The 142,723-nt window shown below is 34.7% G+C and overlaps 12 protein-coding genes across 14 annotated transcripts; 7 read left to right on the plus strand and 5 right to left on the minus strand.

The window, feature by feature from the left end:
* Window positions 1-2,075: 2,075 nt before the first annotated feature.
* On the plus strand, window positions 2,076-15,641 carry LOC130623421 (ARF GTPase-activating protein GIT1-like). 3 transcript variants are annotated; one of them, XM_057438906.1, is made up of 19 exons: window positions 2,076-2,191; window positions 2,312-2,445; window positions 2,575-2,687; window positions 3,422-3,530; window positions 3,649-3,735; window positions 4,292-4,563; window positions 5,684-5,808; window positions 6,236-6,333; window positions 6,437-6,548; window positions 6,968-7,071; window positions 7,428-7,505; window positions 8,342-8,389; window positions 9,278-9,319; window positions 12,284-12,352; window positions 12,578-12,676; window positions 13,087-13,270; window positions 13,468-13,645; window positions 14,021-14,084; window positions 14,981-15,641. In XM_057438906.1, the coding sequence occupies exons 1-19, from the start codon at window positions 2,128-2,130 to the stop codon at window positions 15,164-15,166; spliced, it is 2,166 nt and encodes a 721-aa protein (XP_057294889.1). In that variant the 5' UTR covers window positions 2,076-2,127; the 3' UTR covers window positions 15,167-15,641. The 3 variants fall into 3 exon arrangements, with proteins under 3 accessions (XP_057294889.1, XP_057294890.1, XP_057294891.1); XM_057438907.1 differs by lacking the exon at window positions 7,428-7,505 and having other exon boundaries at window positions 2,082-2,191; XM_057438908.1 differs by lacking the exons at window positions 7,428-7,505; window positions 8,342-8,389 and having other exon boundaries at window positions 2,082-2,191.
* A 231-nt stretch (window positions 15,642-15,872) lies between these two features.
* On the minus strand, window positions 15,873-23,778 carry LOC130623079 (glutathione hydrolase 1 proenzyme-like). The gene is made up of 14 exons (XM_057438580.1): window positions 23,373-23,778; window positions 22,797-23,074; window positions 22,162-22,408; window positions 21,464-21,862; window positions 20,994-21,051; window positions 20,729-20,866; window positions 20,493-20,593; window positions 20,085-20,147; window positions 19,134-19,227; window positions 18,791-18,813; window positions 18,351-18,496; window positions 17,449-17,681; window positions 17,196-17,255; window positions 15,873-16,848 (listed from the first exon to the last, which is right to left on the minus strand). Exons 1-14 carry the CDS (start codon window positions 23,566-23,568, stop codon window positions 16,542-16,544), a joined length of 2,343 nt encoding a protein of 780 aa, XP_057294563.1. The 5' UTR covers window positions 23,569-23,778; the 3' UTR covers window positions 15,873-16,541.
* A 1,579-nt stretch (window positions 23,779-25,357) lies between these two features.
* LOC130623419 (vacuolar protein sorting-associated protein 53 homolog) lies at window positions 25,358-36,112 on the minus strand. Its single transcript, XM_057438905.1, has 22 exons — window positions 35,936-36,112; window positions 35,532-35,612; window positions 35,186-35,302; window positions 34,764-34,850; window positions 34,571-34,686; window positions 33,969-34,088; window positions 33,485-33,563; window positions 33,274-33,344; window positions 33,131-33,203; window positions 30,950-31,092; window positions 30,261-30,399; window positions 29,291-29,376; window positions 28,946-29,188; window positions 28,265-28,388; window positions 27,634-27,716; window positions 27,325-27,403; window positions 26,645-26,793; window positions 26,487-26,556; window positions 26,091-26,176; window positions 25,915-25,966; window positions 25,659-25,763; window positions 25,358-25,561 (listed from the first exon to the last, which is right to left on the minus strand). Exons 1-22 carry the CDS (start codon window positions 36,038-36,040, stop codon window positions 25,406-25,408), a joined length of 2,364 nt encoding a protein of 787 aa, XP_057294888.1. The 5' UTR covers window positions 36,041-36,112; the 3' UTR covers window positions 25,358-25,405.
* A 327-nt stretch (window positions 36,113-36,439) lies between these two features.
* On the minus strand, window positions 36,440-41,978 carry LOC130623425 (probable 18S rRNA (guanine-N(7))-methyltransferase). The gene is made up of 12 exons (XM_057438912.1): window positions 41,926-41,978; window positions 41,809-41,846; window positions 41,111-41,206; window positions 40,027-40,109; window positions 39,747-39,843; window positions 39,072-39,168; window positions 38,895-38,945; window positions 38,223-38,308; window positions 37,887-37,935; window positions 37,650-37,699; window positions 37,236-37,334; window positions 36,440-36,784 (listed from the first exon to the last, which is right to left on the minus strand). The coding sequence occupies exons 1-12, from the start codon at window positions 41,965-41,967 to the stop codon at window positions 36,733-36,735; spliced, it is 840 nt and encodes a 279-aa protein (XP_057294895.1). The 5' UTR covers window positions 41,968-41,978; the 3' UTR covers window positions 36,440-36,732.
* A 633-nt stretch (window positions 41,979-42,611) lies between these two features.
* LOC130623428 (spliceosome-associated protein CWC15 homolog) lies at window positions 42,612-43,840 on the minus strand. The gene has a single exon (XM_057438914.1). The coding sequence runs from the start codon at window positions 43,725-43,727 to the stop codon at window positions 43,071-43,073; it is 657 nt and encodes a 218-aa protein (XP_057294897.1). The 5' UTR covers window positions 43,728-43,840; the 3' UTR covers window positions 42,612-43,070.
* Window positions 43,841-46,665: 2,825 nt separating this feature from the next.
* LOC130623423 (bifunctional ribokinase/ribose-5-phosphate isomerase A-like) lies at window positions 46,666-59,532 on the plus strand. The gene is made up of 18 exons (XM_057438910.1): window positions 46,666-47,357; window positions 47,891-47,987; window positions 48,235-48,311; window positions 49,735-49,833; window positions 50,200-50,322; window positions 53,271-53,361; window positions 53,790-53,835; window positions 53,908-53,954; window positions 54,136-54,219; window positions 54,346-54,454; window positions 55,128-55,212; window positions 55,295-55,337; window positions 55,437-55,514; window positions 56,052-56,266; window positions 56,836-56,937; window positions 57,994-58,119; window positions 58,335-58,435; window positions 58,749-59,532. Exons 1-18 carry the CDS (start codon window positions 47,246-47,248, stop codon window positions 58,872-58,874), a joined length of 1,761 nt encoding a protein of 586 aa, XP_057294893.1. The 5' UTR covers window positions 46,666-47,245; the 3' UTR covers window positions 58,875-59,532.
* Window positions 59,533-59,886: 354 nt separating this feature from the next.
* Window positions 59,887-69,059, plus strand: LOC130623418 (centromere protein J-like). Its single transcript, XM_057438904.1, has 15 exons — window positions 59,887-60,844; window positions 61,095-61,131; window positions 61,408-61,463; window positions 62,179-62,534; window positions 62,741-62,825; window positions 63,113-63,254; window positions 63,894-64,159; window positions 64,279-64,641; window positions 65,424-65,588; window positions 66,167-66,309; window positions 66,379-66,553; window positions 66,744-66,884; window positions 67,114-67,187; window positions 67,471-67,666; window positions 68,867-69,059. The coding sequence occupies exons 1-15, from the start codon at window positions 60,185-60,187 to the stop codon at window positions 68,996-68,998; spliced, it is 2,991 nt and encodes a 996-aa protein (XP_057294887.1). The 5' UTR covers window positions 59,887-60,184; the 3' UTR covers window positions 68,999-69,059.
* Window positions 69,060-70,296: 1,237 nt separating this feature from the next.
* Window positions 70,297-76,803, plus strand: LOC130623424 (protein scabrous-like). Its single transcript, XM_057438911.1, has 4 exons — window positions 70,297-71,049; window positions 72,437-72,641; window positions 74,685-74,954; window positions 75,744-76,803. The coding sequence occupies exons 1-4, from the start codon at window positions 70,693-70,695 to the stop codon at window positions 75,953-75,955; spliced, it is 1,044 nt and encodes a 347-aa protein (XP_057294894.1). The 5' UTR covers window positions 70,297-70,692; the 3' UTR covers window positions 75,956-76,803.
* A 2,131-nt stretch (window positions 76,804-78,934) lies between these two features.
* On the minus strand, window positions 78,935-82,052 carry LOC130623427 (calcium release-activated calcium channel protein 1-like). The gene is made up of 2 exons (XM_057438913.1): window positions 81,906-82,052; window positions 78,935-80,597 (listed from the first exon to the last, which is right to left on the minus strand). The coding sequence occupies exons 1-2, from the start codon at window positions 82,050-82,052 to the stop codon at window positions 80,064-80,066; spliced, it is 681 nt and encodes a 226-aa protein (XP_057294896.1). The 3' UTR covers window positions 78,935-80,063.
* A 305-nt stretch (window positions 82,053-82,357) lies between these two features.
* Window positions 82,358-101,770, plus strand: LOC130623417 (lysine-specific demethylase 2A-like). Its single transcript, XM_057438903.1, has 18 exons — window positions 82,358-82,495; window positions 87,041-87,185; window positions 87,938-88,016; window positions 88,091-88,140; window positions 89,244-89,416; window positions 91,972-92,081; window positions 92,166-92,259; window positions 93,418-93,571; window positions 94,110-94,225; window positions 94,895-95,224; window positions 95,576-95,668; window positions 96,225-96,569; window positions 97,700-97,891; window positions 98,224-98,280; window positions 98,603-98,659; window positions 99,239-99,352; window positions 99,858-99,914; window positions 100,210-101,770. The coding sequence occupies exons 1-18, from the start codon at window positions 82,451-82,453 to the stop codon at window positions 101,044-101,046; spliced, it is 3,048 nt and encodes a 1,015-aa protein (XP_057294886.1). The 5' UTR covers window positions 82,358-82,450; the 3' UTR covers window positions 101,047-101,770.
* A 4,305-nt stretch (window positions 101,771-106,075) lies between these two features.
* On the plus strand, window positions 106,076-107,623 carry LOC130623081 (uncharacterized). The gene has a single exon (XM_057438581.1). It carries the CDS (start codon window positions 106,076-106,078, stop codon window positions 107,621-107,623), a length of 1,548 nt encoding a protein of 515 aa, XP_057294564.1.
* Window positions 107,624-121,700: 14,077 nt separating this feature from the next.
* Window positions 121,701-124,577, plus strand: LOC130623995 (uncharacterized). Its single transcript, XM_057439554.1, has 2 exons — window positions 121,701-121,902; window positions 123,664-124,577. Exon 2 carries the CDS (start codon window positions 123,678-123,680, stop codon window positions 124,095-124,097), a length of 420 nt encoding a protein of 139 aa, XP_057295537.1. The 5' UTR covers window positions 121,701-121,902; window positions 123,664-123,677; the 3' UTR covers window positions 124,098-124,577.
* The last annotated feature ends 18,146 nt before the right edge of the window (window positions 124,578-142,723 follow it).

Genomic DNA, 142,723 nt, shown 5'->3' on the forward strand with positions numbered 1-142,723 from the left:
CTTCCTTTTTGTAATATTACCTTTTAGCATTCTTATGAAGTCTTTTGGAATATATATTATACAGTCTGTCACACTTGCATGCCTTTGCACACACCTGAAACAGACTTGCATGCGTAAAAGCTATACCACACATGGTAGAGGTTATACACATTATTTTTCATAGAATAATTAAAGAATTTAAAATAGCATGCCTGGGCAAGTTATTTAGGGTGTGCTATTTACAACACACCTAGCCTTTTCTTTATTTACAAGACTGATAATTTGCATTTTCTCTCAAGAAAGCAATAAATATTAAAATGATATTTACGTTTTTGCAATGTAACATTTTGAACACCTTTTCGGTTTAATTTATTTTGTTGTTGTTCTTGATTAGCAATTGAGTTTCTACTCAATGTCTCTGCTTAAAAAGCTTCTGCAGTTTTTAACTTTTTTACAATTCGCCTTAGTTCTAAAGGGGCCTAAGTCCAGGTCCTCCCCAATTCTAAAGTGGCCTAAGTCCAGGTCCCCAACAATTTTTTTTTTACTCATTATCAAAATATGGACAAAACAGTCAAACAGTCAATGCTCTGTAGCCGGCAGGCTGCAAAGTTGTTACATTGACACACAAATAGGCCAGGCAGAGAGTGTTGAAAAGTTGCTAGTCATTTTCTTTAGCACGCCCTCACACCGAAATAATTCATGTTGGGACCACAAAGGCCCGAAAATTCCTGGTTAATAGCCTTGCTGACTTCAGCAACAATTAGCATATTTTAAGAATTTGTATTTACCAAATGACCTAAGAACTGAAGTCCTAAGTCCACTCTGAACATATAGACAAGTGAACTTTGACAAGTTCAAGATATGTGAATCCAACAATTGAAATAAGGGATTGCGAATTGTGATTCGCGAAAAGTTTTTATAGACTAGCGATCTCTAAATGCTCATTAAATAAAAAATCTCGATGTTAGGATTATAATTTTTTCATATTATATCCTGGATTTAAAAAAAAATCAAAAATTGCAACGCATACGTCCACCATATTGTTTGATTCTCACAACAGAGCGAGTATGTTTTCGCAATTCGGCTACCAACAATACAGTTCCAAACAAATTTAGATATGGTAGCGATTTGGCGATGCGTGTTTGTTCAGCTAAGTGAATGAAAAAGGGGAATGTAGCATCAATTTTGAAAGTAAGCATAACCTAAAAAGCTGAAATCTTGAAATATATATAAAGTGATTATTGAGGTAGCGATTAGACCATTAAACTTATGGCGAAAGAATCTAATATATAGAATGAGCCTACGCAATAACTTGTGGTGGCGAACTTCAAAATTCGTTGTCTTGTACCAACATATTGTGACCATGATTGTAGTCCATTTATTCTTAGAACCGCCCAGCATTATGGTTGGTTGTAAGTAATATAAAAAAGTTGAATATAGTGTATTAATGATCCAATGGTGATAATATATAAAATATTCATATGGTGTTAAGTCCTTATAATTTAAAATTAGTAAGCATTAAAGAGGCCTAAGTCCTTTTTGTTGATTTTACTTGGTAGCACACGATTTATTTACTTTGACAAATAACTGCTTTTGATCCATAAAAACAAAGTCATAATCATGGCTTTCAGAAAAGTTTTACTTCTGTACCTAAATATTAAAAATGACTTCAGAATCAAGTAAAAACTTAAATCGCAGTATTCTCGAAATCAAGAAAATGGACTTAGGCCCCTTTAGAATTAAGGCACTCAGGACTTAGCCCCCTTTAGAACTGAGGTAGTGAATTACATATAAAATGTATGATAAAATGTAATAGAATTTTCATATGTAAATTTTATTTAAGAGATAGAATGGTTTTGCAGTTTCTAGAAGAATGTTGAAACCGCAAGTATATTCTGCTTTACAACAAAGCAAAATGTTAATTTTGCTTATCCTTTCAGGGTGAGCTAAAAGTTAATTTCTGTTTATTAAATACAGGAGTATCAATAAACTTTTCTATTGCTTTGAGAGGAACATTATATGCCATAAATTTTATTTGTTAATGATATCTGTTTAGTAAGGCTTAGAAAATTGGTGTTATTTTTTTGGTGTTTTTTTTTTTAGATTATAGGATTATTTCCTACTGTATGTATATGAGTATATATAAAAATGTCACTTAGTAGAATGAAAGGAAGAACTTCGTCGGAAGTGTGTGCTGATTGCAATGCACTAAGTAAGTATATAATGAAGCTTTCTTTGCGTGACAAAATGGAAAAGGAATATATATTTTTATTATATATGTTCACATAACATTCTGTCTACTAGTTTTGTTTTAACTGTGTTATTTCCATAGCTCCGGAATGGGCATCTATAAATCGGGGTGTTTTGATATGTGACGAATGCTGCAGTGTGCATAGAAGCCTGGGAAGACATATTTCTCAAGTTCGTCATCTTAGATTAGCTCCATGGAATCCATCTCTTCTTGCAGTAAGATGTTTTTATTGATGCCTTACAGTGTAAATACTTTTGTTTATAAAAATTCAAAATTGTGCAGTATAAGCATTTTGTAGTGTGCATGACTTTATTTATTCTTCACCACTATAATAAAACATTTAGATGACACAGAATCTAGTCAGTAATGGTGCAAATTTAATATGGGAGCATTCATTATCTGATTCCAACCAAAACAGAGGTGGAACAAGAAAGCCAAGTCCAAAGGACCCTGTTCAGTAAGTGTCATCAGTTTTACTGTAGTTGCTACACTGTTAAGCGACTGTTTCACTACACTACACCCATTATTTTGCATTTCATACAAATAAAAAACATCATGATCACTTTAAAATCGTATCATGTTTTTAAAATCGTTTACAGATCGTTTTAGGAAAAGAAAGTGAAGCAATTTAGAAACAATTGTAATTTATTTTATATTTTTAGCTCAAAAATTATTTGCTGTGAAAGTAAAAAAACAACAAAAAGCAAACAAGAAATTTTAAAAGAAATCTAGAAACAAAATTTGTAAAATTTGAAGTTCTGAAGCAAATTCTGTAACAAATTGTTTTCCTAGAGCAATTAAGAAACAATTAAAAACATGATAAGCAAGGTTGACCACCGTACACACCATTTTAAATAAAATATTATAAATTAAAACAATTTATTTTGATAGCTCATTGAACTATCCCAAACTTCTAGTAAAAATTTAATAATTTTATGTAAGTATTTTTGGCAACAGAATTAGTTTTCGTCATTATTTTTGCTTGTCTTCAGCAAACAGGTAATTTACAAAAAAAAGGTGTTATAACAGACACCTGCAAAGTCACACTTTTATGTACATCGTATTTGACCCCAAATTTCTTCTTGTGTGTATATATACTTTTTTTTATACAGAACGTGCATGGAGGCTTTGTTGTTTTGTGTGCAATGTATATTAAAGGCTTAAAACTAATTTATCTTCATTTTGTTTTAGTCCTATCAAATCAAATTTTATCAAAGCTAAATACCAAATGTTAGCATTCGTTCACCGTTTACCTACTACTGATGATAAATTAGATCGATCAATTATAGATTTAAGCAAGGTAGGAAATTATTGAGTTATTGAATATAATACAGACTTTTCCTCTGGTACATCGTTAGGGTTAGTTACAAAGAGCAATTTCTCGTAATTTTTCAACAAGCAAAGTTTGTTTTCTTTAGCAATTGTATTCGTCGGTGCGCACTGGTAATCTTGAAACATCCCTACGCTTAATATCTCTTGGTGCACAGCCCAACTACTTCCAATCGGTAATACTGATCATTTAGGTATTTTAGGTGCATAATATTTTTTTACATGTGTTCTTACAAACTTGTGATCAACTATATGCAGTCACACTTATATATTTTGATCAAATTTTTAACTTTTATGGTGAGTATTTAATGAGTATTGGGCTTGTTAAAAATTGAAGTTTTTTTCAACAATGCATTTTTACAGCATATTATAGGAAATATTTTTTTTTAAGAAAAGTAAAAACCACATTTTCGTTTTACGTTTTTTAAATGAGAATTCCCATCATTAACACCTTACTTTTAATTTTTTTTTTCAAAATGGATACTTATTTAAGTGAGAATTTATTTGAGCACTGTGTGCATAATATAATATTTACAGGTTAATGGTTTCTTGTGGCAAATATTCAAATTGTTTAGCAGAGATAAGAATTAGCTTATTAGCAAAATAATTATAAAAAAGTTTTGATTTACAAATGAAAACAAGATTCAAAATGGCAGTTATAGCTGTTGAAGAAATGCCCCCTATTTTTATCTTTACATCCTAATTCCAAAAGCATTTACCTTTACCACTTAGGAGAAAGGCAATACTCCACTTCATGTAGCTGCTCAGGCTGGTCAAGCAACACAGTGTGAACTCCTTGTCTGTCATGGTGCAGATCCAAGTGCTTTAGACTTGTCAGAAAAGACAGCTGCAAATGTGGCTATAGAAAATGGCCACAATGATTTAGGTTTCCGACTCATTGAATTGATGTATGAGTTAACGGATCGATTAACGTTTTACTTATGTGGTAGACGACCAGATCATAAAAATGGGATAAATTATTTGATACCAGCACTGCAGGATAGGTATGAGAATTTAAAAAAATATTCTTTATGTAGTTTAGCTTTTACATGTGCAATTTAATTTTTTATGTGTATTTAGGACTTATTTAAAAAGTATATAAGCTTTCGCCAACACCTGCTTATTTCACATATTTAAGAATGATTTCTTTGTCACTTGAATAGCACTATTGTTTAAACAGACATTCCTGCGTATAAAATTCTCTGGACTTGATAAAACATTTAGCCATGTATTGTTTAGATCCTGTTTCAATCATGAGAATTGTTTTTAGCCTTTTAATATGTCAAAATTGATATGCTAGGTGAAAAAAAAAAATTGGTTACATTTTATCAAATTGGTCTAAAATTGGTATGGACCATACTAAGTTCTAAGTCATTATTTCAATATTTAGAGAAGCTATATGACTTTGAACTATAACAAAAAGTAGGGTTTTTTACACTGACAACATCTAGATTGCCACTGGGACTGACTGGTTTGGAATTTTTTTGCAAAATTTTGATAGGTGTACCATCTAACATTAAAGTCCTAAGATAATATTATCGTAGTGATGTACCTGCTAGCTACGTATTTTCACTTTTAGCAAAAATATATATAACATGAAGAATGAAAATTTTTTTGTTGCAGCTAACTGTATTTGGCTACTTTCACTTTGTCTGAGATAGTTTATTTTTTAAAAGTGTGGGAATGATTGAAGCAATAAGCTACCATTTTGGCTCACAGATAGAGATATTATATTTAAAATGTCACTATAAAAAGGATTTTTCTAGTTATAAAAATTTTAATGACATCTTGGCATTGGCGAAAGCTTACATATGTGGATATGTATGTTTTTGTCTTTTCTGACTTCGCAATACCACTGCTCACTCCTATTTATAGAAATAAAAAAAGAATAAAAAAATAAATTTATGATATATATTTCTAAATTTGCACCTTCAAGTTTGGAAGCTAAAGACAAATAAAATTTTAAAAGATAAAACTGGTGTGTAAAAGTATCTTTAGCAAATTTCGTGTGATAAGCTTTTTTGGGAAAAAATGTTTTCAAGAAAGGAATCTTAGTAAATGAGTAATTTTGTATGCTGCTATGCCATCATTGTTATTGTTCTACAAATTTAAATGTTTGAACAGGGGTATTGGTGAATCATCACCAGCCAAAGAAGCTCGGTGCAAACTTCAGTCACTCAATAATCGCCTTTTTGAAGAATTGTGCTCTGATGTTTATGATGAAGTTGATCGTCGAGAAAATGATGCAGGTAACTATGGAAATTATCGAATCGCTAATGTTGTACCATTGTAAAATTCTTAATGGGAGCTATAGTGCATTTTTTTAAATTTTATATATATACTGTAAATTCTTTTTGTCACAAATAATTATTTCAATTGGAAATATTCGAGACCCTCTTATATAATCCAGGCAAAGATGTAACTGCTGCTATTTTATGGAAGAATAAGCACTAGATGACTTTAGATACATGTCTAATTTTTGATATTATTACAGTGTATGTTGTGCCTATGGACAGATAAGTTGACCACAAACAGGTAGAACTGACATCATCTCCTGTGTCAGTAACCTTAATAAAGCTACAAACTAAATTAGTCAATGTCACAAAATTTTTTGGTAAAATATTCAATGAGTTAGTATGTTATTTTTACGTGGTTTATTTCTAAATACACATTTAGTTTGGCTTGCAACTCAGCATCATCGAAAATTAGTTAGCGACCATACAGCTGTCCCATTTCTTCCAGTTAATCCTGATTTTACCTCTACCAGAAATCAGGTAGCTGATACTTCAAATAAACAGTTATTTTTTTTAAGTTTCTCCTTACTCTGCTTTTGATTTGTTTTTATTTTGAATTTTTATTTTCCGCCACCATTTTTAGGGCCGCCAAAAACTTGCACGTTTCAATGCTTTGGAGTTTGCAACTCTTATAGTTGATATTTTACATGATGCAAAAAGGAGAGAAGGTCTTAACATACAAAACCAATCTGCAGGTAACTTTTTTTTTATATTTGCTGTTAATGCAAACTCAATTAAATGTGAATGCTCCTGTGAACTTTCTACTGTCCAATGTTTAGGATGTCAGCATTTAAATGGGTTTTATTACACTTTTAATGTCCTTGAATAACTTTATTAATTTTTTTTCACAAGTAGGGACCTATAACTTAAATTTAAACATTACTGGGTTTGTGCCTCTGTAATTTTCACACATCACATTGTACGAAAGGTCTGTCACTAGGAATTGAGATGTCTTTAAATGAAGTGGAATACCCTTGCATTGTGAATCCTTGCGAGATTGAAAAATTGTGACTTAAAAAAGACTTTTTTAGCTGATAAAAATTAAAAATCTTAGTTTATTTCAACTCATCCTGGCATTTTCTGTGGTGAACAACTTAAGTGTAATGATTTTTAGGTGTTGTAGAGCAATTAAAAAGAAATGGAGGAGAGCAATTAAAAAGAGATGATCTGGAACCTGATTATGATGATGTAGCAGACGATGATGAAGCTGATGTAGTGGTTAGTAGTGTTTCTCTGTTGTATTATGGTTTCAAATTGACTTTATGAAGTAATATGTAGTAATATTTAGTAGTAGCATTAATCTAATTTTGTTGATGTTGGCACATTGAAAAAACAACATTAATTGATTTTGGTTTATGTAATGGCTTTGAACTTCATTTGGAATGGTGCCTGATTAAATTTAATGTCTTTTTTTAAAAAAAAATATGAACTTCAATAAAAGCTACTTCATCTAATGACATCACTTAACATTATAAATATCGTTATAAATATTTGTTTTTTAATATAAAGTTAGTGCTTTTAAAATTAATAATAATAATAATAATAATAATAATAATAATAACTATGTATAATAGAGTCTTGATAGCATTGCTGGAAGACGTTTGCTGGGTAAACCACTTGCTTGTGGAATAAAAACTCTAATCGATATTCAGGTAACACAAAAATTCTAATAATTTTGTGATAAGAATACTGATATGATGTGTTAAAATTTAAATTAGAATAATACTTTTAAAGGATGCCTTTACATATATGTTTTTAATAAAAGAAACATGGACTCAGCCTTATTTCAGTGATGCTTTCTTCAATGGTATCTATATTATAATACACGTATACACATTGGGTATTATGTTACGCAGAGTGGTGCCGCAAGTAGTAGCGAGACACACGTAATGCGGTATAAACAGGAAGGGCGAATGTGTGGAATTTTCTGCAGGCGACTGGCTAAGTTTCATATTTTTGAATTTTGAGAGTTGAACATATTTTTCATTTTGTTGTTGTTTATATGTTTTGTTATTGTTGTATGCTTTTCTGGTCAGAATACATGCGCAATGTAATTGTACAAAAGTTAAATAAGTGCTCAGGTCACATAATTGGTATTTTACAGTATCTCAAAAATGCATTTCAGCGAGTTTTTTTTTTTTTCTGTTAAGGAATTAATCCAATGTCTCTCAATAGCTTGTGGTATCTCAAAAAAATTATAGGCATGTTTCTTGCATTAAAAACAAGCATGTAAGGCTTATTATTACTTGTGATTTTCATGTTATTAACCCCTTACTGCGCAGTCTTACGATCTTGCAGTCACAGGGTTGCATAAGCTGGTGAATGTTTTGCAACTATGGTTACCTATATTGTTGCAAATTTCTAAAAATAATTCTGATTTTGTTTTTAAAACTACTCTTTAGTAAAGGATTGATTAACTCATGTTTAAAAACCTCTCTCATCTCTCAGCTACTTAAATACTAACCATCTAATTTTAAAAACTTGTTAGGAGGAGTATGATTATGACGTACCAGTGGATTGTTATGACAGGTTTAAGGTAACTAACAACTGCTGCTTTTCGTAGGCTTTTTCAGAAAGGTAGGTGTGACGCAAGAGCGCATACACCAATGGTTTAAGCGTGTTCTGCTTAGTGTTGGTTGGTTTCTCTTAAAGTTGTTTCCATGTGTTATCTAGCGTTGGTATATCATTTTGATTTTGAGTGGTGAGAATATGCGTGTGCTATTACACTCCTCTTCTGAAAAAGCCTTTTTTCCTTTTACTGGAATTCATAGTGAAACAGAACTAAGATAACTGCAAAAAAATTTTATAAATTTATAAAATATTTATAAACTACCCTAGAGCACAAAACACTGTAGCTTTTTTTGCAATTTTTAAATATTGAATTCTTAATAAAAAATAGTGAGCACATAGGACTCGCAAAGTAGAGGTGTAGACCATGTATATACATGGTTTAAAACTCTACTTTGCTTTTTAAGATTTATCTTTTACCAATTTTTTTAATATTAAAAACTAAAATTTTATGGAGACACTCTGTTCAGAAAATTCTTCCTATCACTATAAATATCCTATTCTTAACCATATTTTCATCTCAAGATGCCCTGTGAACAATTTAAATTATTTTTTTCCATTAGCGTTACCATGTATGCAGTCATGGTGACACAATGTGTAAATTCACTTTGAATAGTACATCTGATTCATTTTTACATCTATTTTACATGTAAAACACCATATTTTTTCAATTTATCTAAGCGGTATATTACTACTGTATTTAAACTCCTTTACAGAGTGTACAGATAAATGATAATGCATTGTATGTTTTTGTCTGGGTTGTTTAAACGTTGTAGGGTCAGTTCATTCATTAAATGTTTGGAACTTGCGGCTTTGCTTACTCGCTAATTTTTTATATGTTTTTATTTCTTAACAGCCGACTGATGCATCAGAAAGGGATGCTGGTTCGGAACCAAAGGTAATTTGCTTTTTTAAATTCTTAATAAACCAACAAATAACCATATGATTGGTCTTTTCACACTGAAAGTTTTGTTAACTCTAAATTTTTATGATTTTTTTTGCCACAGATTTCTTGCCATGCATTAAAGGCCATTTTGCCACCTGTCGCTTTTACGTTGACTAAGTTTAGCACTACTGAAAAGGGAAATTTAATTTCGAGTTATGACCAATAGATAGCATGTCGGTATTTCAGACTTTCTCTGACGTATATGCACATCGTTCGACGTCTAATGACTGCCCTTCTCCAACGATGAAAATCTTAAATCTACTTATTACCTGTTTAATCTTCTTATTCAGAGGAGCAGACAACTGGAAAAGTTAGGGAACTTAAAATGCATTAAAGAACTTCTATCCATGAAAACTAGGAAATCTTAATATTATTTTTTATTGTATATCTGCTATCGTCAGCCTTGAAAATAGATTGATAAAAAAATTAACATATCTTGGGCAAAACTCAGTCAGAAGGCTGCTAGCATTGTTGAAAAGACTTGTAACAACTGGAATTGTTAGGTTGTAGAAAATCATGATGGGTTGACATTGTTTGATAACTGACCCGAATCTTCTTTCTTCACATAATTATTTTAAATCTTCTAAATAATTCACCTCGACAGTTTTTCTTGTAAAAGCTGAGGCATCAAAAATTTATGGGACAAAGTATACAAAACTTGTAGTATAAATAAAAAAAAATGAAGCGCCATTTTGGTAGAAACAACATTCAAGGTCGCTGGTCTTCATAAAGTTTGTTTTCGCAGATTAAACGAAAACCTGTTGTTGTTGTTCTGCCCAGCTGTTATCGATGATAAGAAAACTAAGTGAAACATGTAGAAACTGCTTGAGAATCTTTTCTTAACAAATAAGCTTCATACGCGTGGAATATTTTGTTCACTAACACAAAAATGTTCGTGAAATCAGCTAAATCAGCTTTTTATTGTGAACGTTGTTCAGAATCACCAAAAGAGGTAAAATTGAACTTAGTATATTACCACTCTTCGTGCTTTTTTTTAAATTTAATTTCGTCTTTAATAATATTTTCTTTGTGAAAAGCATCCTTACTTAGGTGGACGTGACTAATGTTACTACAAACTGCAGTGCTCTTGTGTTTTTCTAATATCGTGTTTCTTTAACATTTCACTGTACCCATGTTTTTTTTCTCTTCAAGTAACTCATATGGCGTGTAGAGTTGCTTTTAAGTAGAGCTTATGTTTTTTCTTTATCTTGTGTAAAAATTATCAGCTGCCTTCAATCCTTTTCTACTTTTAATTAGTTTATTTATGGTGACGCATTCAACTTTAATATTTGTTTGTTAAACTTCGATCTTGATACGTTTTTTCTACAATGGCCTGAATAATGAAAACGCAAATTACCGATTGGGACGATACTATAGACAGATTTCGTTATTCACTGGAAGATATTAGTATATGTTATCTCTTCATTAAAGGCTAATGACTCACAATAAAGCGAATTAAGTAGAACAGAGTTTCATTTTATCGACTTGTCGTAACGAAACGATCATGTATTATCTAACATAAAACGGAATCACATTTATAATGGTGGTGTGTAATGTGTGTGTGTGTGTGTGATGTACCAAAATTTAACCATGGAGATATGTTGTCATTCGTTGTGTTGTACAACAACTTGTTGACAGTTATAAGGGTGGACGTTGTTAGTAAACCGATTTATTAAAGTACATCTTGTTGGCTTTTAGCTTGATTAAAAAAAAATAATTTTTATTTCTTTGTATATTTTTTGTCTTTAGTTTTTTCAATCTTATAATGTATAATGCTTCTCGTTCTGTTTGTTTCATTGGTTGTTTGTGTTTGTTTGTTTATATTTATTTGTTTATTATTTGCTTTATTAGTTTGTTATTCGCTTTCTTTATTTTGCTTCGTGTGTCCTGATATATTGTGCACGTCACGCAGCCTTTCACGTATTCGTGAGCACCTGGGCAGCCATATGTATAATATTGACATGTCTTAAGTAAGCTAATTAACGCTAATGAGATAATCATTGTGCGTATTCAGAGTGTAATCATAAATTAGTTGAGAGCAGGCTAGCTGTCATGATAGGAAAGTGATGTAACGTTTGTTTATCCTTTTACATTTAAAATGTGTCCCTTCATTAAAATGATCTTTCAGATGACGAGTTACACTTCTGTGTGTTTGTTTACTTTCGTCTGGTTGTTTGTTTGTTTTTTATTTGTTTGTTTATCGGTTTGTTTATTTGTTTCGTTTTTTATTTATTTTGCTCATGCCTTCTCTTATTTATCTTTGGCAGATGGATGTCGCTTAGCAACATACTGATAACAAGTGTTTTCTTTCTGTTAATCAGCTTTCCCACAAAGTTTGTTTACATTTTCTAAAATGTCAAATTCTCGTCATTTCTTTAACTTGAGCTGCATTCATAGTTGTTGCGCTTGTGTTTTGAGAGAGTAAGAGAGGGATGCGTGAGTAAGAAAACGCTGAAAGTAATAAGGTTTGAAAGAGTTAAGTCGTAGTTCCTTTCCGTTACTTTGTCAAAGACTCGCATTTTCTAGCATCAATTTCTGCTTCAGATATTTTTCGTCCGCATATTAGATACATAAAAAATCATAAAAACGTCATACCTGTCCAAAAGTACTTGAGCTGATGAAAACAATGGAAGAGGAGAAGCTGGGGTTTTATCGGACATCAAGTGACGTGGGTTATTACATTGGCGATATAAACAAGAAAAAAGGTTCTGAAATGTGGGGGAAATATTACTTGAACCAGTTGGTTAGTACGTTGTGCTAATTCGATCACATTGCGATAAGTATTTTTCGGGAATCGTATATGTTACGATGCATGCGTAAAGCAGTGAAATTTATGTTACTGCCGCACGAGATTTTTCTGTTTATATGCTTTCCGTTGGTTTAAGCTTCAAATTTTTTTTAAAAATTTTTGTTTAGGGAAAGGTTCATGATTTACAGGAGCAGAATCACAGTCTTGGTCAAGAAGTAAATCTTCTAAGATCAATGGTAAAAACTTCTTCGTATTTTTCTTGTTTTGGTTTTGGACTCAACCTAGGTCTTTCTTTACCCTGTTTTGTTTTACTTCCATTGAAAGGGTGTTTCTCACGTTCATCTACTATTAAATAGTTCTTTATTTCTCCCGCGTTTTACTGTCTCATTTTAGGCCCGTTGTGATGTCAAGTGAACATGAACAATAGTAAACGTGTCAAACACATATCTTATATTTTATAGGTTCAGAAACTGATGCAGGAGAATGCAGCACTTCGTGCCCAGGTCGCGCAAGTGTTGCTAGAACGCGATGATTTAGAACGAAGATTGGAAGTGAGCACAGTAAGTTGGAAATTTGTTTTGTTTACATGCGCAATTCAAGGAGACGCATGCGCACACAAATTGACTTTGCTATTTGTATTATCCGTGGTATTCGTACTGGATATTACGCCCCTATCCTTAAAGTAACTGAGAAACGCCCTTCTTACAAAGGCTATTCAACTTTGTTACTTATTGCTACTTTGTTACTCAACGATGCTTAGAAGAATTCTGTAAATGTCGTGTTTACGCCCGGTTCTTAATTACAGTTATTTTAACAGAGTTAAGAAAGTACAAGCTTAGAAAGGTTCGCTGGGACGGTACGACCCTATTATTTTGACCGCCTCCCTTACAGGTGAAGAGTGTAAGATGCGTGGGTAAGGGATACATAGCTAGTGATGCGGTTTTTCAGACCTCGTTCTTGTTCTGTTTAGACGCAACAATATGATCGACCTAAAAACAACCAACTCAGCGATATTCCACAGGTCAAACTTCCCGAGTCGTACGACAAATCTAATGTTTCAATGACGTCATTTGAGCGTATGGACGGTACCACAGACCCGTCATTGCCGCGTTATCGGTCAAAAGCTAATTACGATAACGTTCCGTCAACAACAGGTAATATTTAAACTGTACTATGAAATGCTGCAACATCTTTCAACAATCCTTCATAAACGTCTCATGTCGCACTCAAAAATAAACTAAGTTGTCGTGTAAGCAAGTTTCACATGACTTCATGTGTTTGTGACACCTGTCAAATAATTCATTGTCAAATCCCGTCTACTATGTGTTACGTGACTGTCACATGACTTTAGGTGGTGAGCTGGAACAACCAGAATCGTCTGAAGAATCGGCCGCCTATCGTACGGAAGACGATGTCGAGTTTGCAGCTGAAACAGGACCTTCGCAAGATGATATTGTAAATGCGACTGAACAAATTACAAAGAAGATACAAGAACTTCTGCAGGCTGCGCAAGTTGGGCAGAATAACAAGTAAACTTTTGTTAGCGTTTTATAAAAGTAGTTTTGCGTTCGTTCGTTCGTTTGTTTGTTCGTTCGTTTGTTTGTTTTTTTTATTTCTGCTCGTTCGTGTCAAGTTAACGTCGAGAAGTAGATAATTTCAAACAGTATCTGTGCTCAGTATTCCCATTCTCACCCGAATTTAATTCGCAAACCCTAACGAACCGTCAAGTTTTCCTACTAGTGTTGTACTAACTGAGTGTACTACATGCGAAGGTTATAATGACAGTCGAGTTAACATTCGAATTATTTCAGGCTTATAAAGCAATCGCATCGATATTTTTTTTGCCTTTCTAAGCAGTTATTGACAAGTTCAACCCAATAGTTATACTAACACTTTTCTTTTAGGTATGTCAATTGTTCCAGTAATATTTCTGCTGCAGTCAATGACATGGCTAATCTTTTTCCCAAGGTACAGTTTCTAGTATACTTTTTTAAATCGAACTAAAGGATGAGAGAATACACGATTTTATATGTGGCTCAGTTGCTAAGTGTTGAGGATGATATTTGGATAAAAAACTAAGAAACTTGTCAGTCTGATAATTGATAAGTTATAGGCAAACCAAAGCTTTAACCAGAATAATTTAACAAGCAACCTGCAAAAACTGCTTTTATATATTGTGACAGAGTGATACTTATCACAAAACAAATTAAAGATTAGCATTATTTTATTTTGTTGTTACTCCTCTAAAAATATGATGTATTAAATATATCAAATTAATATCGTGAAAATTGAAGAAAACATACGGGTGTCAACAGTTGGCTAAAAGGTTTTAATTAAAAGCTTTCTTTGTGAAATTTCCATGCTCCTACGTTTCTAAGATCAGAATTTATTACATTTTCTATTTAGGGAGTTTAATGTGGTGCTTTTAATCCATGTATAATATTTCACATTTTATAATTTTTACATCATCAACAAATGGGTGAAAAATGGGTGGTTGAAAATATAAGATACTAGTTCTAAAAGTATTTAATTTTGAGTTTAGGCGGAATGTTTTATAACCTTATTGAAGTCTAAGTTTTCTCAACTTCGAAAAGAGATCTATTTAAACACATATGAGCATACTCTCGAATTGCAATATACAAAAGTCGTTTTTAACATCATAGTTATAACAAACTAGTCGTTAACCCGTCATGAGAATCCACGGTAATTTACCAGTCATGGAAATCCAGGACAATCTACCCGTCATGGAAATCCATCGACAAATAACCCGTCGTGAACATTTATCGGCAATTTACCCGTCAGGAAAATTGACGGGAATTTACCCACCTTTTCTCGCAACTACCATCTTTCGTTTTTTTATTTAGCATCCGAGCTCAGAAAGTGTCCGCATGGCACTGCGGTTAATGATCACCAGTGCAGCCAGGTTACAAGTTGAATGTCGAAGCAGTTCGTTAGATCAAGCTATGTTAACGCAACAGGTTATTCAATGTGCATACGATATCGCAAAAGCAGCGAAACATTTGGTAACGACCTACAATAACTCGTTATAATTTGGAAAGAGAATATTTAAATGAAGTGATGTTGCTATGCAATGGTAGTAGATGCGATTACTAAATCGATTAAATATAGTGAAATAGAGAAGAACATTGAACATATATAAAAAAGTTGCAGTAATGGAGAGCAGCCTGTGTAAAATATTCCACTTCTCAACAATGCGTACAGTTTTCTCGAGTTAAACGTTACGTATTAATTGCCACGTGACGTTTCCCATTGGCCGAGCGATATGACGTGACGTTTGCCATTGGCTGAGCTCTATCACGTGACTTTCCATTGATTGAGTGATGCGGTAGCCAATGTATCGCTAATTTTTTCTAGCATTTTATCACGTTACAATCTCACCACGTGACCAGCGCAATTATAATTTCCCGACGCAATTAACATATAGTAGCTTACAAATAATTTATTATTAGATTTCGTTGTATTTTGTTATTGTTTAATTATATGGATTTTTTTATATTAATTTTACGGCTGGAGTTTTTCTTTTCGGTTTGCGAAGGTTCGAGTCCTGGTAATTGGCAGTGAAAAGGTGAAAAATCTTAACTTTAGGGAGTCAAGATTTTTAAACTTAACACCTTTTGTGGGAGTCATCCTTCTAGAAATGAGGCGTATCATGAAATAAATGTTTATGTAACAAATAATTGAAACATGAGACTATATTTCGTATTGTTGAATTTCCAAATTTAAAGTATCTGAGTACCTAAAGTTATTTTATTGTCTTTGCATGTGAACGTATAAAAGCTGCTCTGTTCATGTGTAAATCTAGAGAAAGTTCATCGCATATAAATGTACTCGCCAACTTCTGCGTACATACTTCCACGTACTTCTCTCACAAATTAGACTTTTCAAGGGTGTAGAAGGACATTATGAATGGGAGATCTGGGTGGATATAACCTGCACTAGTAGCCTGCACTGTAGCTGTAAGTCCTTGGATCAGATTTCCCCAATATTCTTCCTTTATCTTCGATATAAATTCCTTGTAAAGCAGTCACGTATACAATCACATCTTTATCAATTTTATGGCCTAACTTTCTAAGACCCTCAAGTATATTTTCAGGTAACGAACGTGCTGGTTCAACTGATATGCCGATTCGATTTTGCTTTGTGTGTAGCCTGGGTCGAGTAATAGCTTCTCCTAATCCTTCACCAAATGACGTCATATACAACAAGCCCTAAAAATCAAACAAACCTAAAGCAGTCTATGCAACTTCTTTCCTAAGGCCCCTCTTTTTTTCGATGGAAAGAGTAATAAGAAAGGATGGATGCCTTTGTCTTGAGCAAGAGTTTCTAAAAAACCTTCCCATGTGAGTATATATTTGAGCTTTGGGCTATTACAATAAATGTGCTGGAAAATCAACTTCATCCTCATTATATTAGGAATTTCTTTGCTTGTTCTTTAAAGAAGACGAACAAAAAAGGAGAAAGAACGAAACGAATTATTCTTACCTGTACCATGGCGGATATTATGAGTTTCCCGCCCGAAGATCCCAAGACGATTTTTACGTTTCCGTGCTTATCAGTGAGAATGGTAGGCGCCATTGATGACTGAGGTGTTTTATTTGGTTGTGGTATGTTCATCTGGTTGATTTGGTTAGAAGGCTTTGATATAATAAAATCTGTTATTTGATTGTTGAATAGGATTCCAGTTTTAGGCGACATAACGCGAGATCCGTACCTTGGTAATGAACAAAAAAAATGTTTAAACACTCACGTCGCTTGCTTTTTTCTGAAGCCACTACCTTGAAACTGATATTGTTACCAATAACTAACTTTTTCAAGAACTACTTTTTACTACTAAGAATTTAGCACAATTTAAAGCAAAAAAGAGAAAGATTATCAATGAATACAACAAACTTTTTCTTTAGTAAGGAAAATGCATTAAATCATCAACGAAGTATATCACGAATCTTTCGTGTGTAAAAAGCTTAAGGGGATTAGTTTTTGTGGCAATTAATTTTCGCGAGTTTTGTGAATTATTCGCGAAAATATTCCCCGCAATAGTTGAAAAAGGCTTGTTTTTACGTTTTACTAGATATAAAATATATGTGGAATTTAACTTCAGCAGTCTTTATGTTATGTCCCCTGCAAAAAAAACTCCTGAAAAACGGTATAAATTTAGAAACATAATTTCATCAAATTATTTTTCTGCGAAATTCCTTGACAACATTTTGTCAATATAACAATATGATTGACAAATCTTGACAATCTGGGGTGGTGACGGAACGATTATTCAGTCCTTCATGAGTATAAAAAGTGCGCGTTCCCTATCACAAACAGTTGAAGATCTGAGTCTAAAAAAGTATTAGAAAAACATTGCTTGTACCACTTCCCAATCGTAGTTGTCATAGAAACAGCGTCACCGTTTGGTGCATAAACACTTATTTGCGATGTGCCGTAATCTGTAGGTTCTAGCCCATGACCATATGCTTTAAAATCTTGAATACCATTGTCTTTGATTTTCTGTCGAACTGTGTCGGCATAAACTTTACTGGTCATGTTTTCTAACCACTAAAACACGAAGAAGAAATATAAGCGTCGTGACACTAGGAAGCAGTCTCGTTGTGGAACGTGTATTTACTGAGACTATAATTTTGCCGCTTCGTAATAACACCTGAGACTTTTGGTTAGATCTACTAAAGCTGTAGTTAAGTCTGATGGTAGGCTAGCAACTGATTCATGTTTATTTACATTAAAGAAAACAAAATGGCCGATAAAAAGGCCCTAAGTAACAAATACTTAGTGGTTCAGACACTAAGTTTTTGTATAGGAGAGCCGTTCCTATGTAGGTAACAGGCACTACAAGCACGACAAAATTCATTTGTCAGTGTTCGAAGCAGCCTTAGTTCTTAGGACCTTAACCTAACTTGTGCAGACGTCAGCGCGACCAGTTGGGACTACTACGCACCTTCCGAAGTGAAATATTTGCAACCTACTGGCTGCTTAGTACTGGCCAAGTGACGCATGTTTTACCATTTTAGGTAACTTACCAAAAAAAAGATATTATGTCCAGAATTGTATTCTCGGTTACTTTTGTTTTAATCCAGAACAACCTTGTTGCCAGGTCTTTTGTTTCTCGCAAACGCCGCACTTATTAGCAAATCTAACCATCTGATATACAAAAAGAGACAACGGATCGTGGGATCGAGGTTAAGTCAAGAATTGATACTTAAATCTTACTTTTTGCACATAATCTTTATCAATAAAAGCAGGATCTCCAATATTGGCTTTCTGAGCGTAGCCGAACTTTATTGCTTCTAACATTCTGTGATACGTCAATACACTGCTGTTTCCATCTTTTAGATCATGTGGTTGAAAGTTATAACCTACGCAGAAAGGAATTAAAGTGGAAAATTTTGCGAAGAAGATTTAAATCTTTTTCAAAATGTAGATCCACATTGCGCGTGCACTTAGTCGAATATAGCGTGTAATAAGCCCTTAATCGATCGGCATCTATGTCTATATCCACTCATTTATTGGCTATCGGTGGCCTGTGGAGAAATCCACGGGTTCGCCCATCCTTTTTATACAGACAGAGCGACGGACGGACAGATTTTTTTTCAGTGCTTAAAGTACAAACAGAGCTTGAAAATATTTTATGTAAATTTTTTATTTTTTACTTGATAAATAGTTCGCTAAGCAACTACAAGAAAAGGGAAAGAAAAAAGAATACATTAAAGCAGTTTAGAAAGACTTATCATACAATCAGTGCTTAATAAATCTCTCGGACTTATAAACTTGCTAAATGTCCTTTTAAAATGTTTTGTGACAAATAAATTTTGTGAACAATCATTTTAACGATTTTTGCGATTATTAATTTTTTTGACAACCGTAGCTGTTGATTATCCCTTGATGTAGAAATAGCATGTCAAGTTGCCAAAAAATGCCAAAACCAACAAAAAAAACACATAGGTTTTAAAAGAATTTAAAAAGTTTTTTGGGAATAAATTTTCGTAACCAAACCTTTTCAAAATTTTGCGGGACTTTTTGCGATTTTGGCCAAAATTAGTAACTGTGACCCAGTGTTGAATGCCTGCGTTGAACGACCGGTTGAACGCTAAAGTAATAAACTGTGCCACAAATCCAGGTAGAGGTCTACAGTCTGCCGTCACTCAGGTAATAAAAGCGCACACGCCATGATAGTGTTTCGGGTGTAACATAATGTTTCAAAAAATACATTTATCACAGTGTACAACTCATTATCACCCAATCAAAAGCAACATTAGCCAACATTTTCTTACTTTATAGAATAATTTCTCGCAAAAATTTCAAAATTAATCGTGACACCCACTGGCTTAACGTTTATTATAGATGAAGCGTGTCGCACATAAGTATAGGCGTAAAGGCCCTTTTAGACGATAAATTATTCGCGTAAAGTTACTAAATATGGTTACAGAAAAATATTATCATAATTTAATTTATGTTCAAATACACTATGGGTTATTTAAGTGAAACTTTACAGCATGATAATTCTGTTGCTGAATTTGGAACCATGTACTATTGGATGTCGGTATTTATGATCCTTGTTAAACTATTGTTGAATAAAATCAAAACGTTAAGGGGGATTTTCACGAAGCGAATTAAACGGCGAATTGTATCTGAGCATGCGCAGTTTTGTTTATTTTGATTTTGCATCGAAATAGTCGCTTTGCTGAAAAGTAGAAACAGTTCCTACTTTTTCGCGGCTAAAGGTTTCGATGCTAGTTTTTGAACAATCAGAACGCGGTAACTAATGTAAACAATGACTTTGGCGCCTTATTTATTTTGTCGTGAAAATTAAAAAGCGAATTCGCCATCGAATTCGCTGTCGAATTCGCCGTTCAATTCGCTTCGTGAAAATCCCCCTTTAAACTAAATTATTTTTTTGCTTCTGGTAATAATTCTTTAATAATTTTTCGACCAATACACTACTACCTATTCCGTTAAGGATTCTATTTTTAACAAGCTTGGTGTATATTTTGTCCAATAGTTCACCGTCTAAAAGGGCCTTAATACTCTTTTTCAAAAAACTTTATCCGCAACTTTAACTTAAATAGAAGCACAGGAGACAGCCCAATGTTTGCCTGTCCAGCTTAACCAGTCACTAAGAAATTTATTTTGTGAAGTAAGTTTTTTGACAGTAAGGCTAAATAACAAAAGCTATAGTCTGATTAAGCATAAGAATCATAGATTAAGAATTTTGTTGTAGCCGACCCTATTTAGCTACTTTTACATTTTAAGGACTGTTTATATGAGCCCGGTTGGCGGGCTGACCAGTTCAATGAGATCTTGCTTCTTCCTCATTTTCTTAATATTATTGCTCATCTGTTTATATGGTCAAACGGGCTAGCTCAGTAGGCGTGATCTCGTTTCTCAGAGGTGGGATCCCGGTAGGCGAGATGAACATTTTCTCATGTAAACAGAAACAAAGCGGGCTAGCCCGCCTAGGAAAGATGGTTTATTATGCTCAACTAATAAAGTCCTTTGTTATGAAAAGTATTTCTTTTGTTCTACATTATTTAATGTTCTCATTAATCAGAGCCTAAGTAGTTTTTTTGTTCATATAAACAAAAGTTTACAGCCAGCCTGGCAAGTGAGCCGGCCTGCTTGTCGAGCCAGCCTGCCTCCATATAAACAGCACTTTAGTCAGAGGTAGCCTTGTAGATAGCAGCAAAAAATCAGATTGGTGAAGATAAGACAAAAATTTATAATGTTGCCTAGGATATAAAGCTCCTATATAAAACTGAAGAAAAACCTTAAAAGAATAGCAATAAAAAAGGCCAAATATCCGACGTTATGAATCTCCCTCAAAATCTTCGTTCGCAGCTAACCGTGTTTACGTACATGACTAAAACACGTGACAATATATATACCGTGTGAAGCATATGGAGAATAAATATTCCTATAGATACAAAGTATTAAAAAAAAGGTCAGGAGACCGACAAACCTCACAACAACACTATCGTAGCCAACCTCGTCCCAGGGTCTTGTGGCTCCTGAGCCGTTATTACGGAGTGGCCAACAATTTTTGCCGCTATCAACTTCATCAACAAGGCAAATAGCTCAGGAAACGAGGTTGTCTCGTAGCATGTTTGCTCAATCTGCATGTTATTTCGCGAAGAACTTGTATTGGTTATTACTAAAGCCTCGTGATTGGTCTATTACGCGTGAGCGGTCAAAACGAAGCCGGTCAAAAAACGGGTTCTGCCAGGATCGGAAAAAAGCTGCGGAAATAAAAGGATTTTTCCGGAGTAAAACTGCAGCGTAACCCTTATGAACACACCAGATAAGGTTATTATTAAAAAGACCTTAACTCTCAAAATAAACCATAAACATCTCACTCCACCTACCTTTTAAAATATTCAAGATATGCACCAAAATAGGGCCGCCTGTAGGAACAGTAGTCGCATATAACTTCATATTATTGTGTTCTGTTGTAACAAATTCTCTTTTTCTAATTTCATAATGCTTTAAATCGTCTAGTGTTATTATGCCTCCTACGTTTTGAATGTCTTTCACGATCTCTTCGGCGAGAGATCCATTATAAAACGTATGCGGGTTTTCTGCTATCCTTCTCAAAGTATTAGCTAGTCTTTTGTTATATAACATCTCTCCTAAGTCGACCAAGGAACCGTTTTTGAAAAGAATATCACTAAAATGAAGAGATGAATCAGGAGGAATAGGAAAATCTGGTTGTATCAACGTCACCAGAACTGATTACAACAAAATCGAAGTTATTCGAATGATGGAAAACTCGACCTTTTTTTCCATATAGTTTTCATTCTTTCTCTTGTGCCAGAAAAGAAATTCGAAGGTGGCATACAAAACCCCTTTACTATTTCCATTTGGCTGCATTTTCTGCTCTAGTGCAAAAAGCTCACGATTTTTTTTAGCGCGTGCGCACTCTAAAAAATTATGTTATAAGCCTCAATCTAGCACAATCCCCTATTATTTGATCGCCCTTCTAAAATAAGCGCCTCTTTGTAATAGTGCTTCGGGCGCTTAATCTAGCATTTGCGGTATATATAAACAAAGATTAAATACCTCAACACAGTTTTCTGTTTTAAATAGCGCAAATGAAACGTGGCTGTTTGATGAAGACGCATGGTCATTCGAAATCCGTTCTCACAAAGATCTATTGTTGGTTGTATTAAGTCTTTCCAATTTTGCTTCCCATACTTTTGATGAGCTGCATACAAACCTTTTACTTCGCCTGGTACAGCTATCACTAATCCTCCTGAATAAACAACAACAGGCATTTACCAGGCATAAGCAAGCATGTGTGTTGCGCAAATGGGATCTAAACAGCTTTGATAATGCTGATAACGATTGATAATGATATTACTCCTGTATGCGTTATCGGTAAAAAACAAGTCGGCAAAAAATTAGTCGGCAAGTATAAAAAGTCGGCAAAAGTATTAGACACTTGAACAAAACTTGGTCACTTTTGCCAACTAAATTTTTGAATTTATTTCCTTTTAAGAATAATTGCATAAAACAGACAATCGACATAAAGATGATCGGAAAAAAAGTCAAAAATAAAAGTTAGATCGGAAAAAGAAATATCGGCAAAAAGGTTTGGTCGGTAATAAAAAGTCGGCAAAAATTTTAGTCGGTAAAAAGTATTAGTCACCTAGCCAAAATTTAGTCGCTTTTTGCCGACTTTGTTTTTACCGATAAGGTATAGGAATTAAACTTACCATAATTGGAAGTTTTCCTCTTATCAAAAAATACATTAGGATTTGTAAGCTGTGGAGCAGTTTCTCTATAATCAAACGATTCCATTGTCTGTTTATCTCTCTTATAAACCAGCATAACGCCGCCTCCACCAATTCCAGCTGAGTGCATGCTGTATGTACCTAAGCAAAAACTTGTGGAGATAGCTGCGTCAACGGCGCTTCCTCCTTTCTTGAGAATATTTCTACCTAATAACAATAACACATATTTGCAGATTAAAATGGCGCCGGGGAATATGCAGAATAAAATTGCAGCCGTTTGCCATGCTTATTGTTCTAACTCTTATCAATATTTGACGCCTGGTTTTTTTATGCTACGGGTAATTTAATAAGGGAGTCTGAATTTGGCCTTGGGTATATTATATCTTATTGTTTTAAGCTAAAATTTTCACCATATCCATATAGAGCGGCAAGGGTAAAGGATAAAGCATAACAAAAGCATATCTCATCCCGTCATGTTCGTCGTAAATTATTAAAATTCACTTACCGATTTCAGCACAACGCACATTATCGGTTACAACTGCGCCATTTTGATACATCTCCGCCATCATGGACGACTTTACCTTTCCATGAAAATGACGTTTTTGTTGCAAGCAATAGAACGTAACAATGGCGCCCAAAGATACAGCTGTAACCATGGCTACACTGGTAACCACGGTAATCAAAAACTCTCGTTTTATCATTCTAATAGTACACGCGTATAATTTAGTTAATTTTTAACCTTATTGATTTAATTTATTTTAATCAACGATTTTAAAAAAGTCCATCGAGCGCACATATACGGAACGTTGTAAACATCCACAACTCTTCAGGGAACATTCAACATTCTGAATTAATTCTTCACGCTCGCTTAACTTTAGTTTACGGAACACCAATCTAGTTACTAGATCCTTTATGCAATTTGTTACGCATCAGATATTTTTCAGATGCGCAAGGGTGGCAAATGTTTTTCTTATCTGTGATTGTTCCATCTTCGGCTCACTAAAGAGCGCATCTTTTGATACCTCAGGTGCAGGTAGCCTTTACAAGATGTTTCATTTCGGGGGCACAATGAAAATTGTAGTCTTAATAAATGTTTATCTGACTTCGAAATATAACTCATTTCGGCGTTGGTGTCATTTCGGCCTCAAAATATTTATGTAAACACGATTGTTTAGTTTTAAATACTCAAAGGATGTTGGTTCTCTGCTAACTGCTAACTAGTACTACTACTCAAAAAATCGGCAACGACGAGCTAAGAGTTCAGCTATGAGCTAAGCAGGTACTTTTACGTTCACATTATGGGTCTTAACACACCATCGTCAGCCCATAGTTTTTTTCAAAATAAGTAAAAATTAAATGTTTGGGATTTAATTTTAAGATAAAACATAGTAACGCATAAAAACTATATTTTGCGAAATAATGCAAATAGTTAGGGAAAATATTTTATAACCAAAGGTAAACCATGGTACAAAATCAGCATTTTGTGTATTTGGAATTCGATTATACGTTTTTTATAAGAAAGGAACAGGAAGGTTTTAACATTGTTGTCAAGACAAATAATATTAACAATATTTCATGTGTTTTTAACAATTCCCTATTATGGTTTCACAATTATGGACCAAACTTAACGAAACATCAAAGACAGCTTTTGTGTCATTTTTAAAACACGGGAGAGGCCGCAAAGTCGCAACGTCTGCACACACAGAGAGGGCGTAAATTTTACTGGTAACATTCTTTAACGCGCCCTTATAACGAAATAATTCACGTCGTGGATCACAGGTCGCCTAATTGGGAAAAAAATAGTGGTGCTGATGTAAGCAACAATTTGCATGTTTTAAAACTATACATTCAACCAAACAACCTAAGATCCACCCAAAACCGCTGTAAACATTGACAATTAAAATTCAACAAGTGCAAGTTGTGCGACTGTAATATAGGAACAACCTGTGTAACCACTCGTGGCGGCTAAATTCAAAAGTAGCCGTTTTATTATATTTTGTCCTTGATTTTAGGTTTTGCAATGTGAAATCTTTAATGAATACATCAAAATGGATTGGTAACTAACTGCAACGCATACTTCAAAAGTAGATTGGTAACTAACTGCAATGCATACTTCAAAAGTAGATTGGTAACTAACTGCAATGCATATTTTAAAAGTAGATTGGCAACTAACTGTAATGCATATTTAAAAAGTAGATTGGTAACTAACTGCAATGCATACTTCCAAAATAGATGGTAACCAACTGCAATGCATACTTCAAAAGCAGATTGGTAACTAACTGCAATGCGTACTCCAAAAGTAGATTGGTAACCAATTGCAATGCATACTTCCAAAATAGCTGGTAACCAACTGCAATGCATACTTCAAAAGTAGATTGGTAACTAACTGCAATGCATACTTCATAAGTAGATTGGTAACTAACTTCATAAGTAGATTGGTAACTAACTGGATAATACGGATTCGTTGTCTTCAGCAAACAATATAAAGCGTACAGTAAAAAAAATATTTATTTACTAAGACGAAATGAATTACATCCGTTAGAATTGTTTTTTGATTAGCTTTTCAAGTCTTTTAATTCGACTCGAGTCCGTCACTACAGCTGTCTCCCTGACAACGTCGCCAGTTGTCGCTGACGATGCCATTCGCGAACGAAATATATCCAGCATGCCGTGTTGCTCACTGCGCCTTAAGCCCTATCGAAAAATATCAAATATGAGCAACGTTTACTGAAATTACATTTTTCTACAAGCAGGTATTAAGTACTCCTTCACATTCTAAGATTTTTCTTACCTTCATATCGAGGAGTTTTTGGAAATTTGAAGTGTCAGCATCATTAAGTAGTTTAATATAACTGTCAACAAAACTTGCTTGAGGGTTATGAGGCGACATGACAACCTGAAAAATAAGAACATAAAACTCAAGCGCATGACAAAATGTGGAACCGATGACGTATGAAGTATCTTTTCAATCACGGACTCAAAAATCCTGGAGGAGGAAATGATAGATGTGTTATGAAATCTATAAAAAATAAATTCAAAAGTGTTACCTTTAAAATCATTTCTGCTTTCGACATTCCCTTTATTACAACTTTAGTGAAACTAAAAAATAGATAAATAAGTCGATTTATAAACGCAATTAAATATATGGCTGGAAAATATAAGTTCTTTAACAAATTAAAGAGCGAAGCATGGCCTCACATACAAAACGAAGAATTCGTTTTACCTAGCGGCAGGTTTTCTTTGGACAGCTGAGCCAAGCAAAGGCAAGTCAAGCAATGCTGTTTTGATTGAATGAGTATCCAGCAGCAACTAAATAAAGGATGGGATGCGTTTTCAATACATTGAATTTCGTGTATCCGTAGCACAGCTATAAAATCGCGCAGAAACAGAAAACGGGTATTAGTACAAGAGACTCGCGCATATATTCGGGGTTTGTCGCCCTTTATATATAGCGCATTTCGTGTATCCGTAACACAGCTATAAAATCGCGCAGAGACAGCTATTGCTACTTTGATATCATCTTGGGCAAAACACAGGTATGATTAACATGAAAAAGAATATTTTTCTGAAATGCTTTACGTATCCATAAAAAATTTAGAAACATCAGCAACTTTCTTACCTGTTCGGCTCCAACAGCTGACAGAGGTTTGCATTTATATATATTATTGATGAATCGAGGAATGAAAGAACTAAAAGACATAAAACATTAAAGTTACTCACATCCAGGTCAAAATATCTGGCAAGAGAGATTAAAAAATATATCAGGAGTAACCGCACTTTACGAATTTGATGCAAAATTGAGTAAAATATTTGCGAGATGAATACAAATTGTCGCGAATAACAGGAATGGTCTGGCGCAAGTGAGACACAATAGCGGTTACATATCCACTTTGATCGCCTACTGATTCTATACTTTGCCAATGTACCTATAATAAAACATAACGATTTCATACAAAGCTCGTGGTCAACCTTTTAAAAAAACAAACTCCTTTAAATCTATACTTTCGAATCATAATCAATTCAAACGAATCAATTAACGTCCACTCTCCCCTAAAAACCTGCTGAAAACTTTCAGCATATGAATTTGTGACAAGTGACAGTTCGGGAACTACGCAGGTACCACCTTCAACTAGAAAGTTAGGTTCCCATATAGGTAAAATTTATAATTCAGACGACCTTTGTGTATTTTACAGGCTAGAATACATAAATTCCATTAAAAATCTATAGTGCCATTGGATAGAGCTCAAAGAGAGGATGAAAAATTGAATTGTATATCCAATCTTCACAGAGTCACGGCCCATTAAATGTTCCAAAACGGTCTAAATTTGACATTTCATGCTAATGTCAGCATTTCTTGCCTAAAAAGCCCATAAATTAATAAACACTCCTGACTCTTCTAGATCCTTCTTGAGATTATCAAACATATTCAAATTTCTAAGTTTTCCAAGAATTTGTACCTTAACCATAGCAACGAGTGGTGGCTCACAAGCATTTTCTAAATCTTGTACCAGCAGCTGAATAGAACTTGATATTACTCTAAAGGGAAATACCACTAACTAGAATTACCAAAAAAATAATTTCCTGCTAAAATAAGCTACAAAATAAGCTGTTGAATGACTTAACAGAAGTGAACAGAGGGGTTATTTACTTATCTCCTTAAAAGGAAAAAACTTTGAACAATAATTTTCTGAAAAAAGGGAAGATTATATCCTTCAAGACAATCAAGAATTTATTTTTAAAGCTAATAAAAATGAGTTTGGACTTACGAATGAAACAAATCTTGTTCTGTACTCATATCCACTTTCTCTGTAAATTTAGCTTCGATTTTTTCTTGAAGCTTATCTTGTAGCTAAAGAAATATTATATATTAAAAAAACATTGCCTTGCTATTTACAGTCAGTAGGCCTTGTAGTAGACCGTTCGCTTCCAGCGCAAAGGTCTTGGATTTAAACCCCGGCTGAGTCCAGCTAAAGACTACAAAAGTGTAAATTCATTCTTTCTGCTTAGCGCTCAGCATGAGAAAAGGGTTGATATTTTAGGCTGTTGTCTAGTTGAGCGACTACTGTGCTTGCACGGCTTTTGTTACTTAAAGATGGCTATAAATGCACCAGGACACTCTTCACACTACCCGTATTAATAGCAGTACCAACAAGAACTGAGACGGCTATGCCGAGTAAATAAATCTAATAAAACATAATATTGACACATACTAAAATCCATTTTCTAAAGTTTCTAAACTGTCACGACTTACGTTCTTACAAGCTGCGATACAGCATCAGTGGGACGGGCTTACTACAATACAGCATCAGTGGGACGCGCATACTACAATACAACATCAGTTGGCCGCGCATACTACAATACAACATCAATGAAACGCGCATACTACGAACTACAGACCTGCTGTGTGGTTTCTTGACAATACTCGGCTGTAGTTAAGATACAACATATTAATCGCTTCTCTTCTTCGTTAAACTTAACATCGGAATCTTTTAGTATACTTGCCAATCCACTTGAAGAGACTCTAAGAAGCAGGATTGACTATACTAATATGGAAATGTTTTCGGAGAGATAACCATGCTTATGGAAATTTCTCAAAAGCTAATACACCGTTTTCTCAAAAGATAATGGCGTTTAAATGAACGCTTTAAGAGTCGTAGTTAAACAATTTAGTACCCAGATCATCTACAGTACATAAAGAAATGTGTAATTACTGTTCAAATTATCTTAAACTTTGAAATTGTGCGTTTGTAAATATTTTATTAAGTTTACACAAAAGTTTGAGAATCTTCCACACTTCAAATTACTTTACTCTAAGTACGAAAGAACATTTTGCTGAAATAAGATAATTAAAACAACGGTTAAAGGTGACCAATGACTTTAGGACAACGCAAATAAAAGAACAAAAAACAAAACAAGAAAAACACTCCCCCAAAAAACACTCCTATAATAGAATTAAACAGGATTTTATTTTGCGAAGGATTCCTTTCTATTTAATTACAAAACTTCAGGGCTTATAAAGAAAGAGGCATTCTGATTCGTTGGAATATCCTGACTGTCGAAATCGGAAGATCCACTTACTTGGGCAAATTTCCAGTCAATAACTTATTCGAATATTCCGTCAAATATTTCTTGAACGTATCTGTCAATGACAACAAGGCTTTACCCGTGCTTAACTGGATACACTGAACCATGCACTTCTTATAAAACACAAACAATTCTCCAGCACTTGGAAGTACGGTTCCTTCAGTGTCCTCACCTAGCTTGGGAACACCCTGAATTTTCAAATCAGCTATAAACTTTTCGATTAAGTCTGCAAGGTTTCTATGAAGAAGGAAGAGTGATTCAGTTTACCATTTGATTGACAACTAGCATTTGATTGACAACTAGCAGCTGAATGTTAACATGTAGTGCAAGCATGATTACCTGTCCTGAGCTTCGATATATACATGTAGATGGCTCTCAAAACTTTTGCATATTAATCCATTGAAATGAGATTCACCAGGACTTTCCTAAAAAAATGATCAGTGGACTTATAAAAAGGAAAGAAGTTGCACAAAAGCAGCAGTTTGCTGATAAATATTTTTCTTTATTGTAGGAAAAACAGAGAAAAAACTATCCAACAAAAAACGCCAGCCATTTTTAAGCACTATTACAACAGAGTTGTTGTTGACAGATAAAATTTCTACAAAACACATGTAAATTCTGTTTTAGACATAATTGTTTTGTGGGTTGTTTGCCAGGGAAGGAGTTTGTTCTGAAATGACCAATCAAATCATCGATAGACGCGAATATGCGTAACCCATGTGTTAGCGTAGGTGTCAGATCCCTGTTCTGCCGTATGCGCTAAGCCTGTTGCCCTACTCTCTAAGCTACCAGAAATGGCAGTCAAACTATAAGGCATCAGTGTGCTGTGTTTTACACCATCTCTTGCATTTGAAAAGTCATTTAATTATCAATAGCTACTAGAAAGGGCTTTTAACATTTCTTTTTACGGCATTTTTTTACCCAGAAAACATTTAAAAGAACATAAAAACTAAACAGTGGCCATTAAGTTTCAAGAGTTAACTCCAGGACTTTTTCTACGAGTTGTCTAAGTTTTTTCCCCGGAGTAATTTTGTCCGACAAAAAAAAAATTTTACAAGAAAAAAATAGTGAATGAATCCATAACCTGACGATTAGAGAAATGAACATCGACAAAAAACAAAAGCTAAGAAAAAAAAATTTTCTAGATGTCTCTTAACTTTGCAGCTTTTCAGGTGCATATTACATTTGCAGGAGTTTTAAGGTGTAGTGATCACTCTGCCTAAGCTTGAAAATCTGTTTGGTTTGAGTCGCGTTTTACGTGTTAAGCAGAGCAGCCAGCTTTACATACAAATACACATAAAACACGCACCTTCGCCCCTTTTAAATGACTGTATGCAAATCGTTTGGCAAGAAAAGCTTCAAAAGTTGTCGTTCTTTGTATCGCAAACAGGAGTAACTTGACATCAATTTCGTTTGATTTTTGAACCATTATTTTCTCTAGTTCTCTCCTAAACATAAATATGAAAGAATAAATAATTTAATAAATAATTATAAACCTATAAAATGATTTATTTAATGAACAAATGGACGCAACGATTCGACTGAGCACCATATGAAAGCAAAAATAAAGGAAAAAACATTTTACAACGGTGGAAAAAATTAAGTTTATAAAAAAACTACCCAGGACTCAGTATTTTCAGTTGCTTAATAAATTTTAAGAAAATGAGAAATTTCGTATTTAGTAAAAAAAAGTGAAGCATTTGTAAAGCAAAAAAAAAAATAAAGAAAATGTTTGATACAATGTAACCAGCATATTATTGCTCGTCATCATAGTTTTGTTTTTGGACTAAAGTAATTCAAAAAAACTTGTTTTGCTATTGTTTGTCGTACAGAGTTAAAATGGCGAAGAATTAATTCCCTATACGACATTACAATGACAAGAGTTTTTAAGGGACAAATAAATTTGAAATCAACCTGTAGAAAACAGCACTCAAAGCTGATTGGTTAAAAAAACAGGTTTATTTAAATCAGAGAAATGCCAACCACAGCCAGTCTTACTTGGTTATGTTACAAAATTCCACACAAATCCGCTCCTCAGTGGCCCACTCATCAGGAAATGTGGCAGAGAAGTTTTCTTCGAATTGGATCAGAATTCTTTTCATCCACGAGTATCTGCGATCTATCTTGTCAATCCAAGCAACCTGTGAAACGTTAGAAAGAAAACACAAGCTACACTAATTGTAGATGGAACAAGAAAGCTTGAAAGTCTGCCCAATGATGACAAAATCAAGACTATTGTAGGAGTTTTAGAAATTTTCTTCCTCAAACAAGTAGTTAAAAAAAATAACAATTTAAACAGCATTTCACCGAAATTTTTGAGGAAGACAGGTTTTTATTTTTAATAACTTTTGTTATAGATTATGCATAGGGTAGAAATTTCCCAACTTTAACTTTTCCCTGTTACAAGAAGATGTGGAAAGTCCCCTCCCCTAATAGGACTAACAATATTTGCTAAGTATCATGTACTAAAGATGAAAAGAAAAAATTAGGTTTAAATTGTTTTTTTAAAGTTTCAAGTTTTTTACTCAGGTATGTAAAATCTTAAGATGATTTCACATGTCCCAGTAAGTGGCGGCCAGTCTGCCATAAATGCAACTATGACAAATTATTTCAAGAAATAAACAAAACATAGAATCTCTTTTTGTGTGTACAGCAGAAAAGCAAGGATTTGGGTTACACAGTACAGTATCAGCCAACTTTGGACTAAATCACGTCTAAATTTACAACAGGAGTGCAGAGGTTTAGATTACACAGTACAGTATCAGCCAACTTTGGACTAAATCACGTCTAAATTTACAACAGGAGTGCAGAGGTTTAGATTACACAGTACAGTATCAGCCAACTTGGGATTAAATTACGTCTAAATTTACAACAGGAGTGCAGAGGTTTAAATTACACAGTACAGTATCAGCCAACTTGGGATTAAATTACGTCTAAATATACAACAGGAGCGCAGAGGTTTAAATTACACAGTACAGTATCAGCCAACTTGGGATTAAATTACGTCTAAATTTACAACAGGTGTGCAGAGGTTTAAATTACACAGTACAGTATCAGCCAACTTGGGATTAAATCACGTCTAAATTTAGAACAGGTGTGCAGAGGTTTAGATTACACAGTACAGTATCAGCCAACTTGGGATTAAATTACGTCTAAATTTACAACAGGTGTGCAGAGGTTTAAATTACACAGTACAGTATCAGCCAACTTGGGATTAAATCACGTCTAAATTTAGAACAGGTGTGCAGAGGTTTAGATTACACAGTACAGTATCAGCCAACTTGGGATTAAATTACGTCTAAATTTACAACAGGTGTGCAGAGGTTTAAATTACACAGTACAGTATCAGCCAACTTGGGATTAAATTACGTCTAAATATACAACAGGAGCGCAGAGGTTTAAATTACACAGTACAGTATCAGCCAACTTGGGATTAAATCACGTCTAAATTTACAACAGGAGTGCAGAGGTTTAGATTACACAGTACAGTATCAGCCAACTTGGGATTAAATTACGTCTAAATATACAACAGGAGCGCAGAGGTTTAAATTACACAGTACAGTATCAGCCAACTTGGGATTAAATCACGTCTAAATTTAGAACAGGTGTGCAGAGGTTTAGATTACACAGTACAGTATCAGCCAACTTGGGATTAAATTACGTCTAAATTTACAACAGGAGTGCAGAGGTTTAGATTACACAGTACAGTATCAGCCAACTTGGGATTAAATTACGTCTAAATTTACAACAGGAGTGCAGAGGTGTAGATTACACAGTACAGTATCAGCCAACTTGGGACTAAATTACGTCTAAATTTACAACAAGAGTGCAGAGGTTTAGATTACACAGTACAGTATCAGCCAACTTGGGATTAAATTACGTCTAAATTTACAACAGGAGTGCAGAGGTTTAGATTACACAGTACAGTATCAGCCAACTTGGGACTAAATTACGTCTAAATTTACAACAGGTGTGCTAGGATAGTATTACCTAAGTTGGGCTTGAAATCATAATTATATATTATAGTGTGTAGAAATCTTACCAAGGGATAAGAACATATTAAGAAAAACACTATGATTCCTTAACTTTAACAAGTTAGGTTAAATCCCTTGCAGGATTTCAGAAATCCTAACCTAACAGACATTGTTGTTATATGAAACACAGGTCTGGTATACTTACATCAAAGCTCTCATTAAATATATTTAGGTAGTCAGACAATTGAAGTTTGATGAACCACGACAGTAATTCATCTCTAAAAGACGGGGATATATTGTTACAATCACAGTAGTGACACAAACAACAAAGTTAAAAAAACTACTTACTTAATTTTGGGATCTAACACGTTTACGACTTTGCACGAATCTGCAAGCAGTGAGTTTGGACCAGCTGGAGGCTACAATTTAACATTGAAAATCAAAAGTAAGTATATCCTAAAGACAGCTATATGGTTATATAACAATGAAGGTAATGGAAGTTATTACAAACAATAACACACACATACAATAGAGAAAGAAGGAAAAAAGGTGGTGTTACCTTGAGTTCTGGATGTGATAAACTTTCTTTAAAATCAGCAAGGATTTGTGAACCTAAATCGGCTTGGATAATATGAACTCTAAGGAAGAAAAATAATGCAAATTCTATTATTTTCATTTGCGATTAAATATTACTTATGGGTTAAACAAGAAGAGAAAATTAGTCCTGCAATTTTTTGACTTCAACATGAAAGCACTATGCATTTATTTGAGGGCCTACTCAAGAAAAGAGCAGTTATTTGAGGGAGGGTGTGCTTTTCTCAAGGAGGGGTGCTTATTTTAGGGAGGGGGTAATTGAGGGGATACTAATTCAAGGAAGTGGGTACTTATTCACAGAAGGGGGCGTTTCTTTATGAAAGGGGTGCTTCTTTAAAAAAGTGGTACTTAATTAATGCACCCTTGTATCTTCATGTCTTTTGCTTATTCTTTTTTATCTAATACCAATATTAAGAAGAAAAAATAAAAAATATAAAAAGTATCAATACCTGTCAGCTAATTGTTTGATCTGTGGGATACTTGTGTATTTTTTAAAATGATCAAGCACGTTAACAACACCTTGTAATAAATTTGCTATTTCGCCATATTGACGATTTTTTGTCAGCACACTAAAACACAAAAAACTTAAGAAATTAAAAATACGGAGGAATAACTATTTTTAATAGTTTCATAGTTTCATGTTACAGGTAAGATATAAACTAGTTAAAACTGCCAGTCCACTGTACTCTACAAACGACGTGAGGTCAAATTTACCCTTGGGTGGGTAACAATAGTAAAATTAGTATAGGGATGGAAGACCTCACTGTCCAAACGAAGTCTCTTATAGCAGAGAATTCCATCTTATTAAAATACTCTTTATACGTACCAGAAATGATATTTCAAACCGCAATAAAATTTCGTTCTATTTATATGGACTCCTTCTTATTGGTGTTGTATGAACTGCACATGTGTAATAACTTTGTACACATGAAATCATTTAATCAAAAGGAAATTTTTAGTCTGTCCCCAAAAATCAAAGTTCATGTAAATGCTGCCTAAATTTAAACTATACATTTATACAATTTATTCTACGCTCGCAAATAATACATACGCCAGTGAATCAACACCACCAACCAGCATGTGCAAATGATTTAACGTTGTTATTGATGACGTCAGATGTCGTTTACCATGATCCAGTTGTTTTATGTCTCGTGTAATTTCTTTGACCTAAAAAAAAATATCAAAACAGCTGAATATGGAAAAGTGAAATAATTAATTTTGCTAAGTTTAACAACTTCACCAACCATTTCTTCCGATTTATCTGCTTTTTCTTTGATATCTTTAATTTTAGAAAACACTTCGTGAATAGATTCTTTCGCATCTTCTAGTGCCTGAACAAAATATAAAAATAACAAAAATTATATCCTTGTTGGACAACTCGACTGAAGTAGTATATTATTGGTCCATTTCAAATAAAAGTAATTTAAACAGGATTTTAAGATACTGTTATAAAGGTAGTCTTTTTTACACATGATCAGATTATTGAAAAAAAATGGTATGAAAAATATCTAGAAGCGACAAGATTTTGAACTTCAGCCAGTTAGAGTAAACCCAAGAAAATTCTGTTTTGCCAGTGCTATTTTGGATATAGGTTTGGTAGCAACGAAAAAAAATTTTTTAGATTACTTTCAGCAAAAAGCAATGATGTATCTGAATGCGCTCATACCTGTTTACCGTTACTTTCAACATCTGTTTGACTTCGTATTGATGTGCGAATTTCATCATCAAGTTTGCGAATACGCAAGCGTATCCGTGCTACAACATCATCAATATTTGCCAGTGACTGTGAAATAAAAAAAGTATTTTTGGCATACAAAAACAACAACAACTACAGCAACTATAACCACAGCAACAAAGCATAAGAAAAAATTATTGAGGAAGAAGGTCGACAGCAGTTTATAAATAAAAAAATATTAAAAGTCACCAAATTGCAGGACAAATATTTTTAATCTCTATCTGATCACACATGGCTATCCTGTTATGGTATTAATATTACAGAAGAAGAATCATACCTGTTCTGTTGGAAACAACGTGTTTATGTAATCCACAGGATTAAAATCTTTGCCATCTAATGGATCAGAAGTAGTGACAACCTGTGAAACAACATGTTGTATTTCAAATTTTTACAAAAAACAGTGGTTATTCAAAAAAGGTACAGATAACGAAAAATTATAACATAAAGATATTTGACTTAAGACAGTAACTAGTAACTGATACCAAAAAACAAACTGTGAACATTAATAACATTACGACAACAAAAACAAAAAAATCTAAAGGAACATAGCTACAACTTTGAGGAACCTCTTATTTTTACGTGGCATAATTATTTTTAAATACAAGAGCAAGGCCTGTGTTAAAAGTAATTGCAGATACCATTATTCATTTCTAAAAAAACATTCCTACTTATATTACCTACCTCTTTTAATGCCACTTCAACTTCTTCAGGAAATTCTAAACCTTCAGACATTAACTGCCCTGGTCCAATGATACCGACACCTCCATCATCGTCAACTGTGTCCATCACAGCAAATTCTTTTATATGCTCATTTTGTTTAATATTTATATACTTATACTACTAAAATAGTTAACAATATTCTACATCAGCATAAAATTAGAACTTAGCAAAAGTTTTTACAAGCTACAAACATTTTACTTGTTAAAATTCTAAAAAACATATCCTGATGATTAAAGAGAAACTGGGTGGAGAATTAGTGTTAATCAAATTTCGTAGATTTTTTCTTTCTAAATTTAAAGAGACTTTTATGTTAATAAGTTCTTACAGCGCCTTAATTTTCGCATGTTTTATATGACAACAAAACTTAATATTTCTTATGACACATTAAGCAAGAAAAATATAAACATAAACAAAAGAAAAATCTTATTTTTACCAGGGTATTAAAAAATAACAACAAACACAATCTGACAAGAATGAGGCTATCCGTTTCAAATAGATATATACTCAGGTTTTACAGTTCATTACTACTCCTTTAAAAGATATACATTTGCCCAAATAATTATTTCAATACATAAAAATATAGTAATTCGGTTAAAACTTTACGTTAAAAAGACATTTGGCATCATCTTGTTGTTCCACCTTTCGTAGAAATAGGCTTGATGTCTGCGATGACTGAATTTTAATGTTACAGCTACCAGGTAATCACTCTGATGAAGATGTTTGATTAGATTTGCTCCTTATTTTCCTGGCACCTATTTTTAAAAATGAACTTTTCGCTTTCTTCCTGAATATTTTGAGTCAGCTCGTACGCTAAAAAGGTTTTAAATAGGAGCAAATTAGATAAAATCATTGATAACATCATATGAAGAATGTATTTTATTTATCTATTATTTTGAAAAATATAAAACAAAAAGCATATAACTGCAAACAGTTGAAAGTTTATGTGGCTATTATGTCACATAGGCAGATTTATTAAAAAAAAATAGAGATCATCAAAGTAAAATGGTGCAACTTTCCTGCATTTTCTAAACAGAATTGATAAGGTTATAGTACTGGTATGCAAGGAGTGTTATGCCGTTTTTAAAAAAATGTTAAAATGTTCCCTGAATTTGGTCTATTTTTCTGTTGGTTTTTTGAAGACTTTTTCAGATTTGTCCCAAATCAACACAAAGACAATACTTTACTCCAAGTGTTTACAAGCATTCTGTCAGAACTCTAGTGTAATTTTAGCTATATAAAAAAATAAATACACTGTACTTACTCCTTGCCCTGTCTTCTCTTCCGATTTTTTTTCATAGCAATCCATTCTTTACTTTTCTTCAGAGGTTTTCCTTTTCTATCATGATTATTGTTTCTCTCTCTAAGATTGAATTACGTAATATCCACAAGAAATTAAGGTGGTAGTCCCAATAAAACAATAGGGGTCTTATGCATTGCTATTTTCCTTTATTCCCCAGTTTTTACAAAAAATACAAGGATTAATAATTTTTATTTTAAATGACGTAAAACAAGTAACGTAGAAAATTATTTCTTCTTGTTACAAACAAAAAAAAATTTGTTTGACTCTGATATTTTAAATGATAATAAATAACAAACAGATAATAAAAAACTTTCAAGTCATTTCTAAATATTATTTGTAGGTTAATTAAATAAAAAAACTCCTGTGAAGACATACCTTACGCCGGTGTAATTAACAGTATTGTGAGAACCTTCTGATCCAAGACCCTAAAATTATTAAAAAAAAACGTTTTATAATTCAGAGAATCAAAAAATTGCCTTTAATACGGTAACACATGACAAAACAAGAGTATCGCATAAAAGGAAATATTTCTGGCAAACCGACAAGTATACTGATAGAAGTTATAGATAAACTATTTTCAATCACATTTGGTAAATTTCAAAAGCTACTTACCTTAGGTAAAGTGGCTGATGAAACTCCAGCGAATAAGCACAAAAACATTCTAAAAACAATTTCAAGAATTATCAACAAATACCTATACATAAATATATCCATCATTTCTTTAAAAACACTGGGTCCAGATATTATTAGCAAGAGAATGAACTTCATAAAATTTTTTAGCATTGGTTTTAAGAAAAATGGCTGGCTACTGCTTGTAAAAGTGTGTCATTTTATTATATTTACTATCTTTTTCTGATTTTTATTTTAAATATAAATAAAATAATTTTTAAACACTCTTGTGTCTTGTTAAACATCTATTTGCCTTAAAATATTAAAACAAGGTCATACTTCTTTGCTCTTGTACTGTTTGGGTAATCAACAACAACACCTCCAGTAAAACCAGCTCTCATGGCTTGCGAAGTAATCAATTCAACCTATAAGTGAGAAAAGTCTATAGCATGTTGTATTGTTCAAATTCTTTGCATCTGTAGTTCTTAGAATCCAAGTTACTCCCCCTAAAACTGTTCCTTCATCTGACCATGTATGCCTCTATCACTTGCGTAAATTGAAATAATCAAACACAATTTCAGGAAGATGACAGAAGGAAGAAAAAAGTTGTGGCCATTACATACAAGAGATAAATGTATGCAAAGTCAACAAAAAGGAAAATTACGTCGATTGAATTCCCAGAATATATATGTTTTCTAAGGTCTTGGAATTAAAACATTTTCTTAACTATGTGTTACAATGTGTTTTGTATTAAGCTTATCACCCAGAAGAACTTAAAATCAATTAAAAGCAAAAGAAAAATCCTTATGCAACAAATTTTAATATAAAATACCTGTGCATAGAGTTGCAAAAAAATATAAACACAACTTCTTTTCAGTATAATCAAATCTCCAATATGTCTTTTTTATATATAAATCACTATACTTTGTAATAAAAAGGAAAAATAGTGTTTTGTTTTTTAAACTTTTTAGGTTTGATAAACAATATTGTAAAAACTTATTGTAAAAATACCTGATCTGGGTTTTGTGGATAAAATTGAAAAACAGCTTTTCCACCACGAATCTAACAAAAAAAATGTTCACAACAATATTAAAACTGGCATAGCATTTACCTGTTTTGTTAGCCAAATAATCGTGAAAGACTTAAACAAGTCAACAAATATAACTCAACTATTTTAAAACTACTCACCAATGAAGTGTAGAGGGAGCTAAAAAATTGATGGAGTCTTTTCACTGGATTGTGCCACTTTTTGTCAGCATTACAAAGCCACTGCAATGCAGAAATGCTGAAATGGCAAGCAGTGTAAGTTGTAAATGATTTTAAAAGCTTTTTTATTCGAACACACATTATACAGTTGTTTAATGGGACATACAGTGTTGAGATTGTGACAAGTTTCACAGTTGCATTTAAATGCATCACACCCAACTGACAGAGCAATATTTTGGCAGTCCAAGAAAATCCAAGTAAAAAAGTTATTTATTAAATGTTTTTATTCCACGCTAAGTACTTTAAAAGCCATATCACACTTCAACTTGATAATATCATAAACACAAAGCTGTTCAGACAGTTACAAAATTTAAGCAAGGTACACACAAAAATTTATTTTCTATTAAGCGAAACGTTTGTTTCACTCACCCAGCAAAAAATAACAAAAGCTAAAAAAATCAATTGACCAATTTAATCTTAGTATTATAAACAAGCAAATAAAGTTCTGTGATGCTTTTTTCATTTAACTACAGTAATAGAAAAAATATAATGAAACAGTAAGGCTGATCTTGAATTTTTAACCAGCATGTGATCAAATTAGTCGATTTTATATATATTCTATTGAATTATAGCTAAAAGTAGATCTGTTATAATAACCTTATACAACCATCAAATGTTCCAGGTCGAAATGGAACACCCATTCCAGCATCCAATTCCAATAAATCACCTTCAACTTCCCGTTCAACTGCAATATCTAAAGCAGAATTTTGATGCAAAGAGTCAAAAATAATTTGTCAACTGCCAAGTTTTTTGTTTTATATTTTTATTTTAGGAATTAAAGGCATCTGTTTCAAAAGTTTAAGTTTCAAAGTTTGTAATGACGGAATAATATTAATAATGAATGATAAATTTTTAATATAATTAAAAGAAGTCATACCAAGCATAGAAGAACTTATATCAAAACCAATCCAGTGATGTCCATGCTCTGTTAAGACTTCACCACTCAGCCCTGAGCCGCATCTAAATCCAGTTATACAAAAAATGTGCAATATTATCACTGATTTTGGGTCATGAAAAACAATCCCCTCTACATATAAGGCTCAAAAATTATTCATAAGTTATTTTGGTGGGTTTTTAGCAGCCCATAGCCTGAGGCACCATTATAGTCAAATGACTTTTCCTTCAAATTCAATAGTACACATCACATACTAATTAAAGAAGAAACTTGTTCCAACATTAAGGCGCATTTACCTATATGTGAATACATTTGAAAACACTTTCATCTGATCTGAAATTTTTGAATATTATTAATTGGTGATAATTAAACTGTGAGCCTTAAAATTGTGGATTTTTTCTTGAGTGGTATTACAATATATCTTAAAAATAAAGTTAAAAAAAAATCACTATCAGAAGATGCCCTAATCGACTCACTCTTAGAAAAATTAAATTTAGAAGACATACCACATGTTAGTGATAAAAACGTAAAAATTGTAAAAAGGGTCTAAACATTCTCAATTGATTTGAGAAAGGTGTTCAATGCCACCTTTTATGGTAAAACCATGCAACATATAAAGATTAGAACTAGCTGTTTTCTCCTTGCTTGGAAAAGCCATAAAACTCTGAATCCTAGTGCTGTGTTTAAATGATAATGCAATACGTACTAAGTTTTGATAACTTTAGTGTACTCTTCACTGTGAATACTAATTTTAATGTAAAACTGAAAGAGAGATTGTTAATATGTTGATTTGTTTTGAACTATGTACTTTATTTATTTGCCTCAAGAAAAAGAGCTGTTGTTTTTGGATCTAACCTTTTATGGCTGGATTTAAAATCTTTGGCAAAACAATATTGAATTTGAAACTAATTGACTAAATTTGCAAAAAAAATCACTAGTTCCTGACAACATAAAAACAAACTTAAAATCCAAATAATGCTTTAAAAAATCAAAGAAAGTTTTAAAATATAAATTTAATTACACAACTTAAATCAAAATATAGAGAAGCAAATAAAAACATACATACCCAATGTCCAATAAAAAGCAATCCTGATCATCGGGCAATGCCAAAAGTTCCAAAGCTCTTTCAGTCATTTGATTTTGGATATCAATCATACGTGTACTGTGCGAAAAAGAAAAAGAATATAAAACTAGTTGGGTGAAGTAGAAAAAAAATTTTTTATTGCATGTGAAACGTAACTTAATAATGTCGTAAAGTTGTGTCAGATGTTGTGTGGAAGCTTATTTTATTTGTTTAAGTCTACTGTTCATATTACATGTTTATGCGGTGAAATCCCTAACCCAGTGATCAAAATCAGTAATTCAAAGTACTTTATGAATTTTTTAAAAGTTAGAAATAAAATACATAATTTATTGGTGAAAAATACGAAATAACTGAAAATACTATAAAAGGGGTTAACGAAAAGCATAGAGCGTTCCTTTTAAAATAGCTAATAATATATGTTGTCTTTAAAGAAAGATTTTTTTGCTCCTAGTTAATTGGATAATGGTATGCAGCAGATAAATTATCGTTTTTGTTGAAACATATAAACTTTCCTATTTTTAATTTGAGCGCAACTTTTTGAAACCACAAAGCATAACTTACATTAAATTAGTGGCATATAGCACAACAGTTTTCACGGCTGTAGCGTTGAGTTAAATGCTCAATTAATTTTATCACAGTAATGTCTCATTCATTGTACAAATAAAAGAATAACAACTAACTTTGATGTATATTTCCTTGCTTCCTCATCATTGTAAAACTATGAAGTACAAATTGACATATGAAGTAATGCCCAATTAAAAATTTATTTTATAATAGAAAATAAATCAGTAACTTACTATTTCTGGAGGAGCTTGAATTTCAGGCCTTTTCGCACTCATGATGTTATTTCTATTTTAAAGAATGTTTGACTAAATTATTTTATGCAGTTCAGGAAACAGAATTACTTAACACAACTAAGTATACTTTAAAATGTTAAAAGTTTTTGTATATATGTTTTTATTGAAACAACCTACAGTACAGTAGCACAATTTTTTTTTAAAAAAAATCAGAGCTTCTGCAAACATGCAGTCATGCTAACATATAGATCAATAAAACTTATTGTTTAAATACTTATGACTTACATGACCCAACCTATAAATACCCATAGCGTAAATCTACAAAAACTCAAAGTTATATATACATGAGTTACAAAAATAAGATACAAAGCTTTCTCAATTGTTGTTTTGTTCTGTAACTTGAAATGCAGTATCATCGCTATATTTTTTCTTTTACTTTATGTTTAGTGAAAACAAATTGAGTCACTCATACTTTCATGCCAAAAACTTTTATAAAGAATACAATTTAAGACAGTTTCCCTTTTTATGTAATTTTACCTGAAATGTAAGTACCCCGAGGTGATACTGAACTTTTGGAGAAAAAAATTTGTGAATCAAAAATCTATATTTTTATTAGTCATAAGACTGGGAATATTTACTATACTTTTCTGGAATATATATATTTGATAAAAAGAACATTTCAGAAGTTAAAAGGAAATTAAGCATGTTAACATATGACATATACATTGATGTAATTATAAGCAATAAATAATCCAGTAATGGATATATAACCTATATATATATATATGTGGTGGGTTACTGTATAATGTAAATAACAACTAGGAATTCAAATGAACATTCTTTAGCTTTATCAATACTACAAACAAACAACAACACTCCTGCTAAACGTTGAATTTCTGTCTGCTTGCAAGTCAACTTAAATGCTCTTGAACAAAGTTAACAAAAAACGGCCTGGAAACAGTGCCACCAAACTTCTTTAAAATTTTGAAAATATAAAAAATGTTTATATTTTTTATTATATATGGCTTTGCAAACTTTTGTCCAACCCCTTGACCTAACGTCACCAAAAATATAAAAAATTTTTTCTTGAAAGGTCCTTCAGCATCATACAATGTCAATATGTAGAGGACATAACATTATAGCAACTACTTCACATATTTGTCCATAAATCTTTTATGAAACTCAGATCGAATTGTGTCATTTATAAAACCTTTATTTTTGTTTGTGTCATCATCTTTTGCACAATTTTTAAACACAACATCATCATCCCATCTACGATTAACACGAAAGTCGGAGGGCTGTTTATTGAGCAAAGGATTACCAGATAGCAGGTTTTCAGTTCGAATTCTTTCCTCTTCTTGGCGTTTTTCTTGTTCTTTTTTCATAATTTCTTCAGCACGATCTCTTTTTATTCTTTGCAATTCAGCTAGAAGCTCAGCAGTATCATCTTCATCATCACTGTCATCCGAATCTTCATCATCATCATCAACAGCATCATCAGCATCAAGCTCAGTTGTTGATTTTGGTTCAATTCTTGCCCTCTTAGAAGATGAATGACTGTCTCCTCCAGTTGACCTTTTACTTCTATCGCGAATGTTCTTCTCCCTTTCAATTAAATCTCTTTTGAAGTCACGGCCTCGTAATTCTTCAGTAGTATTTTGACCAGTTTGTCTCGTTTTTATTTTCGTGTGTGATGGCAGATCTCTACTTGAGTACTGTTTAGAAAGAACTGACAAATTACCTTCACCTCTTTGCGTGCCTCCTCTTGCAGTATCAAAGGTTGGTCTTGCAGCAGTCGTCATTGTTAAAAGATATATATATGTCCTTAAAATTTAATCAAAATAGTTCACAAATTCGCAAAGCGCAAACAATAAAAACAGTACGCACTTCTTAGTTTACCATTTTTAAATGTTCGAAGGAAACAAAATCACGGAAAACGAATATGACGTAAAACATTGTTTCGTGTGTGTTTTCACATGGCATCATAACATTGCCCATTCACCGCGAAAAGAATCGTCATTCACCTTCCCTGGTTGTTGTTGGTTGTTGGATTGAGTGACATTTAACTGGCTTATTTTATTTGATGAGATAGTAGTTAGTAGCTAAATGGCTAATACTAGGTCACAGTAGCTCAATTCTTTTCTTAGCAATAACACTCCTTTTCCAGTCAGGAAAAATTGCGAATTGAGGATGAATCAATATTAAGAAAATAAATCTTTTATAATAATACAGAAACTGTGTGGTGTCTATCCATAACAGGCAAAGTGGATGTGTTCATTTTCCTTTGATGTTGCCGTAAAAGTGCATGTCTAATATGTAAAATTTCCTGACGTTATGGTGTGACGTCAATAACACAACTTTAACGTCAATATCTTATTATCAATTAATTGCAACCATTTACAGTGCACCTAAAACTTTGAGGCCAAATAACTTGGAAACGAGGTGGTAACATCAATGATTTTTCACCTCGTGGGTAACTAGGGACATCTAGGACCAATTTGGGTAATTTTCCAAAACTTGGATCCCCAAATCCGTTTTGGAATGGACAGGTTGATGACGTCATCAAAAAACCTTCAAGCCTGAATATCTCTGCAACTGTTTCTCAAAAGTGCATGATCCTATACATTTTCTTGATCAGCGTATCAAGATCTATACAATGAAGGCAACAAGTATACCAATTTCCTAAAAAAGAAATTTTGGTTTTTGACGGACCAATGCTGACATCAGCAAAATTTTTAAACCCTTATATCTCTAACCGCTCATCAAAGGCACATGATCATATACATTTTTTCATCAGTGTTTCAAGTTTTACACATTACAGGCAAAGAATAAACTAAATTTCCCATTTTTTTATCTGAACTGCTGACATAAGCTAAACATCTAAAACAACCTATTTTTCCATTGCCTTTATGTTTAAGTGGATTTCTCCATGGACCTTATCAACTAGTCTCTACAATAAAACAGAAACTGTGTCTGTCTGTTTGTAACAAGCAAAGTGGATGTGTTCATTTGCCTTTGATGTAGCCGGAAAAGTTATGTCTCAAATGTTAAATTTTCAACGATTTTTACAACGGGTATGCAAATTTCTAAAAAATTTTTTTTTGATATTAAGCAGATCCTTGCTGACATCAGCAAAATTTTTAAACCCTTATATCTCATTACCGTTCATTAAAAGCACATACAATTTCTTGACCAGCGCTTCAAGCTCTACACAATAGAGGCAACCTGAAAACAAGGTTCTAAATTTTATTAATTTGTGGATGGTTTACTGAAGTCATCAAAATTAAAATGACGCTTTTTTCATTTTTTTCTGCCTTAGTGGATTTTTCCACAGGCTTTATTGACTAGTAAATATTTCCTTTGGAGGCAATTCAATAGAGAGTGAGAGTAACCATAGCCCCGGGTTAACCCAAGCCAAGTGAGGGAGATTGGGGCAATGACCCACTGTGTGGCCCATAGGATGTTGCAGAGAGTTGTCTGGCAGAGTGTGAACCCTAATTTGGTCCGCCTAGCTTGGAATGAGCAGTAGGACTCCGTATCTAGGCCATGGCCCGCCTTAAAATAACAGACAGGGTATATTCCTTGATATTTGTGAGGCTAGCCATGTAAAATATAAACATCTCTCTCAGGGGCTCCCCGGGAAAAAAATAAAAAAGTCTCATTTGTGGCGCCGTAGATTAGTGGTTATAGCTCTCGTACTCTGTGCGGGAGACCGGGGTTTGATTCATCTTGACGGCGATTCAACATGGGCGAGTGAATGTTACCATAGCCCCGGGTTAACCCAAGCCATGTGAGGGAAATTGGGAAGATGGCACACTGTGTGGGCCGTTGGATGTTGCCGGGAGTTGTCTAGTAGAGCGCGGGCTCTAATTGGGTCTGCGTAGCTCAAAAATGAGCATTAAACACTCTAGGACTCTCCATCTACGCCATGGCCCCTCCTGGAAATAATAGACAGGGTGTATCCCTCAATATTTGTGAGGCTAGCCATGTAAAATATGCACATCTATCTATCTACAACCACAATGGAAATTTGGAAAAATATTGTGCCCAACATTTTTAATTTTTTCGAGATTTAAATTTTGAGTTTTTTTAAAAATACCAAACTTGCCCAAAACTCCTCCATAATCAAGGAAGATTAAAACAAACAGCTTCTACTGCCAAGCATCAAACTAGCACTAGTCGAAAAAAATTGTAGACGCTATGTCATCAATAGTGATGAAAGTGATGACAAATACACAAACTTTTTTGCCGTGCAATTGGATCCTTGATATAAAATATATTGACAGACTGAAAAGATCCAGCATTTGCACACGGCAACTATAACGGAGCAAATAAACTTCCAAGCTGGACTGGGAGCAAAGTTAATTGTGCGATGCAACAATAAAACATTTGCATGGCAGAAGAATGTTTTACCACTTAAACATCTTCGTTAAAATACACCTTTTTTACTTTCAAAGTCATCAGGTTTTTTGTGATTGTTTCTACAGTTTATTTGGTTTTGTTTTCCCATTCTCGACTGTATGTGATTCTGAATGTGAGCGAAACACATGCAGCATAAGAAGATGTTAAAAAAACCTGTTAACTGATAGTCTTCTGGAAAAAACTTTAAACCTCTTTTTCACAGTGTTCATTTTTTAAGAGAGTACTTCTTGTGTTTCAAACCTCTTTTACAAAGCTATAAAAGCTCTGGGGTAGAGAGCAAACCTAGCGTGGAGAGGAATGTTTCATCTAAATTTGATTTTTCTATTTCATGAGCTTCAGTAAAATATATCTCTCCGAAAGTAAAAAAATGATAAGAACAAATTTTAAAATTGTTTTAAGATTAATGTTTTTTGATCCTAAAAAAGCAAACGGCAAACATGGGAACCTAGTAGTTTTGTAAATGGGATCTCATTTGTAAGGGAGGGGTCGTTTTTTATCTGTGTCTTTTAAACCTTTAAACTTTATTTTCCCTAATAATTATCATGAATTAAATTGCACAACCACATTATATCTTGCAATGCCTTTTATTTGCTGTTGAACAAAGAACTTCATGAATATGACAGAAATTAACAGTGATCCACTAAGTATGATCTTCAATTTATATGAATATAAGATGTTTATTACACTTGTTCTCGAAGGATATTGTCATTTTTTTTTTGTGTTTAAGTTTTTGCCTGAAGATTAGTGAATATGTACACAAGAACATAGAGACTTTCTATTTTCAATATTCTTCCCGTTACTGTGTGATAACTACTAATTATAATTTAGACTGAGAAACTAAAATTAAAACCATAATGTTCAGTAATGCAGATCTATAACTTGTTAGAATCTTTGAAGAATGAAACATTTTTTCTGCAAAGCAACAACCATGTACACTAGCCTTGTTTTGAAAAAACTGCTGCCTAGAACATTGAAGCATGCTACATGCAGATTTAGTAGCACATCAACAGGTATACATATTTTGTTTCTAATAGTTTCTTATGTTATTCATGTTACCCCCTAAATTTATAAGTTTTGTAAAAAAAGAAAGAGCTTGATTTTCCGGGGCTTACTAAGGGTTTTAGCCATTATATGAAATATTATATCTTAACATAGAAGCACTTCACACAGGAAAAAAGACAATATATTTGAAAACACACTTTTCCATGTTCCCTTCAGCAAACAAAAAACTTTTCTCAGGATGTACTAATAGATAAAAAAAATTCAAGAAACCCTTGATTGTACACAATTTTAATTTTTTTGCTGTGATCTCATCCAATCCATTTTATTAGGAACTTTTATATATATATTTATTAATAATTTTTCAATTCTTATTTTGTCTTAATAATTTTTTTGCCTTAAACATTTCATACTATTATGCTGTTCAGTGTGAATTATCGCCTCTCATTATTACGGTAGTGGATCATTGCAATATCTTATTTTGTCTTCAGAATGTGACACAACCGTGAGAATACCTTGTTTGTAATATTTTATTTGTATTTAGGTAACAAGTTTGTATTAGGGTGTGGCAGCAATGTTGTTGATCAGATCCATAAAGTTCAAGCAGTTCCGAAAGTTGGAGAAAAAGGATTCTTTCAAAGGTTGGTTAAAAGTGGATTTTTACAATAATTATTAGTTCTTTTAAATGTGTTGAAAACACCTTTTTTAAATGTAAGATTTGTCAGTTTGGTGAAGACCAATGCAGTTAATACAGCAATACAGGATTTAATAAAATTTTCAATACACAATTAAAAAAAGCATCCAAGTTTATTATAACTGTATCTTTCTCTCTGAAAAGGCTCGTGTTCCACAAAATAACCATTATTACTTGTGACATCTTTTTTGCAGTCCTACAAAGTTACTTGAAAAATCTGTTGTTGGAGGTGTTACAATGAATCATTTATCTTGGGCTTCATTGCTTGGTGGTAAGTATATATTGCTTCAGTTCATGATTTAGTTCCAGACCTTACACCATGTCTGGGTGGAGACAATGCGCTCTGTTTTTTATCAATTTGTGGTTTCAAAAATAGAGCAATTTAAAGGTGATTAGCATGTAGAGATGATAATTTACTAACCCTGTGCTAATTCCTTTTACTGATTCCTGGGCTATAACAATCAGGCCATTCCTTGAAACAAGTGTGATCGCACGCGCACTCGCCCGCACACTCGTAAAAGGATTTACGAGTGCTTTTTATCGCACTCGTGAATTTTTTCTTTTTCTAAAATATTATAGCGATGAAAAAGGCTATTATGCTGATTACATAACATTCATTTCTTTGATTTGTTTAAAAAGTATAGAGAACATTAAAGTCGGCCCCTTTCCTTCATGCCAACACTCTTATGCTCGGCTGGTGCATTACACTGAGATTCGAATGAAAGATGGAAGACCATTTGGAACCATGCCACAAGTCAGTCCGACCTTCATCGTCACAGAATACTGCGAGAAGAGTGCCCACCCATGCAAGTTAAATATAACCAGAACATGGAGAGGTTAGGTGTCCTGTACCTTAATACAGCTTTCAGACGAATGTTTTCGTGATGTATTACCAAAGAAAAAACATGTTTAATAAAGTTTAAAAAATCTTTCTAAAAGGGGAAAGAGAAATCAAGAATGTATAGAAATATATTTAATGCCAAAAACATATAGCGAATCTGCCAACACATCATCGCGTTCAACAGTGTTTCAACTTGCACTTGTCGTTAATACGTTTTACAAAATTCATTTCTATATAGCTTAAGTAACATATAACGTTGCGGTAAACAAAAAATAGTTAAGTGTGAATTACACTTGCAAATATTAACATCGCACTTGTAAATTTTGCTTACGAGTGCGTTTTTCGCACACCATAGCACTCGTAATTTTTTTAGTGGGTGCTTTTTGTAGCTCTGGCATAGTTTTATTCAAGAAATGGCCTGAACAATTCATTTTTATGATAGATAAAAACACTTTTTGCACATTATCTATAAGCAACCTCATTTTGGTGGTCAAGCCTTATGGTTGCTCATTGGAGGGGGACTTTGTGATCCCCGAGTTGCTTAACTGGTTGTTAACACCTGTTTTTTTACTGGGATAGTGGAATTAAACTTTAGTGCTGTTTAAACACATATTTTTTCTGAGAAGATTTATGCTTGTCTACTTCATAAGACTGCTAAGATAAGTTGTTTAGGGAAAGAATGTGAGACCTAAAGGTTGCTAAGGCAGGTGGATATTTCTTTATGTAATTTGAGCCTGACCTGTAGCAACTGGATTCTTGAAAAATAAACTTATACATCAGACTTTTTCTGGTCTCTCCACAACCAGCCATTTCAAATTTAAACATTGTAAAAATAATATTTCAATTGGTTTAGTACCTACTGGCTTGTTAGCTTTGCAAGGAAATGACCCGTGTGGTGAGCTGATTCGGAAAACAATGCAAGAAATGAAGATCAATCAAAATTTTTTGCAAAGTACGTAGATCTTTTACGAAGGATATATATTTTTTTGGTACTATTAAAGAAGGCTATTTGTTAGAACTGTTAGGGTACAGAACTGTTCACAAGTAGATATTATCTGATAGCAAGACAATTCTAAATATCACACCAGCAAGAATATATTTAAACATCGTCTTTTTGATTCATTTTTTTTTATCTCAATTTTGATACAGGATTTTGATGGGAAAACAATCTAAACTTTCAGCCCTCTAAATTAACAAAAAAGTTAAAGACAAACTTTTGCCACTATTAAATCAGCTATGTTATCAAAACAAAAATTTGCATTTGGAATAAATAATTTAGGTAAATCATTTAGTTAATTGTTTTTAAAAAATTTTATAGTACAAAATGACTACGCAACAGCTGAATCATATGTGTTTGTACAACAAGATGGCGAACGTTCCATTGTCATGGCATCAGGTGCAACAAGCTTGATATCTGAAGAGAAAGTGACAAATTATTTTAGTAAGTGTACATGTCCGTGTTATTGAAAGATATGGCGCGGATTGTTGAATAACAAACAAGGCCTTTTGGACAAGTTTAAATTATTTACACAAGTGATCATATGTACAAACGTTTTTCAAAATTGTGTCTGAATTTATTTAACAAATACATAAAAAATTCATGCTAGAATTGTTCTAAAGTCAATGAAGCAATGGTTCTATTAAGAGAAAGTTTATCTCCCTTTATGATTAGGCTCTCCTATAAGGTAAACTTAAAATCATTACTGTCACTGCATAAGACGGTAAAATTAAAATACAATGGCGCGTAATCACATAATCTATAATCCCAAATAGTGGACAAATGATAAGGACTGTTAACAGATTTTTTGTAAAATGTGATATTCCTAGGTCTGACCTTAAAGTGGCGAATAGTTTTTACCTACATTTTTTGTGATGTCTGCTAATGTGCATGAGTTAATATAGTTTAAGAGGAGTATGATCTAAACCAAACAACCAAAGATCCTAAGTCTTTAGTCAGATTGCGAACAATACAAAATCAACGTATGTCTTTAATAGGTCGGTGTTTACGTTCCTTGTACGACTTACTATTAGCCAAAATAAGAGCCATAATCTCTACAATAATATGGAGAGTGTGTCTGTAACAGGCAAAGTGGATTTCTTCATTTTGCTTTGATGTTGCCGAAAAATGCATGTCTAATATGGTAAATTTTCTGATGTTGCGCAACGTCAGTATCACTAGTTTAATGTCAATATCTTATATTAAATTAATGAAGCCATTACAGTGCACCTAAAACTTTAAGGCTAATTATCTTAGAAACGAGGTGGTGACGTCAATGTTTTTTCATTGCGTAGGTAACTAGGTACTACCTAGGACCAATTTGGGTAAGTTTCCCGAACCTGGGTCCCAAAATCCGTTTCGGAAGGGGCGGATTGATGACGTCATCAAAAAACCTTCAAACCCTATTATCTCTGCAACAAAATAACTTATAAGATGTACATATTTGAGCTGCGTTATTTTTGACATTGTTATTATCCGTGACTGTTTGTGTTCTTACTGTTGGTTTTGTGAGTATTGGTGTTGTGAGTGTCGATGTTGTGAGTGTCGATGGTGTGAGTTTCATTGTTGTAACTTTTTATCAACTAGATTTTGCACCTTGCAAGCTGTTCTTTTTTTTATTTTCTGTAAGATTTGACATTTGACATTTTGTGTAACATTTTAAGAACATTTTTTTGTATATGCATTGCTCACATCAGCAAAACTTCTAAAGGGACTGATTTTTTTAATGGCTTTTTGCCTAAGTGAATTTTTCCACGTGCCTTATCAACTAATAGCCATAATAATAGCGGAAACTTTGTTTAAAAGTTAAACAGCAAAAGATAATTCTTTTTCTATTTTAAGAGTCATGTAACGATTCACTTAGTGATAAATTTAGTGTAAATGTTGGTGTACATCAGGGTTCTGTACTTAGTCCTTTGTTGTTTGTTCTAGTCTTAGAAGCGCTGTCGATGGACATGTTGTCCATGGGAGTTATTGTATGCAGATGATTTGGTTCTCATAGCAGAGTCGATGGAAGAATTAGTTGAAAAGTTTGAGAAGTGGAAGAAAGGACTAGAAGAGAAAGGGCTAAAGGTAAACACAGCAAAGTCTAAAGTCATGATAAGTAGCATTGCAGCCAAGTGTGACCTTGTAGATGGAAAGTGGCCTTGTGGAGTTTGCAGGAAAGGGGTTGGTAGTAACTCAATTTTTTGTCAGACTTGCAAGCATTGGGTACATAAGAAGTGCAGTAGTATTAGTGGAAGGTTAAGACCTGACATTCAGTTTGTATGCAAGCGTTGCAAAGGTGAGATTATAGAGAATGAAGTATTTCCAGCTTTAATGATGTACAACAGTGGCTCGTTAGAGATAGTTGAGAACTTCTGTTACTTAGGTGATATGTTGGGCAGTGAAGGGGGTGTTGGATGAAGTGTTACTTGCAGGATAGGTTCTGCTTGGAAAAAGTTCAGAGAGTTACTTCCTTTGTTGACTAGCAGAGTCCTGTCAATTGAGGTAAAAGGTAGGTTGTATGAGGCCTGTGTAGGAAGTGTTATTTTGTACGGTAGTGAGACATGGGCAGTGAAGCAGGAAGATCCTGACCGTTTAGAAAGGAATGATATGAGAATGGTTAGGTGGATGTGTAACGCCAGTGTGAGAGACAGAAAGAGTTCAGATGAGCTAAGAAGCAGGCTTAATCTCTGTAGAATTAAAGATGTTATCCAGATCAGAAGATTGAATTGGTTGGGGCACTTGGAAAGAATGGAGAAGCATAATTGGGTAAGAAAGTGTAGAGACTTGATAGTTCGTGGGGCAAAGCCCAGAGGCAGAACGAGAAAGACTTGGCAGGAGGTTATAAGGACAGACTTGATACAGAGGAAGTTGAGTTTAGATCTAACACAGTCCAGATCAGATTGGAAGAGGGTCATTAATATCACAACGGATGGGGAGTTACAACAATTATATTCTGCCTTTTCCGATATTTTATTACATAGTGGACTGTTTAGAGTCTAGTCGTATTACATTATAATTAGCATTTTGCTCCCAACAACAAGGATAAAAATTATAATATGTCTGAGAGAAAAGAGTGTTACGACAAACAAATTTGTTTCTCGCATGTATTTGTGTAGACTATTGCTGTCATCTTACAAAACATTTAACCTCAGAGTTGAACTACACGTATGTTTGCCTGGACACTCAAATGAAGTAGATTTGCCTGAACACTCAAATGAAAAATAGCAAAAAAGAAAACAAAGTTATTATAATCAAGATGTTTTTATGCAAACAAATTACTAATTATAACCTGAGGACATTTCCAGTAGTATGATCACAAATACAGAAAATAAAGTGTGTCTTTTCTTTATTTTCTAATACATGCTGTTGCATTATCAATGTCAAAAATTTTTTTTTAAATGTAGAAGAAGCAATACTTAACAAAGCTAGTATGCTGACTACAGAAATCTCACAAGTTCCCTTGTCAGGAGTTATTCAGTTGCTCACATTAGCAAAGTAGGTTTTTCACAATCATCCTTTTATTTGGTTTTACCACATGAGGATTAAATTTATTTGCAAACATAATGGTTCCATGTTAACATTTAATGTATGTGTTATTCTGTATACATATATGTGAAATTAGTGATGTGAATGTAACTTTTGCTCATTTGCTTCATTGAAATCTAATACATGGATAAACTTATGTTTTTCATCAGTAAAATAAAGGGGGCAGGTAAAGTAAGTTTTTAAAATGTTTTTGCATGGGTAGCGACGGGTCATTGCTGACAAAAAAATTCAGAGAACGGTTCTTTTTTATTGTTTTTTTATTGTTCTTCTGCCTAAGTGGATTGTCCAGAGGCTTATCGACAAGTAGAATAATAGAATAATAGTAAGTTTCATATTATATACAGGTTTAAAGTTCTGGTAATTGCTTGTGTTTTTAGAGAAGCTGGTATCATAACTGTTTTGGATTTCGATGTTTCACCAATGGTTAGTTTTAATTTCATAAGTTTTATAAATAATTTTTTTTCTTCCAAAAGTAAAATCTATTACTGTACACAGGTAGCATTTAATGAAGCTAATCTTGGTAACTTGGATCAAGTTAAGAGGTATCATTTGCGTTATGTTACAGTTGATCAATTTATCTTTTATGACCTTTGCACAAACTAGTTGCTATAAAGACTGTACCACTACGATAGAAATTATTATACCCAACGACATATAGGTGATCTTGACTGCAAAATATTAAAAAAATTAGGTAAATGTAACAAAATCTTTTCTTCTCTACAGAATCCTTCAACTTGTTGATGTGTTAAAGCCAGCAAAACATGCAGCTTTGGAAGTTGTGAAATTGATACGATCTGACATTAAAGAGTAAGTTTCATACAAAAGGTTTTGTTATTTTCATCTATGGTAGTGAAAAGAGCAAAAAAGATATTCTCCTTCAATCACATCGAAAAGTGATGAACTCGACAAAATTCTGTGTTTAACCTCTTTTAGCTCCCTGCAGCCATGTGACATAGCAAAGTATTTACAAGATATATCTTCTGCAAATTTAGTTGCAATGACCAATGGTGAAAAATCAACATTCCTTTCTACACCAGACCATGTATGTATTTATTTGAATTTTCCTTGGTTTTCTTTTTGTAACTTTACTGGTCACCTTCAAACACCTTCAAGTTCACTGCTATTAAGAAAACCTCTAATTACTCTAGTTGAAGAACAAAATATTATTTAATAGTATTCTCAGCACAAGATTTGTACCCAACCAACCTGTTTTGTTTTTGGGATGGTATATATGTATTTTTATGGTCTCAGTTTTTACCAAATTTCTATGCCATGAAAACAATCTGTCTCATATCTCAGCTCTTACACATTGTGTTACCCAAGTATTTCTAAAATTAACTTTAACTTTTTTAAAGCTTACAAATTAGCCTAATTCTGAGTGTCAAGTACTTCAATTTTAATATGTGTAAGCTCTCTTTCGGCCCTATCACTTTAGAAAAGAAGAATATTCCCTTTTTCCTCTTAGCATTTACACTGGCTATTTCTTATTGTGAAGAAAATCTAATGACCATAAATTCAAATTTTTTGCCTAGGAAACTTCTTTTTAGGACAGCTGTTCTCTACGATTGGGGCTCACCTTATTTTGAGAAGAACATAAATACTTATTTATTTAGTGCTATAGTGTGTAATTGAGAGGTAGTTAGGTGTCTACCTGCCATTGTTCTATCCTTACACCTTTTTGTCATAACATTAGGTTTTTACTTTTCTTCTTCTAGCTAGTTGAAGTTCCAACAAACAAACTTAAACATGTTGTTGATTCTACTGGTGCAGGAGATGCATTTTTAGGGGGAATCATTGCAGGTAATATTTGGTTACTTTCTTAAGGAATTTAAAATTAAGCAAAGCAAAAAGAAGCCTAGGGTAAACCGGTATTATATTCTAGGGATACATTTCAATGGCTTGCCTGAAACGGAGGATCAGATAAGGTGATAAACATTCATAAATGTCATGTACTACCTTTTCTTCTTTATTGCCTTACTATCTCAATATTTTTAGAAATATAAAGTGTATTTTGTGATATATAGGAAACTAGGAGAAATTGCAAATAAAACTGGTGCAGCTAACTGTCAAGTACTTGGAGGGCTTCCTGACAAAAGTTCAAAGTATGCAAACTGTATTGTTATGGATAAGTTGTTTAAGAGACCCCTGTCATTAGAAAAAAGTGTTTTTTGTTAAATACAATCACAATGAAGATAAGGTTATTAAACATCTGTCTTGTATAAAAACTGACTTGTCATATTTATAAGCAATCATTAGCAAATAGTGGCAAGAATGGTAGTGTTCGCAATTCAGAATTTGCTAAATGAAGTGCCGTCCTTGCAAACAAATGTTTATAAAAATATTGAAATTATAAATCCCTTTTTGTTGTATTTTTTTTTGTATATCACTTATTTCTCTAATTTCTATAAAATATTTCTATAGGGATTACCAGCAAGTTGCCTATAGTCAATGAAGAGCCTTGCTTTTTTCCACAGTCCTCAAACTTTGGCTAACCAGTTTTTAATACTCTTGTATTTTTTGGACTTATGAAATAAGTCCAAAAAATGTGCATTGGCAGAAGAAAAAAAATGTCAGGCTTTTTTAAGCAAAGACAAGAAAATTGTGTATTTAATAAGTAAAATTGCAATCTTTGCTGTTAGGTTATATCTTGCAGAGGAACTGAAATATTTCAATATCACCAATGAAAGTCGGTCAAAAGAAACAGATGGCAATTCTTTGGATGAATTTAAGAATAGCCTAAGGCGTGATATTGATGCAACAGAACATATTTTTCAATGCCTTGATGATGATGATTTATCTAAAGTTCTTGATCTGATTTTTACTTGTAAAGGAAATGTTCTCACATCTGGGATAGGTATGATTTTAAAATTTCTAATTAATACACATTTTAATTAGCCACCAGTTCATTGACAACTGCAAATTTGCTGGAATAAGTACTAATAAGCAACAACAAAGATTTTCAATAGGCAAAAATGATAATCTGCTTTCCCCATGATTCATGGAATGCTTTTATTCCTTTTCCTGTTTTTAAACCAAATAATTGTTTGTTCCTGGGGTGTTATTTGAACATTTAGCATTAAACACAACAGACAAGAGTAAATTGGGGTAATTTTTACCAGAGGTTTTGATAATCTTCTAAACTAGTCTGTGGGCTGTGGACCGTGGATAAATCCGCGGTTTTGCTTGTCCTTTTGTTTACCGCATCTTGTTTGTCTCGCTACATTTGTTGCCATTTTGCGTGACAGACAGACTTACATGGGTATTTAATATAGATTATTTACAGGCTATGGATATTTGATTATAGATTATTAACGATACCATTCATGGATTATCATTATTTTTTTACTTGTTTATTTGTTTATGTTTAATCAACCATCATTTCCTATAAAAAGCTCTTACTATGAATTCTATGTTTGATTACAGGTAAGTCTGGTATTGTTGCAAATAGATTTGCCTCCTCACTGTCATCAATTGGAACTGCATCTCACTTTGTCCATGCTTCGGAATGGTCACATGGTGATCTTGGTATGTCGGTTACATCTTTTTAATCTATTTCTAATGTCTTTACTTTGTTTTAGACTTCAATTACGGTGTGCGAACACATTGTGTTTCCATATTTCTAGAATAACTAGACATTTCATGATTTTGAAGAGACTTAAATTGTCAATTGTATAAGGTTCACTGACTTAAGCTTTAATTTTTAAACTGTAGTTGTCCATCAAACTATATAATTTATAAGAGTAACAGAGGTGTGGTCAGTATATTAGATCTTAAAACTTTTAATATATATATATAATCAGGGTTCGAATTAAAAAAGTAAAGTCGGTTCGCAAAAATTTCGACACTCTGTAACGAAGTAAACCACCATATAGGTGTGGCCTTGGAACACCTTAGATCAATTACTATTTTTCTATCGCCGTTCTTCGTTCTTAAGTTCTTAAAATGCGATCTAAAAAAGCATTTTTATTGCCGCTTTTCGTTCTTAAACTTTTAAAATGCAATCTAAAAAGACTTTTCTATCGCCATTTTTCGTTCTTAAACTTTTAAAATGCGATCTAAAAAAGCATTTTTATCGCCACTTAAAAATATTTGATTCGCAATTTTATCATTTTCTTCGCAAAGTGATTCGCAAAAATGGCATTTGGATTCGCAAATTGCGAATTGCAAACTGCTAATTCGAACCCTGTATAACAACAAAGTTAACTATGTTCGTTAGAACAAAATACTGGCAAACCTTGGAAATATTCTTCATACTTCTATGAAAGGTGTTTTTTGTAATAGGAATTTGCGAATCCTGATCAATAATATTTTGTGAATGGCACGATTCTTTTATATTTGAAAATCATGCAATTTTAATCTCTCCTTTGATTTAAAATAGACATGGAAAAACGGAGATTAAAAGTTATTTAAAGCAAAAAACTTTCAATAGGTGGATATGTAATTATTTTTGGAGAATCAACTATTTTAAACTGCAAAAAAAAATATTTTTCTTAAATATAGGTCTGTTTTTTTATTTTTGGGAATTAAAGTTATGCTAGTACCCTGAAATTTGCCAAATTCCCGAAACTGTCTTTTGTTCAGGTAAAATTCACAAAAATGACATCATCATATTCATATCACATTCTGGAAACACAGAGGAGATTGTAGAAGCTGCTTATCTGATAAAACGGAAAAATGTTCCCATTATTGCGCTGCTTGGATATCAAGGTATTTAAGCTAAACTTATTTCACAAAAGCATTTGCTGAGGATGCTTTGATAGACGAGCTTTTTTATTGACGAAATTGACGAAAAATACTCTTTGTCTCTTGTGGCACATAAAGTTTCTTTTTGGTAAAATCATAATCTGTAGCAGAGTGTAAAACACATTTGTTGAATATGAAGCTTTCCCTAAAGTTTAATATTTCTAGTTATTCTTATTCAGGCTCTTTACTGGGAGATATGTCTGATGGAAAGATATGTTATGGGTCAAAAAAATTAATAGAACCATTAGGTGGCATTCCAACAACAAGTATAATATTGCAGGTTAGTTGTATTAGTTTTTTACTGGTATGCTTTTGTGGTTCTTTTTGGCCTGCTATATTCAGATTAAAACTGTTTGTATTTAGCATTTAAATCTTCGTGTAAAATTGGCTTTCATAACCTTTGTTGACTATATATTTATTATTATTTTGACCGGGTGATGATAGACGGAGACTTTGTCGTAATATGACCATAAAACAAGGCAGTGACCCCAAAAAGTAAAATGGAGGAACCATTACCTATAAATATTATGGCAATAAGATAATTTATTACATCATTTCATTATTATTACATTAATTGTATTTTATTTACGTAGGATGCAATTATTAACGGCATAATGTGTCAACTAATACAACGCAAGAAGCTAACAAGAAGTGACTTTGTATTCAATCATCCTGGTGGCTCGTTGGGAAGAAAGTTTTTGAAGAAGATAAAACATTAGCTTTTTTATGCTGCAGTATATTTTCTTTTGTTTCATCTATTTATAACATTTATTTATTTCTTATTTATTATTTTATTTTATATTTAGTTTTATTCTTTTCTATTCTTTATTTGTATTTAAAACTAGTTGAGTGTATAGTATTAATGTAGTGATGGTAAGAGATATATAACAGTTAAGATTTCAAATTTATGTAATTTTATTGTTGTTGTTGTTGTTGTTTTTTATTATTTTGTGACGAACAAAGTAGTAGCTGTGTTATACCGAGATAACCTTTTCATGAATTTTTTTTTGCTGAAATCAACATCATTCCCAGCTTGATGTCGGTTTTCTAAGCTAGCCTTGTTCAGTTGGTATATATGATTGACCTTCTTTCAATCTGATCTAGATTGTGTTAGTTCTAAACTCAAAATTCCTTAGCATTAAGTCTGTCCTTTCTTGTTCTATACCTATTAAAGAAGAATTAAAATCTTTTACATGGAATCACAAGTTTGCTGAATTATTTTTTATTTTTTTTATCACAATTTTTTTCTTTGTATTATCGTAGCTAACTTTTTTTTATTAATTTTTAACTGTGACATGAACTGACTGATTTTGTCATTGCATGGCTACATATGATAAAAAGAAACTGCATTCTCTTAACATAGTCTTGTCAAAATATTCAAATTATAAAATTATTTATAAAAACATAAGCCTGGGGAATTCGCTAAAAATTAAGAACGAAATAACAACAGTCTAAGGCTTAAAACTTAGAACATTTCAAGTCTGAATTTTTTCTAGATTTTGTCTTAAAATTAAAAGAACAATTCTTTTTCTTTTCTAATAACTGCAAACTGAGCAGGATCAGGGAACGTGGATCCCAAAGACATTTTATAAAAAAATACATAAATTAAAACAAAATGAGACTAAATTAGGAAATTGTATGCTCGCTATAAAAATCAAAACAAAAACAAATCAGACTGAAAAAGGCTAAAATAAGATTTTGTGTGACAACATCAATTTGAAAGGGCTATACTATTTTCGAAATAATGTGTTTATCTGGTTAAGTAGTCACATGACAATATTTCTAGAACACCAGCGTTGTATGGTTTGATGCATGTTTTGCAATTTGATATTGTCTCTGTTTTTGAAAAAGGTGACCTAACCTTTAAAAGGGGGAAATATTTTTCATGAAGTTTTAGAAAGTCTTGTTATTATTATAATTATTATTTTTTTTTTCTTTGATGCAGACTTCTGCAGTTACTGATTTCCCTAACTTGAATTTTTAGTGATTTCCTGCTTTTTATTGGACTTTTAAATATTTTGAATAGAAAATGGAAAAACTGAATCTTCTGGAGAAATTAAAGACTTTAAAGCAGTGGCAATTACAACAACAGTTAAACTTCACTAAACTGAAAAATGATAATGAGTTTATGATTTATAATGGCAGTCAAAGTAAGGATTCCAGTGACAATAAAGAAAACATCCAAGAAGATGAAAACAAAAATATAGGCAAAAATTGTTTCACTGAGACGATGTCAAAAAGCTCGCTTACCAGTGCGTTACAAAATATAGACTGGAATAAAATGCAAATTGACGATGATGATACAAGTAATCAAGAACATAAAATCCAGAATCGTTTTTTGCAAAGTGGAGATTTAACTAATTGGTGTATGTCTGGTGTACAAACTGTTGTTCTGCAAAATGGTAAAAAAAATGACATTGTTCTTAAAGAAACTCATGATTTGGAGAGTTCGTACGAAGAACAAGAAGCCTGCAGTGCAAGTCGTTCTGAGGATGAATTCAGTGAACTTGAATTAAATCATAATATGGAAGGAATCCAACCTCTCACTGAAACTGAAGAGGAGGAGGAAGATGAGGAGGAGAGTGATACGAACAAACAGATTTTTGTTGTTGGTGCTGATGCAATTAATGATGAGGATGAAGATGGTGTTGATGAGGAAAACACATTGATTAAAGGAGAATACCTAACAGTAAGTCAAAATATCTTATAATGGTCATCATACGCCTGTATTTCTGTAAGGCAAAATGGTAGCTGCGATAAACAACAGGCAAATTCCTGTATATTTTACCATGGTCTAACGACTAGTTGTCTTAAAATTTAGTATTAAATATCTTTTTTGTATCTTTTTATGAAAGTAAGTCTAAAACACATTGACCCTGCATTTTGTATTTTATATGGTCGAGGAAAGACATCTTAGAATGGTACAATAATTTATTTAGAACGACGAAAAACCAATCAAATCGGTGGCAACTGGGAGTAAGTATCCTCTGACTTGTTTATATCCATGTGTTAAGATATCAGAAAATATGAAGCATTTGATACTCATTTGTTGTTAGTGTATGGTTTTCTAGAAATTTAGTAAAAATTTTATCCTCGATCGTTAAACATTCATCAAAATATTCTCAGATGTGTCGCTTGACCATTTAAAATTATAAATACACCTTTTTTTTCTCTTAACTATTCACCAGCAGAAATTTTATTGTACTTTCAAGGTAACGTTACTGTAACAATTGTTGGTATCTTCACTTTTAGAAACAGGTGGTTTGACATTTGAAGAGTTGATTGAAAAAGAAATGCGAAAAGATCAGGTTTTTTTCATATTGCCTAAGTTTTCATTTGGTCTAAAAAGTCAAGAATTGTCGGAATTTCTAAAAAACGGACAAAAAAGGTTGAGGGTCATGGCCACCATTTTACCCAGTGTTGACAGCCTTGAGTTATTTTTTACTTGAAAATTAAGGTTTATTACCCGAGCCTGTTCAAAGCCTGTGGTATAAGACTCGTATCACCTTCAAAGTAATGAGTTTTTAATTTTGCCTAATTTATTTAAAAAGAAACAAATTGCCTGAGTTTCGACAAATCAAAATTCTTGAAATTTTTATGCAAATTGAAGATTAGTGCATTTTTAATTTCCGCACACCCCTGTCCAATAAATTAAAAAAGACTTAAGAGAAAAAATCTTTTGTTTTGCTAGTTGGCGCTTAAACCAACCAGCATGAATAACAATTGGGAATTTATAATTTTTGATTATGTAATGCGAATCATACTTTCTGCAAACAAATGTTCCGCACACATTAATATTCCTCACAAACCAAATGAGCTAAGGCTTGGTATTTTTGTGCGACCAGTTAATTGCATAATTTTATGATAAGGTAGGCTTTCTGCCTGAAAGTCTATCTAAATGTTCTGTCTGATTTGAAAAAAAAGGATAATTATGGTTATCTGTTGAAATTTTTAACCTGTTTGTGTATGTATGTCTTTGTTCATTCCTTCTTTGGTTTGTTACCTCTGTTTATATTCTTATAGAGTTTTGCATCTACTCCAATGAAAAAAGTTAAGCATCAATTTCTGAAACGTGGCGAAGGATTAAAACGATTTCAGTGTGGAAATTTGAAGCCAAAAAAAAAGACCGAAAACTTGGGAAACAACAAGGATGCAACTGCATCAATTAGGGCTAGTACTAAGCCAGGGTTGCCTTTAAAACTAAATCTTAAGAAAGCTGTTAATCGTGGAGGAAGTAAAGTTACTGTGAGTGCTGCCAACCCAGGTAGTAATAATGCTATCAAAACGAAAGACGCATTTACCAATAATGATGGAATAAAAGTTCAGATGCTTCAACCCAGTAGGGGAAATTATGTTCGAAATGCAACTGACTATAATAAGTATTATTTTTAGCTTTAGAGATTTTGATTTGATGCTTCGTTATTTTGTTTGTTGTTTGTTGTTTGTTTGTTTGTTTGTTTGTTTGTTTGTTTGCATGTTTTTGTTGTTTGTTTGCTTGTTTGTTTGCATGTTTTTTTGTTTTTGTTTGCTTGTTTGTTTGCATGTTTTTTTGTTTTGTTTTAAATTTTTATTCCTTTTTTTCAAGTGATGGTGCGAGCGATTCAGTTTCATCCTCAATTCTTGAAGCATCTTTCCAAAAAATGTTACAGCAATACTCAGAAAAAGACGAGGTGCGTTGTGTTGGCAATAAAACAACTTAAATAATTTTTTTAGAGAAGTTAACCAAAAAATGTAAAACTTGTTAATGCATTAAGATTGGTTCCAGAGGTTTGTGTGCATAGCATATGTTTCAGCATACGGGCTAAAAGGATAAAAATTGGCCTATGCATAGACCTATGCATAAAGGACCTATACATCTGAAGGATAAAAAAATATTTTTTAACTAAGCTGTAAAAGCGTCAAGTGTGTGCTAATAACTGCTGTTGTTTGGTTTATTTATTTATTTTTTATTTGACAGCTTGAAAACAATGAGTTAGATATGTTTGAAGCATTGGAAGACGCAGCTGAAAACATCTCCCTCTCTTCGAATTCATCATTAGTAACAAAACTTCTTGGCAAGAAAAAGAATGCAACCAAAGTGACAGATTTTGCGGTAACAGGTATTTCGTTATGTTTGATGAAGAGTAGGGAAGTCAGTTGTTAAGAAGTGCGTGTTGGGTAGGGGAAAGAGATTAGAACGGAGACACCTATCCGATACTGTTTGAATCTGCTATTACTACCGATCCGAAATTGTGGGGGGAATAGATGTGTATGCAAGTTTCGTGAATTTCATTCTGTATAAAATTGACCAACCAGTGGCGCGAACTTTCTAATATTAGAATTTTTGAATTTGAATTTTTAGATGGTCTCGTGGTCTAGTACTAATTTTGTTATACTCATGTTTCTTATTTAAATTAGTGCATATATATTCCAAAGTTGATTAAGTCTCGAAAAAGGTGCTGGATAGAAAGGTTATGTGTAAACACTTATCCGTGACAGCATTCGTCTATAAATAATTAAAATTCATGACTAACGTGTCCAGTTTTAAAGGTTAACAAGGTTACATTACGGACTTGAATTTATTATCATTTGAAAAAAAATTATGCAAGAAAATTAAATATTATTACTTGCAATTGACTGAAGTGCACAAAATTTTGCAAATTATAATTCTCAAAAAGAGTATCAACAAGAAATGGAATAAGGAGAAATCACCTTAAATTTCTTTAGGGTCAGTTGATTATAACCGTACTTTAATTTAGAGGAAGAACATACAGATGATGATGATGGTGATGATGCTTGTAAGCAGCAGGTAGAACGTCAACATGATGAAAATATTGTTCAGAGTAGAAATAACTCTTTTGATTTCGAAGATGAAGCAAGTTGGTCGGATACAAGTCAGATATCTTCTTTCTTCAACGAGAATGATGAGACAATAGTACGTGAACCGACGCCTGAGCACTCCACCCCACCCAAACGTATTATCAGTAAACGAAAAGTTGATGTTGACGTAAAGGAGGAGAGTGAGGTAGATGGTTACTTTGATATTATTGCGTCGAGACTTTTTTAAGACGTGGTTAGGCGTGGTAAATTCATTCTCGTTGCGCAGAGGTTGAACTTTATACTTTTTTTCCTTCTGTTTTTAAGTTGACACCTACACCAAGTGAGAACGCAAGTTCATTGGGACAAAGTGTAGTTACTGATGATATCTCAGACACTGTGAAGAAAAAGTTAGCTGAACTTGAAAACGAGATCAATAAATTCCGTTGCGAAAACGACAAACTTTTAAAACTGAGGAACGAGCGTGAAAACGAGGTCAAAAATTTACGTAAGGAAATCGAGACTTTTCAAAGCGAGAAAAAAGAGGAGTTGGAAAATATAAAGAAGTACAGAGATGATGAAATGAAGAAGTTGAAAACAGAGAGAAAAGTGTTCGAGAAATACCAGAAAGCATGTCGAGCTGCTCCTAACAAGAAGGAACGAGATGAGATCAAAAATTTAAAAGAACAGGTAAAACATATAACGTCTGCGTATTTTAATTGCTGTTGATGCCACTACAAATGTTAAAATTTTCTTTGGTTATGTAAGAAATAAAACCAAGTTTTTACAAGTGAAAAACACACCAAGGCTAAAAATATTAAAATGTTCTTTGGCGATATAAAAAATAAATTAATTCTTTACGTTTAAAAAACACACACACAAGGCTAAAAATGTTGAAATGTTCTTAGGCGAATTAAAGAAACTAGTCGTTAGCCCGTGGAAAAATCCACGGGTTCGCCCGTCCTTTTTATACGGTATTGCGTGCGTTTCGCTACTTGCGCAGCTAAGCTACCATTTTGCGTGTCAAACAGACAGACAGACGTATACGGGCATTTTAATATAGATAAATCAAATTTTTACAAGTAAACCCCCCCCCCCCCAACCTTCCTGGTAACTTAAGCTTCTTATTCGGTCCCTTGCCGCTGCTGCACTACTCCAGGAAAAGCACTTGAAAACTCAAATATTTTACTCGACCTTTATTTAATTATTCGATTGCGATAAAATTGAGTGTCTTAAAATTAACAGTGAATTCGAGACGAATAATAATAAAGTTTGTTGTGCCTTATTATGTTGCATTTAACTCCCTTCTCATAACTCGAATTTTTTTCTTTGTGTCGTGAGACGTTTGAGTTTTTCAGAGTCAACTTTATATATTTACTCTGGATATTAAAGTATTTTATATACGTGTTGAAGTCTTGTTTTATGTAACAGTATAGCCTTTCCTTTGGTCGACATTATTTATTTTTACATAGGTATGCAACTTAACAGAAGAACTAAAGAGTCGAGAAACACGATGGAATTCTGCTTCCCATCGCTTTCGTACTCGCATTGCTGATTTGGAAGAACAGAACAGTGAATTAAAGCGTGAAATTTCTGTGCTGGAAAACGAACGCTTGAAAAGAAGAAAAATCACTACCGTAAGTTAACAAAATCTTGCGTGTGTTGTTAACATGTCAAAAATGCATTATGCTACTCAGCATTTTTAAATCTTTATAATGGCTCCCTGAGCTGCGAGAGATGTACACGACCTACGTTACATCTCATTTTAAGCAAAATGAAAACCTTTTCTTTGTCTTTAATAATATCAGTATTTTATCTGTCCCTATACAAAATAGTACCGCAGTAGCGACCGCACATAAAATGCGACGTGCGAAGACACAGTAGCGATCGCACATGAAATGCGACGGGCGAAACCGCAGTAGTGACAGCACATGAAATGCGACGGGCGAACGCGTGAATTTAACAAAGGCCAACCCAACTAGTATAATGGTAATACCAAACATTCACCTTGTAGCTATGTGCTTTTTTCGAAAAAATAGAGATATACATCTTGTAAACATGTTATGTTTAGTGATAGCGTACTTTTCATTATTGCATTAATGGTATAATACAGCACTAAAATAAAATATGAGTGAAACCATCATTCTGTGTGCGAATGCAATGCAGTAAATCAGTATATATCCAATGTTATCAACTATTTTGTTAACGTATTTAGGATTCCAAAGAAGAACAGATAAGAAACAAGGGTGGTAATAAAAGTCCAAAGCATGCTGGAGGACATTATTTGCATTCGACGCATGAGACGCAACCGAAAAAACAGCAATGCTCTCAAGAGCAATCTAACGACTTAAAGAACAGGTAAGTTTTCCCCTTTTTTCCCAATCTTTTATTTATCTATATTTACTGACAAAATATTTTGAAACTTAGGTCTCCTGTGCGGATGTATGAAGATATATTGAAGCACGGCGAACAAGACCACTTTGTGTCGCCATCAAGCAGGTCTGATCAACCTAGTAAACAATTCACAAACAACAACAACAACAACATAAACATAAACATTAACAGCAATAACACCAAGGAAATTAAACACGATGATGGCAAGGTGAGTTTTTGTTGTTGTTTCTGCACAACTTTAATATTTATGTGTCGTGTTTGACATGACAATAAGCGTGTAGTCGCTGTTGCGACGTATGTTTCGGCGTTTATTGCGTCTTTATGGGTGACTGAGATCCAGATATTCGTGTTGAGTGTAACTTTTGTCAGTCGCAACTATTTCAGTTTTGTGCATTCAGGTTGAAGTAATTCTTCCAGACTCTTCGCGTTTGATTACATATCCCAACGGTACGAGAAAGACAATCAGTCAGGATGAAAGAAATGTATCAGTTGTTTTCTTCAACGGTGATATTAAGAGAATTTTACCTGATAATAGAGTTGTAAGTGGTGTTGTTTTATTGTCTGCCTGTCGGTCGGTCGGTCGGTCGGTCGGTCGGTCGGTCGGTCGGTCGGTCGGTTGGTCGGTTGGTCGGTCGGTCTGTCTGTCTGTCTGTCTGTCTGTCTGTCTGTCTGTCTGTCTGTCTGTCTGTCTGTCTTTGTTTATTTGTTTAGTTTTTGGTTGTTTGTTTGTTGTTTTATTTTAATCTTTATTCTTTGTTGTATTGTTAGGTTTATTACTATGCTGAATCACAAACCACGCATACGACTTTCCCTGATGGAAAAGAAATGATTGAATTCCCGAAGTATTTATTCTTTTATTGAATTAATAGCAAATTTCATTGGTAGTCTAGAAACCGTTTTTTAATTATCGGCTAAATATTTGCATAGATATTCAGTTTAGGTGCTTTAAAAGTTGACCGCTTAGCGGAGAAGACGAAAGAGAGGGTTAGACCGGGACTAAACCTTCTCTTTTGTCTTATTTTTTGACTGCTTGCAGCCAAAGTTGAAACAACTAACGCTATTTATTACGGGCGTAAATAATTTTGTTTCGTCCGGCCCTCCGTTTGTAATAACTTTTTTATTTAGTAAACAAATCGAAAATCGTTATACCGATGGAAGGACTGAAATTATCTTTCCAGATAAGACCGTGAAATGCATTGCGCCGAATGGTTGTGAAGAGACCGTGTTCGCTGATGGCACGATACAAAAAATCGACACTCAAGGTGTGCAAACAATAACTTTTCCTAACGGACAAAAGGAAGTGCATACAACGAAATACAAGGTTAGTGAGCGTAGAAGCTTTCTGAAAATTTACTGTCAGCTGAGAACGAAAAAGTTACTTCATTTCGCACCTCCGGACAGGCTCGTTTGTTAAATTTTCGTTAGCCAACATTATTTGTCCCAACAAATATGTCCACATCCATGTCCACAAATAGTCTAAATTTAAATCTCGTGTCTTATTTCTTTCTCAACTTTATTCGTTTTGAAAATATGCCGTAAAACATCTATAAGGTCATAAAAATAACACTCATTTTTTTTCTTTTTTCTTTCAATCACTGTTGCATCCAAATTAGCGGACCAAAAATTTAAATGAGACACGCGATTAGAGATCAAACACTCGTGAAGCCGAAAACGAAAGTTTCATGACGTCATCTAATGTATTTTGAGACAGATCCCTTTTAAGAAGAGTTGGCAACCGAAATTTTTCCGAAAAAAATATTCAGAGATATTCGTTAACGAAGTTTTTTTCTTTCGACCTGTGATTGTTTACAAGAAATTGAAAAGAGAATGTTTAATTACTCATTAGTTATTTAAAGTGAACTTGCGGAACTCTTGTTCAACATTTTTTTGGCATAAGAATGCCCCCATCATAATAAAGCAAAATAAATAATTCTCAAAGCATTTGTTTCTAATATGATGATATTTTTTCTCATGTCAGGGGGTTTTAGCGTGAAATATGGATTATGAATGTTTAAAAACAGAAAATGTCATGATTCTTTTCAACTTTCATTTTTGTTTTGTGAAAATATTTGTTACAATAAGAATATAAAAGCAAATAAAACAATGCAGAAAAAGAAATAGCTGTCTATATTATAATACCCGTATACGTCTGTCTGTCCGTCCGTCCGTCTGTCTGTCACGCAAAATGGTAACTTATAGCTGCGCAGGTAGCGAGACGCACGCAATGCGGTATAAAAAGGACGGGCGAACCCGTGGATTTTTCCACGGGTTCGCCCGTCTTATTGTTCGTATTGTCTTCGAACGTCTTCAATTTTTCTAAAATACTGTCAATCTTCTTAACAAAATGATGATAATTCTCATCTCAAATTTGACTCGATAAAAACCTATACTCCGGTGTCCCTAAATCTATATTTATATCCATAAAGATATCTGAGTTGGAAAGTACATAAAGAGAAAAACAGTGTGGCTGCTGAACTACCCAGCCTTTTTTTCCAATAAAAACATCCGTGTTTTTTTTTAGAGGAGGGAATATCCTAACGGGACTGTAAAAACCGTGTTTGGTGACGGCCGTCAAGAAACGAAATATTCGAATGGTAGACTGCGTGTGAAAGATAAAGATGGCAATCTATTGATAGACACGGGTGCTTCTTGACGACAAATTTTAAAATGTAAATAAAACATAATGAATTAGTAAAATATAATTTATATTTGTATATAGTTTTGTTTCTGTCTATTGGCGTTTATATTAGCTTACTACGAGATCTCTTTCTATAAGTAGTCACAGACAAACCTTTGTATGTTGCTAAATTGATTGTTCTCCGAATGGTTGAGCGACATTTCGGTGGGTTGCAAATCTTGTAGCTAGCAACAATAGAAAACTACCTGCTAGAAATTTATAAATACTTTGCACACCATACCACTGGCATGTTCTCTTAGTTGCAAATCTGCTACATAACATTTAAATGGTCATGTGACTAACTGAAAGTAGCTAGGCATAAATTTAGCTTCATAATTGAGGCGGTGATACATAATTTGAAACACAATTTAAAATAAAACTGCAACTCAGATACACACCCGTCGACCGCATCTACATCCCAGCTTTTACATCAAGCATTCTCATTTTCTGTAAGTGCATATCTGCCTATCTTTAGCTGTAATATGATGACCAAGATTTTACTCTGCGAATTCCAACGTTGTTCCGTTATTTTATTTTTGACAGAATGTCATCAGAGAGTGAAGACAATTATGAACTCACTATTTGCTGTTTTTTTTAGCAACTCTTATAAACTCCAAAAAGCTGGAGGAAACCTTCAATGTGGATAAAAAATACCATAGGAGTCTTCTCATCTCTGCTTTTACATTTTGTGGCCTTGACCTTTCCCAAAAATGCATCTACTCACTGATGAATTCTGCTTTTTATTTTCTAAATGTTTTTAAAACGTCAAACGGTTACTTATTTGTCACTAAACAAGTTCACAATTTATTGTACATACATTCAAAATAGAAAACAAAAAGCTGCTTTAGTGTAAAAACCGTGATAATCCAAAAATTTAATAAAAAGAGTTGAACTGGTTTGACTTTTTGAAGATCAAACAAAATTATAGCAATATGGTGTTCTCGGTGGTCCACATGCGATTCTTAACAAAATGACAAATTTTGAATAAATTAAAAATCAATATTCGGCGGCCAGTTCCAATCCTCCTTGCTTTAAGTGATACGAATATCCCTAAATTATCTGGTTTGCACTTTATTTAGAGGAAAATCCAACCTTAGACGTATTAAATTAGAGGAAAAATAAAAATTAGTGAAGGGTATCGCAATAAAAATTAGAAAGAAAAAATTAAGGATACTTGGAAAAAAGGCTATTCGCACTATTTAGAGGACGCATTAAACTAGAGAAATGACGGTAGTGATATGCAGTGTATAGTAGACTCCATAAACAAATTGCAAAAATAGAAAGACATACAAAATGCATTTTTTCTTCGCACTTTCAAGTTTTATATTCTAACCATGATTATTTTTTTTATTTCTGGTAGCATTTTTATTAGCGTTCTCACAAACATTTATTAACTACGCATTTTAGCATTAAAAATCTTTATGGGAAATTTCCTTCTTTAAACACTAATTATTTTTGACCTAATTGTCAATTGTAGCTAATAGCTACATGAATGTACCCCAACCACATTTTTAACATATATGAATAAAAAACTCTTTATGAATAAAATGTTACCGTGGAGGTCCTATGTATGCGTGCATGCGGAACTTAAATATTTATATTCAATGACATTTTAGAAGTCAGTTTGTTTGGTTTCAGATATAGAAAGAAATTAAAAGTTTACTGTGACGATGAATATATCTAGCTGTATAAAACTATCTTTCTGCATCATGATATACTTCACGGTGAACAGCACCACGCAACATATTAACCGCATGAGTCCTCTACACGGCTTCAGTAACATCAAAGTTGGCTGGGTTAGTTTCAAGAAATATTCACAGCGTCTTTTTAACATAACTTCATTCCATCAACAGGACGTTTCAAATGTTGGCCAATGTCAAAGATTGTGTCTCCTCAATGAAAGATGCAAAAGCTTTAATTTATTACCAGGGTTAGGTAATTTTCAATGCCAGCTACTGAATACTACGTTTTATGGCAACCCTTGCAAAATGGAAAGGCACATGACTGGAATGCATTATACCACATCTGTAAGTAGAAACATCCTTCAAGATATAAAAACACATTGAGAGAGACAAACTTCCACCTCTCTTGCTGACGGCTTGTTTTTTTTACAATGAAGTTCTCTGCTGCCTGAATTTATTTCCTGAGGGATAATTTTTTATTTTTTTTTTACATTTATGAAAATGTTACAACTCAAATCATACAAACCGAATTCCGAATAAGAATAAAATGGAATAAAGTGGAAAAACTTAATATCACATTAATTGTGATAAACGATTTATTTCAAAATCATTATTAAAACTTAAAAGAGCAAATAAAAAATGTTGTAAAACTTAATATTTACAAAAACGATTCTTTATTTCATAATCAAGTCATTTTCTCAGAATATTCTTAAAAATTGGTAAATTGATCCTTGATGATTTTTATAAAAGAATTACAAAAAAAGTGTGGAACAACTATTTGTGCAGCCAAATGGTAACAATGAAATGTCTTCTTCGATACTTTTCGAGGGGAAGGCCTCCTCCCCTAGTTTAATGTTCACAAATTCTTTATAAAACCATATTGCTTGCATTTTACGTGAAAAAAAAAACTGTTTTCGACCGCGAATTTACTGGTTGGCAACACAAAAATTTTGCACAGTGGGCAGCCCTCGGCATAAAAAGGTCGATTTAATGTTGTGGATTATACTTATTACACATGTATTCGTAAAAATGATGTAAATAAAAAACAATTATGTATTTGCGGCTTAAATTAAATAAAGTTTTCACAATTTCTTTGATTTAGAAAGGTTTTTTAAAAAATTGAGTTGCCATGAAGTTGATAGCAACAAAAGAATCGAAAACTTTTTTTAATTTAGCGTCCATAGATATATACATATATTTATATCGTCATAAACCCTATTCCGGTTTTTGATTTTTGCGCTTTAGCAGAAAATGCAGAGGAATGGAAACGAGTATTTACGTCAAAATGTTTGTTAATTTTTTTAAAACGGAATATAAAGAAGAAAAAATATTTTTCATTAGCTGAAATTGACAACACATTGTTAAAAGTTTAAAATCATTTTTATTTTGCTTTGAAAAATAATTATGCGATAATTGATTAATGATACGAATCATTGACAATAGTTTCGCCATGTCAATTCTTTTTCTTGATGATAATAAATAAAATTTTATCGCATGGCCTGTTTTAAGCTAATCAAAAATGTGGAAAAAGCTTTATAAGGGATATTTTATTATTGCTTTAAAAGAAAACTGTAAAAATGTTGATGTAATTTTATTCAAGTATCGATATTTGACGTTACTGCTTGTTCTTCCAACAGCATTTATAGCTAATGTTTCCTCAACTATCACTGAAACGGAAACATATAAATCAGACAGACAAATGCATAACCTTGTCATTTTTTTTCTTTCACAGAATCCATGCACACAGATTTACAACTTATGCCCGGATTACTCGCAGTGTATTCCAGATGAATCTTTAACGTCATATAGCTGTCAAAACAAGACTGGTATAGAGTGGCCTCATTTCTGTCCAACAACAGGAAGTAGCACGTGGATTTTACTTGAAGCAGCTATTCCAGCCCCGTTCTGTCATGCATGCGACACAGAAAACATTCAAGGTAAAAAATTGATTCTTTTTTTGCTACTCCTCTACTCTTAAAATACACAAACACAAAGTTGTTCGTCATATAAGGAGATTTTTATTAAAACAAAAGCCTTAAATTTTGCTAAAAAATGAGAATAAAATAAGAACGAACACAGACTCAAATCATACTTTTTAACCTAAGAACAACCTGAGCCTAAACTTTTCCATAAAACAACAAACAATCAGGGATACGAATTCTTGCGCTTTTTGTTCGCGATCGCTTCTTTTCTCACTTACAATAACTACAATAGAGTGCTCATGTTGAGGCGACCGTTCATTACTACAATTTTAAAGTTGCAACTGAAACAAAAAAACAACTAATTTCTTCATAAAAATAGCTATAAAAATATAAAAAATGCAAGAAATAAATTGAATAAATGAGACAAAACGAGGCTGAATTCTTAGTTTCTTTTCTTACTATAACAAACAAAATAAGAATTCATCGAAAGCTATAGGTGTCAAGCAAACGCCGGCATATCTGCTCTTGTTATTGAGGGGAAAATAGTATCTCGGACGTCATTGGGCAGAAGAGGTAATACACGTAACAGACGACCAATTGATGAGTAAAATTCTTGGTAGTTCAAGATGCCAGTGTTTCCAGTGAAAGATACAAAAGAGTTCATAATGGGACATGCGTGTCATGTTGCACATGCTCTATTTGGCATAATACACCAAGAACTTTATTGTCTCTTTTCTTCTCTCTAACTACCCACGCAACATAACAATGCGGAGCTTATCTGTGTTTGTTTGTTTATTTATTGATTTGTTTGTTTTGCCAACCCATTTAAAATTAGGTGAATAAAAGGAATGAAGGTTAAAACGATAAAAACAAATGCGCTAAAAACTCGATAAAGAATCTAATCTTTAAACCTATTTCTACTTATCAGAGCAAAATTATAATTGGGATCCCGGAACTCCCACCGCTTCAGAGAGATAAATTTGAATCTTCTCCGGGTTAGAGTTGAGTAACAAGTCTTAAAATGATATTTAAATTTTATATATTTGCAATTCCGGAACTTGGAAAGTTCTGTAAAAATGCATTGCTTTATGTAATTGAAAATAAGGTCAAGAGATAAACTTTGGTTATGTCAAGATATCATTAACAGTTTTAAGTTTTAAGTTTGTGAACTCTGCAAGATACTTAACCAAATTATTACATTATCACATCATCAATAAGAAAGAAAGAAACACAAATGGGAATTTTTGAAGCTGAATATTCCTTAAGAATTAAAAAGAAACAAGGTTGTTTTAACGGTGTATGTTTTACATTTTAAAAATTTTTTTTTTTTTTTTAATATTTGATGGGCTTTTTTAAAGCGCAATATTTAAAAAAATATTTATATGCTAATGATAAATTTGTATCTCGCGCAATATATCCTATTTTTCTCCTCATTTGGAAATTTTCAAAAATTCTGCTTGACTAGTAATTTCAAAAATATTTATTACAATACACTAGGAACCATGTGCTTTACGAGGCTATTTTTATTTCGATTTGGCACAACTATACATACGCGAATTTGTTCTTTCCAAAGTAAACCGCCAAGCGACAAGTAGGCAAAAGTTTAAGCTATAGATAAATTGCCATGTGACGTTATTTGTTTACTTTTCAGTGGTAAGCTCTTTGGCTCTGGCAGGAAAAGAAGATGCTAGGATTTAGTAAAGAGAGGTCTTTTCCTGTTAATTTCTTTTCATAGAAACATCCTTTTAATTATCGTTTTAAATCCTAACAATGCCTACGTGTGACGAAATGGACTGATATTAACTTTGATTTACCTAACGCCCATCCCTTCTCCTGCCACGCAAATACCTGAGCCGAAATAGCTCACTGTTAAAAATGTAAACAAAGAAATTTACCTATAAGAAAGAATAGTTAAGAGCATTAAACAAAATTTTGCTGCCTATAAAAAGGCATGTAACTAGTATCTACACGTATTGATTTTTACGCGTTGTGTCTCATCAAGAACAATCCGTTCGTTAGTGATTTCGCTAATTTATCATCTGTACTTTCTCTTCACAGGTTCATTTGTCATTTTAAGTAGGAAAAGCGATCAAAATAAGGAAAATTTTAATCGTGGCTGGCAAGAATATAAAGAGGGGTTTGGCGGAGATGAATTTTATGTGGGGAACGAGTTAATTCACCAAGTAACAAAGTCACATCAATGTGAATTACACATACACATGTCTGGATCAGAAGGCACCTACAAATTCTACTATGGTCATTTTCGGGTGGAAAGCGAAGCAAATTCGTACAGGATAAAAATCGGTGAATTTCATTTGGTAGAAGGAGGTATGTTTTCCTTTTTCTTTTGCATTTTGTCTCTGAAACGTTTCTTCATGAACGTTTTTTAAACATAGAAAATATGTTGTTGTGTATTTTTTGCTCGCACTTAAAATATCATTGTGGCTCATATAATCCTTAGAATTTTAAATCTCGCAGGATTGATTTTCGCGCGTGCTCTGCTTCAGACTTGAGAAAACAATTTCTTTCTTCATATTTCAACCAAATTTTATAAAGGGTGTTGATAATTTCGACGATACAGCTCTTTTGTGGTCTATCACATAGACTCAAGAACTGTGTCCGTTAGTCGAGCAGTGACGTGTTGTTACTTAAAAAGTGAAAGAAAAAATGTTCAAAAATTGATTATAATTTTAACAGAAATAAGGTTTATAATGTAACTTTCTCGTTTTTATTTGATCCTTTTAGTGCAGCGCGTTTTTTAAGGCCTTCTTTTTTTAGTCAAAAAATAAGCAGCGTTCTATAACATGAGGACAAGACCTAATTCGTGTTTGGTACGTAAAGTAGGCTTATTTATCCCCTATCACTCTGCATGGAAACCTAGTTCTCAGGAGTATTTTTGGTTGATTTTCCTCAGTATATGTCGAGACCCATCCTTTAAAGTGAACTAAGTAAAAGTATCCGCATTAACATTTCTAAAGTCAGACCTGCCTTCGGCTTTTAAGCCTTCAGGTGTAACTGAATTTGAGTTAATAACAAATTAAAAGAAAAGTTTGAACTGTGCCACATTTGTCTTGTATATATATGTAAGTAAAGTATATGTATTCCATATACTTTTAGGGAATCTCCAGGATGATTTATCAAAATCCAATGGAAACACATTTAGCACCTTCGATTATGGTGACTCTAAAAGGTTCGCACAACAATACCAACGTGGTGGGTGGCATGTTAGTGAAGCTAGTCTTTTTAATGGATACTGGCGCTCGAAAACATATTTACAGAAAGATAAATATTTTACTGTTGTTATTGCGAGATTAAAAAAGAAGGTGTAAGCGCTTAGAGAAGGCTGCTTCAGGTAATATTTGAGAATTCTTCATACAAGTAATATCAAATACAAAGTTAATAAGAAGCAACCTTTCTTAAAGATCTTTTACGTGACGTTTGACGCTCGCCACTTGTCATATTTAACATTATTTTTTTGTTAATTTATGGTTTTATTAATTTTAAAAATTCAGCCAATCGTTAAGATATATATTATACAAAATTCAAAATTCCTAATTTTTTCGGTGTAAACTAGCCAAACCAGCTTTGTGCACAGCCAATGAATGTTCCTTGTAAACTGTCGTTTATTATGGATTCAGGATTGTCATGCTTAAAAATGTTATCTACAAGCACTAAACATGACATACTGTATTTAAAGTTTCTTTTCATAGAATAGTGACTGTTGTATTCTTAAGAATATTTACTTTGAAAGTGACGTGAACATATATCCCTTTTTTTTGGTATGTGGATATGTAATGTATTATTTTGCCCGCACTGTATATATAGCAGAATTCGTTTTATTTACTTTAAGGAAAGAAATTTTAGCAGGAACCATTTTATGGAATTTAGCTAATTATATTAAATATTTAACTGCGTACTTTAAAACCTTTGACTTGCAGCTGTTTCCTTTACCAGAAAATAGGTCTCCAATGTTATTTTCTTTTATGTTGCTGTTTTCCCTTATAATATACACATGCTGGCTAGGTATTTTTACTGTTAACTGAAATATAAAATGAGGAAGGGAGGTAGCTAAAGATTACAAGTAACATAGTATGTTAGCCAGGTTAATTCGAGATCATAAAACGAAAGTACCTTTTGGTCCCCGAAAAGTGATAAATATAAAAAACTGATTAACTCCATAAAAGCCATCCATCCCAATGGTAGCCTGGCGTTGTGGTTGCACATTCTGGTAATTTCGTGGACACCATCGTTCAAAACTACTGCAAGGATGGTTACGCATGTATAATGTTTTTGATTGATTAGTTAGTGCAAGAACGTGGTAATTCTAAAAGTGACGAGTTCAGAATTTCGGAATTGGACACGGGTAGTAGTAACGGGAAGTGGCTACCTACCTACCTACCTACCTACCTACCTACCTACCTACCTACCTACCTACCTACCTACCTACCTACCTACCTACCTACCTACCTACCTACCTACCTACCTACCTACCTACCTACCTACCTACCTACCTACCTACCTACCTACCTACCTACCTACCTACCTACCTACCTACCTACCTACCTACCTACCTACCTACCTACCTACCTACCTACCTACCTACCTACCTACCTACCTACCTACCTACCTACCTACCTACCTACCTACCTACCTACCTACCTACCTACCTACCTACCTACCTACCTACCTACCTACCTACCTACCTACCTACCTACCTACCTACCTACCTACCTACCTACCTACCTACCTACCTACCTACCTACCTACCTACCTACCTACCTACCTACCTACCTACCTACCTACCTACCTACCTACCTACCTACCTACCTACCTACCTACCTACCTACCTACCTACCTACCTACCTACCTACCTACCTACCTACCTACCTACCTACCTACCTACCTACCTACCTACCTACCTACCTACCTACCTACCTACCTACCTACCTACCTACCTACCTACCTACCTACCTACCTACCTACCTACCTACCTACCTACCTACCTACCTACCTACCTACCTACCCTGGGTTTGGTGGCATCGGACAAGATTTATAAAATCAAAAAAGTAGGGGTAGTAAAATGACACAAAAAGAAAGGCTAGAAACATTTGCAGTGTACGTATATTCAATCAAGAGGGTCTTCAGAGTGCAACTTTATAGATAGAGCCTCCACCAAATGTGAAAATAACGAAAACAATTATCTTCTGATTACCCTATACATAACTTTTATGGTCCATTTTTGGAAAAATTGGTAAACGCAAAATTTTTGGAAAAAAAACTTTCGGCAAACACAAATTTCGTTCAAAAATTTTCCTTCTTAATGTAATGTCTCCCTGCACAAAAGCTGAAAATAAAAGTTAACCTGCCACTCGGAAACTAGTTGATTTTCTTTCTATTTGGTTTTAGCTTGATAGACAGTTATGTGACATATCCGAACCGACCAGGTTACATATCGGACTCGCCTCCTTCTGGAGACGAGGTTGATTGGAAAGACATTTAGGTATAACAATAAATTGAACAAATATCGAGTAGTTTATTCTGACAAATCAGAAAATTTAAAAGATTCTAACGGAAATTATTTAATCTTTTTTGTACCTATGTTGATGAACTTCTATTTGCGTGAAAATCATGATTTTGATTGAACGTCCTACTTATATACACTTTCAAATTATAAACTTGTTCAGAAGCTTTTTCTAGTCAAACGCAGGGGCGTTGCGTGAGTAAAAAATGTAAACATTTCTCGTCCATTATAAACATGGAAGAGGACAATCTTGAAGAATGACCAGATTTTTAGTTAGTGTATTTTAGCGCTGAATTATTTATATCAGATTTGTGTTTAGATGATTTACCATGGCAAGGAGAAAAGTCATGAAATATGTAACATATTTGCTTAGTTTTGTTTTTCTAGTGATAGAACTTTCCACGTCGATGATGTAGTTGAAAAATTGAATTCGGGAAAGTTGTATTTAAGAATTTATTGCTAGTCGATCACTTTCTTGGTTTCTTATAAAAATAATCAGTTTCCTATAAAGCGATTTTTAATAATAAAAAAGGGCATACCGTAATGATCCGATTAGGCGCCCACTCGAATAAGCGCCCCCTGGGCGCTTAATCAAAAACTTCCTTGAGAAAGTGGGCGCTTATTTGAAAATTTTACTTTCTTATATTGAGAACCCTAGAAAGACGTTATTTTGTTACATTTTCCGATTAAGCGCCCATACAAAAATCCTAAAATTTATTACGGTATGTAAGTAACTACATAAGTACATGTTGGAAACACAATACACGTATTGATAAAACTAAAAAACTGGGGAAAAATATTTTTTTTCACAGTGCAGTTATTCAAAGAAAGTGATTGTCTCATTTTTTACGTCTCGTATCGTTTATAACAACATATGTACGAGTTTTTTTAAAAAAATAAAAATAATTTCCAAGAAATGATAAACATGCAACAATATTATCAGAACTGAACAGACATGTTGATATTGTTTTTCATCTTAAACATAAAAATATATGTCTTTATATATATATTTTTACCTTATTGGTAAAAAGGTCGGTAAAAAGTGACCAAATTTTGGTTCAGTGACTAAAATATTTTAACAAGCTTTTCACCAATCAAAACAAGTTTGTTTTTTTTTGTGCATAAAATATCTGAGAAGTAAGAGGACTAAGGTTTATATTTAGATCCCTTTGGTGTCCGACTTTTTATTATCCATTTCTCATTTTAAAAAAAAATATTTTAAATTAATTTTTGCAAAAAAAGAGCGAATAAATTTTGCGACTATCAAGTGACTAAGCGTTTACATATACCAAAGCAAGTCTACGTATTACACTATTAACATTTACTTTCAATGATATTCTTGCTTTAAGGGGTTTAAAAAAAATCCTTTCAAATTTCTTCTTAAAACATGGTTTAGCTTCGTCAGCAAGTTTTTAAATAAATTTAAATAAATTCGAAAAATAAGAGAAAAAGTAGGTTTAATTGGAACAGTCATTTTTAGTTTGTTTTTTTCGGCAACAGAGCAACAAAAATATCATCTGATATATAATCTTATTTACAGTTACAAAATGGAAACTTCAATGAGCTTTTTTAAAAAATATAGTGTAAGCTAATAAAATAAAATTTAAAAATTCAAAATACTATTTATATATAACAAATCTTCTTTCTATATGGCGAATGCTGGTCCCAATTTTTTCGTTATTTCAATAGAAATAGATAACTATTTTCTTTTTTTATATATGTAGTTTTTTATTGTGACTGTAAAACAAAGCTCAAGGAAAACACAGAAAATACTGTTATAAATTGTCACATTCTTAGCCTCAGATATATACTCAAAATATCTTAACCTTATTGAAAAAACCTGAGCTAAAACTTCCATAGCAAACAATAAAAAAATATGTTGTTAATATTTATGGAGTTATCTAGAATGTCTTCCCTTATTTGATATGTGGGCTGTCATTATTCAAAGGATTCTGATCTTCCTCATTAAGATGTGTCACAATCATCTGAAGTTCTTCGATTTCTTTTGAATTTTTATCATACTTGTGAGCAATAAGTTTACGATAAAACCTCATTGCAAATATTACAAATAAAATGCAAACAGGAACCATCACACCTGTTGACGCTAAAGCGGCCTCTTTACTTTGATTGTAAAATTTTACCCACATCAACATCGGGATTTCCATTAAAAACAATAGTGTTCCCAAGCCTGTGCTAAAGACCCAAGCAGTTTCAATGTATCTTTGTAATTGCTTATGCGGGGAGTCAGATGGTAGCGTCTTCACTGTAACGTCTTGTTGTGCATAGACACTAGTATGCATTTGCTCCACTGTTTCAATATTTGGTAGAATGCAGACAGATATCATCAAAGCAAATACATGAACTGATATTAAAACTGTGGTTAAGAGACTAAATACTATCAACAATCCATTTGGAATGTCATTTTCTAAATTGATTTCCACCATGGCAACCTGTTAAAACGTAAAATTGTGGATTGATATTGTTATAAACAAATTGTATTACCGTAATGTTCCAATTAAGCACAAGCATTTTTTAAGCAACCCCCTCGAATTAGCCCCCACCTGATAAAAGGGGGCACTTAATCAAAAACTACCTTGAGAAACTGAGTGCTTATTTGAAAAACCTAGAATGATTAAACTTTATTTTGTTATGTATATCTTTTGTTCAGTTTTATTTTTCAGAAAAAAAAAACAAATTTAAAATTTATCGTTGTCTTAAATTTGGACAAAATTGGGAAGAAAATATAAGCACCCAGCATTTTCTAAGCGCCCCCTCAATTAAGCACAATGAAAAATATTCAAGAATCCATGGCGCTTGTTCCGATCATTACAGTATGAACAACTACGTAATTTAGCTAGCCAGCTAAGCTAGCTAGCTACAAATACGCACAATTAGATTTTTGCTTTAAATATAATATGTCATATAATATATAATATAGCCATCCCAGTCAAGCAGATTTAAACAAAATCATTTGAAGAAGGAACCATTCCAGACACACTAGCCAGTGCTATAATAACCCCAAAAACAAGAGTGGAAGCAAAACTAAAGCTGAAAACTACCGCCCAATTGCCCTAACTTCTCACATCATAAGGGTCCTTGAAAAGGTTGTCTGAAATCAAATTGTGTCATTCATGGAAGAAAATAACCTGTTCAACAGTTCCCAGCATGGTTTTCGTGGTGGATGGTCATGTCTGTGCGAGCTTTTTGACCATTTCAACAAAGTTCTACAAATATTTTGCAACAACTCAAAAGCAGATGTTGTATACCTGATTTAGCAAAATCGTTTGACAAGGTCGATATAGACATAACTCTTTAAAAGATAGAAAACGTAGGTATCAAAGGCAAACTACTCAAATAGCTGAAGTCCTTCCTAAAAAACAGAACCCAGTATATACGTCTCAGTAAACAGTCACCACTCAACGCCCTGCCTAAGTCTCTAAGAAACATCACTTCATGTCCAGTTTTAAAGTTTAAAAAAAACTCTCCCAGATGAACTTCCAATCCCCGGGACAAATGAAGTCTAAAAAAACAGTATAGTCACTGTAGTTCAATCTAATCCTCATCCTCTTCTTTTTAGAGATGGAGTAGACAAAGAGGAAGAAGTGACTGACGTTGGTCGTCCACAACAGGCGTGAAGCTACAACTTCAAAAGTTAGCTAACATAAGTAGCTAACAAGTAAGTAAGTATTCTGCACAATGAAAGAATCCAGCGAATTCAAATTAATTTGCAAGTGTTATATACTAATTAATCTACCTACCATTGCAAAACCTGACATCAGTCCAGAAGTTCTACTCGAAGCTTTCAATTTTGCTTTGCTCAAAAACAATTTTCTCCAACTAAGATATTCCAGTTGTTTATTTCCATTTTGAGTGCCTTTTGCTTCTCGGTTTATTAATCCATTCATTTTATTTTTGTGTTTAAATTCGTAAAGGCATTAGCTAGCTTTTTAATTTCTAGCAGTAAAACAACAGATTTTCGTAGAAAGTTGCTTACTAAAGAAATTCACTCTGACCCCTTCCCCTTTATCAAGGAGAGTTTTGTTGTGATGCTGGTTAAGTACAGGTGACCTTTATTCTTAGACTCGTGCCTACACGGCCCGGTAAATAATAGGCACTTTTTAAGCGTAGCCTCGTAGTGATTTCGCTAGACAAAGGACTGGAAGAAAAACAACAAGACGCAGTAAAAACCAAGGAAAATCAAAAACAAAACGATCGTTAAACTACAAAACTTTCACATAATTAGCTAACTAGCTATATATATGTCCCGAATTATCCGTAATTTATCTGATGCAAATTTAAAGCCATGGAAAATATTGAGGGATTGGAAACTTTCGTGGGACGATCTTTGGTAGGTTTCTTTGTCTGTATTTTTAGCAAAAACCCGTAGATTTAGTCTTTAGCAAGTATTGATGCAGAGTAGGCCTATTTGATACCTAAATGTACCATCCCACCAGAAAAAATCAAATGTCTGGATGTTTCCTGGTGAGGCTGTACCATTTCCCTTACCAGTTTTTAATATCCATATATATACGTATGGCTCGAAAGCCTTTTTAGGTTATATCCATATATTTTTTTGTTGTCTGAATGTTCTCCTTTGTTGCTCTCTGATCAAATATTTGCATTAAAAATCTTAATTAAAAAGAATTTACAAGCAAAACAGCGTTAAAATGTCGCAAATTGGCAAAAATTAAGCAGTATCTAAAACATATTAAAGATTTAACTAAAAAAAATTCCTTAAAACATCCAGTATATATTGTATTTATGAAGGTTTCACCACAAAAACATTATGATTACGGCATATGTACACCATTTCATTATGGCTGCTTAATCTGAATTCTGGCCCATGATTGGGTCAACCAGTATTATAACGCAAACCCAACCACAAGAATCAATTGTTTCAAATTTATTAGTTGAAATACAATACTACTACCTACTACTACTGGCATTATCAAGCGCTAATTTCACATGATACTTCTAAACCAATTACAGGTTTTCAGGTTAGCCGTTATGATTTGTGGGAAAACACTTTGTGGCGCCGTAGATTAGTGGTTATAGCTCTCGTACTCTGTGCGGGAGACCGGGGTTCGATTCCTCTTGACGGCGATTCAACATGGGCGAGTGAATGTTACCATAGCCCCGGGTTAACCCAAGCCATGTGAGGGAAATTGGGAAGATGGCACACTGTGTGGGCCGTTGGATGTTGCCGGGAGTTGTCTAGTAGAGCGCGGGCTCTAATTGGGTCTGCGTAGCTCAAAATGAGCATTAAATACTCTAGGACTCTCCATCTACGCCATGGCCCCTCCTGGAAATAATAGACAGGGTATATCCCTCGATATTTGTGAGGCTAGCCATGTAAAATATGCACATCTATCTATCTCTCTCTCCTTTCACCCAGTGACCCCTTCATAAATAGGGACTGAATTTTCGAAGAATATTTTCCTTTAAACCAAACGTTGTACCACATTATATTCTAATCAGGGCGGCGGAAGAATCATCATTGCTCTTGGATTTTTGAGGTTATATTACTGACAGTCTTTTATTTTGACAAAACTGACATTCTGGGAATAAAAAACGAGTACTGCTGGTTGGGTTGCAAATTCCTGAAATTTTTTATTCAGTAAAGTAAAAAAACAAGAAATTTTACCAATCACTTTTTGTACTGTAGCTAGCAATATGCTAACTTCAAGCAAGCTAGACCCCAACCTTTGTACACCTGAAGTGGGTGACTATACTCACTCTTGCACTCAAGGTTTGTTTTCCCCATGTGATAATTTCTCCTAATTGGAACTTCGGAGGGAAACTTCAACAACTTTCTTGTTTTTTTAAGTGATCAAAAATGATCATGAGATTTTTAGGGAATGAGATGCATGTCTTTTTTACCTCTATTGAGTCAAAAATAAAAAAACCCACTTTCTAACGTTGATCAACCTGTGTCATTTTAAGAAAAAGGATTTGAAGAAAATATATTTCATGGAATGACCTTGAGCAAAAAACTATTTTATTCAGTCTAAGCTATTTTTTGAGACCATAATTTTAAATGCGTGTAATCGCTCTTATGGAATTAAGTTATATTATACACTTTTTAGATTTATTTTAAAGTCAAAGATAAGTGACTTAGTTGAAAATTCAAAAATATAATAAAAATAAAATAGTCACCACATTCAACTATCACTTTGTCCTGGCAAAAAATAATCTTGTTCAGACGTAGGTAAACAGACAGCTGTGCATTTTTTATCAATTTATTAAAATATGAGGCCTGGGACTAAATGTCAAAAGTATATACATGATCTCATACATTTTCTTGATCAGCGTTTTGAAATCTATACATACGTGATGAAGGCAACGGGTATACCAATTTCTGCATTTGGTTGGTCTTTGCTAATGTCAGCAAAATATTTGAACATATCTCTCTCCTTACCTGTTTGTTATTTGTACATGTTTATATACATTATTTTGTTCAGGGTTTTAAGATCTTCACAGCTACAGTTTACAAAAATTCTGAGAGTAATTTTTATGTATATGAATGAAACACTGCTGACAAAATTATATGCCTTTTTTTCTATTTTTCTCTTCCTAAATGGATTTTTCCATGGGTCTTGTCGACTAGTTTATTAATATAACTAAATTCATATTTCTGCCTGTCAAAACTTAAAATAAATCAGCAACGTTATAATTTAGAGAGATGGTTAGATGGATGTGAATTCCAGTCTAATATACGGGAAAAGCTCAGATGAGCTTTAAGAAGCAGGCTAGGTATCAGTAGCATTAAATATGTTATCCAGAAAAGAAGATGAAGTTACAGTAAGGCTTAAATGTAACTTTACATGTACAGAAGTTTATGACCTCATTTATGTTCTTAAACTTTTAAAATGCGATCTAAAAAAGCTTTTCCATTTTGGCTTTACTTTCTTAGGTCAAGCATATGGACATAAAAGCAATGTTTTATTTTGTTTGTTTTCATTTTCTGGAGGTCAATTTTAATTTTTTTCGAAACGCTAACTTTTATAAGAAAAATGTTGCGCGATTTTTTAAGAGTTTTATGTGCGAAATATAACATTTATGTTTGTGTGAAAAGAAATAAAATTGCATGCACGCTTTTGTAAAACACAGGCATCAGCAAAAACAGATTCATACAATGATAGATCTTGATCAGGATTATATATCCTCCACATTGTCTGGTTAAATGGTCCATAAGATTGCTAAGCCTTAAACGTCCAATACAGTATTGTCAAAAAATTGCCAAAATTAAAGAATTATAACTAACGATTTCGACTCTGAACGATAAAGAAGATTTGCACAAGATATATTGTGACCAACAATTTTCTATTGTGGGCATGTTTAGACCCATGTGGAGCATTACTGATATGTAAAGCATCCCATTTCTTGAGAGGAAACCTCTTTCCACTTATGTAGATGAGAACTTCTTTGTAAAGGCCTCTACTTAGTAATCTCAGCCTTAGCATACCTGTTGGTTTCCATTACCATGGTATCAATCGAGTCTTGAGTCATAAATAGATGTTGTAGGAATTTTTAAATCTGGATGTTCATCAAAGAAAAATTAGGTGGTTGATTAGACTCAGGCTTCTATTTCTTCTTCCACAATCTCACAAATCCAAATATACCATACCTTTTACACACAGGACAAGTGGATGAATGTCTTACAATGATATCCAAATAAAATTCAAATGCAATTTTTAAAAATACGTTCAAAAATAGTGCAGCCTAATGTTTAAAAATAATTTAACAATACAATATTTCAATGGTGTGCAGTGCCAACGTACGAGAAAACTCGAATGACATATCTTGTAGCGTTGCGCATGGTAAAATTCAGTAATCGTCCAGTGCCACGCTACAAGTAAATTTGTAGTAAATCCTTTCTTCAGAGATGATTCCGAACATACCTTGCGTTTAAATTTCACAAAGTATGATACAATTAAACTTTCCAGATGTCTATACTTTAAGTGGCGCTGAGGAAGTCCTTACCGAAAAATCTGTTGTAAGAAAGCCCCATTTTAAAAACCCATAGCAGTGACAAAAGAAAAACAGAAAAACACTTGGCAGTAAACGTGTTAAACATTTCAACACATCTTGTGGGCCAGGTGGTAAATTTCACATAACATGGCCCCACTTGTCTCCAACATAAAAGCAATATATGAATAGCTATAGGCAAATAAAAAAAGCAACTACATATATGAGCATATTGCAGAATTAGTATGGTATGTGACAACTGCAAGTCACCATTTTTCCTCATGTTATATAGGCCTTTGTTTGACTTAAGTTAAAAATGCAAGTAAAAAAATATTTTGATTTGCATTGTGATTTTTTTCCTGAGGCGCTTTTTGCTAGATTGTGATGGCTGGTTTTAATAAGCATAATGCTTATAAGTATCTTCGGGTTCAGATGGGGGAATTTCTTAAATAGATATTAAGCCTTGGTGAATCCTTCCAATGTGTGTTGTTCTTATGTCATGGGTATATATTTTAGTTACGCCAACACCACTACACTATAATATTTCAACTTGTAATTATGCCTTTAGTTTTGTGGTTGTTTTTTGAAAGCTGAAAACGGGTTTGTTTCATCTTACCCATGTGTAGGTCATATATCAACGTTTAAGTTCTTTAAATTGTTGCTTAGATATATAGGCATAACGAAAGCACACTCTTAGCGTGAGTATGTTTTTTAGATTAGCATAACCTAGCCTGATTTCAAATTTCTATACTATACCATGGAATCCTTAAATATTTGTCATTTTTTGTTAATTTTTTTGGTTTGTCTTTAGAACAGAAACATGAACTTTATTAAAAGGTCCAAATTTGATATTTTTATAGTTTTTAGACAATTAGACACAAATATACATTAACGAAATAGAAAACAGTTAAAATTTACTTTTTAGCGTATCAAGGAAAGAAAAATCTACAATGATTCTAGAGTGGATGATGAAATAGAGGGGAAAAGAAAGTTTGATGTTGAAGAAAAATTGCATGATGAAAAGTTTAATCAAAATCTATCAGATTTTATCTTAGAGTTGTCTGGAAAGGGTGAGTTTAAACTTGCGTACAATACTTCAAACTGTTTTATGTGTATTACATAATAATGCCTTTGTTCATTATCCTCCTGTTTTTTTATTGTTTGGCCAGTTACAAGCATAATGTTATATATAATGGTAGATTCAAGTTGAGCAATAACAAAATTGAATATGCAATAATTGTAAATCTTAATTTTATTATAAATTACATTCTTTTCTTTAATTTTGTAAAAGTTTGAGAATTTAAAACAGGACAATGGCCCTTGCACAGGGTTCACACTCCTCCTAAAGATCTTTAAAAAAATCCTCCCAAACTATCCAAAAATTTTCTGATCTTTTGTGAAAACTCCTAAAAATCTCATAAGTTTAAGGTACATGTCCATTTTACAAACTCAATTTTCAAATGGGTTTTTATTTGTGGAATAAGTCCAAAATATCTATACTTTCATCAGCTAATGCGAATTAAAACCTGACCACTTCAATTTCTTGTCCAATTCCTTTGACAGCCTGAATTCTTGTGATCCTCCCAAGTTCTTCTCATGATCCAAAAAAGTAGTTACAAAATGAATGTGACCCCTGTTACATAAGATATATTTTGTGCATGCAAACAGTAAAATTTTATGTAGTAGATTCCACTTTTAATTTAAGTTATATATTTGTTCCCATTTACTGTGAGAAGAAAAAATGAACCAAAAAGATCCTGTATAACTAAAATAATCTAGACTTTCTAATATTAAATTTTAATAAAAAATACTTTCTGCATAGATTTTGACCTGAAGTATATCCAAGAGCATGGCTTCAACACACCAATTTTGTTTAAGAAAAAAGACGGTCTTGGATTACGGTGTGTAATAATTTATTTACCGTTTCAATCAGCTTGAAATTCAGGTTGTTACACAATGTTTATTTACTTTACAGGATGCCAGATGCCGAACTGTTCACTGTAAACGATGTTAAAAGTTATGTCGGTATGTAGAGCATTCATTGAATAAGCATTCGGAAATTGTGTCATTTTTAAATAGCTTTTTATTTAAGGTTTTTGGATTATTATTTTTTTTATTGGTAGTGTATTACATTTTTTCCCCTAATATCTACATTGTTGTCAATGTCATATTTGCCAATTATATAAAAAGTTGGTGCAGCACCAACTTTATCTTCTTCTATTATTTTGAATTTCTTTTATGAAAATCCTTATCAATTAAATTAAACATTATGTTTCGAAATGCTATTCTGAAGGGGTATTAATTTTGAAAATATTCTGGAAATGAGAGGGTTGCATTTCATTATGCATTAGTATTACTACTAAGAAAGAAAACATTTCTTTTGTGTGCAATGAAATAATATTGCTCAACCTACAGGGAATAAAAAAATATTTACCAGAATGACAGTATGCTTTTTGCACAAAAGTTTTAATGACAGTAAAATTTTATTAATATAAACTTTGAACAGGAGGGCTCCTCGATAACGACAAAAGCTAAATGATGTTTTAGTACAAAGAGTGGTTATTGGGACTTTTGTAATTAAGTCCTGCGTATGGTAATTTTAACTCATTTTAATTAAGAAAGAGTCTAGCAACAATTTACTGCTAACTAACTAACTAACTAACCAACCAACCAACCAACCAACCAACTAACTAAGGTGTAATAGGAAAAACCAGATCATTGACTTCAGTTCACATGTTTAACGGGATAACAGAAGTTACAAAGTGGGGCAATGCAAAGTGGGGCAAAAGTCATTACATATTGGGGCAGGTATTACAAAGTGGGGCAAGATAATTACAAATTGGGCAGATATTACAAAGTGGGACAATTATTACAAAGTGGGGCATAACACAGGCTGATAAAAATAAACAGCAGTGAACAGTGAACAAACAAGTTGTATTGGGTGTTTTGAAAATTTTCTTATCGAGATGGCTAAAAAAGCAAGTCATTTTCAAGAGATCATCAGTTTTTTTTAGCTTATTTTGCAAACAGCATAATAATGATGAAACACTTTTTCTGTGACATGAGAAATCATGTCATATCACTGTGTGTGTAGTTGTAATACAAATAACATTACCATTTGTTTGCAGGAGCTCGACGAATGATAGATGTGTTTGATTGTGATACACATCAGGCTGACCAAATGAGTGTGCATCACTGGATACGGTATTACACTGGCTCAGAACGAGAAAAAATATTAAACGTCACTAGCCTTGAATTCAGTCACACTGGACTTGATCGAATTGTGGAATGCCCAACAACGGTATGTTAGTTGGAGATTGATATTTTTGTCAAGGTTAAGTCTTGTTGTATTTTTAAAATTTGCAGGTAGAGTTAAACAATATTTGAAATTCACATTTTTCTCTGTTTGGCTGCTGTTTCATACATGCCATGCTAAACTGTGCAACAGATTTAAGTTTGTCCTGTCGCATCTTCAGTGGGCCAACAAAAAATTTATTTTACACACCGCTGAGAGTCGATGTTTAAAAGTGTTTTAATGACTTTTAGCTTAACACGACTTATAAGCAGTTTTTTTAAAAGATGCAAACATAAGTTAATGATCTTAAAAGTTGTTTGAAATGTTCATGTGGTGTTTTGTCCACGGTTATTCAGAGGACTGCATAAAATACGAGGAGGTTTAAAATAAAGTCATAGAAAACAACCTCATTCTTCAAGAATTAAATCGAACAGAAATATTTTAAAATAGAAACAACTATATATATACAAAGGTGAGTAAAGTCACGTGACCCTTTCAACATGTGGTACCTTAACCACATGTTGAAAGGAAATGCTGTAAAGGAAAAAGCTCACTTCATGAGTAGTCTCATAAAAACCCTTATAATTTATCAATACTCTATTTTTTTGAATGCTTGATGAAAGACTTATTTGATGGTGTTATTTTCGTGAGATATCATTTTTCTAAAAAGAAAATATAATGAAATAAACACACACCATTTTTTTTCACCGTATGTTTTAAAATTGCTTCTTTTTTGGAACAACGCGTGGTCGCAGACTTCTCGTTTTTGCACCATTACATTCAGCATAATTAAATTAAAAAAGGTTCCTGGTTTTTTTTTCTAATGTCGTTATGAAATTATTTGTAATTATATATAATTATTCAAAAAAATGCATATTTTTTTCTCTCTGTCGTCATAATTCGATAATCAGTAATTTATACAAAAAATCCAGGAACCTTTGGTGCAAAATTTCATTGAGCCAATAGGAAGCTTTCAGAAAAAGAGACCACTAACGTTATGGCATTTATGCAAAAATTTACTAACAAGATATTTGTTTTTAAAGATTATCGTAGGTGTTGTTAAAATGTGTGAACTGAGTATCAGTCTTTTTCAGCAGAGGCGTGCGATCGCACACACGCACCTTGGCACGCGCCTAAATCGTTTTAGGCGTGTGATTAATCAAAAATAAATATTAAGTTTTCAAAATCAACCTATAAAAACCATTTTGTAGTGGGCGATGACAAAACGTCCAATAGATTTCCGTATTGGTCGGACACTTTTAGATCTCTTAAATTATTGAATAGTCCTGGTCCTTTTAATTCACAATCAAGCCTATTCATAGTCAACCTGGCTATCCTAGCTATTTCACCGACTCCTAACTTAGTTAAAAGAACTGTGTAGACGTAAATCTGTTTTGCCTGGCCCTTTCGTCGTTGGTAACTAAGTCTTACACAAGAAATCCAGCCATGTGGTTCTTATAACTAATGCGGAGGTGAATGCCGACGGAGCACGGATGAAGCAAGTCTGCAAAACTGCACTTACAGGCGGAATAGACATTTTATAATAATGGTAGATAATTTCTTTATGTGACAAAACAATTGGAAACCATAGCAGGTCCGAATTTAATGGATTTTTTCTTTATGCCTGTAAAAACTAAATCCATGTGCAGTATAAATTTTTTTCTGTAAAAATTTTGTTAAGGTGTAGCTGAACTTTCTGAATGAATTTTGAAGTTTTGTTTAAGCCACGTGGATAATGATTTTTTTAAATTTGAAAACAAAGCATATTTTTGACTATTTGCTTGTGATAACCTTAAAAATAAACAGTAAATACAAAAATGACAGTATAGTCATGCATGCTATCTCGGACATGTAGAAAAGGAAGTTAAGATTGAGAAAGTCGCTATACCAGTGTCTACTCAATCATCGTGTTTGGAGTTCACGATTTAAAACGTCCTCCACTTTTCTACCGCAAAATGAATGCACAACAAAAATAACCTTGGAATGCATAATGCGTAACATTCTTTCCATGTGTGTTTTACATCGCACGCGTTATTTGATTTACGCGTGCGACTGGAGTATGCAGTAGTGGGAACTTTTATTTTATGCTGAGAATGCGTGCATGCGTTCAGAATTATTGATAGAAATGAGTCAGGGTTACAAGAGACATGATTTTTTCAATAATTTTTTATACGACAACATTTGTGAAAGTAAACTATCTAAAAAATATTATTATGCATATTTTTATATGTGAGTTCCATATCATGCATAATGTTTGAATGCTAAACTCATTTTGCACATATTTCCTTGAAGGCGCGAATGATATAACACCTCTAAAAAGGCTTTTTTAGAAAAAAGTGATGTTTCAAATATTTTTATGTTACATAAAATTTGTCGTTCGAAAGAGAATTTTTTTTTCTATATGACATGAATTTTTTGCAAAAAACCTCAAAAATAAATTTGTTTTCTTGACAGTAACCTTAAATAAGTGTATCCAAATGAATGACCCCCTATAACTTTAAAGTCATTAAAGTTAAAACGAACATATGATTTTACCCTCTTACCATTTTTTTTTTATTTAGGTTACAAAAGATTTAGATTGGGTCCAGTTGGCTTGGCCTAATCATTTACTTGCAGAACAAAAGGATACTACTAACACCATTGATAACATGAAATATCCAAAAGTACGAAAGTAAGTTCATTTTTGAACAAGGTAACAACATGGTACTTTTACTTTAGTGTTTCTCTTAACATTTTTGGTTTCATCTGTTTGCAGATACGTTCTGATGAGTGTTGCTGGCTGCTACACAGATTTCCATATCGATTTTGGTGGTACTTCAGTTTGGTATCATGTCTTGAAAGGGGCAAAGGTATTTTATGGATTATTACTATGATTTAATTTTTTGGCTTTTCATTGCAGTAATGAAAGAGTTGCATAAGGTTGTGTGAGAATTGAGTTCTTATAACCCAAAGCTTCTCTTGTGTAAAACATAAGGGGCATGAAGTTAGCTTCAAAAATTGAAATGATTTTTCTGGGCATTCATGGCGTTTTGTTTGTAGTATTTAGATGAGTTCTAAAAATGTTTTACCGAGAACTTTAAAGACTGTTTTGATCTAACCATTTATCATCCTATGAGCATACTTTCATTTCCTATCCCAAAATTGATTCAACTAATGTTGTTGTTTAAAGCTTACTTTGAGCAAATGAAATAAGATTTCATACTTTTCCACTTATAATCAGTTATTTTGAACATGGGATTAAGTGTAGAAAAATAAATTTTCCGGAATTAACGATTGATATGCTGGCCAAAAATCAAAAGGGCATAATTCCAATTTTTCGAATATAGATATATCAACTTATTCCTATTTTGAGGGGAACTCTAACAAGAGATTTTATCATGATAAAAATCTAAAATTAAAAAATAAACTAATTTTTGTTTTAAAAAAACTCATTTCTAAGGTTTTTAGTGTTCGAGATTTGTAGTAAACCTTTACCTACCACTCTCAAAAAAATTTACTCGTAAAAACCAGAAATTTAGCCTTAAAAATTTTTTCCCATTTTCCCACTTCAGTCACTTTTCTTTGCCATATTGAAATATTTTTTGTTTAAACATATATTTCGGATTTAATCCGATATTGACGCCATTACGTTGCTTAGGAATTGTTCTACTTATACGAAAGGGCCAAGCTATACCCCCTCCCCCATTGTGTTTGCAGCAACTTAATTTTGGATGGAAGAACAATTTTAATGTTGGTAATGTATACAAGAAAATCTAACAGGTCTGTTATTTGTGTTGTGAGATTAAGTTAAGTTAAGATTAAGAATGACAAAAGAGCTTCCTTGCAGTACAATGTTCTCATAAGGCATAAAACTAGAGTATTTTCAGTCCCACATCTCATCTCAAGTTCCAAGTACTACAGATTCCCAGCACCAAGTTACAAAATGGCTAAAAAAATTTATGTACCCACAAATATTTTGGAGATATGGGATAAATTACTAATTCTACTGTGATTCTGTTACTCTTCAGGTCTTTTGGTTGATCCCACCCAGTGAAAAAAATTTGGATATCTATGAGCGATGGGTGTTGTCTAGTCGACAGCAAGATGTATTTTTGGGAGATTTAGTTGACAACTGTTACAGGATTCATTTGGTGGCTGGTGATACATTTATGATTCCTACAGGTAGGGCTTTTTTATAAAAGTAATACACCACTTCTTAAGAGTATGGTGTAATTTTATGATAGTTATGTCTAGCTAATAACATTTTAGCAAATCGTACACATATATTTCAAGACTTTTTTGACATCTTTTGTATGCCCCGCCTGAATAAAACACACCAGTTCGACTTCTCTATCAGATTGAATTCTTTATTCATCGTTAATAACTCTTTAAGCTTTCAAATCGTAAGCGCACAATCTTTTGTCATTTTGTAATGACTGCAATAAATGTCTAGTGTTCACATGGGACATGTATGTATGTATGTATTTTTTATCACAATACATTTCATAATAACATTTGGGGGCTGTAGGGGCAGAGCTCTTTGTCCTGTTTCCACGTGAGAGGAAGACAGTCATAAGTACCAAAAAAAGCAAGAAAAATAGCTTTTCAACTGTGTTTCTATTGCCAAGCAGTCGTTATAAGGAAAGTTATAAAATATTTGGGCATAAGGGTCAATAACGTTGTCAATACCTGTCTTAAACTTTTCTCTGATATAATGCAGGTTGGATTCATAGCGTTTATACTCCAGACGACTCGCTAGTATTTGGTGGAAATTACTTGCACAGTTTTAATATTGCGATGCAGTTGAAAGCGTATGATATAGAGGAGAATACACATGTGAGTTTCCACAATTTAATTTCTCTCTTTTATCTTTTATTTTTATTGTGACTATCTAAAGCTAGCACAATCTATGTTTCGTGGTACTTGGTGTTTTTTAACAATTGTTTGTTTGTTTGTTTGTTTGTTTGTTGTTGTGTATTTTTAAGGGGGCGGGAGATGATGAAATTTCTACATCAGTGTCCTTTTAATAACTTGTGTTGTAGAAAGTGGGATTTTTTACATTTTATCTGAGCTGGCTGGTTTGAAAAAATATATATTTTTTTTTTCATTATACCATAGATTTTCATAAAAAACTCTGAATAAAAGAATTATTTTATTTTATAAAGAATTTTATTATCGCACAATAATTGCCATGATGCTTCCTTGTTTACTTCAAATCCTATATTTCTTTTTATTAACCATAAAATGTTATATTATTTTTTATTCGATCAGCTATTATATGATTTACGAGAAAAATTTGTTTCAGAAAAAATTTGACATTGATTTCTTTGATCACAAAAAAATCTTAAAAATTAACAAAAATTCTCTTTGTCTTAATATCCTTAATGTTCCCCTTTATTTCAAGAGTTATCACCATGATTATATACTTTCCAACTGCAATTTTTGGGTCCTTTAAAGACACCTCACACCTTTTTGAGTTAAAATAGACTTCTTTCAATCATTTAGGTGCCCAAACGGCTTCGCTATCCATTTTTTTCTGAAATTCATTGGTACATAATAAAGAGCTACGTTGACATTCTCGAGAAAGATTTAGATGAGAGACGTATGTTAGAATTTGAAGAAGACAACGATGAGGGCGCATTCAAACTTGTCAAAGATGAAATCGACAGCGAGACTGAAAAAGTCCACGCAAAATGGCAATGTGTTTATTTGACTGTATATGAACTGGAAGGCTTAAAGTTGCTTTGTGAACGATTTCGTAGCTGGACTCATGCGAAAACAAACTACCCGAAAGATCTAACCGAAGATGGAATGGAGCTTTTGGATCGGTTGGAGGTATGTTGGCGCTTTCATTTTTCTCTCCCTGTTTTCACAAAGGCATTGACAGCATTAGCGTCGTTTTTATCATTTATCCTTTTTAAATGGAATGACATTTTACTTTTGAAGACAATTTCACAACATTTTTTGTGAAGCTTTTTGATAAATCGAGATCGTTTTATTGTTCACTGGTCGCTGGCAAATTTCACATGACTTTCGAACTTACTAGTTTTTTAGTTTGTTTGGCTCGTTTGTACCCTTCTTCAAAATGCGTGATCAAACATTTCCTTTTATTCCATAATTTAGCAATAAATGTTATAACTTTGATCAAGTCAATGCTGACATTTTGTCTTCGTTTTTTTTTACCAGGAAGTGTTACAATATCATGAGGATGATGATCAGATACTTGCATGTAGAGGTATCAATTTCTTTCAGCAAATGGAACTTAGAAAGGAATCAAAAGTAAGAATGGTATTATATTGACTGAACTTTATATAGTTTCTTTCCACAAAACTATAAACAACCTAAAACCTGAATTCTCTTTTATTTTGATTTGAAAAGATAGTCGGAGCGTTGTTATTTCGTTTTATTGATATGTCTATTTTGCGATGTAGCATAATGGTAATTCATATTTTGTTACTACAAATTGCAAGAATTACGTGATAAAATATTTCAAATCAACTAAATTTTGAATTTTTGATACTTTAATTTCTGGATTTTGATTGGATTCTGTAGCTAGATTGTGGACGAACTAAAATAGATGTATTGTTAAAAAGTGAATTTCAAACTTACAATTCCACGTCCACATCTGCTGTTTTTCTACCACCTTTATTTCTTTCCCAAAGAAAAACAAAAATGTAAAAAAAAATTGTACTGACGGCTTGGGTGTACATTTGTAATATACATCTTTATATATGCGTTCTTATTACCAGACTTAAAGTAGCAGCAACACCTTTCATCAAGGTGTAAATTAGCAAAAACATGATCCTAGTATAAATACGCTATTATTATTTTATAGGTTCCGCCCACATCTCCACTGAACACGGCACTTGAAAAACCGCCAAAAGAGACACCAACCCCTACTAGTATTTCAATCAAGAAAGAAGTCATGGATGAAGACGAAGAAACCAAACGGAAAATCTCTTTCGAGCATGATCAAGAGAAATCGACGGGCGTTAAAACGAAACCAAGAGTTTCGAAGCACGTAAAGAGAAAGAAAACGATCATACGGAGAGTGAGATGTCAAACGTGCGAAGGTTGCGTTCAAGAAAACTGTGATGTGTGTCGATTTTGCTTGGACATGCCAAAGAATGGGGGAATGGGTCGACTACGCAAGCCGTGCACCCAGCGATTTTGCAAAAATGTAAGAGTTTGTTATAATCATTGTAGTCTAGAAAATCTGGGGTACTTTTCTTAAAAGTCTGCGAAACGATTTGATAATCTCAATCCCCGCACACTTTTAAAAAATAACATTTAATAAAAAGGACCACTCAAGTAAATGATACGCACTTTAGAATCACATAAATGTCTAGACAACCTGATTATGAATAATTACTTTTTATCATGAATTTGCTACTTTTTTATTTTTATTTCTTAAGAAAATAAAAAATTTACCGTCAGTATTCTTTTTGGTGGTAAATAAGCTACGGTCTGTAAAATGTATCAACCATCAATAAATCGTAAGTTTGTTTTGAAGAGGGGACATTGACAACGCAAGATGTATTTGTTCAAAAATGCTAAGTTCCTAACTTTAAGAAGGTAATTAATAATAAAAGTCTTTGTTGTTGCTTACACTGGCTTTATGTACAATAAACGTATTTGTTTCTGTGCAGAATTTCGAATAGCTAGCAAAGTTTGAGGTTTATTTTGTTAGAAAACTTGAGTTGAAAGTTAAGTGCTTATATTGAATAAGTAGTTATACTTCTTATATTGGATATCCAATATCCAATCTCCAATATGATATTTAAGATGATTTAAGATGTTGATTCGCTGCTCAGTGATCAAAAACCTTTTTACCGCCATTAGCTCTACCTTCATGTAAGTTACTAAAGTCGAAAACCAACAGCCGTTTCGTAGCCCCTTGTCCCCACTAACTTAATAAAGAACAGTACTAGAATGATAGGTTTTTTTCTATTCACTCCAGTTGTTTCAGAAATTAAAGAGGTGAGTTAAAGCGAATTTTAACGCGAATTGTGAAATGGTAAATTTTAACAGAAACTTTATTTCGGAAAAATAACGAGGCACAAACTTAAGGCGTAATTTGGAAATTCGCGTAAATTAAATGCCCCAAAAGATGCATTGAAAATATCCAGTACGTTTATAAAATTACTAGTTAACTTAAAAAACCTGTATTTAAAGTTTTATTATTCAAGTCTTGCAAGTAAGATAAATAGCAAAAAACAAACATATTGGTCTTATTGTAAAAAAATTAATAAAAAAATTTTTGACTCAATTCTCAGAGCAATATTAATCAGATTTTAACTTTTAATTTAGCCTCGTTTACCCAGCTATGTGGTTTGTACTGTTTGTGACGAAAGCAAGACTGGTAGAGACGAAGTGTTAATGGAGTGTAATATATGTGGCGAAATCGTGCATCCGATGTGTTTAACAAAAAGAGCACCGTGTAAGATCTCAAAAAAAGTTAATAACAGCTGGGAGTGTCCGAAATGCTGTGAAGATGAACAGGTAGATCGTCTTTTCGTCGATTTTGTTTGAGAGCAAAATAGTGAAATGCTTAACAGTCAGAACGTCTTTTGCACTGGCTCTATTAATAGTCGTCTATTGCAGAGGCTTTATTATTAGTCATCCATCGCAGAGGCTTTATTATTAGTCATCCATCGCAGAGGCTTTATTAATAGTCATCCATCGCAGAGGCTTTATTAATAGTCATCCATCGCGGATGCTTAATAATAGTCGGTCATCGCGGATGCTTTATTAATAGTCAGCCATCGCAGAGGTTTTGTTAACAGTCACCGCAAAGGTGTAATTGACTGTCCATTTGTTGCTATTACTTTTAGGGTTCTGAGTTCTCATTTAATCTTTTGGGTGGTGTGATAAGTGAACATAAAAGAAAGGTTGGTTTACTGATTTATCTTCTTTTATTTTGCTAGCGTTCAATTTTAGAACCAATAGGAGAAAGCCATAGTTTTGTAAAAATAGCCAAAACGTGTCGTGGTTTCTTACCCTTGTTTTAATTCACACGTGCGTAAGAGCGAATGAACAAAACAATCTTGAACATCATATCACTCATAAACATCGCAGTAGTACTTTCCAAAGTTTTTATGATATATTTTTTATTATAACTATTATATCGATTTTTGTAATCTTATGACTTAACTAAGATTTCTACTTTGTGGCGAACAAGCCATGCTGTAACCAAGACTTTGTTACCTTTAGTGGTTGGAAAAAGTTGGTAAGCCTGGTATCGCTCCGGAAAAGAAAAGAGTTAACAAGGTAAAAAAAAAAAAAAAAGCTAAAAATCTCTTTAATAATAGCCGTATTTTGTCTTTCTGTCCGCGAAAGCCGCGTCCTGTTACGGAAACACGAAATGCGATATATAAAGGACGGGCGACCCCGTGGTTTTTTTCACTGGTTAACGGCTTCTCTTTAATATTAGCCGTATTTTGTCTGTCTGTCCGCGATAGGCGAGTCCCTTGGCGGAAACACGAAATGCAATATATATAAAGGACGGGCGACCCCGTGGATTTTTCCACAGGTTAACGGCTATCTATATTATAATACCTGTAAACGTCTCTCTGCCTGTCATGAAAAATGGTGACCACAGTAGTGAGACACACGAAATGCGGTAAAAAAAAGGACGGGCGAACCCGTGGATTTATCTACGGGCCACCGACTACTTATTTTGAATTCTCAATCTAATAAGTGATATTGATCATTTTTAAATGTGACATCGTGTTAATACCATTCACCTGTTTAGTCGTTGTCATGGAATAATATAAATATATCGAGAATGAACTTGTTTCTTCATGACATATCTTTCCCATGTTATTTCTTACCTATCTATTTCAATAGGTTGAGAATTTAAAATCACTCATCAAAAATGTAAAATTTCTCGACAAAGTGAAAATAAAAGACGCCTTAAAAGCATCCAATGAAAAGGAAAATGAAAAAAGAATAAAAGAAAAAGTAGGTTATATTTCATACTTACAACATTTGTTTCTCGATTTACAAAGAAGCAATTTATTATTATTATTATTCTGAAGATTTATACAGGATAGCCACTTTAGTGTTAAAACACTGTATTAATGTGGGTCTGTCTTCTGAATGTGTATACATAAAGTATACACCGGGCTATCCTACCTAATTTCTCTCATATCGCGTGGGTTGACCCGTACCTATGGTAAAGACATTTGCTAAACATGCCCGCGTTGTGGACCGAACCACGGTCCTCGTGATTACGAAGCGAACCCCGTAACCACAAGGCCATGCGCCACGTAGACATTTTTACCCCTCTATTATTTTAGCATAGCCAAAATCCCGCTTCACAATATACTCCATGCATAGTTTTTTTGTTGACAAAAATAGTGGACACAATAGTGTGTCTACCGTACTCTGAAATCTTACGACTAAATTAGTGAAATCTGTTGTCATCATTTTTAACGTTTGTAAACCTTTTTGGTATTTTTTGTAGGTTTCACACTCGGATGACAGCGATGATGAACCTCTTATTAAGAAAAAGAAAACGAAGGTATAGTTTTCGTGTGTGTGTGTGTGTCCACGATATGTGTTTGCATGTAGAACCAAATATCACAAATTTGTGTTTGATGTCCCCAATTTAATATCAATTTTAAGCTTTGCGTTCGAAAGGGGGCTTTGTAGCATCGTGTTTAGTCACATAGAAACAATCTAATAACCTTGTTGGTCAGACTCAGCATGATAAATCACTAGAATATGCACTTAGAGAAAATATTAATGCTAATATTCATTTTTTGAATTTGGTATGTTATTATCAGTCTTTATATTCTGTTTTTCTGTATATCCAGGTCGACAGTACGACTGTACTCACTAATGGTCATACACCACTCGAAGAAATCAAACCTATAGCAGTTATAAGGCCCGGTCCAATCGAATCCCCGTACGTTTGTCTGCACTCGAACAACGACCGACATGTATTGCAAGGCAGCATATGGCGTCAAGTCTACACCTACCTAAATAAAAAAGATATACTATGTTGCATGTTAGTTTGTAAAGCGTGGAACCAATGGTGTATTGATAGTAAATTGTGGGGGAAAATTACCGTTTCAAATAAAATAATAACACAATCAATGTTGAAAGGTATTGTTCGCCGACAACCAATAGATTTAAACATGTCGAGCACAAGTATTAACGGAAAACAATTAGAGTGGTTATTAAAACGTTTACCGCGTCTACAAAGCCTTGACCTAAGTTTAAGTACAGCTTTTGCGGTGTCAGCAATTATGCGCGTGACTTGTCCTCCTTTGACGTCATTAAAGTTGTCATGGTGTGACGCTATTTATGACAGATTCATCACACAAATTTTTGCACCCATCAAAACAACCATGGGCGACGTCGTGCCTATAAGCCGTCTTCATTTTTTAGAGCATTTAGACTTAACAGGTTGCGATATTTCTGACGAAACTGTTCATTATGTTTTCACGACACTGACGTTATTACGTACGTTGGACGTCAGTCATTGTGTGAGAGTGTCGGCGTCGTGTTTAGATATTTTATTAAAACATGATGCCGTGTGTAAAGACACGCTGCAGAAGTTTGTATGTGTTGGATGTCCATTGGTTACAGAGCAGTGCGTGAAAAAATTTCAGGATAAAATTAGGGTACCGAAAATCATTATGACGTAGCGATTTTTTGGGTCTATTCGAACGGCGGTAGATATATAATGTCCTATTTTTGAAGAATTCTTTAAAATTAAAGTGAAAGCTTGCTTCTTAAGGTGTCTTGTTATATATGCCAGTTCTTAAGTCGCTTTTTTAATGAAAACCCAGGGTCAACATGCACTAAACACTCAACCCTGATCTGCGTAAAAGTTTTTCCCAGAAAAGGGATGTTAACAAAATAATTTTGATTTATGATCTAAAACTATTGTCTGGTCTTTGTTTTTACCCGTGCTTTTATGTTTTGGTGCCTTATAATTTTGTCGGAATTTTTTAAAGTTTCCCTCCGCCTGCTATAGAATAAATCAGCATTTGGAGAAGTAGAACTGACCAAAGATGTGTATATATTTTTCGGTGATCAAACTTGAAAATAGCACCGTGGAACCGAAGGGATTTATTATTTTGCGTGGCCATTTGTTTGTAGATATTCTGTTTGAATGTAGCCACGAGAGGAGCTCTGAGCGAAGTGACAACGAAAAGACTGGAGTGTATTATGAAGTTGATTTGTGAATAGGTCTCGTATTCATGTGGCCTTATTTGTTTAGCCTCGCACTTAGCTATGTAGGTTTTTTTTTAGATTTTACGAATTACGTATGTCAATGCTTTTATTTATATGTAACTGTTCTCCTTTGCGGTGTTAAATTATATACAGGAGATATAAAATATGTGTAATATACTATGAAGTATTTATTGCATCGTCTCTTTTATTTTGTTATGAGAAACGTTCGTGAGTCACGTTTTCTAACTCAATTCACAGTATATTTTAGTAAGGATGATCAAACTGGTATTTTAAGTCAACGCAGCATTAATGTCATGTAGATTTGTCATGTAAATTACCTTATATCAAAATGTAGTTAGTCCGATTTTCTTTAGAAAAGTACACATGTTATACTTTTTTGCCCTTAAAAATTTACACAAAAACACAAAAAAATTGATTACATATGATTCCCTCAAAAAAATCGAGCCTAGTCTTTTTCGCAAAACTTTGTCTTACAAAACTTTTATGAACGATCATTCATGACAGTTTATTTAGTACGAACTTTAATTGTTTTTGTAAATTACTGAGTAAGTCTCTAGGGACATATTTACCCTTTTTTAACTGGCATAATTTAAGTTTCACCGGACTGGATAATGTATTCTGCTCGAAATACGTTTTAATTATTTCTACCTGACGTTTTCAAGCATGGGAATTGCTTTAATGTTTTCTGCACATGTAACTTTGTCTAAGTTGACATGCTGTCAAAAATGGCTTATCGGCGTCTATGAAAACTAAAAATTACGGGTCAAAATTTTCTACTGGGATTAAACGGTGTGAATTTTTTTTAAAAATTTACAAATGAAGGCTCATTTCAGAGTGGGGGCATTTGTATTCCAGAATAAAAGAAGGGTCTTATTGGTCATTTATATACGGTATAGTTTGGGGATTGGTAGCTTTAGAGTGTTTGACGCATGCCCAATGGGTTGTGATTTCAATCCCCCCATCGGGCAATCTTCTAAAATCTTGGTCAAAATATGTTGAGACAAGACAGATAGTTTCGAAGTTCGCCACGACAAGTAATCGCGTAGGCTAATTCTATATCAGGTTCGCACATTTTGAACTTTTTAATTTTCAGAGTGGACTTGGGTTGTTTTTGATTATTTAGTAAGTCCAAACTCAAATGTACTAATTGTTGCTGAGGTCAGCATGGCCATTTTTCACAAATTTCGCAGTCTTCGTGGGACTTAACGTGGTTTATTTCGGTGAGTGGGGCGTGCTAGAGAATGTCACTAACAACTTTTCAACGCTGTGTGCCTGGCCTAAGTGTGTGCAAAAGTACCGGCTTTTTAACCTGCCAGATGACACTTTTGTCCATATTTGAGAAATGAGGAAAAAGCTGCCTCCGTCTCAATATTTTTTTTCTAAGATTGTAGTTGGGAAAAAATGCAAAGGTTTCTGTAGCTAGCTCAAATGACAGGTTTAAGATACCAGGGTACTTTTCGCTGTCTTCTCTCATACTAAAAAGGCAAAAAACCCTAAGGACAAAGGTGGAGAAACCTTATACTATAGCCATAAATAATTATAAACTCAGTTTACTATAACATACAACTAACGGTATATTATACTAATACTGTTAGGCATATTGACACAAATCTCGCTATGGCACAAGCTTAACTTCTTAAAATAATCTTATAATGGTTAATTTTGACTTCTCCAATCATTTCATTTCTACCTCGCCAATCTGATCATAAATTTTCAATTTCCAGAAGAACACTAAAAAGAAGATTTCAGTGTCCTAATGTAAAAAAAAAACATCCAGCCTGTGAATATTCTCACGAAAATATATGTATGTGATCGATAAAAAGATATAATATCCAACCTCGAGCACAGCTCATGTTTTTTATATCAGGACGGTGAGATAAGACAGGCCCTAGGAACAAGCTTGTCCAATATCGTCCCTTCATATAAAACGTAGCATTAGAGATAGGAAAATGTTCGTTCTGGGACAGTCGACGGACAACGAAGACAAATTCCCGAAATCCGAAATCCCGAATCTGATATAATCCGACAATTTCCGAAATACCGATAAAATCCAACGCATGCGACTAACGGGAATAATGCTGACATCAACAAAAATAGAGATTGCGCATTCGAATACTGTCCCAGAACTTTTAGTTCAAATCTATATACAATAAAGGCGAATACACACACTGTGAAACAGTTACACGCTATCGCGAAAACCCGTGGGCTTTCGGGCTATTCCAAGCTACGCAAGGCCGACCTTGTTGCTTTATTAGAGGCACACCCGAGACCTGTTCCTGCTCCAGAATCAAGGCCACAAGCATTTACACTAGATGCCTTGGATATATTCGAGTGTCAAGAAATGGCAAAAACCCGTCCTATTAAGAGCAAGATTGAACCTCGCCTCCCCACACCCGAAGCCATGAATGTCTTTGAACGCCAAGAAATAGCGAGGACACGTCCAGTAGTCAAGAGTAAGCTGCGGGAGTGGTCTGACTGGCTTGTGAACTATGTACCAGAGGGTATTAGAAAGCCGGTGCAAGGTAAATGCGCATCAGTAAAAAATCGCATCCTTGCTCTTTATGATAGAGCAAGAAAGACCCTGATGGTGAAGTTGAAAAAGAGGCTAGGGAGGATCATGCCGAAGACGAGCAGCAGCCGAACCAAGACTTCACCCCTCAGGAACATAAGCATGCTCACCATAGAACCTTCCGTCGTGGACGAGGTGCTAGACACGATGTTTGCCCAAGTCAGGAGGCATGTAGAGAATCCCGCGCTGCCCAAAAGTGGCTTCACGATCGGTCGAATCATGCATCTCGACGTGGACTTTCATAAGCTACGACTAACAAGGAGTTCCTCATATATCAAATCACCCAAGTGGATAGCCACCAAAAAAGCCATCATTAACCCCGCGAACAAGGACGTGGAGTGCTTCAAATGGAGCATAATTGCCGCTCTACATCATGGGATATCGGTGATCATCCAGAACGCGTGACCAAGCTGAGACCCTACATGCAGCAGTATAACTGGCAGAGTATCTAGTTTCCAACAAACATCAAGGATATATCCACATTTGAGAAAAACAACCCTGACATTGCAGTGAACGTCTTGTACGTAACTAGGAAGACTTTCAATATCCTGCGTCGTTCTACACACAACGGACGCAAGAAACAGGTTAATCTGCTACTCCTCACGGACGATAAAAAGAGTCATTATATAGCCATCAAAAATCTCTCACGGCTCCTGGGTAGTGAGACATCAATGAATCATGCCAAGATGCACTTCTGTATGAACTGTCTGCAAGCCTTTCCAACGGTTGAGTCGAGAGACAAGCACTATACCTACTGCAGGGACAACGAAGCGGTCAAGATCACGATGCCAACCGAAAAGGAAAAGTGGCTCTACTACAAGGATGGCCAGGAGCAGTTCAAAGCACCCTACGCCATCTATGGGGATTTCGAGAGCCTGTTGATCCCAATGAAAGAGAATGCGAGGGAGACCAAGACGAAGAAGCTGAACAAGCACGTACCATGTGGCTGGTGCACGTACAGTACCTTCGTATACGGGTCAGTGCCAGAACCACTGACAGTTTACAGGGGTGAGGACTGCGTGAAGTTCGTCAACCATCTAGAGGATGAGGAGACTCTGCGGCACCTATCCTCAGCAAGACATGTTACCACTAACGGAGGTACTAAAGAGGGAGCACGACTCCGCCACAACTTGTCACATCTGCATGAAACCATTTGACAACGACGAGTATAGCCGCAAAGTCAGGGACCACTGTCACCACACAGGTTTGTATAGAGGTGCAGCACACGCGATTTGCTACCTCAGATACAAGATACCAAGCCACGTGCCCGTGTTCTTCCACAATCTTTCAGGGTACAACGCACACTTGTTTATCCGAGAACTGGGGGAGAAGTATGATACCCAGGATATTGGTTGTATCGCTGAAAACACCAAAAAGTACATCTCCTTCAACGTTAAAATCAGGCTTCCCATTGCAGGCATGGGGCACGATGTTGGTGATACGTACATGGCAGTGGAGATCAGGTTCATCGACAGCTGTCGCTTCATGGCATCAAGCCTGGACAAATTGGCAAGCAACCTTATCGGTACAAACACGGCAGGTATGAAATGTCAGCAGTGCGCAGATACATGTCTGGAACTTCAGAGCATCGACGCCAAGTATGTGGCAAGCTTTTGGTGTAAAAATTGCGGGTTGAATACCACGAAGCAGCTAGACAAGGAGCAGGTAAAAAAAAACGTACCATCCATGTCCAAATTCATTGAAAAAGATGATGTCTTCAGGCTGATGCTTCGAAAGGGCGTCTACCCCTATGAGCACATGGATAGCTGGTAGCGATTCAAGGAAACGAAACTACCCACAAGGAGGCTTTCTATAGCAAACTGAACATGAAGAGGATTAGCGACAACGACTACGAGCATGCTCAAAAAGTATAGAAGTGCATCACTCCAGAGGGTGCTGAGGTGAACATGGGTCACTACCACAATATGTACCTCGTCGCGGACGTCTTGCTACTAACCGACATCTTCCAGGGCTTTCAAAGCGTGTGCTTGGAGGACTACAAGCTCGACCCCGCCCACTTCTACAGTGCACCAGGTTTAGCATGGAAAGCAGCGTTAAAGTACACAGAAATCAAGCTGGAGCTCCTAACGGACCCTGACATGCTCTTGATATTTGAAAGAGGCATCCGTGGAGGTATAACCCATGCTGTACACAGGTATGCCAAAGCCAACAACAAGTATGAGGGGGGTCAATACGATCCAGAGGTTGAGTCGTCATACTTGCATTACCTCGATGCCAACAATTTGTATGGCTGGGCTATGCGTCAAGACCTGCCCACGCATGGATTCAAATGGTTATCGAACGTTGAGACCTTTACACAGAAGCGGATCGAGAAACTCGTCGCTGACAACAAGCACGGCTACATCTTGGAAGTTGATATCGATTATCCAAAGAGCCTACATGACAAGCACAACGAGCTGCCTTTCTTGCCGGGGTGCAAGGTGGTTCACAGGGTCGAGAAGCTACTCCCAAATCTCGAACATAAGCGGAAGTACGTGTTGCACATCAGAGCCCTTCATCAGGCTTTAAAGCATGGGCTCGAGCTTAAGAAGGTGTATAGAGTCATCCAGTTTAACCAGAAGCCATGGCTGAGGGGTTATATCGACCACAACACGGGGCTTAGAACGGCCACCAAAAACGAGTTCGAGAAGGACTTCTATAAGCTCATGAACCTCTCGGAATTTGGCAAAACTATGGAGAACTTGAGGAACCATCACAACAACCAGTTGGTTACCAACGAAGAGAAGTACACAAAGCTCGTCATGAAACCAAACTTCAAGGGCGGGAACTACTTCAGCAGCCATCTCATGGGCGTGGAAATGTGTAAAACAGAGGTAAAGATGAATAAACCTGTGGATATTGGTCAAGCTATCCTAGATCAGTCAAAAACCGTCATGTACAAGTTTCACTACGACTATATGCAGCCCAATTACGGTAGCAAGCTGCGGATTTGCTATATGGATACTGACTCCTTCGTATACTACATCAAACCGGAGGACTTTTACCGTGATATTGCCGATGATGTAGAGACACGTTTCGACACAAGTACCTACAGCAAAGATGATGGCAGACCTCTCCCCATTGGTAAAAATGAGAAGGTGGTAGGCTTGATGAAAGATGAGCTAAGCAGTAAGATTATGACAGAATTCATCACATTGAGAGCTAAGCTGTACTTTACAAGAGTCTCACGGAAGAGGGCGCGATCGCAAAGCAAAAGGTGTGAAGAAGTGTGTCACAAAGAAATCCATCACCTTCAAAGACTATATCAGCGCTGCTTGGAGGATGGTGTCGATATATACAAGACCTGGGTCTGTATCCAGAACAAGGGGCATCAAATCTATACGCAGGAAGTGAACAAGCTGGCACTCAATAGGGCAGATGACAAACGGATCGTACAAGCGGACCAGATCACAACGCTCGCAAGAGGTCATTATCGCTTAGCGGCAAATAAATGATAGAAGCATTGCTACTAATTGCTATACTCCTTCCGTATGCTTTGATCGTGTTTGGTTATCTGAAGTACAGGAGGGTATTAATAAATATGTCCAATCTCGCTGATATATTCAATGAAGTTGATACCCCAGCAGAAGCCTTGGAGCAACGTGAAAAACCTATTGACAAACGCCAGGCTTTGAAAGATGCACGTAAAGGCAAGGCACACCTCCTACCCAAGAAGTGTACAGAAGCCTTCCTTGACAAAGCATCACCCGATGTGATCGATAAGATACATGCCGATTTCATCCAGCGTGAGATCCAGGAGAAGGGAGAAAAAACAGCCGGGGCACTCTCCTGTCATGCTATAATCATGTATGCTAAGGCTGCCAGCAACATGGTGCCTCTCGATAGTCCCGAGGCCCTACGTCAAGACCTGGAAGAGGACCTTATTATCAAGGAGAGTATGGCTGACTTGGGGGTTCTAGTGTACTCCTCTTTCGGAAAGTTTCTCACACCTCTGCTCGTTGCAGCACATACCCTTAATCATACGCAGCTCTCAACGTCCAAGGTAGTTGAAGAGAAGTATGATAAACAGCAAGAAAACAATGGGAAACAGTCTATCAAAGATACACATGGGCATCCGTGAAAGAGTTGAACGTGTAACCAATGAGCTAATAAGGTATAGAAGGAAGGTACGTTTACAGATTTACGCAGCATTTTGGGAGATTTTGACTCACACGATAAAATATTGACGCCGGCAGCAGATCGCTTTCCACCCCAGGCATGTGATTTGGTGATGGTTCTACAGGTTAATAGAATAAAGTACGCTGGCAGAAGCGGCCTGAGGGCCACCCCACTGGGTATTTGTATTCCAGAAGATCAAGGTCACGGGTTTGAAGGTGATTTTGTAAGTCTCACGACTTACAAAGAAATGAGCGTTGAACAACCACAAGAAGTAACAGTCTTCACAAAGCCAGCAAAGCACCCAGGGAGAGTCGCGTGGGGTCACAAGTTGGCGGCACTGAAGAAGGAAAAGAAACTGAAGAAACAAGAGGGTGCTGTAGAATCTACAGTCAAAACCTCTTCTGGAGGCACTTCTATACAGTCAGGCAGTGTATACATTGGTGTAGGCCTTGTCATACTTGCGTGCGTGGCTGTTGGTGTCTACTACCTTACGCGTAAGCAGCCCGCAGCGGATCAACAGCCTGCTGAAACACGTGCACCGGAGCAGCCTCAGCGAGAGCCTACAACCCAGTCCGATACCGACTTTTTTCACATGCAATAAACTATAATATAAATAAGCAGCAAAGAGTACCAGAAAGAAGTCGTCGATTCCCTGTGGGAATCTGTCAGACTGGTATCATATACTATCATCTTGGCACTAGGTGCGAAAAAGGCGCTGGGAGTTTCTAGACCAGGGGCCAAGATGGATATGGAGGACGGGTTAAAGCTCGCTGGATATATGACAGGAGCGATATTATTCGATTATTACGCGATAAAACAAGGTTGGTAAAAGCGTTCCATGGTGCCTCCTGAGTAAGTACCCCACAAGGTTCTATCTGTCTATGGCAGACAGAATAATCATGACTCTGGATATTTTCAAGGAGCCGCATACAGCAATCTTCACCGGGCCTACCTCGTGTGGCAAGACCCAGCGTGTACTCGACCTCCTGGAGAACGAGTAAAAGCACCATTTATTCAACGTTGTCATCCTCTGCCCCACCATCCGCTGGAAAAAGACCTACCTCGATAGAGCATCGCTTTGGAAGGATGACTATGCGTTCCTGATAGAGCCGGGCGATCACCTCTTTTACTGGATCAAGCAACTATCGAAGCTGTTCGCGGGTAAAGAGACTCTGTTCATCGTCGACGATCTTATAGCGGACGAGAGCCTCGACAAGAAGCGTCAACCTCTGCTCGAGCTGACCATCAGTGGGAGACATCAAAAGCATAGCTTATGGTTGTTAACGCAGTCATACACGGCTTTGCCTAAAAATCTCCGTCGGCAGAAGAAGCAGCTGTTCATATGGTACCCCACAAGCGCAGCGATATGAAGCTGGTGGATGAAGAGACGAACATGATCTCGGATTGGGAGTCGAATCAAGGCTCAACTCAAAATGTCCGAGCACGCCTGCTCGTACATTAGGTTGAATCACCCTTGGACCTGGAAAATTTTGAAGTGACGCGGACATCGATTGGATTGCTTTAATCGCCTGTGTCTCGTCGCTGGCTCTTGCCATGATCCACTATATGATGAAATATTAAAACCCGGGTTCTGTCCACATCCAACTGGTTGGAATTACTCTAAAAAGTACAAGATAAAAAATACCGTTGAGTCCAATATAAATCGTCTTTTTAGAGCCCTTCCAGCCCGTTTTCAAAACACCCGCCAGAAGCTCGGAAATAACAAAGGCAATCCTAACGATATCTTCATCTCCCTCAAAGGACTCAAGTGGATGGAAAGTAATACAAGGGACCCTGATATTCTAGGTAGACTGCGGGCACTTATAGACGTATATAGCACGACGTCTCATTAGACGGTTCCTGGGGTAAGGTAAGTATTAAGGTGAACCTGTGGCTCACCTTAGCTGTCAGCAAAAATTACGAGCCCCGTCCTTGCGGACATGATCCCCGGATCAAAAAAACAAGTAGATATGTCTCTTGTGTTTGATTTTTTAAAGGAAAACAAGTCCGATCCTTCACCGTAAAGGGTAAAGGGCAATGCCTAGTGGCCCGTGATGTTGTTAGAGCCCTTGGGTATATGGATAATGAAAATGGGAAGAGGGTGTTTCGAACCCATGTCCCCAGCAGGTGTATAATACGATATAAGGACGTTATGGAAGAGGATGTTAAAGAGAACGCTGAGCGTCCCCTTCATCCGGACACGGTTTTACTGACAGAAGCGGGCCTTTATTGTATCCTCTTGAGGTGTCATAAACCTGAAGCAGAATCATTTTTTAGGTGGGTTGTAGAGGAGGCTATGCCCAGAGAAATTCTAAGGCTCGCCGCGACCATTGAGGAAAATGACGTGGTCATCGAAGAAAGATATATGGCCCTGGCACTGCTTAATGATGATCTCGAGGACAGGGATAGACAGCTTGTGGTGTTGAATGACGATCTTGAGGAAAAGGATAGACAGCTCGAGGCACAGTGCCAAGAAAATGGGAGACTTCGTGAAAGGTATGTGCCACATGCTAAAGATCCCCGAAAAGACAATGTGATCATGATTTATCATAAACATACGACTCCTGATGAGGATGAGTTTCACCACCTCTCATATTACCGCGCACGCGTACAAAGACGTGCTTTACCCACCAAAAGAAGATGGTTCAAAGATCAATACCCCAAGTCTGAAGAGATCGTCTTTATCGATAATGCCAATAGTATTCACGCATTCAATAGATTTGCAGAAGAGGGGCACGTGCAACGACACATATGCCACTTCAAGCTGTTCGAACAGCTGTTTGACATTGATATCAAGTAAGCGCGCAGATATCTTTTTTATAAGCTATCAAAGCCACAAAAACTATGTCTATAAGTATCAACTGAGCAAGTTCCGCAGCGGTGAACTTGATGAAATGGCCATCTGGCTCGAGAAATTTACGACTCTTTAACATGTGCCTGACAAGTATAAAATGCGTATAGGTGACGCTATTACCGATCTCCAAGAGGTACTTAGATCCAAGTACCTACACCCAAGGTGTGGACTCCAGAGTCCACACCCAACCAAACACGGCGTTACTCACGAGCCACGTGGTCAAAATTGATAAGTGTCGGTGGCACCGACACTTATCAACTGAGCGGTTCACCCGCTGCGAGTGAACCGGTAAAATGGCCATCTGGCTCGAGAAATTTACCACTCTTGAACATGCTCCGGAGGTACTTCAACATTCTCTGGTATTAGCATCAACTCCTCCGACACAAAACTTCGATCAGGTCCATCTGCCAAATAGTACAGGAGACGGGTACCTGTCACAATACGGTCGAGTCTATACGTCTTTTTGCTCCACCAAGCGTCTGTTGCACGTCTTTTAGCATGACCATGCTACTCTCCAGGCCGCAGCAAATACAAGTATAGACCGTCATCGGCTAACGGTTTCTCATCATGCCTTTTCTCACCTTGCGGCACCTCCTCGAGCTTGATCACTTTCGAAGGTTTCATACCAATCATAGCGGTTTTGATGTTGTTCAAACTTTTCACGATAGTGTTTAACCCAAGTGGTACTAGTTTCGTCAGAGGCAAGCTCTTGCGCATCTTGAGGTTTGAAGAGTCTCTCCGCCAGCACCTTGTTATACGATTCGACAAACGCCGTGAAAGTGTGGTGGTATTTGATCGTTGCACGCTTTATCTCGACCCCTTTGCTCTTTAGAAGCTTGCTTACGGCAGACTTGAACTCTGAACCGTTGTCGCATTGGAATATACTCGGATAACGCAGAGTTCCCGCTTTTTAAATGTCCTTGAGCATATCCGCAACCTCACTAGCCTTTTTCGTACGCAAAGGCCTCGCTATGTTATACCTCGAAGCCACATCAATGCACGTGAGTATATATTTATACGTGTTGCTATACACTTTATTGTGGGGCATATAGAGCACGTCAAATTGGTGCATTTCATTGGGCTTTGTAATTGTGAAATGTGGGTAGTTAATGCGCTTCGGCCCTCGAATATGCCTGATCCAGAGCAGTTGGCGAGAAAGCCAGTGAATAACTCTCTTTTTAGAAAGGCCAGAGTGTGCAGCGAGTAATTTGATCGCTTTTCGACCGGTCCTGAGATGTTCTGGAGAGTAGTAGATACTGCTTAGTTTTTCCTCCTCTTCAGGGGTAACGATATGTGCTGTTGCTTTCGACATTTTTATTACAAATCGAAAACGTTCTGCGTTGCATCTAGGCCCACTTATACGCTGCAAACCGAGGAAGTGCGAAAGATCCAAGAATGAACGTCAACTCACCGTCTTGTTGCTGCTTAATGGGGTATAAAAGTCGGATAACTTCGGGGCCTTCTCGATCGTCGCGATGTAATAGTCCCGCATCCCCTCATCAAACTCCTTCAGACTCTTCCCCGCAGCACGCTGTTCTTCCCGTCTCTTGTTATATGCATCGATCTTCGCTTGCCTCTCACGTACCCACTTTGCTTGAGCTTCTTGTAATTGTTCGATCGCTTTATTGTGTCTCTTGCGCTCCTTTTCACCATGCCTCGAGAGCTTGGAGAATAGGAAGTTACTTCCTGAAAATGCCAACGCGTTAATCTCCGCGCCCGCTACGAGTACACCAATAGTTGCCATTGTTTATTATAATATTCCACAGAGTGTAAGCGCCCATCCAAGATGTTCAACTGCGCATCTTGGAGCAAGTACACATAGCAGCGGATATCCCCGCTTGTATCGTCATCTTTCTTGGTATCTTTCTTGGTTATGTGGAGAGTGATGCCATCGCTAAGCTTTGCAAGGGTCTGCCAGAACCATGGATACTGTGATCTGGACTACTGCGGAAATCAATGTACAGGGCGTAGCGCTTCGTGAAGAACTGACCATTGGTCACTTTGCTATCGTGGGATCCGAAGAGTTCAACGATTTGCTCGAGATGATCTTTGGTGAGCATAGCATGCGAGTAGAGTTCATTCAACTCACCTTCCACCGTGATCGCGATTTTCTCTATCTTTGGGTTGTAGAAGACCTCATTGACTTCGCTGTACGCCTTCACTTTTTCTACGAATAATAGTAAAACGCCTTTCAGAGACTTCGCTGGAGTATCGATCTGGAGGTTGTAGGAGGTATCAGCTTTCTTCATTGTTATAACCTTGCTGCGGAGTACACGCTCATAGGGCAGGGCGAGTCTCGAGTATCGAGACATCATAGCACTCGCGAGATCTTCGTTTGTCACTTTATCGAATTCGAACGCGATGTTGGTGATCTTGTGACCAGCATCAACTGGTTTAGCTTCGGTATACCCTGATTTTGGTGTACCAGCATCTTTGATGACTTGATCATACGGAGCGAAGTGCAGTACAAACTGTAACCTATCATATAAGCTCGCTTGATAGAATGGTAGATCCCTCGTCAACTCGAACATTTTGCCGATGGGGATGCAAAAGGTGTTCCCATACGCTGCCACAATCGCATCTTCCTCATTGTTGCTTGCATGGTTACTAGCTTTTACTTGAAGAGCCCTGATGGTACCATCATTGGGGTTAATGCCCTCTAGAATTAGATTGTTCTCACGTTCAAACTTTGGGAGCCACCGCGAACACATTGAAATCGCTGATGTTTTGCACTTCGTGACCGTTCAGGCTGATGCGAAGGTTTTGAACAAGGGCCTTGCCAATGTTGCTGACGATGGTGCGTTTGGTGTTGGTATCAGTAAGCTCCAGGTCGAATAGGAGCTTGAGGGAGCTGGGGAAAATTACATCATCTTTACCCAAATTGGCTACGTCCGCGTACAAATCTTCGTTTTGGTTGATCGTGCTAGGATTGTGTGAGACCTGGACACGCTGTTTCTTGCCTTTCCTGGCAAGCATTGTCTTTAATTCCTTATGCAGATCTAGCTTAGTTCCGTACATTTATTAGTAGCGCTATGAGAGTGGAATAAATGACAGATAATCCAGGATTTGATGAAGATTTCACGGCGGAGGAAGACCTTGACCGTGGGAGAGAGGAGGTACCTTTCAGTAGATCCGAGGATATTCCTGTGTCCACCCCAACACCAGAAGAGCAGGGTCAATCGTCTAGCGGAGATATCACGATCTACGCAAGGGGAGAGTTGCTCAAATCGAAGGTAGACGATCTTTATGAACTCCTAAGTAAGGAGCTACGGCAGCCAATCGCGAAAATGTACGACAAATTTAAAGCACGAGGAAACCAGCTCCTTTTCGATGGTGTGGAGCTTACGAAGGGGGAGAGAGAATTGAGAGCAGTTGCCGAGATACAGAGGAGGTTGGGCGCGAAACGCCTACAGGCTATGGGCCTTACCGACTATAGCACCCCACACAAGGGCAGTAAGACGATAGTTCAGAGGCTCCTTAACGAATTCGATAATGTCAATGAAAAGGGTGATGACATCGAAATGATGCCGCTACTCGAGAACGTGCTCGATGACACGGAGAGCCTGATTGAAGATACTTCCTTTGGCGGTGATATCACAGAGCGTGAAAGAAGAGGGTTAAACCGCGAGCTTCAAACGTTACGTTGTAACCTCTAGCACTTGAAGGGCAAGATGGTTTTTCATGACAGTGAGATCGACAAAGCAGAAGCCAAGGTGAAGAGGCTCGAGAGCAAGAAGGCCACACCTGGAGCATCCGAGGAACAGCTAGCTATCTAGGACGGGAATATTGCCAAGGCCAAGGAAGACCTGGAACGACTACGGGATCAAAAAGAGGCTACGGCAAAAGCGCACGGTTTACTATCATCCGACACTCAGAGCCAGCTGCTGCACATCATGGAGACTCTGATGAAGATCGCAGGGGATGGTAAAACTTTGGCTGAAAAACTCAGGATCCTGTTCGAAGAGAATTACTATAGCCAGTATCGTCTCCGCTTTTGGTCTCCTGATTTCAACCATCGTGCTCGCTGTTACTGGAGGAAGAACAGATGCCGTAGCGGGAAGTACAGGGGGAGGTGCTGGAGCAGGAGTTTTGTAAGGAGTTTTGTAAGGAGTTTGAAAGACTCGGGAGATTCCTGAAATACTTAGCAGGCAAGGCAGGTGAAGCTCTTCCTGGAATCATTGGCAGCGTGGTGTCGTTCTTTTTTAGAGTTGCAGCGAGAGTTGTCGAGTTCGCGGCAAAGCATTTATACATGGCCATGGCTGCTGCTGTGGGTATTGTTGTTGCGTATGTGTGTAACAGGAGGAGTAAGGGTGGAAAGATATCGTAGAAAGTCTATTATGTTGATCAACACATTAGACCTATTTCTTCATCCAGATGAGAGCAAGGATTATCCCTACTCCCAACGTGATAACGGTAGCCTTGGTGTCATAGTGCTGAGTTGCATCAACTCTCGGCGTAGTATGCGACTCCGATTGGGGGAGGGTGGCACCCTCCGCTTTAATTTCTTCCCTTGGTGCTTGATGTTTGGAACTCTGTGGTCTGGCAGCGTTAATCTGCGGGCTAACACCAATAGTGAAATAGTCCTTACTGATTAAGATCTTGTTCGTAGAATTAGCGATCTTACCTATCCTCAGCCCCATATCACTCGGAATCATATACACTCCATGAGCAACACTATAATCGACCTTGCTACGTGCATACCTGAGTACATTCTCAAACTCATCGATCTCCGTACCTGTGTTGGTAGGCCTTTTGATGACATCCTCGAATCTTGTTAAGTATAGACGATGGACATCGATTGCACTCTCTTCACTCCCGATTATACCAGATCGCGCATTAGCCTGACTTTGGAGTATCAAGTACGCATAAAACCTCACGCTTTGCGACAGGCGTTCAACACCGATACGAGTGAGACCCTGAGATGTTTCGATTACCCAACGACTCATGGATCCACCGTCAAAATAGCTGGGGCCTGCACCTGGATAGTCCTTACATTTCGCTTGCCAGGAGCTAAAAATGGTCTTTTTTTTCCACTCTTGTTCACTACCAGATACACCAAAATCACGAGTCAAAGCATGGAGCTTTTGGTTGCTGAAAGGGTTGTTCAAGACTCTAAACCCTTTGGCACCTGGCAAGGGGATCTCAAGCTCTGCAAAGGATCTTGCGGATCTGAAAATACACATGGAACCTATACACAGCACGTGCAAGAGGCAAGGGGGAGTTTAGATGCTGCATGGAATTGCCACATGCGGATGTCGCACAGTAGACCGCAAAGTTCAACTGTGTTGACCACAAATTGAAATGGTGGGCCCTCCACTCCTGCACTGGAGGGTTAGAATGAAATACATACTCGACGAAGATATCACGGAATTTTAACTTAAACTAGGACCCCTTCGCATCTATCACGGTGGTGATTCATCGACAACTGCAGGAGCTCTTGGGTCTACCCTAAGATCCCAGTAAAAAATACTAATGAAGGGTGACTACGATTCATTCTATAGGACTGATGTATACCAGCGGCTGAGACTTGTTTGCGTTCAGTTAGATGAAGATAACTGCCTGCTAGATGGTAAAAAATCCAAGATACTGGCTATGCTCCCCACCAAGGAGCTAACCGTATGGGGAGACATGCTTACGTGGAGTTTTGACACTACTATATACCTTCCCCTGAAAGGCTCCACCGATCGTCTCGAGTTCATGTTGACGGATGAGCATCACCATGATAAGAATGTTTCGTTCGTGGGAATTACTATGCACTTACTGATAGAATAAATGACAGATTTTGCTAAGCTTTACCCGAGCTTACCGAGTGCAACCCCCGGAGGGTATGGAGGAGGACACGTCACAAAAATACAGACTGAGGTAGATCGAAGAAGTGGAACAATATTTGCGAGATGAGATTAAAGAGCGTGACAAGCTCGCTGAAAAGTTCAAAATGCATGGTACGTGGGTTAGGATCTGTGATCATGGCCTTATAGCGGTAAGTGTGATAACTTCCGGCGTTGGCATTGGTAGCATGCTATCTGGGATCGGTGTACCACTGGCCGTGACTATGGGTGGGATCACTATCTCCGTAGGGTGTCAAGAGTAAGAAGAGTAAGAAGCATGAGAGCATCAGACTACTAGCAGATACCAAGCTCAACTCTATCGTTGACTTGATCTCGAAAGCCAAGGAGAATGAACGCGTTGACGACCACGAGTTCAGCTTAATTATGCAGGAAAAACAAAATTATATGGTGCTGAAGGAGCAGATTAGACAGTGTGTCAAGAAGATCATGGACTCGATCAATGAACGGGAACGACAGCAGCTGATCGCGTAAGGGCGTGAACTGTTGAAAAAACTTCAATCTGCACAGTATGTCAGCGGTACTTAAAGGAGCCGCCAGCTTACTCATAATCTAGTGTGTTGTTCAACATACTAGACGATTTAGAGTATCTCTCCGGTATCTCAATCGATGATGTGGTCACCATCATGTACGACACATCGCTGCTTTTCAGAGAGCTGTCTCAAATATTCTTCGAGATTTTTCTGCCAAGCGATCGTAACGCAAGGTTCGCAATAAGGACCGTCTGTTTGTGTAGAAGCGTCCTTGTACTTGACCTTGCGGATGGCTTCGAGAAGAGGACCCCTATTCATAGTTGAGTAGTTACGGATCTTTAATGCTTTCGCTTCCTTTTTCAGTTCCGGAACGTTCATGTTTGTTTCTATGTTGAAGCTCAACATAGAACCTTGATAATCCACTTACAAGACAGTGAAGCCCTCTTCATTATCGGAGTCGGAATCGCTAAGGTAGCGGGAGCCATAAAACTCGACAACCTTATACTTACACTCCTCCAAGTAGGTTTGCATGTAGTAATTTGAGCCTTGCCTATAGATGCCAGATAGCTTGATGATGGCCTTGCACTCGTAGCTTTGTTTTAGTGGTACTTTTTTGGAATGGAAGTCGGTTCTGACTTTGCCCTCCCACTCCTTAACCTTGGTGGTGGTTTATTTACCTTTTTTAACAGGGGGAGTGGTGAAGCAATGACCCTCTAAGGACTCTACCTTGGTCAGGATACTCTCATACTTCTCTAACCACTCGGGGTGGTTATAGATGTCGAATAACATGGTAAGAGAGCAGCCCTCATCGTAACGCAAGGCACCATTGGAATAGAGCTTTTTAGATGTTTTGATTAATAGAGGGGATAGCTTGTTGTCACTATTTTTATAGCCAATGACGAAGCGTTCATCTTTGCCCTTGTTTGCTGGGATAGGATCTCTTAGCACGATATTTTCAATGTTGGAGTCGCTTTGGCATAAAAGTCTCTTGAGTTACCATTCTCGTTATCGAATTTGAACATCCTTTTATTTTTGTGATAAGGAAGTTCAACTAGGGTTTGGTACAGGGACAGATTCCACCATTATACGTAATGTACTCTTGGAAACAGTACCAGCATAGCATCTTACCTTTTATAAAGAACCTCCATCCACAGGAGCATCTGTCATAGATGTCAAGTACCCGTTCACACTCATCGCATTGTTCCATTTATCTTACAACCTGGGGTTGTAAGATAGTCAGTGATCTCCATACCTTATGATAAGTCTCACGAGGACCCCCATGGGGACACGTCCTGGGATCTGAAATGCTCCGGAACATATTTCTCAAGCAACTGGGGTTTCCTCATAACCGCCATATTGCACATTTCTTGTGTCTTGAGCGTGTCTGGCACATTCTCGATTAGATATGGCAGCCATTTAACAGCATCGATACACATGTCTTGTGTCTTGAAATGATCCGGAACAAAATGCAGCGTTTTGGGGCTCTCCCGAACTGCAATGATACACATTTACTGAGTCATGAAATGATCAGGAACAAACTTGAGTAGCCGGGGTCTATGCCAAACAGCCCTATTGCACATGTATTCGGTCTTGTGCCTGTCTGGAACAAACTCAAGCAAAAGGGGAAACCTTCCCACCGCTCTGATACACATTTCTTGCGTTTTGAAAAGGTCTGGAACATACTGGAGCATCCCGAACACCCTTTCGGTGGCCTTGGTACACATTTCTCGCTTTTTGAAATGTTCCGGAACATACTGAAGCGCCCTGGGGTGCTCTTAAACCACTATGGTGCACAAATCATGTGTCATGAAACGATCTGGAATATTTTGAAACCGCTCCATCTTTCTTTTAGGGGATAGAACCTCAACCAGAGTTTTGGGGGACAGCCTTTGAGTATGAGACTTTCCCCCACTCACTTGCGCAATCTCTATTTTTGTTGATGTCAACATTATTCCCGTTAGTCGCTAATGCGCATGCGTTGTATTTTATCGGTATTTCGGGAATTGTCGGATTATATCGGATTCGGGATTTCGGGAATTTGTCTTCGTCGTCCGTCGACTGTCCTAGAACGACTCTGTATTTCTTGGAATAAATGAGCCAAAAAAGCTGCCTTGTTAAGTCATTAAAAAAAGTCTTCATGCTATTAGAAATTATCGTCGATACGTAATATATAATGACACGGAGATTTATTTCCAGCTAGTAATTTGTAGCGCCTCTAATGAGACATGTCAATGACTATTAAAATTCTTTACTTAATTGGTATCAGAACGTACCATCGTCATAATTCACTACTTTAAAAAATCGCATCAATTAGAAGTTTCGTGATGTGTCATGCGTAGTCAAAAATTATTCCCTCTTGTATGTTCGAATGTTTGTACGTCACATGCATTTAAGAAGTACTATCGCGTCACCAATCTCGTTCCCAGGACCCTTTTTCAGTTTTTGATATTGAGTTTACAATATCAAAAAGTGAAAAAAGAGCACTGTTGACAAGGTTTATGCGTTGTTGACGTGAAGGGATACCTGACGCAAGCAAAAACTTCTCCTGTGATAGAATTTCTACTGTGGAGAGCATAGCATATCGTGTAAAATATTATGAAACCTTTTAGCAACAACCGGGACGGTACCTAAATGAGCGAAAACGATAAAAACTGGCATCTAGAAATTAAAAACAACAACTTTAATGCAACAAATAAGCGCACCAACCTTGTCTCCAGGGCCTTTTTATCTTCCTTCTAATTCGTAAGAAAGGGTGACGAGTTTTGAAGAACACAAAAAAATATTTGAAATTTAAATATTTTCACTCTCCTCCTCTTGGGTTCACCTATTCCTACATCAACTCATGCTTTGAATGTTTTGGCAACGAAATGATATGATGACGTTAAATCAACTGATTTTCGTCAACGAGAGAGTATGTTTGCCATGATATCCTCAACGGAGCCGTCTCATCAGGATATTATTACTAGAACTATTTCCAAAAATTTGGTAAAACTCTATCTAAAAAGTATTACTTGATTTTCGCGTCGAGCCTAAGTCAATTTTTTTGACGTTTGATACAACACGAGCCAAATCCCTTAATTGCAACTCTGTTCCCAAGGCTCTACGTCTAATATCCTGTCAGACAACTCCATGGGCAACCTCGATCCCAGGGCCTGTAGCGTTTTTTGAAATGAGGATGAACAAAAAACGCTACAGGCCCTGGGATCGAGGTTGCTCCGTGAGGATATCATAGGCGCAGAATAGCCCTAAAGACGAACTTTTCTTCAAACCTGGCAACTCGTTAAACACATCTGCCCAAGATTCACTTGACTGTATTTTGTCGTGTGGGTGTAACCACAACACGGCATGGCTATTATGAGTCAACCTCGGCCCCAGTGCTTTTCGTCTCTCATCGGCGCTGCGCCAATAGTCGTCCGATATGCAAAAGACAACAGCTCTTGGGATCAAGGTTGGCTATGAGTAACACATTTACAGTTTGGCATAAATTGTTTTTTTGTAGAAATTTCACAAAACGGCCTATTCATTATGACACCTAAAAGTGGGCAGATCCCTCAAATGATTTTCCAATCGAAAAATATAATTGGCTCGAGCTTTCTCAAATAAGAAAGTACCATCAAAAATTAAAGTTAATTTTAATAAGAACCTGGTTTATACTAGAGCGTGGTGATACACTCACTCTCTTCTTTTTGGTCTTGGCAATAAACTAATATACACGAATATTTATAATTTGTTATATAATATATAAATAAAATTAATATATATATATATATATTAAATATATATTAAGAACAACATACATCTGACTTTTGAAAAAAAGCAAAAATTAGAACATTTAAAAGGCTGTGAAAAAATGCACACACATATCCATCCAAGTTTAGTTTTTTTATAGTTATAAGAAAAACAAACGTGTGTGGTGAGAAATTAAACACTTTTAGTAATGTTGAAAGGTTTGTTTATGTTTTATAAACGTTAGCAAACGATGATTATTATCTGAGTCATCATTACGTAATGCCAAAAATGCTGACAAAGCTTTTTGTTGTTCGTTTCACTCAAAAGATCTTTTGACGTCTACACCTTCCGAACAATAACCACTTTACTCATTATGAATTATTAATAAGCCAAACGATCTTTTCAATAAAAGTATTTGATTGGCTTATACTCTGCATGCTTGACTTTGATTGGCTGTTATAATTATCAGCTGATATTTTTAAACTTGCGAAAAAAACTGAGGCCATTCTAGTAATTAAATACAGTTGTCAGGGTTTTCATTCATGAAATATTTTATTAATAAAACATAGATGAGTTGTGCTTGGGAGGAAGAGCCAGTTTTTTTAAAAAAGAAATTACACATTCAAGAAATAAAAATACAAAGTTGTTGTTGTTTTGTAATCTTACTGCAGAAGCTTTGAAACCCAAAGCAAGTTTCATGACTTAAATTCGAGGTAAATAATTTGTTTTTGTGTATTCGCTTTGTTGTGGTTCCAATGCAGCTACCATTTTGAAACAGATCAGAGATCAAAAGGGCGAGGAGAGGCGTGTCAATGCAGTTTCTAATTAATCTTCACAAAACGAGTCTTTTTTTTCCAGAACCTATCTGAAAGTCGAATCGTTGCTCTTTTAAACCAACGTTTTTTTCAACGAGTAAAATATTTTTCAGCCTAAAGTGTTCTTATTTTCTCAATGTTCAGCCTGAATTTTTTTATACTGTTCTTATAATTTAAAGCGTTTTTTTTTTACTATTTCACAGAATATTATAAATTTTCGCCACTTATAAATTTTAAAGTTCTGCAAATATCGTAGCTGGCAGCTAATGTTAGTAAACATTAGCCTCATTTCTTATGGTTTTTGTGTTTTAAGTAAAAACGAAAAAGTCTGAAATACACGAGTTCGGAATTTCGTCTAACCATGTTTAAAAAAATCTTTCTTTTGTTACAACTTTGTGAAATATTTTGAAAAGAAAAGTTACAACTCCTTCGTATATGTTTTAAGTTTGGTAACTCCCAATAACATCCTAAATTCGTCGAGAGACTAATTATTTCTTCTATAAAATAAAATAATTTTACTTCCTTTTTTCAATACAGAAAATGAGCGAACAACTTAAACTCTCATTGTTTTTAGACCATATGCACATTTTACATTTCTGTCCTTCTGACACAACACAATGATATTAAATATAGAAAACAAATTGTGTGAATGATGCTAAAATATTTAGTTGACTGAACAGCAAAAAAAAGGATACACAGGAATGTATAAAATGCAAACTATGTTATTTTATTCCCAGGTACCCCATGTAGTCCGCGTGACATAGTGAGTAGGTCATCACGTTTTCAACAGAACACACAACATGAGATCGCGTATCAAAAACCTTCTTTTTTTATACATGTAAAAGATAGGGAAGTTCTTTCATTTAATCAATTTATGGTAACAGGAACCACATTTTCTCTTACTTCATTCTAGTTCCGTTCTTTTTGGTTTCCTGTTTCCACAGAAGATTTTCTTCTTTAGGGCAAAGCAATTTCCTGTTTTTTTACCGATCTTTGATTCGTATTTATATCTTTTAACTTAATGGCAAGCTTTTTTATGCACATATGCACAGTGATTGCTACATTGATGAGTCGTTATGCTCATGATAGATCAAATTTCAGGTTTTTTGTTAAGGGTAACATTAATTAATTCCAAATATATGTGGCATATGGAATTTTTTTATCTGCAATTAATTATTAGTAGACAATGTTGTAATATAATTTTTGTTATGTGTAATTAAAATACCCCACGTCAGTCTCATATACACGTTTGTGGTACGATATTTCTCCACCGTTGAGCCTTTTATTATCATCAGCGTGCGTTGTGTATATGAGAGAAACCGCTTAGATTTATCAATTTAGAGCTTTATGCGATTTTTTAATCAAAGATCGTACGATATACTAGTTTGTATCAGGTTAAGAACAACTTGGACTAAACTTGATTTGTGTGTAAAAATACCGTACTAACAATTTTATAAGAATCTAGTCTATAAAAACGTTACAGATGAGATTTTGTGAAAATTTAAGAACATATTAAGAACGTGCTCAGAATGTTTTCTTTCAAAGTTTTAGGAACTGGACAATAATATTTTGGGAAGAGAATCTTTTTTGCATCATTTTTTACAAATTAAATCAACACGTATGGCCAGGGTTAACATTTCTCATCATTATCTTTTTTAGATTTTTTATCACTAATGATGTCTCCTCAGCAAAATGCTCCGACGCTGGAAACATTTGCAAGTCAAAAAGACAACGATATAATGACGCACTCGTTTTCACTCGCAGATTATGTTGTTATTCACAATTGTGATCCCATCTGTGCCGAATGTGAGTTTATAAACATCTCAAATAAAGAAGCTCTCAAGTTAGGATTGAAAGAAGAAAAAATGAGAAACCAGAAATACCGTGAACGATTGAACGATGTAATGAAAAAGTACGGACAGTCTCTGAGACAAGTAAAATATTTGAAAAATAAACTAGACACTCTTACAAGACAGTTGATGGATGAAAGAAGAGCGAAAAATGATTTCGAAGTAGTAGATAGTTCCATTGATTCTGATGATGACTTGTTTGAGTTTAAAATCAAACCAAAGCTAGAAATTATTTTAGAATAAAATTTTAAATGGAACTATAGGGTACACTATTTGATTAATGTGAAATGTGAAACGACCGTTGTTGAGTTAGATACTCGTAAAACAACGTTATTTGCAAGCAAAGATGAAATCATTCATGGTCGACGTAGGTTTCTGTATAGACTACGCGCACGCTCGGTAGAATATCGTGTACGCCATTAAATTTTAATTATCGATGGAATGTTTTGTACCTGTTGCAAAGACTTGTTGGTTTCTGTTCTTCAAGCACCTTGGGTCCATGCTGTGAAAGTTTATCGTTTTAAAGTAGCTAAAATTATTTATTTGGAAAACTATTTTGTGAATGGCAGCTGAGAAAAATGAAAATTTAAGGATTATTTTTCGTTTGTATATTTTTTGTTGTGTATATATTTTGGTTTTATTTTGCGTTAAAGTATAGCAACTAGAAAATATTTGTATCATTTATCTCTGAGAATATATACTGTTTATTTTTGGCTAACAATATTTCTTGAGTTAAATATTTAATCGTTGTGAAAGTAACTAATTATATTTTGAATTATATTTTACACTTGTGAATATCTTGTACATATGGAAATATTGACGGCGAAAATATATATATTGTTGTGTGCTCCACACCTTAAACATCAAAAAAAAAAATATTCTTTTTAGGCAAACTACGGACCCAACTAAGCTTTCTTCTTCGAGGTTATAATAAAATGAGTTTTTTTTTTCAAAAGCTTAAGGGGGATTTTCACGAAGCGAATTGAACGGCGAATTCGCTTTTTAATTTTCACGACAAAAAAAAAGGCGCCAAATTCATTGTTTAGATTAGTTAACCGCGTTCTGATTGGTCAAAAACTAGCAGCGGAACCTTTAGCCGCTAAAAAGTAGGAACTGTTTCTACTTTTCAGCGAAGCGAATATTTCGATGCAAAATCAAAAGAAACAAAAATGCGCATGCTCAGATACAATTCGCCGTCGAATTTGCCGTTCAATTCGCTTCGTGAAAATACCCCTTTTGACTCAAACGAAGACTCAGCGAAAACCCCGTGTTTAAATTGACTGCCGTCCCTTTAAAAATAGCAGACTTCAGGAATCAGCTGAAAAATCAAACTTTTTCCTAAGCTCGTTGGTAAAACACACAAGGTATCTGTCCGGAGAAAATGTGGTAAAGTGCCTCCGACTGTGTACGAATTGGCCACATGTTACTCTGGTAAAAACATCAAGGGTTTATAATGTTTGTTAGGGTGAGTAAAACCACTCGCTCGAATTATTCGGGATGAAAAGGGCTTTTTCCATTCTCCACCCCAGAGATCTTTGAGATAAACTCGAAGGTAGTACTTTCAAGGTTTTAATCTCAAAGAGTTCTGGGGACAAGAATGGGCTTTTCCTATCAAAAAGCGCGGTCAGTTTCTGACCGCAAAAATAATCGGTTGAGACCCAGCGTAATTTTTCCCACCTTGCATAGACCCATTAAAAAGACAAAAGTAGCTTAAAACAAAAAAACGTAAAATTCTAACTACATTTTCGCGGGATGAGAAAATGTCCAACATTGAGGAACGTTTGCTAATAGAAATGAGAAGGAACAAAAAGGTACGCTGACAGGTCTCGCCGTCAGATGTACAAAAAGAGAACAGGTCGAGGTATCGAGCGAGGTTGCGAAAAAAATCCTGGGGATACAGTGCACTCTCTATAACTCGAACAGCCACGGAGAATCGGAAACCATCTGAGTTAAAGAGAGGTTCGGGTAATAGAGAGTTGGAACTTTTCCAAGTTTTCGTATAAATTTTGTATAAATGGCCAATTAAGCATGATTGGAATGGGGACAAAATCTTTGAACATCTTTTCGAGCAGTTTCTTTCTTCAACTCCAACAATTTTATTTTGCAGGACTTCTTTTCTGCTTTACGTTTTGTCCCAGCAACAGACACCATGATTGTAAAACTTTAATACCAAAGAATCGTGTTTACGTTTTGTTCGAATGACATTCGAATCAGCTTAAACTCTATTTACGTCTACAGAGCCAAAAAAATGCAAAAAAAACCTGCTTGTGTCATATAAAGTTCTAGATACATGTTGCGACGTTCGAGTTATGGAGAGGAAATACCGAAGAGTCCAAAAAAAAAAAGGTTCAAGTTAGGAAGAGATTGAGTAAAAGGGGTTCGAGTTATAGACCCCACTGTATATTATGATTACGAATTCTTTTTTTTTTTGAAAAAGTTTCTTAAATTTTGAGAGCGTTAATACCTTATCGGGGAAAAGAAGTCGGGGAGAAGTGACTAAATTTTTTGCAAGTGACTCAACTTTTGATTGACCAAAATTTTCCCTGATTATTTTCTTCCCCGATTAGTACTTTTACCCGATTTTCTTATACCCGACTAATTTATCCCTACTTTTGTCATTCATCCTAAAAAATTTTGCGCACCCTGACGGTTTTTTTTAAAAATTTTTAGGTCCCATACCTTTTAGAAACTCCCTAAAAATCTATATGAAACCCTTACATTAGGAAAAATATACGAACTCTTGTTGGGATTATGTTTAGAATTTGAAAATTGCAACACATCTTTGTTTCAACAAGAAGATTTTTTCGATTTTTTCGGTTTTTACCCGAAAATCGAAAAAAAAAAAAATCGTATTAATAATAATAATAACGATAATATATTTTCTTTATCACCGGAAAAAGTAAATCATCATACAAAAACTATTTACAGTGTTTTTTTTGTTTGCTTTTTGTTGCCTTTTTTATCTTATCAGAAATATGGGTTGTTTTAGATTTCTGCTGACGTCAGTAAGACATAAAAAAAATGACAAATTTAGTTTACTGTAATGTATAGAGATTGAAACGCTGATGAGAAAGATGCATAGTATCATGTGGTATTAAAGAACGGTTGATGATATAAAGGTTTAATAATTTTGCTGACGTCAGCAAAGTCCCTACCAAAAGTTCCAAAAACATTTTTTTCACAAATTCGTACACCCGTTGCATTCATCTTATAGATCTTGAAACGCTGATCAAGAAAATGTATAGGAACATGAACTTTAGACAAACGGTTGTAGAGATATGGGGGTTTGAAGGTTTTGTGATGACGTCCATTGCGAAACGGATTTGGGGACCCAGGTTTGGGAAACTTACTCAAATTGGTCCCAGATGGTCCCTAGTTACCCACGCAGTGAAAAATCATTGACGTCACCACCTCGTTTCCAAGTTATTTGGCCTCAAAGTCTTAAGTGCACTGTAATGGCTTCACTAATCTTGATTAACTTTCCTTTGACGTCAATACTATTTTAACATTAAAGTTTAATAAATTACAGAACCGTTTCATAGGCGATGTTTTACAGACTTTATCAAAGAAAATAATAAAGATAATAATCCACTTTGCAAAAGTCACAGACAGACAGACGGAACTGGCGTATTATTATATAGACTAGTCGATAAAGCCCGTGGAGAAATCCACTTAGGCAGAAGGACAATGGAAAAATAGGTTGTTTTAGATTTTTTGCTGACGTCAACAGTGCAGGTACATAAAAAATTGGCCAAGTTTAGTTTATTCGTTGCCTATAACGTGTAAAGGTTAAAACTCTGATCACAATAATGTATAGGATCATATGTATTCGACAAAAGCCTAAGGAGATATAAGGTGTTAAAAATTTTGTTGACGTCAGCAATGGCCTGTCAAACCCAAAAATTTATTTTCAAGAAATTTGTGTACCTATTGCCTTTATCGTATAGATCTTGAAACGCTGATCAAGAAAATGTATAGGATCGCGTGCTTGAGACAAACGGATGCAGAGATATTAGGGTTTGAAGGTTTTTTTATGACGTCATTTACCCGTCCATTCCGAAACGGATTTGGGGACCCAGGTTTGGAAAACTTACCCAACTTAGTCCCAGGTAGTCCCCTAGTTACCCACGCGGTGAAAAAACATTGACGTCACCACCTCGTTTCCAAGTTATTTGGCCTCAAAGTTTTAAGTGTATTGTAATGGCTTCACTAATCTTAATTAACTTTCCTTTGACGTCAATACTATTTTATCGGTAAAGTTTGGTAAATTACAGAACAATTTTATAGGCGATGTTTTATAGAATTTGTTAAAGAAAATTTTGAAGAATGTAATCCACTTTGCAAAAGTGACAGATATACACACGGAACTGGCGTATTATTATAATAGACTAGTCGAGAAAGCCGTGGAAAAATCCACTGAGGCAGGATACAAATGAAAAAGAACCTTCATTTGAGTTTTGATGGCGTCAGCAACGCATCCACAAAAAATAAATTTATAAGCTTGTTTTCACGTTGCTTCTATTGTGTAGAGCTTAAAGCGGTGATCAAGAAAATGTACATAATCATGAAAAAAGTATAAAAAGTATATCAGACATTTAAAAAATCGTTATACAAAAACGTTATTACACAATTTCCACACTGTACAGTTTGTCCCACGTCATACCAAAATCAGATATTCAGTCTATTGCATACAGCAACACTTTCAAGGTTTTACACAAAATATAAGAAATTAACAGTTATCTGAATTCCCGTGAAAGAATCCATTGAATCTCTCATTTAACCGATGTAAGGGATACCAAACAAAAACATACAACACAGTAATTTGAATTTTCAAAACGCCCATTTCATCCTCGACCCCTGGCTCTACGTCTCTTTTATAACGGGATGGCAAAAAGAGAAAAAAGCCCTGGGACCGAGGTTGCTCACAATATGCATTATTCTATGTTTAGAACATGTCCAAAAATATCAAAGGTGTCTAACAACCGTTACGTAAAAACTATATACTTGCTTTGCCATTCCAGAAGTACACCAGGAGAAAAAGGATACCAAACATTAAAAAATCAGCTGTTTAGTCTATTGCAAACCGCAAACCTTTCAAAGTTATACTCCAAGTATAAGAAATTTATAGATGAAAACACATAAAAGAGAAATATAAAAACTTGAATCATTTTGTATGTTGTTGTATATCTACCGAAATATTTCAATCCAAAATATTAAAAGAACAGAACTAAATTTATAATCAAGAAAATCACGCATAAAATCAAAGAAGATAACAATGCAGCGTTTTCGAATTTAAGAATCGAATATACTTCAAACGGCAACGTAACAGATTTAAGCTTACGTTTTAGGTTTAGGTTTTTTAAAACGACATCAACACTGAATCACACAGTCTGTAATCTTAAAAACAGTAACAACAGAAAAATTACTTTTTACAGTTTATGTAAATTCTTTTCTAGGATATACACGCTGTTTTTATAAAAATACCGTGTTTTAGTTTCAGCCTGATGTTCTTAACTTCTTTGACAAATGCTATCCTCATTTTTCTCAATATGTTCTTAACATGAATATGGCCTGAAAATATATAATGTCTTAATAAAAATAAGCATGCTGTAAGTTACTATAGCTAGCTAATGGCAATTCTACTACATGTAACCGCCCATTGGTTGGACAAAAAAAAGTTCACTTCGTTTGATATACAATAAAAAAAAGTAAACTTTTAATCAGTTTTGTGCGTCATACAAATGTTCATATTTAAAACAAACTATCAAGCTTAGACATATTTTAGGATATTCTAAACTTCTGACCCATTTTTCAGAGTATGTACTTACAAAATAAGTGCTTAAAGAAAATAGTTTCCGACTCAAGACACAAAAACAAACTTAATATTTAAGGAAAATTTAGCTCTGAAAGAAACGGCTAGAAACTCGTTATACACCCAAGTTCATTTCTATACTAAATAATCTAAACAACGCACCTGTTTTCTTTTACTTCTCAGTAGGTAGCTTGCTAGCGTTCTCTTATTAAAACTCCAATCAGTTTTTTACTTCGAATACTAAACTTCGTTTCATCCCAAAGAGAATGAATTGAAGATGCATACAAATGCCTGAAACATTTCCAATCAGTTCTCTTTGTGATCATCGTACGTTAGAAATATTTCTAACTAGCACCTTCGTTCTACAACAACATAACATTTTTGTTTTTTACATTTTAGATTCGAATTACATTCATATTCGAATTCGATAGAATTTCTATAAAAGGAACCAACTTCGGTCCCAAAACACAAAAATGGATAATATAGAAAAAACAAATATAAGCTTTAATCTAACCTTATGATGAGTAAACATTATTTAATAATAATAGCACTTAATAACTTTTTCCAGGATTACTTTGAAAAACAGACAACCTTCTTCGCTGCGCTTTTCTTTTTTTAGTTGATAAACAACTTGTTTCCGTTAGATACGACGTGCACATTAATTCGGGTGTAAAATTAAATTATTCTATCTATAACGACCAACGGGGCTTTTAAAACAAAAAAACAAATAGAAACATTTAAAAATAAAAATAAAAATTTAGTGTTAATAAAAAAAAAAAAAAAAGAGTTTTTATTTTCTAAAATAACGAAAAAAAAAGAATTAAAAGTTTAAATAGTAACCCCCTGATTTGTGCTTTTTTACCTTGGTAAATTTTAGCGTAACGCCACCTCGTAAGAAAGTGACCCGTACTTTGCGTGTCGTGGACATGGTTACTCATACAAGCGTATTATTATATAGATATTCTTCAATAACTTCTTTGAAGCAAAGTCTACTGTTTGTAAGACAACATGCAAATTTTAATCACTTCTATGTTTTCAATACTTTCTACAGTTGCTGGATTATCCATAATACTAGTCGATAAGGCCCGTGGAAGAATCCACTCAGACAAAAAATTAGGTTGTTTTGTAGATTTTGCTAACGTCAGCAGTGCGTACAAAAAAATTGGCGAAATGTAGTTTATCTGTTGCCTGTAATGCGTACAGATTGAAACGTTGATAAAAATAGGTGTTCGCAAACGAATAAGGAAATATATAAAGTGTTTTAAAATTTTAAATTTTGCTGACGTCAGTAAACTCCTGTAAAGTACAAATAAAAAATTTCTTTAGAAATTTGCACAAAGTCCACTTAGGCAGAAGTACATTGGAACAAAGAATGGTAACTTGTATTTTGATGACGTCTGCCAGGACCCGTCAATACACAATATTTTTTCCCTGAAGTTTGTTTACACGTTGCTTCCAATGTGTAGAGCTTGAAACGCTGATCAAAATAATGTATAGAATCACGTGCAACACCAACAATAATAATATAGTCAGAAATTACACATCTCAAATATTTGTATTTTATCTATATTAATTACGTTTGATTACGTTGAAAACCTTCAATATTTTAATTAAAAGTGTCAAAAACATCAAATTTATATCTGGAAAATCATTTATTAGGTTACATACTATCCTGTTCCCCAAAAATATACACAAAATGTAAAATTATATAACCAGTTAAGAACACAATTTTTTTTCTTAGTATGATGATCTGTAGTGACCTTTACCAACCATTTTAAACGTAAATGTCAAAAAGAATAAGGAGTAAATTTTGAATGAACAAAGATATTATTTTTGGAATATATATACGGTCCTTCCTCACAAAAGTTTACACAAAATGTAAAACAGATTGGTTTTTGAGGAGCATATCCAAATCAACGAAAATCATTTCATTTAGCATGTCCTATATTGCCATTGCCCATAAATCTTCCACATAAAGGTTATGAAACACATCAAATTATAGAAAAATCAGGCATTTTATCATACAATATAAAAAACAAAAAAGTTTTAGTCAGAACAATTAGTAATTTTTTCAGTATCACCAAACACAGTTATTACTACAATTTTAAAATTCTTAACAAAAACGTAAATTTGTTTCTTCAGTATATATATTGCATATGGTCTTTTTCCTACACAAGTTTACATAAAATTTAAAAGAACAGCAGTTAGCAACATAAAGAAAACACGAACAACCATACCATCCTCTCATAAATTAAAATAAAGTCATAAACCCACTTGTCATATTGGTTGGGTACCCTTGTTAAGTTTATAGGAAATGAGAAAATAATTATACTCTTAAAAAAGTACATCCTACTTTACTATCCTGCAAAAGTTCGAGTCTTTGAAAGATTTTGTAGGCAGCTAGCTAACTTATTGCATCATAATTCGTGCTCAAAAGCAAAGTTTGGAAACTAAGGTAGCTAGACTAGATAATTAAAAAAGAGGAATAACAACATAAGTCATAATAGGTTAGAGCTACCCATGGGGGGTGGGAAGAGTAGGATCTGGAGGCTAACATTAGCTAGCTACCAGTAGCTAAGACACCCCCAGTTAAATATACTTAAACTGAGAACATTTAGTTAAAACTAGCCATAGTTACCACTAATGCGCCTCGAATTGCTAATAACGATTTAAAAAATACGAATTTAGAACGGGATCGAAATTTAAAATGGAAAATGGTGGATGTTTCATGTAACTGCGTGATAACGGGTATGATAACAGAAAGGCAGAGCGGAATCGAATAGAGACTTTTGGATAAGCTTATTGCCCAGAGGAAAAATTATAAATTAGAAGCCCTGCGACTTGAAGATTTCCGTCATTAGCCTGGAAGATTCTGAAATTTGAAGTATAGACTTTGAAAACGGAGAACAATGGGTAAAAAAATCATAAGTATTCTAATTCTCAATTATTATTATCACTAAACCTAAAATACAACATAATAAATAAAAAATAAGAAATAATTTTTTTACATATATATAGTATATATTCTAAAAACTTTAACTGGATATTTTTATAACTGATCTGAAAAATTCTTGAAATTCTAGGATACAGATTGTTATGTATGAACTTGACGATTCGAATATAACAACTTCTGAACAAGTTCAATTTCAATGAATTATTACTCAATAATTTACCAATAAAATCCTTTAAAATTTACTCTCTCGTTGAAGATTTTTCGAAAATGCTGATGGTGCATGGTTTGATAACAGTTGATCTGAAAAAGAAAGTACATTTAAAAATATGAAACAAGAATACAATTTTACTAGGAACTGAATTAATACCAGGTTGTGTAATTATTGTCTCCCTTTTTGATTTGAAGTGAGAACAATCAATGCTATGTGATGCACAAGGTATATTATATATATAAATATATGTATATAAATTTATTCAAACTGGTTTTCGATATCATTGTTAAACAAGTAACATTTTAAGTAGGCGATACATGATTTTGAAACCTGTGGATAATACAGGATTTATTTTGTCGAAATCAATTTATTGAATTAAGCAAATTTGATCGTTTATTATCCTTTTTTGATTTTAAGGAAATTTGTTGGTCATTTTTTGTTTGACAAATTCAAAAAGTTGAACATATCTAACTTTTGAAAAGTTGAAACAAAAAAGGGTAAATGCACAATTAATAAATTTATCAAATTTAATAAATTGATAGTGTTTTCATGAGATTTTTAAAATCAAGTCTTTTCTAAGAAATCTTAGAAAAATATATTGTGATACTTAAAGGTGAGAAAGTTTTTCAAGGAAATTAGGGTCTATTTTTTTCAACAAACTATCCCGGTATTAGGCACTCAAGGAGAACTGATAATTAGCCAGTAACAGAATGGTTAGCCGATGCAGAATAATTATATATAGGGCACGTCCAGTATAATTAGTCGCTCATACAGCTAATTATACGATATAAATTTTTTTGATTTAAATTTCCACACATTTCTTCGTTATCAATCTCCCCATAGCTATCTATATTTTCTATATTTATATAGATCCACATAAAGTTGTACTTCAATTGAAACCAAAAATAGGAACAAGAAACGCTTGTGTCGAGAAGATAATAGTGTTATTTATTTATGTCATGTTATTTAACAAGACACTATTCTGATTTCAAGAAAAAAACATGAAAAGTGAAAAACACAAAGAAGCCTGTAACAACAATTATACTGTGGGTAGCGTTATAGTTATACTGCAACGGCTAACTATCATGTTATTGGCTAATTATTAGTTCACCTTGACTGTTCAGTGCAAGCAACAATAAAATTTTGTCAGGCTTCGGCAACTTTTCTGCAGAAGATATAAAAAATCCTGTGACGAATATCTTTTTACCTGATAGCAATAGCCTCACAAAGGTTCCTTCGGAAGTTATTTTAGTCCCATTTTTCTCAAAAGAACAGGAGTCGGGTATCCAGCCCCCCATGATAAAAGAAGGGTGCCGATAAGCTGCAAACGCTCGCATATAAAAGGGTGAGTTTGGCGGCTTTTTGAATGAAATTATTGGTTGGCCTCGGAAACTCCCTAACTTTTTACAACTTTTTACGGCGTATGCGGCTTATCAGCACTCTTGTTGATAAAATTAAGTAAAGCAGGACAAAGGCTTTTTAAACGTAATTAAGGCACTATTTTGTGTAGCCTAGCTAGCTGGCTGGCTTGATATGTAGCTATTAAAAGTAATTTTAGAGGATTTTAAATATAGTTACATCACTAAAGCTACTACGAAAAGCCAGATCAGGAAGGCAAGACCAGTCGGGGAAAACAGCAATTTAGGTTATGTAACCTAATTAGGCTATCATCTCCTAATTAAGCCATGCTGATAGCCTAACTAGGATATGAAGTCATATATTTAACTTTTGCAAAGAAAATACGCACATTCACAAAGATACGGATAGCACGTTAGTGGTGATTATAGCCTAATTAGAATAGCATAGCCAAGTTAGATTAGGAATCCTTCTCCTAATTTGGCGAATAGCCTTATTAGTTTATGATGTCCTAATTTGCTGTTTTCCCTGACTGAAGACCAACAAAATTTTAGTCATGGCTGTATATACACGAAATCTTTAGGGATAATTGACATCATAATGTACCTTAACATCAGATAACAACCTTAACATGTAACATCCTTCTTCACAAGAAGGCAAGTATTGACATATATACAGCATTACTAAAAAGTTCAAAAAATATATCAACGGTACGAGAAAACTTCCCAGTTATAAATTTCGATGTATCCCTAAATTGCAGCCTTTGGATCGAGCCAGGAACCGTCCTAAGTTTAATAAGACATAAGAGTAATCCTTCTACTTACTTACCGTTAACAGGCTTAGCAACAACGTGGTTCAGACAAAAACAAATCTATTCTTGAAGATAAATTCACGTGGGCTGCAACGACATTTAAGCACGTTAAACGAGACAAACGAAGCCTCGTATTACAAAACTCCATATTAGCATAACAGAAGAATCTCGATTAGCATTTTTTAACGCATTCAAATCTTTAGAGACAAGAAGGACATCGAGACAAAAAGATTTGCCCGAAAAGTGTTTTTTTTGTCTTGGTGGTACCAAACACATAGGTTGTGTTATATCGGGTTGGAAGATCGAGCAGAAATCCCCCGCGAAGTAGAGAGTGGAAAAAAATTTCTGCCATACACAACACAAACACTATGTACTCGCGGTCCACTAAATGTGCGCCCCTTCGGCGGGGCGCAGCTAAAGGTAGCTATTTATCCTTAAAGCACATATAAAGAGGAACAATAGTAAAGTAAAAATAATAACGTTACAGCGAGTTCAACAAACCAAAGTTTTCCGTTTGTTATTCAGCTAACAGCTTTATGTAGAATTTTGAATTTTAGTACAAATACATTAGTTACGCGCCAGGGCACACATTAATTACGCAACATAATGTCAACAAAAATGGCTACTTTACAAATTTAAGGCTTTTAGGCGGGTGGCTTTTGCTAAAAAAAGGGAGCCTTTTTGCTCCAGCGACATAAAAACCAAACGTCTAAAAATATCAAAGTTCTTACTATCTGTGATTTCAAATCGCCTTCAAACCTTCAAGCCTTTATTTTCTACTTCTAATTTTTTTTTACTTCTAGCTTCACTTCTCACTTTTAACTTAACATTTTTGAAATTTTTTCTTTTTTAAATATGCTTTTTAAATATGCTCTTTTCACTTATTTCAAGACGAAGGAACCCGTCAAAACAGAAAAAAAATTTTTTTTTAATAATTTATATAAGTTTGGCCTTCATCGTATAGATCTTGAAACACTATTCAAGAAAATGATAAGATCATGTACTTTTGACAAACGGTTGTAGAGATATTAGGGTTTGAAGGTTTTTTCATGACGTCATCAACCCGTCCATTCCGAAATGTATTTGGTCACCCATGTTTGGGAAACTTACCCAAATTGGTCCTAGGTGGTCCCTAGTTACCCACGCGGTGAAAAAACATTGACGCCACCACCTGGTTTCCAAGTTAATTGGCTTCAAAGTCTTAAGGGCACTATAATGGCTTCATTAATTTAATATAAGATATTGACGATAAAGTAGTAATATTGACGTTGCGTCGCAACGTCAGAAAGTTTACCATATTAGACATTCATTTTTCGGCAACAACAAAGGAAAATAAACACATCCACTTTGCCTGCTACGGACAGACACGCAAAGTTTCCGTATTATTATAGAAGACTAGTCGATAAGGCCGTGGAGAAATCCACTTAGGCAGAAGGACAATGTAAAAATAAGTTGTTTAAGATTATTTGCTGACGTCAGAAGCAAAGAATTACAAAAAAATTTGGTAAAATTTAGTTTAATCGTTGCCCGTACTGTGCAGAGGTTAAAACGCTTATCAAGAAAATGTATATGATCATGTGCTTTTGATGAGCGGTAAATGAGATATAAGGATTTAAAAATTTTGCTGACGTCAGCAATGGCCCGTCAAAACCAACCAAATTTTTTTTAGAAATTTGTATACCTGTTACCTCTATCATATAGATCCTGAAACGCTGATCAAGAAAATGTATAGGATCATGTGCTTTTGACAAACGGTTGCAAAAAAATTATGGCTTGAAGATTTTTGATGACGTCATCAACCCGTCTATTCCGAAACGGATTTGGGGACCCACGTTTGGAAAACTTACCCAAGTGTTTTACAGACTTTATCAAAGAAAATGGTGAAGAATATAATGCACTTTACAAAAGTCACAGACAGACAGAACTGGCGTATTATTATATAGACTAGTCGCTAAAGCCCGTGGAAAAATTAAATTTTGATGACGTCAGCAAAGATTTGTCAAGAGACAAAATATTTTTTTTAAGAAATTTGTTTAATTGTTGCCTCTATTGTGTAGAGCTTGAATAGCTGATTAAACTAATGTATAGGATCATTTGTTTTGTACAAACACCTAAGGATATATAAGGGTTTAAAAATTTTGCTGACGCCAGCAAAAACGAACAAATATGCAAAAAAAATATTTTAAGAAATTTGTATACCCGTTGCCTTCATCGTATAGATCTCAAAACGCTGATCAAGAAATTGTATAGGATCATGTATCTTTTACAAACGGTTGCAGAGATATTGAGGTTTGGAGATTTTCTGATGACGTCATCAACCCGTCCCTTCCGAAACAGATTGGGGGACCCATGTCTGGGAAACTTACTCAAATTGGTTCTAGGTGATCCCTAGTTACCCACGCGGTGAAAAATCATTGACGTCACCACCTCGTTTCCAAGTTATTTGGCCTGAAAATTTTAGGTGCACTGTAATGGCGTCATTAATTTAATATTGGATATTGACGTTAAAGTAGTGTTATTTACGTCGCGCCGTAACGACATAAAATTTAAGATATTAGACATGCATTTTTTGGTTACTTCAAAGAAAATTTCGACAAGATCAGAGGAAAATGAACAGATCCACTTTGCCTGTCACAGAGACACGGAACTGCCGTATTATTATTATACTAGTCGATAAGGCCCGTGGAAAAATCCACTTAGGCAGAAGGACAATGGATAAATAGGTTGTTTTAGATTTTTTGCTGACGTCAGCAGTGCAATTACAAAAATTTTTGGCGAAATTTAATTCATTCGTTGCCTGTACTCTGCAGAGGTTTAAACGCTGACCAAGAAAATGTATATGATCATGTCTTTTTGATAAGCGTTTAATGAGATATAAGGGTTTTAAAATTTTGCTGACGTCAGCAATGGCCAGTCAACCGCCCAAAAATTTTTTTTTAGAAATTTGTATACCTGCTGCCTTCATTGTATAGGTCTTGAAACGCTGATCAAGATAATGTATAGGATCGCGTGTTTTTGACAAACGGTTGCAGAGATATTAGGGTTGAATGTTTTTTGGTGGCGTCATCAACCCGTCTATTCCGAAACGGATTCGGGGACCCAGGTTTGGGAAACTTACCCAAATTGGTCCCAGGTGGTCTCTAGTTACCTACGGAGGAGATGACGTCAGTTATTTCCACCCGTTTCCAAGTTATTTAGCCTCAAATTTAAAAGTGCAATTAAATGGCTTCACTAATTTTAATATAATTTCCATTGACGTCAATATTACTTTAACGTCAAAGTTTGGTAATTTACAGAACAAATTTGTAGACGATGTTTTATAGACTTTATCAAAGAAGGTTTATCCACTTTGCAAAAGTCACAGACAGACAGAACTGGCGTATTATTATATAGACTAGTCGATAAAGCCCGTGGAAAAATCCACTAAGGCAGAAGAACAATGGAAAAATAGGTTGCTTTAGATTTTTTGCTGACATCAGCAGTGCATACACAGAAGGAAAATTAGTGAAATTTAGTCACTCGTTGTCTGTAATGTGTAGAGTTGAAACGCTGGTCAAAATAATGCATAGTACCGTATGTTTTTGACAAACGCCTAAGAAGATATAAGGGCTTAAAAACTTTGCTGACGTCAGCGAAGTCCCTACCAAAAGTTCCAAAAAAACTTTCTTTACAAATTCGTACACTCGTTGCATTCATCGTATAGATCTTGAAATGCTGATCAAGAAAATGTATAGAAACATGAACTTTTGACAAACGGTTGCAGAGATATTGGGGTTTGAAGGTTTTGTGATGACGTCATCAACCCGTTCATTCCGAAACGGATTCAGGGACCAAGGTTTGGGAAACTTACCCAAATTGGTCCCAGGTGGTCCCTAGTTACCCACGCGGTGAAAAATCATTGACGTCACCACCTCGTTTCCAAGTTATTTGGCCTCAAAGTTTTAAGTGCACTGTAACGGCTTCATTAATTTAATATAAGATATTGACGTTAAAGTAGTGTTATTGACGTCGCGCCGTAACGTCAGAAAATATAACATATTAGACATGCATTTTTTGGTTACTTCAAAGAAAATTTCGGTAAGATCAAAGGAAAATGAACACATCCACTTTGCCTGTTACAGACACACGGAACTGGCGTATTATTATATAGATAGACTAGTCGATAATGCCCGTGAAAAAATCCACTTAGGCAAAAGCCCAATGAAAAAATAGGTTGCTTTAGATGTTTTGCTGACGTCAGCAGTGCATATACAAAAAAAATGTTCTTAAAATTTTACACCAAATAACAAATGTCAAATAGCATTAAATCCTCCACACAAATCTTACACAAAATAAAAAAGAACAGCATGCAAGGTGCAACACTCACAACACCATCTAAACCGACAGTGAATAGAGTCACAACACGGATAATAAAAATGTTAGAAATAACGCATCTCAAATATGTACATCTTATAAGTGATTATGTTGAAAACCCTCAGTATTTTATTCTGAAATGTCAAAAAGGAGGCCTGCAAAGAGTTAGCACAAATCAACAAAAATAAGTTCTTTACGCATTTTAAATATTGTCTTTCCCTTAAAAGCTTATACAAAATATGAAAAAGCCATAGTTAGGAAAACATCAAATTTAAATCTAGAAAAATCAGTCACTTCGGTTGCATACCATCCTCTCCCGCAAAGTTCCACAAGTGTAAAAATCAACCAGTTAAGAACACAAAAAATTTCTTTTTTAGTATGATGATCCATACTGCCCTTTACCAAAAACCTAAATGTCAAAAAATCAATAAGCAAAGAATAAACTTGAATCAACAAACATTGTATATATACGGTTCATAAACAAACCTTTACACAAAATGTAAAACAGATCGTTTTTTGAGTAACACATCTAAATCAACAAAAATAAGTTCATTCAGCATGTGGTATATTGCCATTACCCATTAATCTTCCACAAAAAGGTTATGAAACACATCAAAATTTAAAATAATCAGTCATTTCAGTGCACACAGTCCTTGCGTTTAGATTACGCAATATAAAAAAAAAACATTTTCCGTCAGAACATTAAGTATATAATTTTTTTATCATCAGCAAACATTATCCCTACAAAATTTTGTAAAATTCTCAAGAAAAACAAAAACGTGAAACCATGGAATTTTCTTCCAGCAAAAATTACATCACATACAGTTAGTTCTCCCAAACAATAGTTTATAATACGAAGTTTAAAGACAAAGTTGTTTATATAGTCTAAAGATGTACTTACACTGTATATACAAAAGCTTAACCAATAAATACTTTTTAACTTTCAAACTCGTTTTATTTCTTACTTAGTTAGTAAACCATGGCTGTTATTTTTACCGATAAAGACATCAGCTTTGCAACAGCTTACAGTGAAGTCTGATTCTACAAAGATTTGTTCTTTCAGTATATATATTGCATGTGGTCTATTTCCAAAAATATTACACAAAATTTTATAAAACAGCATTTTGCAACACGAACAATATGAACTGACAAATTTTTTTTAATCTACGTATAAACCCACGTATATAAATTTCCAATCAAATGTCAAAATAACTATAAAAAATAACTTAACACACACACTTTAAAATCTATAAAATTCGTTTCACTTGTCATATTGTGGTCTCCTTGTAAGGTTTACAGGAAATCATCATCATTCATCATCATCATTCTCGGCTTAACGTCCGTTTTCCATGCTAGCATGGGTTGGACGGTGTAATGCGGACTGGGTTATTGAGAATTGACTTGTAACTTGTGAATATATTCAAACTAAAATAAATTTTTACAAAATTTTTAAATAAACTAAAAAATTGAACTGACAAATCCTACAGTGACAATAATTGAACTTGTTTGAAGTTGATTTGACAGATGTTACGTACTCTTTGAAATTCATGTTACAACTGATGTGAAGAAAAAGTGTGTCTATTTATACAAAAATATTGAAACAGAATTATTGCCTAGTGAATAATTACATAAAAAATTACAGCAATTATCTAACATGAGCAAAAGGAATAAAATAAAATAATGGCCTAAGGGAATATAAATAACATACATGATTTTTTGATAATAATCAATTGAATATAATCACCTAGGGACCATAATAATAAAAATAAATGTGATTAAAAACGGGTGGAAAAAGATGAGGAGAAATTTTTGTCTTTATAAATGTTCATGTTGCAGCACACTCCCCGCCAAGGCAAAAATTTCTTTGAGGAGTTCATTTGTATTTAATTGTACAACTCTTTGAAAAAATCAGGATCATTGATCGCATGTACCAGAACCAGACTACGTACCGAACGAAAAGTTTCGCGCTTGACGTTTTCATCTTGATTTTTGTATTCGACCAGCACACGTCTTACTTTATTATCATTACCAATCTCGACCGACTTAACCATTCCGTAAGTGTAGGTTTTGTAAATGGCTGAGTCAACCTTTGTTAATAACACAACATCACCGACTTCAAGATTTCTATCTTGTAAAAACCATTTGGCTTGTTGCATCAGTTTTGGAACGTGGCTTAGCAACCAATTTTCGTACCATGCGTCGTAATTTTTTGAGTTGGTCTTCAGGAGCTTGGATGGATTGTCAGAAACAATTAGATTTCCAACAGGGCTTCTATTGTTATTTCTTCCAAGAATGAGCCGGTTAGGGGTGATGAGATCCATGTTCTCGACTTTCACAACGTTGCCAACACCAAGCGGAAGGTTGTTGATTGTGTTTGCTATAGTCGATGCCAGTGTCTCCCACTGTAGGATGGATAACCTCTGGTTGGTGACTGCTTTTTCTAAGGATTGATTGATTTCCTTTATCTTCCTCTCCACCTTTCCATTAACGTTGTGGCCACCGACAGCGCATGTCTCGAACTCCACGCTTCGTTCTCGGAACATTTGTGTTTTTACATCTGTGAAATTCAGCTTTATGGTCTTTGATCCTTTAACGAGTTGAAAACCTTCAACGCAGAACACTTTCTTCGGAAAGCCATATCTGGTAGAAAAGCGGGTGAAGGATTGTATGAATGCTGTCGATGAGTATTCATCCATTACGTTGATCATCACAGCTGAAGTTGAACAGCAACAGTACACAACAAGCCAGATCTAGACTGTGGTCCTCTTGTGAGCTGGTGAGAATGACTGATGAGGACCACTCAAATCCAATTGAGTGTTATAGAACGCAGGTGCAATGGTCATGCTTGATGTAGGAATCGGGCCCATAATGGCTTAAATTTGTCTCTTGTTGATCAGGCGACATTTGATGCACGACTTTTTGAACATCTTCACTAATGGACAACAATCAATGACATAGGCTTTCTTTAAGACCTCCCTAATGGTTGTCTCAATCACAGCATGTTTGCTTGATTTGCTGTTCCAGTGAACATCATAGATGATGCTGAATGCAAGAGGCGAATTTTTGTCAACCAACGGAACACAAAATGTTGATGCAGTCAAGTCCAACACATTTGTTGCATTGTTTTTTGACAGAATACGACCATTGTACATCAGAATCCTTGAGTGTTGAGATGGGTTTATATTTACGTGGTTCGACGAAATGCAGAATCTCCTGAGTTGCCTTTTTGAAGAAATACGATTCTGCTAGGTGAATTTCTGTTTCAGTGAGATGTATTGACTAGACAAAGTTGATGGTTGATGAGCACTTGTTTTTGATTGCATCACAGAATTTAATGACGTAAGCAAGTATTCGAACAATAGTGTGGAAATTC

Source organism: Hydractinia symbiolongicarpus, chromosome 13 (assembly GCF_029227915.1).
Source record: "Hydractinia symbiolongicarpus strain clone_291-10 chromosome 13, HSymV2.1, whole genome shotgun sequence".
Taxonomy (NCBI): Eukaryota; Metazoa; Cnidaria; class Hydrozoa; order Anthoathecata; family Hydractiniidae; genus Hydractinia; species Hydractinia symbiolongicarpus.

What these genes read in the sequence shown, in the direction of transcription:
- LOC130623423 (XM_057438910.1), top strand. Translation starts at nt 47,246, where the DNA reads ATGAAACATTTTTTCTGCAAAGCAACAACCATGTACACTAGCCTTGTT. An exon ending in CAATCAAAATTTTTTGCAAA is followed by an intron (nt 49,834 to 50,199) that starts GTACGTAGATCT and finishes AAAATTTTATAG; the next exon opens with TACAAAATGACTACGCAACA. An exon ending in CTTCCTGACAAAAGTTCAAA is followed by an intron (nt 55,515 to 56,051) that starts GTATGCAAACTG and finishes CTTTGCTGTTAG; the next exon opens with GTTATATCTTGCAGAGGAAC.
- LOC130623425 (XM_057438912.1), bottom strand. Translation starts at nt 41,967, where the DNA reads ATGAGTGCGAAAAGGCCTGAAATTCAAGCTCCTCCAGAAATA. An exon ending in GCTCCCTCTACACTTCATTG is followed by an intron (nt 38,946 to 39,071) that starts GTGAGTAGTTTT and finishes TTTTTTTGTTAG; the next exon opens with ATTCGTGGTGGAAAAGCTGT. An exon ending in AACAGTACAAGAGCAAAGAA is followed by an intron (nt 37,936 to 38,222) that starts GTATGACCTTGT and finishes AATTGTTTTTAG; the next exon opens with AATGTTTTTGTGCTTATTCG.
- LOC130623427 (XM_057438913.1), bottom strand. Translation starts at nt 82,052, where the DNA reads ATGAATGGATTAATAAACCGAGAAGCAAAAGGCACTCAAAATGGAAAT. An exon ending in TGATGTCAGGTTTTGCAATG is followed by an intron (nt 80,598 to 81,905) that starts GTAGGTAGATTA and finishes ACGTTTTAACAG; the next exon opens with GTTGCCATGGTGGAAATCAA.
- LOC130623079 (XM_057438580.1), bottom strand. Translation starts at nt 23,568, where the DNA reads ATGATAAAACGAGAGTTTTTGATTACCGTGGTTACCAGTGTAGCCATG. An exon ending in GTTTATGGTTTATTTTGAGA is followed by an intron (nt 21,052 to 21,463) that starts GTTAAGGTCTTT and finishes TTGTATCTATAG; the next exon opens with GAATATTTATTCTCCATATG. An exon ending in TAGAATCCTTAACGGAATAG is followed by an intron (nt 19,228 to 20,084) that starts GTAGTAGTGTAT and finishes TTATTACTTTAG; the next exon opens with CGTTCAACCGGTCGTTCAAC.
- LOC130623428 (XM_057438914.1), bottom strand. Translation starts at nt 43,727, where the DNA reads ATGACGACTGCTGCAAGACCAACCTTTGATACTGCAAGAGGAGGCACG.
- LOC130623081 (XM_057438581.1), top strand. Translation starts at nt 106,076, where the DNA reads ATGGGTCACTACCACAATATGTACCTCGTCGCGGACGTCTTGCTACTA.
- LOC130623418 (XM_057438904.1), top strand. Translation starts at nt 60,185, where the DNA reads ATGGAAAAACTGAATCTTCTGGAGAAATTAAAGACTTTAAAGCAGTGG. An exon ending in TTAAACACGATGATGGCAAG is followed by an intron (nt 66,554 to 66,743) that starts GTGAGTTTTTGT and finishes TTGTGCATTCAG; the next exon opens with GTTGAAGTAATTCTTCCAGA. An exon ending in TGCATACAACGAAATACAAG is followed by an intron (nt 67,667 to 68,866) that starts GTTAGTGAGCGT and finishes GTTTTTTTTTAG; the next exon opens with AGGAGGGAATATCCTAACGG.
- LOC130623995 (XM_057439554.1), top strand. Translation starts at nt 123,678, where the DNA reads ATGATGTCTCCTCAGCAAAATGCTCCGACGCTGGAAACATTTGCAAGT.
- LOC130623424 (XM_057438911.1), top strand. Translation starts at nt 70,693, where the DNA reads ATGAATATATCTAGCTGTATAAAACTATCTTTCTGCATCATGATATAC. An exon ending in GAATGCATTATACCACATCT is followed by an intron (nt 71,050 to 72,436) that starts GTAAGTAGAAAC and finishes TTTCTTTCACAG; the next exon opens with AATCCATGCACACAGATTTA. An exon ending in ATTTCATTTGGTAGAAGGAG is followed by an intron (nt 74,955 to 75,743) that starts GTATGTTTTCCT and finishes ATATACTTTTAG; the next exon opens with GGAATCTCCAGGATGATTTA.
- LOC130623419 (XM_057438905.1), bottom strand. Translation starts at nt 36,040, where the DNA reads ATGGACACAGTTGACGATGATGGAGGTGTCGGTATCATTGGACCAGGG. An exon ending in TATTTAATGAGAGCTTTGAT is followed by an intron (nt 31,093 to 33,130) that starts GTAAGTATACCA and finishes AACGTTTCACAG; the next exon opens with GTTGCTTGGATTGACAAGAT. An exon ending in AAGCAGAAATGATTTTAAAG is followed by an intron (nt 25,764 to 25,914) that starts GTAACACTTTTG and finishes CTTATTTTTCAG; the next exon opens with GTTGTCATGTCGCCTCATAA.
- LOC130623421 (XM_057438906.1), top strand. Translation starts at nt 2,128, where the DNA reads ATGTCACTTAGTAGAATGAAAGGAAGAACTTCGTCGGAAGTGTGTGCT. An exon ending in ATACCAGCACTGCAGGATAG is followed by an intron (nt 4,564 to 5,683) that starts GTATGAGAATTT and finishes ATGTTTGAACAG; the next exon opens with GGGTATTGGTGAATCATCAC. An exon ending in TGGCTAATCTTTTTCCCAAG is followed by an intron (nt 14,085 to 14,980) that starts GTACAGTTTCTA and finishes TTTTTTATTTAG; the next exon opens with CATCCGAGCTCAGAAAGTGT.
- LOC130623417 (XM_057438903.1), top strand. Translation starts at nt 82,451, where the DNA reads ATGGAAAATATTGAGGGATTGGAAACTTTCGTGGGACGATCTTTG. An exon ending in AAATATCCAAAAGTACGAAA is followed by an intron (nt 92,082 to 92,165) that starts GTAAGTTCATTT and finishes ATCTGTTTGCAG; the next exon opens with ATACGTTCTGATGAGTGTTG. An exon ending in CCCAGCGATTTTGCAAAAAT is followed by an intron (nt 96,570 to 97,699) that starts GTAAGAGTTTGT and finishes CTTTTAATTTAG; the next exon opens with CCTCGTTTACCCAGCTATGT.